The sequence below is a fragment of the Lycium ferocissimum genome, chromosome 9, assembly GCF_029784015.1.
Source record: "Lycium ferocissimum isolate CSIRO_LF1 chromosome 9, AGI_CSIRO_Lferr_CH_V1, whole genome shotgun sequence".
NCBI lineage: Eukaryota > Viridiplantae > Streptophyta > Magnoliopsida > Solanales > Solanaceae > Lycium > Lycium ferocissimum.
In genome coordinates this window covers 28511360-28630080 of record NC_081350.1, presented here as the reverse complement: position 1 = coordinate 28630080, position 118721 = coordinate 28511360, and the positions used below count along the sequence as shown (strand labels likewise).

The 118721-nt window shown below is 34.3% G+C and overlaps 15 protein-coding genes, 1 long non-coding RNA gene and 6 other non-coding genes across 27 annotated transcripts; 7 read left to right on the top strand and 15 right to left on the bottom strand.

Annotated features, from left to right (window-relative positions):
• Positions 1-2651: 2651 nt before the first annotated feature.
• LOC132031759 (uncharacterized) lies at positions 2652-4338 on the bottom strand. Its single transcript, XM_059421673.1, has 3 exons — positions 4128-4338; positions 3414-4024; positions 2652-2828 (listed from the first exon to the last, which is right to left on the bottom strand). The coding sequence occupies exons 1-3, from the start codon at positions 4321-4323 to the stop codon at positions 2652-2654; spliced, it is 984 nt and encodes a 327-aa protein (XP_059277656.1). The 5' UTR covers positions 4324-4338.
• A 2974-nt stretch (positions 4339-7312) lies between these two features.
• TRNAW-CCA (transfer RNA tryptophan (anticodon CCA)) lies at positions 7313-7384 on the top strand. Its single transcript has one exon. It is a non-coding gene; the product is annotated as a tRNA-Trp (tRNA).
• Positions 7385-8041: 657 nt separating this feature from the next.
• On the bottom strand, positions 8042-13016 carry LOC132030160 (uncharacterized). The gene is made up of 7 exons (XM_059419669.1): positions 12901-13016; positions 12730-12819; positions 12041-12195; positions 10917-11037; positions 8798-8917; positions 8645-8715; positions 8042-8553 (listed from the first exon to the last, which is right to left on the bottom strand). Exons 1-7 carry the CDS (start codon positions 13006-13008, stop codon positions 8304-8306), a joined length of 915 nt encoding a protein of 304 aa, XP_059275652.1. The 5' UTR covers positions 13009-13016; the 3' UTR covers positions 8042-8303.
• A 7821-nt stretch (positions 13017-20837) lies between these two features.
• Positions 20838-26998, top strand: LOC132030159 (heat shock factor protein HSF8-like). 2 transcript variants are annotated; one of them, XM_059419668.1, is made up of 3 exons: positions 20838-21204; positions 24033-25292; positions 26472-26998. In XM_059419668.1, exons 1-2 carry the CDS (start codon positions 20965-20967, stop codon positions 25263-25265), a joined length of 1473 nt encoding a protein of 490 aa, XP_059275651.1. In that variant the 5' UTR covers positions 20838-20964; the 3' UTR covers positions 25266-25292; positions 26472-26998. The 2 variants fall into 2 exon arrangements, with proteins under 2 accessions (XP_059275651.1, XP_059275650.1); XM_059419667.1 differs by lacking the exon at positions 26472-26998 and having other exon boundaries at positions 20839-21204; positions 24033-25632.
• A 1310-nt stretch (positions 26999-28308) lies between these two features.
• LOC132031758 (mitogen-activated protein kinase kinase kinase 20-like) lies at positions 28309-29277 on the bottom strand. The gene has a single exon (XM_059421672.1). The coding sequence runs from the start codon at positions 29275-29277 to the stop codon at positions 28309-28311; it is 969 nt and encodes a 322-aa protein (XP_059277655.1).
• An 11879-nt stretch (positions 29278-41156) lies between these two features.
• On the bottom strand, positions 41157-47533 carry LOC132030155 (polycomb group protein FIE1-like). The gene is made up of 13 exons (XM_059419665.1): positions 47238-47533; positions 44814-44879; positions 44592-44714; positions 44175-44255; positions 43909-44001; positions 43705-43780; positions 42884-42963; positions 42711-42782; positions 42378-42437; positions 42195-42291; positions 41841-41904; positions 41691-41750; positions 41157-41606 (listed from the first exon to the last, which is right to left on the bottom strand). Exons 1-13 carry the CDS (start codon positions 47412-47414, stop codon positions 41543-41545), a joined length of 1113 nt encoding a protein of 370 aa, XP_059275648.1. The 5' UTR covers positions 47415-47533; the 3' UTR covers positions 41157-41542.
• A 2871-nt stretch (positions 47534-50404) lies between these two features.
• Positions 50405-55037, bottom strand: LOC132030156 (protein SAMBA). The gene is made up of 3 exons (XM_059419666.1): positions 54729-55037; positions 50738-50848; positions 50405-50620 (listed from the first exon to the last, which is right to left on the bottom strand). The coding sequence occupies exons 1-3, from the start codon at positions 54898-54900 to the stop codon at positions 50556-50558; spliced, it is 348 nt and encodes a 115-aa protein (XP_059275649.1). The 5' UTR covers positions 54901-55037; the 3' UTR covers positions 50405-50555.
• On the top strand, positions 53361-54740 carry LOC132030158 (uncharacterized). The gene is made up of 3 exons (XR_009407998.1): positions 53361-53488; positions 53858-54405; positions 54619-54740. It is a non-coding gene; the product is annotated as an uncharacterized LOC132030158 (long non-coding RNA).
• Positions 55038-56067: 1030 nt separating the features above from the next.
• LOC132030154 (uncharacterized) lies at positions 56068-60030 on the top strand. Of its 5 annotated transcripts, none has more exons than XM_059419663.1 (6): positions 56084-56211; positions 57602-57749; positions 58573-58681; positions 58884-59226; positions 59307-59473; positions 59641-60030. In XM_059419663.1, the coding sequence occupies exons 3-6, from the start codon at positions 58580-58582 to the stop codon at positions 59929-59931; spliced, it is 903 nt and encodes a 300-aa protein (XP_059275646.1). In that variant the 5' UTR covers positions 56084-56211; positions 57602-57749; positions 58573-58579; the 3' UTR covers positions 59932-60030. The 5 variants fall into 5 exon arrangements, with proteins under 5 accessions (XP_059275644.1, XP_059275646.1, XP_059275647.1 ...); XM_059419664.1 differs by lacking the exon at positions 57602-57749 and adding an exon at positions 56376-56444; XM_059419661.1 differs by lacking the exon at positions 57602-57749 and having other exon boundaries at positions 56068-56211.
• Positions 60031-60973: 943 nt separating this feature from the next.
• Positions 60974-61165, bottom strand: LOC132032206 (U2 spliceosomal RNA). Its single transcript, XR_009408361.1, has one exon. It is a non-coding gene; the product is annotated as a U2 spliceosomal RNA (small nuclear RNA).
• A 2399-nt stretch (positions 61166-63564) lies between these two features.
• On the bottom strand, positions 63565-64752 carry LOC132031757 (uncharacterized). The gene is made up of 3 exons (XM_059421671.1): positions 64500-64752; positions 64033-64245; positions 63565-63582 (listed from the first exon to the last, which is right to left on the bottom strand). Exons 1-3 carry the CDS (start codon positions 64686-64688, stop codon positions 63565-63567), a joined length of 420 nt encoding a protein of 139 aa, XP_059277654.1. The 5' UTR covers positions 64689-64752.
• A 9380-nt stretch (positions 64753-74132) lies between these two features.
• LOC132031756 (uncharacterized) lies at positions 74133-75071 on the top strand. The gene is made up of 2 exons (XM_059421670.1): positions 74133-74833; positions 74920-75071. The coding sequence occupies exons 1-2, from the start codon at positions 74353-74355 to the stop codon at positions 75069-75071; spliced, it is 633 nt and encodes a 210-aa protein (XP_059277653.1). The 5' UTR covers positions 74133-74352.
• A 2135-nt stretch (positions 75072-77206) lies between these two features.
• On the bottom strand, positions 77207-79908 carry LOC132031754 (uncharacterized). Its single transcript, XM_059421669.1, has 9 exons — positions 79828-79908; positions 79310-79443; positions 79143-79223; positions 78871-79073; positions 78639-78783; positions 78386-78530; positions 77991-78289; positions 77429-77745; positions 77207-77379 (listed from the first exon to the last, which is right to left on the bottom strand). Exons 6-9 carry the CDS (start codon positions 78497-78499, stop codon positions 77207-77209), a joined length of 903 nt encoding a protein of 300 aa, XP_059277652.1. The 5' UTR covers positions 78500-78530; positions 78639-78783; positions 78871-79073; positions 79143-79223; positions 79310-79443; positions 79828-79908.
• Positions 79909-80449: 541 nt separating this feature from the next.
• Positions 80450-83216, bottom strand: LOC132031753 (uncharacterized). The gene is made up of 4 exons (XM_059421668.1): positions 82875-83216; positions 82603-82793; positions 81094-81966; positions 80450-80686 (listed from the first exon to the last, which is right to left on the bottom strand). Exons 1-4 carry the CDS (start codon positions 82909-82911, stop codon positions 80450-80452), a joined length of 1338 nt encoding a protein of 445 aa, XP_059277651.1. The 5' UTR covers positions 82912-83216.
• Positions 83217-86467: 3251 nt separating this feature from the next.
• On the top strand, positions 86468-87823 carry LOC132031752 (SNW/SKI-interacting protein A-like). Its single transcript, XM_059421667.1, has one exon. The coding sequence runs from the start codon at positions 86468-86470 to the stop codon at positions 87821-87823; it is 1356 nt and encodes a 451-aa protein (XP_059277650.1).
• Positions 87824-88613: 790 nt separating this feature from the next.
• LOC132032204 (U2 spliceosomal RNA) lies at positions 88614-88808 on the bottom strand. Its single transcript, XR_009408359.1, has one exon. It is a non-coding gene; the product is annotated as a U2 spliceosomal RNA (small nuclear RNA).
• Positions 88809-90845: 2037 nt separating this feature from the next.
• On the bottom strand, positions 90846-91041 carry LOC132032203 (U2 spliceosomal RNA). Its single transcript, XR_009408358.1, has one exon. It is a non-coding gene; the product is annotated as a U2 spliceosomal RNA (small nuclear RNA).
• Positions 91042-92354: 1313 nt separating this feature from the next.
• On the bottom strand, positions 92355-92550 carry LOC132032201 (U2 spliceosomal RNA). Its single transcript, XR_009408356.1, has one exon. It is a non-coding gene; the product is annotated as a U2 spliceosomal RNA (small nuclear RNA).
• A 1502-nt stretch (positions 92551-94052) lies between these two features.
• LOC132032202 (U2 spliceosomal RNA) lies at positions 94053-94248 on the bottom strand. The gene has a single exon (XR_009408357.1). It is a non-coding gene; the product is annotated as a U2 spliceosomal RNA (small nuclear RNA).
• A 1292-nt stretch (positions 94249-95540) lies between these two features.
• LOC132030153 (syntaxin-22-like) lies at positions 95541-102461 on the bottom strand. Its single transcript, XM_059419659.1, has 7 exons — positions 102021-102461; positions 99931-100024; positions 99561-99700; positions 99077-99148; positions 96865-97022; positions 96685-96785; positions 95541-96003 (listed from the first exon to the last, which is right to left on the bottom strand). The coding sequence occupies exons 1-7, from the start codon at positions 102206-102208 to the stop codon at positions 95938-95940; spliced, it is 819 nt and encodes a 272-aa protein (XP_059275642.1). The 5' UTR covers positions 102209-102461; the 3' UTR covers positions 95541-95937.
• A 7286-nt stretch (positions 102462-109747) lies between these two features.
• LOC132069364 (uncharacterized) lies at positions 109748-110412 on the top strand. The gene is made up of 2 exons (XM_059462731.1): positions 109748-110042; positions 110145-110412. Exons 1-2 carry the CDS (start codon positions 109942-109944, stop codon positions 110395-110397), a joined length of 354 nt encoding a protein of 117 aa, XP_059318714.1. The 5' UTR covers positions 109748-109941; the 3' UTR covers positions 110398-110412.
• Positions 110413-114540: 4128 nt separating this feature from the next.
• LOC132031751 (uncharacterized) lies at positions 114541-116663 on the bottom strand. The gene is made up of 4 exons (XM_059421666.1): positions 116586-116663; positions 115928-116481; positions 115148-115758; positions 114541-114987 (listed from the first exon to the last, which is right to left on the bottom strand). Exons 1-4 carry the CDS (start codon positions 116645-116647, stop codon positions 114541-114543), a joined length of 1674 nt encoding a protein of 557 aa, XP_059277649.1. The 5' UTR covers positions 116648-116663.
• Between the last annotated feature and the right edge of the window lie 2058 nt (positions 116664-118721).

The window sequence follows — 118721 nt, the reverse complement described above, 5'->3', positions numbered from 1 at the left end:
GTGAGTACAATTTTGGCATCACAACTGTCGCCGATAAAAATTGGTTCTACCTTTTATCAATGCCTTGCCAACTCTAGAATGATGAGGTGCAATATAGCTGACCTATATACTTAGTTATTTGGAATACTTCATGTATTTTTTGGTGTTTTTAACTACTGTATTTAATGATTGCAGCACATTGACGTCATTTTCTACTACTTTCGAAAGAAAGGCAAGTATGTCAAAAGGACCAATTACAAATTCACTACGGTGGACTGTGTATTATGGCAGAAGGTTGATGTTGTCTATAGCGCCTATCACAACCTTGAAACTCAAACCAATGTGGCCAATGAAGAGCAAGTGTTGTGCGAGTATGTGAAGGGGCACAGGATTCTTGCAAATGTCCCGTGGCATACGGTTGATAATGTGCTGATTCCAGTCAACATACAAAAAGAAAATCACTGGATATTGGTTGTGCTTTCATTCAAGGACAGGTAATTATATATATATATATATATATATATATATTGTTAAGATAAGTGTTGGATGTATTTTGAATGAAGATACTGATACCTTTTTCTATGCATATATTTTTGTTTGTTTTGGTATCGTTATTTTACGGACAGGCATCTTTATGTGTACGACTCGTATCAAGCAGCAGGGCATAATGCAGTTGTTAGGGCTGAAGTACAGAAACTTGCTACACTTCTACCACATTTCCTACATATTGGTGGATTCTTCGTAGACCAAAAAAGCATAGATTTGGTCAAAGACCCAGCTTATGCGGATAAGGCACAAAATGATAGTCTTGAAGTAGTCTATGCTGAAAATCTGCCTCAGCAAGCCAGTGGTAGCATGTAAGTTGTTCATGTATTTTTTTTTTAAAGTATTTATGTATTTTTCAACAATTGATAAACTGAATATCAAGCGCAAACACTTTTCAAATACATGTACACATATGTATTTAGAGTTATTGTTAAATGTTTTTTGACCTTATCAAAGTGTACAGTATTCTTAATCTTTCTCATACATCTTTTTTCCAGGGATTGTGGTGTTTACGTGGCGTCATTTGCTGAGTATTTGAGCTCGGGTGGAGTGGTTCTAGCTACAGTTGATGCAACGATGATGCGTATGAGATATGGTGCACTCCTATGGGACTACGCAGAACGAAAGGTAGCTGACGATGCTCAGAGCGATAATGAGGTGCCACCAAGACCAATTAGGCCAGCCATAGATTACGCATTCGTTGATGCAATCGATGTTTGATTAGTACTGATTTATAACTTTGGATTAAATACCAGATTTGTGACTGGTTTTAAGTGAACCTATTTTGGCACAATTTTTTTGGTTTTAGATGTATTTTACAATTTGGTGTCACTCAATTTTCAATTAACCAATCTTTAGCTATTATTACTGCATTCAACAAACCAATTTCATGTATTTTGCCAATATTATTCTACCTTTTATCAATGCCTTGCCTACAGTTAGCTATTGTTAATGCATTCAAATATATCCAAATACACAAGATACATGTGCAGTTGTATCATATGTTGGATTATGCACTTAACAATCTGGTCACTCAATTTTCAATTTACCAATATTCAGCTATTATTACTGCATTCATAGGTATCTCAAAATACATCAAGTTGAGTAATTTTGAGTGTATTTAAGTACTTCCAAATACACAACTTACCAAATATACAAGATACATGTGCAGTTTTATCCTATGTTGGATTATGAACTTATCAAGTTGTTACTGCATTCAAATATATCCAAATACACAAGATACATGTGGAGTTTATCCTATGTTGGATTATCAACTTAACAATTCGGTGACACTCAAGTTTCAAAATTTACCACATTTAGTTAATTACAAATTACATCATTCACACTGTGTATTATTACTGCATTCGTAGATATATCAAAATACATCAAGTTGAGCATTTTTGAATGTATTTAAGTATATCCAAATACACAATTTACCAAATACACTAGATACATGTGCAGTTTTATCCTATATTGGATTATGAACTTATCAAGCTGTTACTGCCTTCAAATATATTCAAAATACACAAGATACATGTGCAGTTTATCCTATGTTGGATTATCAACTTAACAATCCGGTGTCACTCAGTTTTCAATTTACCACAGCCAGTTAATTACAAATTACATCATTCACATATTTACCACAGTCAGTTAATTTCAAATTACTGCCTTCAAATATATTCAAAATACACAAGATATTGTGTATTTCATGTATGTTATATTTTCACATGGTCCATTATCCAGAACTAAATAATCTGTTTAAACTGACTACCTTTATTCGAATATTGCAAAAAAAAAAAAAAAAAAAAACATATTTTTTTATAACAAATGCAAATGGTTGTAAATAAAAAAAAAAAACAATCACTTCTTTCGAGGCTCAAAACTACAAGAACGTCTATTGTGTCCCAGCTGTCCACAAGTGCTGCAAGCATGTCTTTTTTTTACCAATAAGCAATTCCCTTAACGACTTATCACGCTTCTTCTTTGGCCTACCGGGCGGTCTCTTGTATCTTGGTAGCAAAACTACATCCTCCGAGATGTATGTGGGAATCTTCCATTCACGCTCGTCAGGGAGAGGATCCACAGGTATATCATATGTTTTCACCACGATGCAACGGTTTGAACAATTACGAGCAATAATCATCGACTTTTAGATTTTTCTTTTTTAAGACAGCCCAAGCATGTGGGCAAGGAATTTCATCTATTTGAAATATACGACAACTGCAAGTTTGTTTTTTCAAGAAAACAACAAAACGCCTTCCTCCATCATGGACTGTGTACACGTATTCGGTTGATGGTTCCACCTACAAAAGTCATTAGTTGTATTTGTTGAGTATGCAGTTAAATAAATATAAATACATAAATATGCTTTTAGTCAAATATATATAAATGCATCCTCAAAGGATAAAACCATTATGTCCATGAACATGCTTGACATTCAAAAAAAAAAAAAAAAAAAAAAAAAACAAGCAACCGTAGAATTTCAACATTGGATGCAAGCTACCTTAAGATTGGATTTAAAAGATAGGATGTGTAATAAATAAAAGGAAAAAATCGGGAATAGGTACCTTAAGATTGGATAAATACATAAAGGTGCTTTTTAGCCGAATGAATATAAATACATCTTCAGAAGATAAAACCATTATGTTCATGAACATGTTTTACATTAAAAAAAATCAAATACATGACACACATATACAAACAGAACCTGACTAGTATAACCAAAATATACCAAATATATGACAAACCCGTAACCGACAATTACAGAAAAATACATCAGATATGATGAAAAAATTTGAGCAGCCAAATACAGTCAAATAAATCACACACAGCTAACAATAATTGCACGTCACTAAAGTATATTTTAAATGAATTGAAATTAAACATACTGTCATACGTAAACATAGATACTCATTTATTGACAGCATCTCCTGGAACTTCTTAGAGAGTGTTGTGAATGTGAATGTACCGTTCCTCCGGTTAGTGTAATTCCATCTCCCAAACGTCTTCCTAACTTCTTCAAGAAAATCAAATATAGGCAGTTCTCTTGCCGCTACAAGGTGACGATTGATACACTCTGCTATGTTTGAAGTCATGGTCCACCCTCGGTTAACAGATGCATACACTCTAGCCCACTTTTCTCTTCCAGCTAATTCCAAATACTCTGCCACCCGAATATCTGCCTTAACAACCTTCGCCATCAACTCATCAAATTCATCCTGTGTGTATGCCTTTGCCATTGCATAAAACACTGGACTCAAAATATCTTTACTCTTCTTGTAATTCTTACATACGTTACCCCATAAATGCCATATGCACGCGTAATGTGGAACATTTGGATAAGTTAGAAATACAGCTTTGTTTATGCTTTCATGCCTATCGGATACGATACACATATTCTCTCTAACTCCATAGGCTTCTCTGAACCGCTCAAAGAACCACGTCCAAGACCTGTCATTCTCAGAATCTATCACACCATATGCTAAGGGAAGTATATTGCCTGCACATACAGTTGCATTTAAACAAAAAATTCAGTATGTATATATTCATTTAATAAATACAATATTTATTGCATATCAAATATATATGTGTTTTTAGCTTACCTGCACCGTCTAGTGTGCTTGCTGAAACGAATGTGCTGTTGTATGCTGTTTTAAGGTGGCTCCCGTCTACTACCACAATGGGTCTACAACACTCAAAGCCCTTGATAAATGCATATAATGCTATAAAAACATACAAGAACTCGTTGTCGTGGGATTTGTGCATTCGTATATGCGAACCAGGGTATGTTTTATCCATGATATATAGATATCCGGGTAATTTATTGTATGATTCTGATGGCTCACCCATTAAGTATCCCTCTCTTTAGCCCGCCAAGCGACCATGTAAGACACATTCATGCCAAGGTCCTTCAATACATCATCCGCTATATCATTAGGTGTGTATTTCCTCTTATGGTTGGCTACTTTTAGTTTAAAAATCCCTCCTATTAACCAACTTGTGGCCTGCCATTGTGAATACACTTTATCCTTTAGCGGACATGTATGCTTGTCACGGAACTCCCTAACTAAGAACTTTCGGATTTCCCAACACTTGATGCCCTGAATTTCCAATCACATTCTTTGGACACACACATAAGTGTATAGCTACAAATAAACAGATCAACATAAATACATTAAGTAAAAAATACATCAGTCAATAAAAGGTATATAATATGATAGAACAGTTTAATACATAGCACAATTTTTTATTAAACAAATTATTAGAATAAATTTACTTATACAATATAAATATATAACATTATACACACCATAAAACCTTTGATCATACCTTATTACATTAGACCTCTCAGTACGAAAATTGAACCTATTTGAAATTGCATAATTTGCCATCACAGTCTTTAATGTATTTTTGTCCTTGTAAACTTGATCAACAACAACCTCTTTTTGGTTTCTGTCTTCGATAATTAGATTGGTGTCTTTTTCAAATACAGCAACAACCTTGCCATAACTTGAAGATGCCAAGTCTACACACTCGACTGTTTGCATAGAATTGAACTGACTTGTGTATTCAAGTTGCAAAACCTCTCCTTGAATACAACTTTCATCAAATACATAATTGTCAAGGATTTTATCATTAGTAGTTATGCACAAAGAATACATTGCTAACTATTTATTCTCTTTCTTCAAATCCACGTAAACTCTGACCGCCATATCATTGTGTATTTCCATCGATATATCACTACCCTCCACCATGTATTAGATGTATATTTCTGTTCTGGTCGTGTCTAATTTCAATTGAGTTGCAATTGTCTGTAACAAATCCATATACGTCGAATACTCTTTGAAAACAACAGCATCGATTTTGATATTCACATAACGGTTCTCATCGTTCCAAGTACCACAGTGTCTAATCAACGAAGATATAGACGACATTTTCCAACAATCGAATTCAATGTGCTTGGTAAAATCCTGAAATACATTATCAAATAAAATACGGAATTATTATAGAAAACAACTAACAACGGAAAAAATCAACACATACAAAATATATACAAATTATGACAAAAAGATTTGAATGTATGTGTATTTTTGGACACGCTAGATTCCTTGGTGCATCAAATACACTAACACATACATAAGGACAATACACATACATACACGAAAATCAATAATAAATACACGCTCACAAAATATACAAACAAATATACAGATCATCACTGATTCACAAAAAACATACACGAATTTGACTGTCTGTGTATTTTTTATCACATTGATGAACTGCACGCACTACACATAGATTTGAACAAATCACTGCCTAAAATATAAAAATTAGATACGAACTTACTATTCAAAAGAAAAAAAAAAAACGAAATAACAATGGAGATAATAAAACATAAAATCTAAAATCAAATACCACAAAACGATCACTCACCAAAATGCGATTTTACGACGCAACAAATGGAATGCACTCAACAAAAGCGGTACTTCAACTGTTTGTTTAGTAAATTTGATTTGTAAAAGATTTTCTCCGAATTACCTTTTGTATGATCAAACCCTCTGTTTTTTTATGATTCCTCTGTTTTGAATGTTTTTGAAATTTGATTTTATGTTACTATGAAGAATAAAGAGAGAGAGAAGGAGAAACGTGTGATTAATGGGAATCTAATTTGCTGGAACAGATTGTAAAATATTTAATTTCACCTTCCATATTTAACGCATGATTAATGCCTAATATCCAGGGATTTATTTTTAACATACACGTTCTATACCACATATCCGTGTATTTGAAGACTTCCAAATACACGCAATTTAATACGTATTTTGCTATAATATTAGCTACGAGCTGTAATATTGGAATGGTAGCTACGGTTGGTTACATCCAATCTTAAGGTAGCTATTCCTGTAAGTTTGCCTTCATTTTTTTTTTGTGCAGAATGCCCTTTAAAGGCACTAGTCTTTAATTTTTGCCCCTCAAATTTGAAATTTTTAATTTTTTTCCTTTCGCCTAAAAATTCACCCGGTTCGAACCCCCGCTTAGTCAAATATTTTTTAAAAAAATTGCAAGGCAGAGGTTTGTAGCAAAATTAGGCCTATTCGGACAAAGTTAGGCCTATTCAGGCAGAGGTTTGCCTTAAAGAAAGTTTACCTTAAGGCAAACCTCGGCCTGAATAGGCCTAATTTTGCTACAAACCCCTTGCGATTTTTTTTTTTCGACTGAGAGACAGAGGTTTGCCTTAAGGCCTAATTTTGGGTAAAAGTTTGCCTTAAGGCAAACCTCTGCCTGAATAGGTCTAATTTGCTACAAACCCCTTGCAATTTTTATTTTATTTTTTATAACTGAGCCTAGGTTGGAACCCAGAACCCCAAGGTATTAGGCAAAGGACAAAAATTAAAGACCAGTGCATTTGAAGGGCAATCGTGCAAATGACCCAAGAGTATTTTCGTTTTGTTTTAGCCCAACACGACTCGCTCATGCATTGATTTTTTTTTCCGGATAATTTCAGAGTCCTCCCTCTAAACTTGATTCTATAACACTAACCTCCTTTGTGATTTACGATATTACATTGATCTCCCTTATTTTGACTTTTGTAACAATTCAATTTAACCTATTTTGATTAATGTAAAAAGATTATGATTTGACCAATTTTCCCTTTTCTGATATAATCTTTCATTTACTTAATTTCGTAAACATCTTTCTTAAATTCATTTCAAATAATAAATAATAATTGCCAATATTCCGATATTCTGTACAACTAGAATATGTCAATTACCTTTCGTTTCAACAGGGATCCGTGGCGCAATGGTAGCGCGTCTGACTCCAGATCAGAAGGTTGCGTGTTCGATTCACGTCGGGTTCAATAACCCCGAAACATTTCGGTCCCAATATTTTTTATTTGTGGCCATTCCAAAATTTTCCACTTTTCTGGTAGGGTTATGTGTACTCTCATTCTAGCTACCTTTTTTTTTTTTTTTTGGGCAAAACAGATGGCTTTTGTATCTTAAATGATCTAACAGCCTCTTTGCTCAAACAACCAAAATCGATTTACTTTTTGAAATGTTTTGTTGTCGGAAGTGTTTTTTCGAAAAGTATTTTTATAAACTAGATGTTTATGTTTAGCTAATCAATTCAAAATGTACTTTTGTAAATATTAAGTAGCAATTTGCATTTGACCAAGCTTCAAAATCTCGGCCCCCAAAATCTTGATACCAACGTGGTATATAAATATACTGAGATGATATCATGTTTATTTATTCAAAAGACACACTTTTCTCAAAAAAACCTCTATGATACCACCATGGATCGTTTTGTTTTTGCCAAAACATCCTAAAGTAGGAAGAAACAAGAGTTGGATCATTCTGTCGTATCATTTCCTGCCAGGCTTAAATGTGTGATATTTGCTAGTATTCTAGCTCTATGAAAATCTTTTTGAAAGGGAAAAGTAAGCACCTTTTAAATGTACTGTTGCATATAGAACAACTGATTTGGACACTTTTATATGAGCAAAGAACCTTAGTATCGTGAAGGTAATGTCTTATTTCTTACCTATATCTTTCACAAGTTATACATCATCGATTTTGTATATCTTCTGACAGTACATTGTAAACATGTAAAGCACTAATACTGGGTTTAAGAGAACGACTCCAGTCCATACCCTAACACTGACTACTAAAAGTGCATGTAAGGAAGTTAATGGCAAACGTTAAATCTAGTTGCCAATCTCCCTTCAACGTGAACATTTAGCAACTGATTTTCCTAAAGCAAGAATCTCCTGTCATCTACGTATCATTCGCATCGTCTTCATCTACCTCTGGCTTGACAAAGAATTCAATATAAGCAATACGGCTGGGTTGCTGATAGCCAGCAGAATCAACGTGCGGGTGTGGCATTGCTGGTTTTGCAACTGATACCAGATGTTGAACTTTGAGCATTCCCCCTCTACCAATGGTCAGCTTACTTCCTCGATTATCCCGGATGACAGTAGTGGGTATGTTTGAGGTTGTAGCTTTGAGAAATTTGTATTTATACCTGTCCATGTCAAGGTCTTGATCAGATTATACAGTATAGCTCAAATGTAAAGCATTTGGCTTTTTACTTCACACTCAGTCAGGAGAGAAACCTGTGAGAGACTTGACGATCACAATGAAATGCAACCAGAAGATCGGTGTTTGCATAACACATAAAATCTATCTGCAAAAATGAAATGTAAAAATAGATGAGGTTTAGAGAACATGAGAACCGAATGCAACTGAAATATCAGGTCAAGCCCTACCTGTAAGTCGCCATGGCCTTCACCTCTAAAGGTAACCGATGGTGGTGTAGGTTGTAGAATTAGATGAATGCTTGACCCTGGCCACTCAAGGTCGTCAATGGCTTCTTTTAGAGCTGCAGACTATCAATTGAACCAATGACATGGTGATAATTAGCTCAACGGTAAAGGAATGAGACTTCAAGCAATCACAATCCTTATTGCGCTAACCGCCTTGTGATACAATGAAGGACAACAAAGAACATATTTCGTGTGTGAATTCATGACACTCCACAATTACAAAGACGTGAAGCTAACTTCAAAAAGGTTGCTTAAGCTCTACTTGTGGGACTCGAAGAACCAGCAAGCCAAAACTTGACCATAGACTTAATTTAGTTCTGATGAACTCTTATTTCTTTGGATTAAAAGGAAAGAGAGAGAAAATCAATGAAATTTCTAAATTTTTCTTTTTGCTTTTGGGCGACTTGTTTAACTTCAAAAGCATGGAAGAAGAATACAGCTTTATTCAAAAGGAGGAAGACAACTACAACTTTCCTTCCCTCCCCGAATCCCCTTGAGCCAAACTAAGGAAATAAAATTGGTCTCCTTAACTTCCTCTTCTATATTCCTTCTTGTTATTACACTACCTTTCTTTTCCTTTCCCTCCTTTCTGAACAAACTTAAGAGAGAATAGGGAGAGGAAACCAGATGACTGGAGCATTACCCTTGGATTCGTTGATTGCTTCTGCAAATGACCAGGGTCACTGAGAAATTTAGTCAAAATAGGAAATACCAGTTTTAAACCCAAGCTGCTGCTTCAAGGACATCATTTGCAGAGAATTAGGTTGATGGGCATTGGTACACATTTGTTTCAGTATCAGGGACAAAAAGTCCACAATAATAGCAGAAAATTAGGTTATATTTCCAGATGAAGCCTCCTGAAAGAGGCGTACCAGATAGAGACAGATAATTTCTCTTACATTACTCCACTAACCAATGCCGTCAAGATACTTAACCTAAATTTCAAGTTTAAAGTTCTATAGAACAAGGAACTGGAAACGATTAGTTTGACAGTGTGTGCAGTGTGCACTAGCAGACTGAGCTGAATTCGTGATACTTAAGTAGCCACCTGTTCGGGTGTTTACACTTTCACATTGCTGGAGAAGTCAAATCCTAGACAAATGCAAAGAAACTTCTCACTCCAAATTTAATTTTTGCCTTGGCCATGACAGTCAATTCAACCAATGATGCTTTGAACCAGGAGTTTTGAAAGTTAATGGTTTCTGATTCTACCAACAAAAAAACATTTTATATTTATTTTTCAACAAATAAAAATCAGGGAACTTGTCTATAATGTTTTTACCACTTCAAATAACCTAGCCTTTAAGGCCTGAATCAAAACAAAATCAGCAAAAACTCCCTATTTATGGCATGTAAGCTATAGTGAACTCTTCTCATGCAACAAAAGAGGCTTAAGTTCCATGTCAAAGTATTATGATTGCTACAACCAGTTTATCACAAAATAGAAGTATGGATGAACTACTACCTAAAAGAATTTCGGATATTTGACTAGTTTCCTTGTGGAATTCTCCGTTCCTGGAAGAAAGAACATATACTTTGACACTAAACTGTTTTGGACCTTTTCTATTCCTCAGCTCTTAGGAATCCATTAAAGTAACTGAAGCCAAGCTTTATACCAAACATCAAAGAAAGCCTGCCTACACCAGATTCACTCATTTAGCTTGATACACTCACTAACCTGATAGATAGAATTGAATTCGCAAGACTAAATAAAGGAAGAACTGCAGAGGTTTCAACTTTCAGAAAATATGAGGAAACAAAAATGAGTTCTATATGTTCTTTTGTCCATCCTGTCTAGTATGAGCGCATAATCAGAAGATAAACTAGTATGATTTTAAGGATAAAGTTATATCTCAAATCGTCATAAACAGAAACACATTAGCAAAAGACACACGAAGAGCAATCTTTAATAAGAAATTTTTATGTTACTCCTGGTCCGGAAACATAGATTATGTGTATAAGATGTGAATCATACAGACACATGCTTTCGTAGAGCTGGTGCTCACCAAAGACAGGATACCAGTATCTACTCTCTGTAATTGCTATCAAGGGGAATGTTTACCTTCACTGTAAAACTGAGAGGAGTACTTCCAGCAGGTTCAAAATTGTAGTCCCATGATATTGTATCAGGAATCCTTGTTCTGATTTCCGCGTAAGTACAAGAATCTGAAGAGTCAACAGACCTAACCCCGGAATTAGAAAAATAGGTTACAAAACTTCAAAGCTAGCCAAGGGGTGCTCATCCAGTGAAAGAAGACTTGGGAATAAGCAAAATGTGCCTAAAGATAAAGTGATTTTGCTTCTAAGATTCTGCATAACTCTATCAGTTAAGGGAAGGACAACGCATATAACAAAACTTGTAGGAGATGCGATTCATCAACATTGATTTAATGGTGAAACTGCTCAATTACTTAAACATTGACAACTACCATCTCACTTTATCTCTTTATTGAGGTCTTTCCAGACTTCAACTCAATAAAAGGCAGATATATAAAAAGGAAAAAGTGTGTACTCTAGATAAGCCATGCACATAAATGAAAAAAAGACTTGTTCTACCACTACTTCACGGTTACACTAATTAAAATGCTAAGTCACATGGTATGACCTTGAGACCAAAAGGGGATCCAGCATATAAGCAGAGTACTCACTGTATCATACTCGAATTATTATAAACGTGCATAGAAATTTTAACGGAACTTTTAAAAATATGTACATTATATTAAGAGCTGCAATCACTATCTTCAAAACTTTAGATCTTCCCCTGTTGGATACCCGTAAAGTGGGGGGAAATAACTAAAGATGTTCTTTCCTCTTCTTCGTCTTATTGGTGCTAACTAATAATAGGTCTTAATTCACTCTGTCAATACAACAACAAGAACATACCCGGTGTAATGCCACAAAGTGGGGCCTAGGGAGGGTAGCATGTCCGCAGACTGTACCCCTACCTAGGAGGTAGAGAGATTGTTTCCGATAGACCCTCGGCTCGAGGAAAAATATAATTCACTCAGTCAATTTTTTAAATTTTACTCTGTCTAGTCAACTTAAAAATGCATTTAATTGAAGAACCCTAGATAAACCAATGGAGCATTTCTATCAAGAATCATAAAAGAACTGACATGGAGGTGCCAACAGCCAAAAGCTATTCGACAACCTAATTATAGAGAGCGAGTCTCAGAGGATAATTACTTGAGAAGAAGCTGCATATCAGGACCAGGATAGCATAATTCAATAGCACTTGAATGTCCTTGAGCTGAAAATGTATTCAGACAATCAATAAATAACCCTAAGCTCACTCCGAATCGCGGCCTGCCTTCTGCGCTATATTCATAACGAACAAATAACTACACAAAATAATAAACACCTAATTCAGTATCACAAAAAAAAAAAAAAAAAAAAAAAGAAAACTACTAATTCACACCACTTAACAGCAACAGGTACTCCCTCCGTCCCAATTTAAGTGTCTTAGTTTGACTTGGCACAAAATTAAGGAATAAAAAGAGAATTTTGAATCTTGTGGTCCTAAATTAATGATGTGCGTAATGTACTAAAATGTTGTTTGAATCTTGTTGTTTTAAACTTGCCCCGTAGAATTTTCAAGGTAGGGGTAAGGTATGCGTACATCTTACCCTCCTCAGACCCCACTTGTGGATGCGTACATGTTACCCTCCTCAGACCCCACTTGTGGATTACACTGGGGTATGTTGTTGTTGTTGTTGATAATTCAAACATTCTACGTGGCAAGTTTAAAACAACAAGATTCAAAGGACATTTTAGTACATTAAAAACAACTTACTAAATATAAAAAGTGACACTCTTTTTTTTAAATAGACGGACGGAGGTAGTAAAATTACAAGAGACATAGCAAAACAGAAAACCTCTCGTTGCAAGTAAACTTTTGCCTGTAGACAAGCGGTTTCCTCAACAATTAACACAATGCCATGTTCTGATAGCTCCAAAACTGCATCCTGTATGTAATTGTAGAGGAAATTATTGATGTTAGAAATGGAATTTTAGGAGTATTTTGTTGTAGTATAAGAGAAGCTAACCTGGTGTTTTTTCCAGCGAACGGAAGTGAGGGCATCAACGACTCCTTGAACGTTGTCAAGCTGGCAAACTAGATCGGCTGATTCCGGCTCTATCGCCGATGAACTCATTTTTCTTCTTCCGCTTCCCGCCCGCCAAAATGCTACTGCCTGAGAGCTTGATTATCATAAACTTTATTTTTCTAAATGTTCAATATACTCCACTATCTTTGTATTTATACTACTTAAAGTAATCCACAAGTGGAGGGCGGTGTGTACCACAGTCTTAACTCAAAGGTTTCAATAGACACTTGGCCTTTTAGAAGAAGTGACTCAAGTATTAATTATTAGGTGGAGGTGATAATTTTTTATTAGTAATTAAGGGGTTTTGAAGTTGCTCAAAAATTCCCATTTTGATACTTTGACCCTCAACTTTATTTTTAACACTTTGCACTCAAATTTTATTTTTAACACTTTGACCCACCCTCGACCAGACCCCGCCCTCGACCCCATGCCCCCCGCCCCTCCCCTACCCCTGCCCCCTCCCCCGCCCCCCACCCCCCGCCAATTTTTTTTCACCCCCCTCCTTCTCCCAACCCCCTAACCACCCCTCCCCCTCCCCCCACCCAAAACAATAATTTTTTTTTTATTTTCTTTATTTGTTTTTTCACCCACCCCCCTCCTCCTCACAACCCTCCCCCAACCCCACCACCCCCAAAATAATTTTTTCTTGCCACCTCCCACTCCTCTTCCCATCCCTCCTCCCCCCCCCCCCCCCACCCCCCCCCAAAAAAAATTTAAAAAATTTGATTTTTTTTAAATTTTTTCACCAGCCCCCCCCCCCCCTCCTCATAAATTGCTTTTTTAAAAAAAGTTTTGAAAAGTTTTTTTTTTTTGTTTTTTTGCACCCCCCACCCTTCCAAAAAAAAGGTTTTGAAAAGTTTTTGTTTTTTTTGCACCCCCCACCCTTCAAAAAAAAGTTTTGAAAAGTTTTTATTTTTTATTTTTATTTTTTTGCACCACCCCCCTCGCCCACTCAAAAAGAATATTGAAAAGAAGTTTTGATTTTTTTTTGGGGGGGGGGGGAGGGTAGGGGGTGGTTAGGAAAATTTTGGATAAAATTCAGGTTGTTGTTGTAGTGTGTTTGTAGTGAAATAGATGGTTTTCTGTTGTTGTCCTGGTATGGTGGGTTTAGGAAAAGATATCCAATAGATGGTGTTTTTGTTCTTGTCCTGGTATTTATCTGGTTCTGTTTATAGAAGATATCCAACGGATTTATAGTTGTTACAACAAGTTCTACACTTGTGGCAACAAGTAGACAATCTGTTCCAACAACTACAAATCATTGGACATAGCTTGATATTTGTTACACATTTGTAGAAAATATCCAACGATTTGTAGTTGTTGTCCAAGCCGAAATGCTCCATAGTTGTTAATTGCACTGTGTTGTAATAATAGTTATTTGTTGGAACTTTATGACATTTTAATGTTATTCTTTTTTATAATGATAATTTATGTTCTTGGTGCTTGTGAACTTAGTTTATATGATATATTGATCGTGTTCAAATCACAAATGTGTGTATCGTTGTTAATAAATTGTTGAACAGTTTTCAACAAGTAATGAATCTGTAGCAACAACTCTGTAACTCGTTGGGTTTTATCCAACAAGTAACAGGACTTGTTGCAACAACTAGTAACTTGCGTTTTATCCAACTGCTAAAAGATTTCCAGCAAATAAGAAATTTGTTGCAACAACCGAGATACCCTGTTGCAGCAACTAAGTTACATGTTGGGGTTTTTCCAACAAGTGGAGTGACTTGTTGCAGAAAGTGGGTAACTTGTTGTGTTTTATCCAACAAGAGTAAGGACTTGTTCAACAACTATGTCATTTGCTGCAACATATACTACAGTTGTTGCAACAGATACTACACTTGTTGCAACAGATATTACAGTTGTTGCAATGGATGCTACTTGATTCACCCATATTTAGTGATCAACAAAGAGAATCAATGATATTTAGTGATAAACAAAGGAAATCAATAATAAGTAGTGATCAATATATAATACTTAATTAATTTGATGGTAATTTGAGTCAAGAATATGCACTAAATCCAATGATCATTAGAGTGAATTGATGTGAACTACTTGATTCACCCATATTTAGTGATAAGCAAATGAAATCAATGATATTTAGTGATCAATATATAATACTTAATCAATTTGATAGTATTTTGAGTCAGGAAAGATGATCTACTAAGTCAGTATGCACTAAATCGAGTGATTCTTATAGTGAATTGATGTGAACTTCTTGATTCACTCATATTTAGTGATAAACAAGGGAAATCAACTACATTTAGTGATCAATGTATAATACTTAATCAATTTGATGTATTTTGAGTCAGCGAAGATGATCTACTAAGTCAGTATGCACTAAATCGAGTGATCATTAGAGTGAATTGATGTGAACTACTTGATTCACCCATATTTAGTGATAAACAAATGAAATCAACGATATTTAATGATCAATATATAATACTTAATCAATTTGATAGTATTTTGAGTAAGGAAAGATGATCTACTAAGTCAGTATGCACTAAATCGAGTGATTATTAGAGTGAATTGATGTGAACTATTTGATTCACCCATATTTAGTGTTAAACAAATGAAATCAATGATATTTAGTGATGAATATATATATATATATATATACACACTAACATCCTTAATGGATTAGATAGTAATTTCATGGATTAGATGAGCAATTCTAAGTGTATTATTAGAATAGATACTATAGTTGCTGCAATTCTACCACAGTTGCTGCAACAGATACTACCGCTGTTGCAACACATACTACACTTGCTACAACACATACTACAGTTGTTACAGAGGATACTACAGTTGTTACAAAGGATACTACTGTTGTTCCAACAGATACTACACTTGCTTTGCAGCGATACGACACTTGCACAATGTAGATACTACACTTGCTGCAACAGATACTACTTGGTTCACCCATATTTAGTGATCAATAAAGGGAATCAGCCATATTTAGTGATAAATAATGAAAATCAACCATATCTAGTAATAAACAATGGAAATCAACCATATTTATTGATCAGTCTATATACTTAAGCAATTTGATGGTATTTTGGGTTAGGATAGATGATCTACTAAGTCCAATATGCATTAAACGGAGTGATCATTGGAGTGAATTGATGTGAACTAGCTACTTGATTCACCCATCTTTAGTGATAAACAATGGAAATCAACCATATTTATTGATCAATATATATACTTAAGCAATTTGATGGTGTTTTAGGTCACGATAGATGATCAACTAAGTCCAATACGCACTAAACAGAGTGATCATTGGAGTGAATTAATGTGAACTACTTGATTCACCAATCTTTAGTGATAAACAATGGAAATCAACCATATTTATTGATCAATATATATACTTAAGCAATTTGATGGTGTTTTGGGTCAGGATAGATGATCAACTAAGTCTAATACGCACTAAACGAAGTGATCATTAGAGTAAATTGATTTGAACTACTTGATTCACCCATATTTAGTGATAAACAAGGGACATCAACCATATTTAGTGATCAATATATATACTTAAGCACTTTGATGGTGTTTTGGGTCAGGATAGATGATCAACTAAGTCCACTACACACTAAATGGAGTGATCATTGGAGTGAATTGGTGAGAACTACTTGATTCACCCATATTTAGTGATAAATAGTGGAAATCAACCGTATTTAGTGATCAATATATATATCTACTAAAATCATTAGTAATTTGTTGCAACTTCTTCCATAACTGTATGATCTGTTGCAATAGATTAGTAACTTATTTAAATAGATTAGTTATTTGTTGGAACGAATTAGTAATTTCTTGAAATAGATTAGTAATTTGTTGCAACTTCTTCCACAACTGTACTATCTGTTGCAACAGATTAGTAACTTGTTTAAACAGATTAGTTACTTATTGAAATGGATTAGTAATTTGTTGCAACTTCTTCCACAACTGTACTATCTGTTACAACAGATTAGTAACTTGTTTAAACAGATTAGTTCCTTATTGGAACGGATTAGTAACTTGTTGAAACAAATTAGTAATTTGTTGCAACTTCTTCAACAACTGTATGATCTGTTGCAATCATTTAGGCAACTTATCTAAACAGATTAGTAACTTGTTTAAACAGATTAGTAACTTGTTTAAACAGATTAGTTACTTGTTTAAACAGATTAGTTACTTGTTGGAATGGATTAGTAACTTGTTGCAACTTCTTCAACAACTGTATGATCTGTTGCAATCATTTAGGCAACTTGTCTAAACAAATTGGTGACTTTTTTAAACTGATCCATCTGTTGAAACAGATTAGTAACTTGTTGCAACTTCTTCAACAAGTGTATGATCTGTTGCAACAATTAACTTCATCCGTCACGACATATTTTTTAGTTTTTACAATAATTTAAGCAATTGTTTGATTTTTTCCAACAAGGTGAGTAATTTGTTGCAACAACTAAGCAATTCTACTGCGTGCCTCTATTGCAACAATTAGTAAGCAAAATAAATAAGTTCATAAATAGAAATTGTTCAACCGCCACCTTGGCTCCAAATAACACAACTAATCAAAATAAATAAGTTCATAAACATCATTCACAAATAACATAAAGGACAAAAAAAAATTGTTCAACAACCTCCAAATACCACAACTTAAGTAATAATTTGTTCAGCAACTACCTTCTGGGGTGTAGCAAATTTCCTTCATCCACTTCATTTCCTTTATTTCCATCATCACTTTCTTCATCTTCCAGTTCTTCTTCACTTTCTTCATTTGTACATACTCCTTCTTGGTTCTGTTCTTCATCTCTTTCTGAGGATTGATTGTCAGTTTGACTGCCAATTTGACTATATCTTTCCTCAACATTTGCTGATTCATAAATAAATTGTCTACTTGTTGCAACAAGTGTAGAACTTGTTGCAACAATTACAAATTTGTAGGATATCCTCTACAAACAGAACCAAATAACTGAAGCTATGTCCAATAGATTTGTAGTTGTTGCAACAGATTGTTTACTTGTTACAACAAGTGTAGAACTTGTTGCAACAACTAAAAATCTGCTAGATATCTTCTACAAACAGAACCAAATAACTGAAGCTATGTCCAACAGATTTGTAGTTGTTGCAACAGATTGTCTACTTGTTACAACAAGTGTAGAACTTGTTGCAACAACTAAAAATCTGTTGGATATCTTCTACAAACAGAAGCAAATAACTGAAGCTATGTCCAACAGATTTATAGTTATTGCAACAGATTGTCTATTTGTTACAACAAGTGTAGAACTTGTTGCAACAACTAAAAATCTGTTGGATATCTTCTACAAACAGAAGCAAATAACTTAAGCTATGTCCAACAGATTAGTGAGTCGTTGCAACAGATTGTCTACTTATTGCAAAAAGTGTAGAATTTATTGCAACAACTACAAATCTGTTGGTTATCTTCTACAAATAGAACCAGATAAATACCAGGACAAGAACAAAAACACCTATCTATTGGATATATTTTACTAAACCCTGAACCATACCAGGACAACAATAGAAAAACCATCTATTTCACTACAAACATATAACAACAACCTGGATTTTATCCAAACTTTCCTAAACCCCAAAAAAAAAAAATTCAAAATTTCCTTTCAAGAATTTTTTTTTGGCGTGTGTGTGTGGGTGGGGGGGGGGGGGGGGGGGGTGCAAAAAACCAAATATAAAAACGTTTTTTTAAAAGCAAAATTAATTTTTTTTTGGGTGTGTGGGGGAAGTAAGAAAAAAAATAAATTCAAAACTTCTTTTCAAGAGAAATCATTTTGTTGGGGGGGGGGGGGGGGGGGGGTGGTGCAATAAAATAAAATTTTTCAAAACAATTTTTTTTTTTCGGAAGGGTGGGGGGTGAAAAAAACAAAAAGAAAAACTTTTCAAAATTAAAAAAAAAAAAAATTGGGGTGGGGGGGGGGGGGGGAGGGGGTTGGGGGAGGAGGAGGAGGGGAGGGGGGTTGAAAAAACAAATTAAAAAAATCAACTTTTTTTCTTTTTAAAAAGAAAAAATTGAGGGCGAGGAAGAGGAGTGGGGGCTGGTTAAAAAAAAATCAAAATGGGTGGGAGGGGTGTGGGGGGGGGGGGGGGGGTGGGATGAGGAGAAGAGGGTTGGTGGGTTTTTTGGATTAAATTAGGGTCTTTTTATATTTGTAAAAGATTCAGAAGTTTGAAAAAATACATTTTAGACCCCAGTTTTCTTAATCCCAAATTTAATTGGGTTTTGCTTTCAAGTAGTCCCCGTGAGTCACCTACACTAATTTCACAACTAAAAGGCCACCTATAGCTAATTCTTCCTAGACACTTTTAGTCCCATCGGCTTTTAACGAGAAAGCATATTGCGTGGAGCGTTTTCCAAACAAAACCCAATGCTTAATATTCACTACTCTCTTTGTCCCTGCTTGACTTGACACACCAGTAAAAAATAAAATGGTAATTTTGCTAAATCATCTCCAAATTACTAGTCAATTGGCTAGTTGGCTACCTATCATTCATGGTAGTATTCAGATTTCCTTTCTTTTCTTCTTTTTATTTTGTATTTGAGGGCATCAAATGACCTTTGTGTTCCTAAAAGGTACTATTAAAAAATGATTTACTCCCTCAAATGAAAATGAGTACGTCATTTGGATTGTGAGTCATCACAATATACTATATTAGAAAATGAATCGGAAATAATTAGTAGCACTTAATAATCGGAAATAATCGGAAAGTCATGGTCTACCATGACTTTCTCGCTTTTGGTATTTGTGTTATCATATTGTTTTCGATATGCTTGGCCCTATCTGACCTTTTGTCTTGTTTTCCTCTTATCTTCCTCTCTTCTCCTCTCTTGAGTAGAGGGTCTTTCGGAAGCAATGTACCGCCCTAACCGTTAAGGTGAGGGTTAGATCTGCACACTCTACTCCTCTCTGCGGACCCACATGCACATGGTGGGATTATACTGGGCTTGTTGTTGTTAATAATAAGGATAAAATAAGTATAAAATGGTAAATTATCTCTTGATTTTTCAAACTTGACTAGTAAAATGGACATTAGTAGACAAGTAAGATTGAACTGAGGGAGTAAAAAGTTTCGGAAAGTATACAAGAAGTAATATAATGAAAAAACTTATAACTTCATTCCTGAAATACGAGGTGAAGTTATTAATATTTTAACAGTAGTGTTTCCTAAAAAATAAAAGGAATGTGTTGAATTTGTGACATGCCTATGAATATGGTGCAGTCAAATTGGATATAAGAAGTGATTGACATTTATTAGTAACAATTAGTGATCGAATACAATGTCAGTTTGAGGTTTCAATTTGGTTATACATCGTCTAATAGATTCATTAAATACTAACCAAAGATTTATGTAGTGAATTTTACAAAATAGAATAAATATTATTTGAACATCACATTGGAATTCCTTAATGGGGCACTTAGAACAGTCAGGTACACTGTATACTCGAATGGTGTGGTAAATCTTAATCTGATAAAATTATTGACGAAGGAGAGAAACTATACAAAATGGTCATTTAGATATTTCTTTAGCTAAACTCAAGCGATTTATGATGCTAATCATTTTCATAGTAAAAAAAAAAAAAGGGCAAATGTAGACCAATTTGATGAAGGTAGGGGCAGTTTTGATCTCAACTATTGACGAAGGGCAAGAGTACATAATTTCACATAGTTCAAGAGCCAATTTGAACTTTTTTTAAACTGCAACATAAATATAAGACATATGTCTTTCCCGCACACATTTATCACTCAACCATAATTAAGTACATGTATTTTCTCTATAATTTTTAACTATTAAGATTAAATTCATCAAGTCATTTCACTTGCCCACTGTTGTCACAAAATCAAACATACTCGTATATTTCTTTCCCTTTTCCCTCCGGTATATATATCATTTCCATTCTAAACCCTAAACCCCTCTTGGTACACACACGACACAAATGTATCCATACAATTCTAATAATATGATGAGCGTTATCTTCACCAATTAGCAATGTCGTCCACTTCAACTCCAGTACCGGCGCCAATGCCTAGCGCAAATGCGCCACCACCATTCCTTGTGAAGACTTACGATATGGTGGATGATCCGACTACTGACAAAATCGTTTCGTGGAGTACCAATGGAGACAATAGCTTTGTGGTTTGGGATCCTGCAGAGTTTGCTAAGGACTTATTGCCTAAGTATTTCAAGCACAATAACTTCTCCAGTTTCGTTCGTCAGTTAAACACTTATGTATGCAATTTTTCTTGGTCTCCTCTTCTTCCTTTATTTAGGACTAGTATAGTATTATTTAATAATGTGTAGTGTTAGTAAAGTAGGAAGACAGAATTAAAGAAGAAAGGGTTTTGATGTGATACCACTGTCCTTAAAGAGATATTGCCTGTATATTCTTTTAGGGGATTACAAGCAATTCCTTTCAGGATTCAACAAAGTCCTGATATACTGCAGATTTTTCGTTATATTTATAGAAATTGAGAGATGACTTTTCAGAATAGTCATGTCCTTTCACGAACAGATGTGTCTGTTTAATTTAAGACCTCTATATATTACAAACTAATTCAACATGTAGTAGTATCTTACTATCCATTTTTACTACTAGTTGTTGCTTTATTTATCTTGCTATTTTGTTTGTTGTTATTTTCCTTTCAATCTAGCTTTTACTACAGTTGTTTTGAGTTGAGGTTCTATCGGAAAACAGTATCTCTACCCCCACAAGGGTAGGGGTAAGGTCTATGTACATCCAGAGGCGAATCTAGGATTTCTAAAGCATGAGTTCACCACCCAATTTTCAACCAAGTGCACCATTTAGTCTTCTGTAGTATGTGTTCCCGTAGGTAGTATTATACTGATATTAGAAAATATATACATAAAATACCTAGTTTTATGGTGAGACCATGTGTTCACGTGCTCCAAAAATACCCCCTAAATTCGCCATTGTGTACATCCTACCCTCTCCAGACTCCACTTGTGGGATTACGCTGGGTATGTTTTTGTTGTTAGTTGAGTTCTTTTGATTTAGCTTTTCTTGTTTTGGGTTCTTTGATGATGCATAGTTCTATGTGTGGCATCGTTTTTGGATTGTTGAACTGAAATGTTTTAACACTTGGGTTCTTTGTGAAAATAGAGTTGTTTTTGTTTGTGGGTTTGTTGATTGGAAATGGAACGCTTTATGTTTTCCATCTTGTGATTGGTAAAGTTGATGATAGAAATTAACTATTTGAATTTAAGTAGAAAACAGATTGTTATGGAGAGCAATTTGATTGATAGCTATGGTGTTTTGTGGATTCTTTTTGTCTTTATTAGTTTGAGTGTCATTTGACAACATTAGGTGATATTTGATTGCTAGTTTTATAATTCGTGTTGAAGTGTATGACCATCTTTTTGACACCTCACGTGGGGCCTCTTTTTTTTTATTTTTTCATGGGCCAAGCACGTGGAAGTTCTTTTAAACAATAGCTGTCAGTGAGACTCGATTTCAGGACCTTTGCTTGCTCTGCTACCATGTTGAAGTGCGTTACTATCTCATCTAAAAGGTTAAGCTATTAGAGAGAGCACATTGTTATTTACTTAATTATCTCTTCGACAATGCGTACTATTTTATTTAGCCTAAGTTAATTTCAAATTGAGCTACGAGTTTTGCACAAATAACCCTTCTTGTTTTCTCCACCCGGTTTTACTACTTGAAATGGGAAGTCAATCAGCCTACAGTCAGGCAAACAAGTTTTCTCTAGGATATCCAGAGTATATTTCCCTGAGAGATGGCCATTCTTGAGGTGACTGAGCAATTTGTATAAGTCTTTTAAGACATCACAGCTCTCTTTCGTCTAGAAGTGAGTGAAAGATGCTATTTCAGTGTCTTAATCCCGTCTTCATAATCTCTAGCGATGACAATATTGTCAACGTATACAGCTAGATGGAGGCAGTATAAAATATTCATAGGAAACGGAGCAATTCAACATGTTAGGATCCAATCCAAAATTACGTTCTACCATTGTGGACTGAGAATGCGGAAATAATGTTGGCATGTCACACCCCAGGATCTCTTCACATGTGACGTGTGAAGTTACGCACCAGCGAGTGATAGGGGTAGTGATGTCACATGTGGGTGCATGCACCAGGGAACAATGTTCTCTTTGGATCGCTATGTTAGTCTCATCGAGATGAAGCTCCTAGCATGTCAGTTGACGATTTTGTGATGAGACTAAAATAAATTTTGAGACTTTGAATGAACTGCCTCTTAAACTTGCCAGGAAACTCTTTTTTTTTCGATGATAGGGAAACCCGCAGCCGCTACCCTTCGGGTGCGCACCGGGTAAACCCCGCTCCTGTGCAATAGCCTGCAAACCACACAGGAGAAATAACCCCCACCAGGCAAGACCCGTGCGACGAGCTTGACCCAGAAGGCAAATCCCCCGATGTCATAGGTAGGGGGTTTCGAACCTGAGACCTCCATTATGCAAGCCCCATGCTTAACCAACTGAGCCACCCTTGCGGGTTTGCCTGGAAACTTCAACGATGAGTATATTGACCTAGTCTCGGTTGGTCCTTCCTCCTTAGCTCTGATACCTATCTAAAAAAGAGACGAACGGGGGGAAAAGAAAACTACTTGTTTTTATAATTGAAACTCTATACTAAGTGGTTTCTTATATAGGAGCCATTAGACAAATCTAGTAAGGGCGAGGCTTATAAGATGTGCTCTTTCAAAATGCATCATAAGATTGCATTACTCTGAAGCCGCCATCTTATCATGCCTACTTGTTCTTTAAGGCTATAAATATTTCCTATGCCATTTGCTGCCAACAAGTTGATTAGGAGATAAGGTGATACATTGAGTTTGAATGGAGCTCTAGTTATTTGTAGATTTTCTTCGCGTTTGTAAGGTAAGTTTTAGCTAGTCATGGTGAATTGGTGATCACAGTGAAGCCGCTTGTGAAATATCCTCTCTCTTTCTCTACTTGACTAATTACCATATATTAGAATAATAATTAATCCTGAACCTCCATAGTGAACCTCTAGTCATACTTCCTTTATAATATTTTGCTTTCTTGTGCTACAAGCAGGGCTTTAGAAAGGTTGATTCGGACCTCTGGAAATTTTATAATGATGGATTCATAAGAGGTCAGAAGCATCTGCTTAGCAATATTACTAGGCGGAAGCCTGCTCATGGACACAGTCAGCAGCAGCAGGTGCATGGTCAGGGTGCATCAGTTGGTGCTTGCGTTGAGGTTGGAAAGTTTGGGCTTGAGGAAGAGGTTGAGAGGCTGAAAAGGGACAAGAATGTGCTTATGCAGGAGCTGGTTAGGCTGAGACAACAGCAGCAGACTACTGATAATCAGATGCAAACTGTGGTGCAGAGCCTTAAGATTATGGAGCAGCGGCAGCAACAGATGATGTCGTTCCTGGCAAAAGCTGTTAACAGCCCTGGATTCTTGGCACAATTTGTACAGCAGCAAAATGACAACAATAAACACATGATGGAAGGCAACAAGAAACGCAGGATTAGACAAGATTTTCCTTCAGATGATCGCTCTGTTAGCCCTGCTGATGGACAGATTGTGAAGTACCAACCTATAATGAATGCGGCAGCGAAAGCAATGCTCAGGCAGATAACGAAACTAGATTCTTCTCCTAGATTAGACAACTTCAGCAACAGTCCTGAAAGTTTACTGGTTGGCAATGGTTCACCCCAATCTAATGCATTAGACGGTGGAAGTAACAACCAAATTTCAGGAGTCACTCTTCAGGAAGTTCCACCCACTTCTGCCCAGCCATTTGCCAGTGCAACTTCAGCTGTTGCCGGGCAAAGTTCATTGTCTGCCAACATTCAGTTTTCAGAGAGCAGTTCTCTGGTTGGAGCTCAAGGTTTGCCGCCTGTTTTGCTTTCTCCATCAGATATGATTATGCCTGAGCCCTCACAGTTACAAGAAACTGTGCCTGAAAACAATATGGATATTAATGGATCCAAAACGAGCAATGGTTCTTTCATGGATCCCACATTGGGTGGAAATGGAGAATTGCCATTGGAAATTGATACTTTTTCTCCCGACCTTCAAATTGAGTGGGAGAGTGCTTTGATGGACGATGTAGGAGAGCTTCCTAGTGTGTGTGATCCCTTCTGGGAAAAGTTTCTTCAAAGCCCGTTCCCTACTGAGACAGAGGAGATGGACTCGGTTGATATTGAAGATATTAAGACTACTGAAACTAAGCCACTAGAAAATCGACGGGACAATCAACACATGGAACATCTTACTGAGCAAATGGAGCTTCTAAGATCAAACAGTAAAAAAGTATGATTGGTCACCAAAGAAAATGTGCATGAGGTACTCTAGAAATCTCAGCTCTTAGTGTATTGAGTCATGGGAGACTTCCCATAAGATAGTAGCTCTAATACCTGCTCTTACCTTTGTCTGCATATATGGAAAGCTTCTTGATTCATCTGGATTACTCTTATGTAGTTCACCTCCATTTTTTGTTTCTTCCTTACATAGAGCTTAATGGACCTACCGTGCTAAATGTACGTTGGAGGTTTCCTTTTTTCCCTTTTTTAAATTTCTCACTGTATGAGCTCTCTGGTCATTTAAGTATGTAGAAGTTACAGATCTGTGCTACTAACAGGCAAATGCCCTTTTAACCCTTCTATATTCTAGTCTGTTAGTAACATTGTTGCAAGGAGTTGACATAAAAAGGATTATTTTCACATTCATTTATCTCTATTTGATTATGTTCCATTCATCTTTCTTTGCAAGATTGTTGGCTTTGAATAGATAGCTTGATTTATTGGTTGTGACTTTGTCGCAAATTATTTGCCTGTGTTTTCAAGTAGTAATTTACCTACATGATTTGGTTACATGAGAAGTCCGATTTTCTTTCTTGGCCGGCAAGGAGAATAGGTGTGCCATCGTGGGAGAGAAAACTTATCTTGCATGTACCAAGTCAATGCAAGATTGAGATCCGTAGTTTGCTGGGGCTTTCACTGCAGTGATTACTATTAAAAATTGAATGCATATGCTTATAAGAGAAACAGCTTGGTTTTGGTTTACATTTTCATGCTGTTGTGTGTTTGGCAAGTCTCTTAACATTTTCCAAAAACTATTTTATGAAAGTAACTCATCTTTTGAAAAATATTTTCAGGTATTTGGTTGGAAACTGGAACATGTTTTTCAGGAAAAAATATTTATAGAAGATTGCTTTTTTTAAGATGGAATATTAATAAAAGATTACTATAATGTTGCTAAAAGAAAGTGTTAGAATTTTTTGAGCATTAAAAATTGATAATAATGTCAAGTGTCCCCAGAAAATGACTTTCAAAATTTCCATGATCTTTGGTTCTATTTTCGTGTTTTCTTTCACCTTGTTTCCCAATATTCTGATTCCTTTCAACACCCTTATTTAATTTATGTTAGTCAAGCTATTGTCAACTTAAACTTTGTTGGTGCTTACCTTGATATTGGAAAAGTTTTCAACTTTCTTTTAGATAGAATCTAAATCCACTTCTACAGAGTGTGGTGAGGTGGGGGAGATCAATCCATCATCCATGGTGGTTAAACTCTGCTCTACGATATGGGGGAGGTTCTGCAAAACATAGCTTAGCGTCAGAGAGATCCATGAGCTGTTCGACTATGCTTACATGCGCTTTTCGGTCTGCATACCCTCTTGCTTTGCACACTGAGAAATCTACTATCCTAATCCTATCAAAGAGATGATCAGATATGAAGTTGCAACTCAACCTCTTTCTGGGATTCTAGGAATTTTTGCTTATAAGAAGTTATGCTCGGGTTTGGTCATTTGGAAAAGAAAATGTTGATTGAACAGGTCATGTAAGAGGCAGATGATGAAGCCGCCTTCTCTTCAGATAAAGAGGTCTCTGACACTATATTATCGGTTTAGAGCAACTTTAACTATGTTAATTTCTCGGGCCTCGACAAAGAATTTACTTTAAAAGGAATATAGGTTTATCTTTCTAGCACATTATGCAAGAATAGCTTGCTATTGACAGGATTGATATATTAAGCAATTGGACATAAAAGTTCTCTTAAGAATTTTGTCATCCGATTTCAAAGGTTTAGATTTTAGCTCTACAACACCTTAAAAAATCTCTGAAGCCATTGAGAATATAATTTCCATTTCTAACTTCTGCTTTTCCGCTACTCCACCCCCCTACCCAACCCCCCTCTTTTGTTTCTTTAACCATTGATCATTAGAGAAGCTAATGAAACTCTGACTTGGTGGCTAAAGTCAAGTTATTCTGATTAAGAGGTTTCAAGTTTAAATCCTGCTAAATATATGTGCAACTGATAATTAGTTGGTGTTTTTCAACTATGTGCTTTATGTCACTTACTGGAAATCTGAAGATATTAGTGTTTTCACCTTTTTCTCCTCCCCTGCCCCCCAGCAGCTGATGAAAAAACTGGTTATTTTAGTGTTTTCACTAAAGACAGATTTCTCAGAGGAAGGCCAATTTGGCTTCTTGTACATTTGAGTAGTTACTTTTCACTGGAGCCAGATTTGCAGTATCATGGTTCTAATGTTATTATGAAATGCATATCTTTTTCTGGCACTGTATTTGTTGGACTTGGACTGAGATTATTATAGGGAGGCTAAAATGATTGAATCAGTGTAGATGTATCTTAATAATTTCATTATCCATTCACTCATTTCTCTAGGAACACCTCTTTCATTGGACATCTTTCAGTTTAAACCGTAGTTAGATATTTTTACTTTTAAATAGCTTTAAACACATATCTACATTTAACTTAATACTCTCCTGTGGGCAAACGCACAATTTATAGTTGTAAAACGCAACTCGTTATGTTTGTAAAATTGAATTAGTCCTACAAAATTAACCCCAGCCAGAACATAAAATTGTAAGATCTTTGTAAGGTGCCCATGCTTTCCGTCCAAAGAAAGACAAGACTCGGGACTTTCTAACAGGTAAGGCATATTTCTCTGTATTGGGTCTTCTTTGAAATATTAACATACTATCCCCTGAAGAAATATTAATTGATGAATTCTAAATCTATTTTGTGATTTTATCACACAACGCAGGATCAAAAAGATAACCATTCCTCCTTGTAAGATTAAGGTTACTGCCCGTTTAGTTAAAGGTTTTAGAAACATAACTACGTTTTCTTCCCAGTATAGCTGGATTTACTTAATCAGAAAAAAGGAAAATAATAAATCTAGTAGACATATTTCAAAAGGAACAAGCAACTGTTATGCTAACGTTGACTTCATATTAATAGAACGAAATATAACATTCAACTAGTATTACACAAAATTTGGATTCTGCAAAATAATAATACACCATCCGCAACTATTTAAGTGCTTTTGCACCATTCATTGTATCCTTAAACAACTACTTTCGAAGAGTAAATTGATGAAGTCCTTCTCGGGAACGGGAACTTGGCAACCAAAAGGATTAACCCTTGCTATCCTGCCTTGAGTTTCAGGCATCGAATTAGACGAAGTACATAAAGATCTCTGAATAAAAGGATGTTGGAGTAGTTGTTCAGACGTCCATCTTCTTCGAGGGTCCTTTATGAAACACTTGTAAAAAAAATCTCTAGCAATCTCAGAAACATTACTCGGAATCATAGGGTTTTCATTCATAATCTGCCACTGCAAATCTTTAGTGTCGCGATAAATCCAAACATGACTCCCAGTCATCATCTCTGCCACAGTACACCCTAGCGACCAAATGTCATAAGCTTTGGAATGAAAACCACACGTCAAAGATTCTGGGGGCGCGTAAAGTAGAGTACCCCGATTGCTCAACGCCCTCCCAGTCATATATGCCATTCCATCACCAACTCTCAGTGTCAATCCAAAGTCGGCCAACTTCAACTTGTGCATCCCACCACGTTCATTATTATCATTATCGAAAACCAAAACATTAGCAGGTTTAATATCGCAATGAACCCACCCTTTCTTATGAACATGTTGAATACCCTTTAAGAGTTGATATGCATAAAAACCTACTTCCAATTCAGACATCTTTGTCATTCCTCTTTTTGAATTAATCAAATCGTGCAGCGATCCACCACTTGCATATTCAAGAAACAGATTGTAAGTTGGAATATTGCCGTTATCAATGCTTATGTCTGCTCCAAAGAACTGGACAACGTGAGGACAACCTTTTAGAGTTGTCAAGATTTGCGCTTCTTGTTGAAGTGAAATTGAACGGTTGATATCTGCGCATTTAACAGCAGCAACTGAAGCAGATAATGAAAAAGGATCGATCTTCACTGCATAATACACTTTGCCGTAAGAGCCCGCACCAAGAACGTAAAGCTTCTTCCACTCCATAATTATACTACTACTACTAATTTTCTTTTCACTTTCTTCTTACTTTGTAATTGAATGATTGTGAAAAATAACAAACGATAGCTGCTCTTTTATAGGGAATCCTCCAATCCTTACTGATGTGGAGAAGGTTTCCTAAATTAAAAGTTACTGTGTTGTTTTTTCGGTAACTTTAAATTTTCAAGAGACGATCCATATTTGACACGGAGAGGGTAATTTCCTTAACGCACCAATTTTAATTTCTTGGGCATTAATCAACTTTTTGCTAGTTAAATCTTGATACAATTCTTGTTTACCTAAGGGTTAACTTAAGTATAATAATTCTAAAAAGGATCAGTTACCGGTATTATTACTTTCATTATTATTATTTTGAGGGAAAGACGATATACAAATTTGTAGTTCAAAAAGTTACGAAAAGATTCTAATGAATAGTTACAGAAATATTAACTGAGCTATAAGTACACCCACGGTGAACCGTGGGTTGGCCAGCGCTGCATAAACTTCTAAGGCAAACGACTATCATTTTCGTCTTATCTTCTCGTTTATCTTCTTTATTTTTGGATCGGATCATCTGCCTTCTTTCAAGCCCTACTTGAAAGGTTCGCTTTCTCTAAAAATGCTTATGATGATAGTTTAAGTTTATGTTTGCAGTTTTCCATAATCTCAAATTTAAGACTTAGTTCCGACCATTTTTCGACCTTATATGAGAAGCACATATCTTTTCTTAGAATATGGGGTCACTACAACAAATGTGATATATAACTACGAAATTATTAGCTACGGCATGAAATTCGTCACCAATTGTTCATTTTTCGCGACGAAAATTATATTTCGTGTTTAAATACATGAGACACATACTTTTGGTGACGAAACATAATATTTCGTAGCAAATTTGTGTCCACTAAAGTTTCCCACTAAAAATGAGTTGGCGCCATTTATTAAGTACTATTAGCTACGAATTTAAAATTATTAGTGACACATTATTTTGTCACTAATGATGTACCCAATTTGTGACGAACCATTTTTTGTCCTAAAACTAGTTACATTTTGGACACGAAAAACTTTCGTCACAAAAAATATGTTGATGCAATATCAACAAATTAGAATTCGTAGCTAATCATTATAAACTTTAGCCACAAAATTTTACATTTAATTGTGAACTTACCTTTTGTCACTAATAGTTCACACAATTAGTGAAAATTGTATTATTGTCTTTATTTAACCTGCAATTTAGTCACAATGAAATTTGTCACAAAAAATACAATTTTTAAGTGGCTACGACTTAAATTTCGTCACTGAATAATGCAATTATTGGCTACAATTTTTTTTTTTTTTTTTTTTTTTGTTCTTATAAGTCAAAAAATCATCAATAATAGCACACCTTGATCTAAATAAAATAAAAATGAGAGTTTTATCGGTCAATGAACAGTACCACACAAGCATAATTTTCTTTGATTTTAATAGTTTAGATGAAAGAAGAAGCTTTAAAAATGATACGTCATCTAACATACGAAGAGCGCAAAGATTCATAGATAACAATATAATTACATTTTTTTAAAAACAATATGTATTTTAAAGATATGGCATATGTCTCTCATTATTTTATCTTCATTAATTTTATAATATTCAATAGAAATACAATATACATATGCATAATTAATATTAGATACAGTAAAATATTTTGAAAAATGTTGTATATCATAGTTGTTTTATATTTTTTAATTTCTGCTTCATAAGAAATCAGTAAGAATTTGTAATATTTAAATACAATTTTTGTAGTGATAGCGCACTGCACATCTTTAGTGACTAGTTATATTGCTAACGGAAAATCTATCACTAATTCATTGCAGTAGTTAATATAATTATTTTATGAAAAGCTTTTACAATAATTTTTTGCCGTGGCTTTATCACCTAATTTTGTAGTATTATTTTTTCAAAGAATTTAACCATAATTTTGGCACGGTATTTGGTAAGAATTATTGCAACAAACAATTTATCTCAATCATTTTTTTTAAAATAAATTTGAGATTCTTCACTATTAATGTCACACCCCAAATTTGGAGGGTCGCGGCTAGCGGTATTCATAGTACGGTTTGGGTCGGTTCTTGGCTAAAATTAAAACCAAATCAATTTATTCAATTTTATAATTATTAAAATCAAACCAAATCAAGTATAATACATATCAATCAATTTGGTTGTTGTCAGTTTGTTTTCTATTTCAGTTCGATTTTTAAGAAAACTGGTGTTTTCTCTTTCTCATTTTTTTCCCTACAGTTTAGGAATGAATTTTTCATTATTTGACACCTTATAACCCGTTATTACTCTTTTATTGTGATAGCTATAATTTATTTGGAATATGGAGAAAATGTTTTAAAATGTATAAGCTTTAATCAAGTGAATAAGTTTAGGAGAAATACAAAATAAAAATATAAGCAAATCTTATAGTTGTTTATTTAAATAATTGAATTAATTGGATTCGTGGCCTTCTTTTAAGAAATGAGCTTTAAGGTGTAAGTTTATTAACCTATTAGAGATGAATTATATTTTGATGAAAAGTATACAAAGTAATTAAAATTACTTATAAAAATTAGGGAAAAGGGTTCAAAACACACTCTAACTTTAGCCGAAATTGCTATAACACACTCCAACTTTGTGGGGGTCCTATGACCCCCGGACTATTTTTTTGTGTATTATTGAGGGTATTATCGGGTGACGTGCACAAGCAATAACCCACAAGATCCCCTTATTCCCCCAATTCCCTCAAACTTCAAACCTACGTAGGGGAATAAGGGGATCTTATAGGTTATTATTTAGTTGGGTCGGGTTTAAATGATGGAACGGGTTTAGAAAATAATTTCGGGTTATTTTGGGGGATAATTTCCGTCAAGACAGGGGTATATTTGAAAACTTTAAGGATGGGAGGGGTATTTTTGACCCAAAATAAGTTCGGAGGGTATTTTTAGCCCTTTTTCCAAAGTAGAGGGGTATTTTTGACCCTTTTCCCTTTTAAATTTATCATTGTTCATGTAGCTCAATTAAACTTTTTATGTTTGAGTGATTTTACTTTATTTACTCAATGAATTTGTAATCAGATGTTATCTCAGAATAATATAGATGTAATTAGTGTATGATTTTGTATGTATTTTTGATATTACACGTCTCTTTTATTTTTGTATTCTTTTATTCACATAAGCTACTTTTAAATGTTGAAATGTACGTGTAATTACTGACAAAAAATATTTAACTATAGAAAGAAAATTGTATTGCCAAAGTCGTCTCAACTTGATTACATAAAGTGAAAAAAAAAAAAAAAATTATCCCAGAATAGCCTTTATATTAATACATAATTATATTTTAACTACAAATTAACTTAAATTTTGATGACACTGAAATTGTCATTAATTAAGATAACATATAGTGACGAATTAGTCTTGTCACTAATAGCACACCATTTCTGATGCACAAAAAATTTTCAACGACTAAATTGTTGACTTTCCTCGACAAACAAATTTGTCGCTAATTTATATATTTACAGATGAAAATTTCCTTTCGTACACAAAGCACATATCTTTTAGTGACATAATCACATTCTTTTAACTACAAATTATGTATAGCTTTAAAGACAATCAACGTCGTCACTAATTAAAATTATAATCAGTGACAAATTAGATTTGTCAGTAATAAACATCTTTTTAGCGACGTAATAATGTTTTTAGCTACAAAAACTTTACGCCATTTATGACAAATAAGTTCGTCATAAATACTACTTATTTAGGGACGAAATTTTATTTTGTAGTTAATATAACGTTATTTAGCGACGAATCACTAAGTTGTCTCTATATACTTTTAGTGACCCATGATTTAGGGACGAAAGAATGACGAATTTTTTTCGTCACAAAAAGTCTTTTGTGACGAAATATGACTTTTAAGTGACAAAATAATTTGTCACAATTAGTGAAATTTGTTGTATCATTATCTGCGTAAAATGGAATTATCATATAAAATTAACTAGAGCCAGTGCATACATTGTCATTCAAAGAGATCCTTATAAGACAACCATGCTTTTACTTGATGTTTAAGTACAATAGTAAAATTTATCTCTGCGTGCTGCTTTTTTTAATGCTATCTGCAGAGTTACTGTCTAATTTTCGTCCAAAGAAGACCCAAGACTCAGACTTCTCAAAGGAATATTACTGTCTTTGATGAAATATTAACAAACTATCACCTGAAGGAATCTTATGAAATGGATTGTATATTGTATTGTTGTACATTATTGATATGGCGAAGATGCTAAAATAAGTGAAATCGATCTAGATGTTTGTTACAAATTCCGTTATCTTTTTACTCATTAATTGTGCTAAGATATCTTTAAACAGTCTTCTTCCCAGCATAACCAAATTTAGCTACAATAGTTGAATCTAGTTAACATCATTCAAAAGGAACATGCAACTGTATTACTTTTGTCTGGGTACATTAATTACAATTTACAAGCAACCATTGTACGCAGTATTGGTTTTGGTACATTACAAGCAACTATTTCACCGTGTTATATTCAAGCACAGTTGATATCATATTAATCAACATTCGGAGATTCTACTAAGGTTGAAATTTTATTTGGATATATAAATACGATTTAGATTTTGTGACTAAAAAATTCCTAAAACTTATTTTTCTACTTGAAATGGCAATCCATAAAAAAGAAATCAAAACTAAAATCGGGTCGAACGTGGTAATCACCAAAAGGAGTTACTAAATAACTTAGATAAATATTACTCCTATGGATCGGGTAGGACAAGCTGCCCACCCAAAGTCCTTTTCGTAGTATGTTGTGTTACTATAATTAAAGAATCATACAGGTTGGTCATTCTTTTTGTACATGCGTACTACCTAAATTATGTTGAGCAGCGTGAAAATGTAGAAGAAACAAACCGCGGTTGCATAGAAAATTTTGGAGTCCGGAGCCTAAAGGGTACTAAAATGCTCAAAATAAAACAAATGGGGTGCTCCTTTCTACCATATACCAAAAGGGGTATAACGTGGAGGGGCCAACGTTATACCCCCAAAAAAAATTCAAACTGTCAGGCAAAAAAAAAAAAAAAAAAAAAAAAATTAATTTATAAGTAAAACGTGGACTGATCGACGTCAAAAAAAAATTATATTTTGTAAAACGTGGATCAGTCCACGTTTTACTTATATATATTTTGCAAATCGTTCCTCAGTCCACGACATTAGACAAATACGCAATTTTTTGCCCTCGGACGTCCGATTTACGTGATTTTTTTTTTCAACATATTCGAAATAAAGTTACGCATTAAAAAATAACACACTTAAGGAACACTAGGTGTTTTTTTCCCTAAAAAGATCGCAACATCTTATTTTAATAAATCTTTTTTTTTGCAACACTTAGTGTTTTTTTTCATACTTTGACCAACGATTAGTCGTGTGTCAAGACTCCAAAATGTCAATATTTTATATAGAACCTGATATTTTTTTCTGTGTACAATAATGTAGGTTCAATGCATCAAGGATACGTAAACGTTCAGATCGTCGTTTTAGGGGTTGAAAAGGTACCCGAAGTAAGTTTTGTTTGGAAACTTTAGGTTTAAGTGTTTTATTTTTTAATGTTTTGATTTAAGCGTGTTATTTTTTAATCAAGACATAACTTTATTTTGAATATAAATCTAATTCTAAAAAATATAGGGAGAAAAACTAGTTGTAAAGTGGTCAAACTTTAGATGGTCATAACTTTGCGCTAGGATGTCCATTTTACGCGATTTTTTTTTTTTTTTGATCTTGCGTATTTTTTCGAGATCTACGCGGAAAAACAGCCACAAGACGGTTTGGCCGAGCCGATTTTTGAAAAAACACCTGTTATCCTATTCAATTTCAATTTTCCCCCAAATTGGCATGAAGTTTTAGTTTTCTTTACTTATAATATGATGATACGCAATAGATTTCAACGTAAAAATCCCGGGGCAATGTAGCTGTGAATGTCAATTTCACTTTTGTGGTTCAATTTTCCAAAATAAAGCTGACTAATTTTCTCGACATATAAAGTTGACTAAAATAACCTTATAAAAATAGAACACTTAAACCTAAAGTTTTCAAACAAAACTTACTTCAGGCACCTTTTCAACCCCTAAAATGACGATCCGAACGTTTACGTATCCTTGATGTATTGAACCTACATCATTGTACGCAAAAAAAAAATATCGGGTTCTATATAAAATATTGACATTTCAGAGTCTTGACACACGACTAATCGTTAGTCAAAGTATTGAAAAAAAACACTAAGTGTTCCAAAAAAAAAAAAAAAAAAAAAATTGACCAAATTTTATTTTATTTTTTTAACGCAGTATTTTACTGCGTTAAAGGACTCAACCGCGTCGTTACGGTTAAGTCCTTTAACGCAGTAAATACTGCGTTAAAGATACTTTTGTCACAATTTGTATTTTTTTTGGGTATTTTGGGGTCTTGACACACGACTAATCGTTGGTCAAAGTATGAAAAAAAAAACACTAAGTGTTGCAAAAAAAAGATTTATTAAAATAAGATGTTGCGATCTTTTTATGGAAAAAAACACTAAGTGTTCCTTAAGTGTGTTATTTTTTAATGCGTAACTTTATTTCGAATATGTTGCAAAAACAAAAAAAAATCAGACGTCCGAGCGCAAAAAATAGCGTATCTGTCTAATGTCGTGGACTGAGGAACAATTTACAAAATATATATAAGTAAAACGTGGACTGATCCACGATTTACAAAATATAAATTTTTTATTTTTTATTTTTTTGCCTGACAGTTTGAAAAAAAAATTGGGGTATAACGTTGGCCCCTTCACGTTATACCCCTTTTGGTATATGGTAGAAAGGAGCACCCCATTTGGTTTATTTTGAGCATTTTAGTACCCTTTAAGCTCCGGACTCAAAATTTTTGTATCAATGTACCATCGGATTTCAACGTGGGTGTCAACCGGTTCGGGCTAACCGGTTTTAACCGGTAACCGGACCGGTTAAACCGGAACCGGTAGAACCGGTTAACCGGTTCCGGTTAACCGTTTAATTGTATACCGGTCCGGTTCCAATATTTTAGGAACCGGAACCGGTTAAACCGGTAAAACCGGAACCGGACCGGTTAAACCGGTTTAACCGGTGAAAATTAAAAAAAAAAAAAAAAAAAAAAAAAAGCCGTTGGGCCAGCCGTTAATGGACCGTTGGCAACGGTCCATTTGCAAAAATGGCCGTTGCCAAACGACCATTTTGTTAATTTTTGGCCCCCAAATTTTTTTTTTTTTAACACTTTAACCCATCCCCCACCCCTATATAAACCCTTCTTCATTTTCATTTTAATTCACACCAATTCACTCTTCTTCATCTTTCTCTCAAATCTCAATCTCTCAATTATAATTATTTTGCAATAACTAGCCACAAAGTCTTATTATAGTTTCAACTTTCAATTATTAATTTTGCAATTATAATATTGTTGGTGGAGTTGGTGATTTTGCAACAATCCGAAGTAGCTTTGGTGGATTTGCAATTCTAGCCGCCTTGACTTTGTTGGAAATTAATCCGGCAATTTGGTACCTTCGTTCCAACTCTATCTTTATTTTTCGCAATTTAATTCTAGCAATTTAATTTACGCAATTTAATTTGTTGTAATTTATTTTCTTGTGATTTATTTGATTGTGATTTAAATTAATTCTATTTAATAATGTCAAAGAGATTAAGACGTGGTGCCGTAGTAGTAGTCGTATTGTTAGGGGTGCGCTTAATGAGGAAACATTTGTGGAAGAAACACCTAATGTAGGTATTGATGTTGGTGGAAATAATCCACTTTTAGGTCATGAGGCAATGCAACAACATTTTACCGACACTTTTAATGAAGACTTAAATGATGATGATGAAACACAACCCCCTGAAAATCCCATAGGAGATACATGTCCTGCACAATCACATACACAAGACAAACCGCCTAGAACTCGTAAGCCAACAGCTAAAATTTGGAAATTTATGACTAAGAATAGGGAAAGCCAATCGGCTACATGTAACATATGTGGACAAGTATTTAGTTTTAAGCAAAAGGAATCGGTAAGGATGGTGGAACGGGTACACTAAATTCTCATATGAGAACCAAACATATGGATGCTTGGGGAGAGCAAACGGGTTCAAATGTGGGGGGATTCAAATGACGATAGACCCACGAACCGGTAGAAATTTTAAGTATGACAAGAAAAAAGAACGCGTAGAAATAGCTAAAATGGTAGCTTATGATTGTTTACCATTTTCCTTTCCCTCGGGTTTGGGTTTTGTTACTTACATTCAACGTTGTTATAATCCGTTATTTGAGGGTATTCCTAGAAGTACTTGTAGAGCCGATGTTATAGATTTGTTTAAAAAATATAGATTTTATTTGCGCCACGTATTTAATTCTTTAAATTATAATGTTTCTCTTACCGATTTGGGTCTTAGTATTAACCATTTAGATTTTTTTGCTATTACATGTCATTGGGTTGATGACAATCAAGGTTATGCAAAAAAGAATTATAGCTTTTTTATATGACGAAGGAAAAGGTCGTCACGATGGAAAATTTTTAGCCGATTCAATGTCTACTATTATGAGATTTTTTAACATTTATAGAAAAACACTTTGTATTGCTTTAGATAATGCTTCTAATAATACAAAGGCGATTGGTCTTTTAAAAAAGAAATAAACCCTCCTCTAAAAAAATATTTTTCATGTAAGATGTAGTTGTCACATTTTAAATTTAATTGTTAAAGATGGTCTTGAGCATTTTGATGATTACTGTTCAAAAAGTTAGAAATCTTTGTTGCGTTTCTTTTTTGTAATGCTAATAGGGGAAGAATTAGAGATTTTAAGAATGCTTGTGTGGAAAATAACCTTAGACCTAGGAAAATTCAAATAGAAGTTGAGACTAGGTGGAACTATACTTACGTTATGCTACAACAAGCATATGAGTATAGGATTCCCATACAATAAGTTCACAACAAATATAATACCGATAGTCAGGATTGGTTAAATTTTATGCATTGGGAAGATGTTAAAGAATGTATTGAACTCTTAGAAATTTTTTATAATGCAACTATTGCTTTTTCTAGACAATTTTATCCCACGGTAACCGAATTTTAGCCTACTTAGCGGAAATAGCTAGAGTTTTACAAGAGTATAAACATAAACCCGGTTATCAAGCGGCTATTTTTGAAATGATAATCAAATTTAAGAAGTATTTTTTTCCCATCCCAACTTTATTTATATTGGGTTCCCTTTTAAATCCTTGTTTAAAAGCTGTCTTATACTAAAAATTTGGTTAGTCAAATTTATACATTTTTAGAAATTGAAGCGGGAACTCAACCATCTTTAATGTAAGCCGACCTCGCTATTGATGATGAGTTTAGAAAAGTTTTTACTCATTATTCTAGTTTGGAAGAACGTGCAACACCCGTTGCTCCACGCCCTACTACTTCTCAAAGTAGCAAAAAGGGCTTGTCGGGTTTAAAAGTTTTACATTCACAACCAACTTCTTCTTCTACGCAAACTTTGATGAATATAACTTTTATTTGATGCACCCAAATGTAGATATCAACCAACCGGATGAGGTGGACGTCTTAGCATGGTGGAAGAAGTACAAGGCAAGCTATCCGGTACTTTCAAGAATGGCTCGAGATATCCTTACGGTTCAAGTATCAACCGTGGCTTCGGAGAGCGCATTTAGCCAAGGAAGACAAAATTGGAGACCATAGACATTCATTATCCGGCTTTAGCTTGCAAGTACTAGTGTGCATTCGAGATTGGATTAGATCGGAGCGACGCAACCAAAACTCAGAAGCGGAGGAAGGCGAAGAGAAAGAAATTGAAGATTTGATAGCTAGTGGACCGGACCAAATGGAAGACTTTGAAGATATTTCCATGACCGAATATGATGTGGGGAAATTAACGAAATGGTTCAAAATTGGTGATTTTATTATTCTACTATTTTTGTACAACTCATGTATTATTTGCAAGTTAAAAAAAAATACAACTTGCAAATAAATGTTATCCAAGAATGAATAAAAATATGGCTCATTGAGCTTACTTCTATTTACTTGTGTTCATATTTTTACTTTTATTAAGTTAGGAATATACCTAAAATATACTAAGAATATACTTATAAGTATATTAAGTTATATAGTATACTTAAACATATATAAGTATATATAGTATATACTATATATAAGTATATATAGTATATAAGTAAGTATATATAGTATATATATTAAGTTATACATATATTTAGTATATATATTAAGTATATATAGTATATATAGTATATATGTATATATAGTATATATATTAAGTTATACCTATATATAAGTATATATAGTATATAGTACATATATATACATATATATAGTATATATATTAAGTTATACACATATTTAGTATATATATTAAGTATATATAGTATATATAGTATATATGTATATATATTAAGTTATACATATATTTAGTATATATATTAAGTTATACATATATATAGTATATATATTAAGTTATACATATATATAAGTATATGTAAGTTATACATATATATGTATAACTTAATATATATATAGTATATATATTAAGTTATATATATATTTAGTATATATATTAAGTATATATAGTAAAACACATATTTAGTATATATATTAAGTATATATAGTATATATAGTATATATGTATATATATTAAGTTATACATATATTTAGTATATATATTAAGTTATACATATATATAGTATATATATTAAGTTATACATATATATTAAGTATATATAGTATATATAGTATATATGTATATATATTAAGTTATACATATATTTAGTATATATATTAAGTTATACATATATATAGTATATATATTAAGTTATACATATATATAAGTATATGTAAGTTATATATATATATGTATAACTTAATATATATATAGTATATATATTAAGTTATACATATATTTAGTATATATATTAAGTATATATAGTAAAACACATATTTAGTATATATATTAAGTATATATAGTATATATAGTATATATGTATATATATTAAGTTATACATATATATAGTATATATATTAAGTTATACATATATATAAGTATATATAGTATATAAGTATATATACTATATATATTAAGTTATACATATATATAAGTATATGTAAGTTATACATATATATGTATACGAAAAACACTATTATGCAATATTCTTGGCTTTCTTTATTAAGGTAATTAGTCGAGTAAATATTTAAACTTTAATTATAAAGTTGTATAACATATGTAAATATACCTACAATATACAAATAAATACTATAATATATATATATAATACAAAAAACAAAAAAATATATTTTAAACACTCCAAACCGGACCGTTCCGGTTTGGAGTTTAAAACGCTGAAAACCGGAACCGTTAAACCGAACGGTTAAACCGAACCGGTTAAGCGGTTCCGGTTTTTTAACCGGAACCGGCCGGTTCCTTAACCGGTTCCATAACCGGTTCCGGTTGGAACCGGTTGACACCTTTACCCACGTATGTTTAGGTCTCTTCATAATGTATTGTATTATTTTTATTGCCATCATATGAAAGATCATATGTTGGCCAACCTCGGCATTTAGGAGGTTTCTTGATACTGTATTGTATTTTGCCTTAGTCAATGGAAATTCATTATGTTGGCCAAAGTGAGCATCTTTTATTTTTGGTAAAGCTCTGCATTTCTGAAATACGATTACATTTAATTTACTCATATTCACGCATCTTTAAGTATGGTTTGTGTCCTACCTTAAACCTATTGCAAGCATGAGCCAGTACAAAGATCAAGCTAGCACATAAGTAAACTTGGACGCCGCTAAAAGTTCTTTTAGCATGCAACTTATCAATGCATACATCAGTAGAAAAGGTCGATCAGGAAAGTACGCCAATTCAACAACAAACTAAGTAGGCATTTGGACATGCGATTTGAAATCATGAGATGAGCTCAGCATTTGGACATGCGATTTCATCTCATGGTTTCAAACCATGGGATGAAATCCCAAATCATCCAAAAAGACATGATTTGGGGTTTCAAACCATGTCCAAACGGCACCTAAGATTAGGAACAACAACTTGCAACAATCTCAGACCTACTCAAGGCCACACTAGTTTTGGCCACTACCAAAAGCTATAATTACAGCATTATGTCCAGCACTGATAATACAAGTTAATTTACTGGCACAGCAGGAGACAGATGTTCTGATCAAACTCAAGAAGTTGCTACTACATCCCAGCGCCATATAGTCCCATCTTCACAGCAGCTAAGTACGGTGCTGAAGAATAAAGACATAATTAGTTAAAGCACTGGTTGCAAAAACATAAACAAAGAAGCAGGTAAAGTGATTTTCGATCTTAACCTTCCATCAAAGGACATGGCAGTCTGTCTAATTGGTAATTTAGATTGCACATGAGATAACCTGCAAAAGTCAAGCACAAACACTTGAAATCCAAAGAATTAATATGAGGAGGATCAGAAACTAGGGAGCAGTGCATGGACGGAGAACAACCTTGCAATCAGAGTTGGTGGGCTGGTCTGTAGGTCCCAGACAAAGACCTTCCCTTCTCTATTTCCTGTTAGATAAAAGGTCATAGGGTGAATTCAAGTTTGCTAGGAGAAACCAGAAAATGGATCGAAAACTTTTTTTTGTATTCAACTTGGGCTAATATTAGATAATCTCGATTGCCCTCTGGGTTACAAGTCACTTCATACCACACTACTCAGCAGTACCAGATGGTCTTACACAAGCAGTAACATTTAATTCCAAATTTGAGCATTATACAGTGATCAGCCCATTAATAAAAGAAAAGTTGAAAAAACTCATTAAGCGACATACAAGATTTTGATTAACACTTAGATTTACCTATAGCTGCTGCTTTGTAGTGAAAATCACATGAAAACTTGATGAACCAGATATCACACTCCGGGACAGGATACTTTTGGAGGATGTCAACGGTGCCCTAAACATAGAGTAATATAAATTAGGAAATTTTTCTATTTAGAAAATAATTATCAAAGAGACAGTCCCAAACAAGACTAGACTAACCTCTCCAGGAGACTGTTCTTTCATCTTTGGTTCCCATAGTACAATTTCATTGTCAACACTCTGAGTATTTCCAACAAAATTTACAGATCAGTACAGGTAAAATATGACAAGACCGTCTGTGGGCAAGAAAGAAAGCTATAAAGGCATTTCCAGAGGCTCCCGGGTTATTCTGATTTTCCCCTCTCTGAATTCAGAATAGTAAATCTCTCCCAGGAAAGGAAGCGAATGCCAACCAAGAACTAATACAGCAGAACAATTGTTTTAATCGGTTGATATAGCAGAACAGTTGGAAAAAACAAACCACTCAGGCAGTAAGCAGGTCAATCCATTTACCTTGGATAAGATAAAATCACCAAGCCATCGGTTACAGTCAACATAGTTGTTATGGACTGAAGCTATGAATATCTGAAAGGATTAAAAGGAGGTTACAGCAAGAAAAAAATCTCCAACCGAAGTTTCAGAAGGAAAAAGGCAGGGAAGGAGATAAGCAACAAGAAAATACTCACTGGAAACTGGACATGTTTTGTGGGGAACTTGGAAGGAAGATCCGTCCAAGTAAAGGATTTCTCAACATATGTCCAGAATTCTGCAGCACAAGCAGTTCATAAGAAAAGAAATGTCAGCTCAAATTGACGGTACGTATTTTCTGTTCTCAAACTTGTGTAACCACTGAGCACCAATGGAATAGATGATGCAATGCAAATCTGATCCACAGCCAACACTGCATCCTCCTACCAGTAACAACAGTACAGTATTTGCTGACATGTGTGACTATAAACGGGGTAGTATAGTAGTCTAGATAACAAGCATTGATGAATGGGGTAGTAAAGTAGTCTAGATAACAAGCATTATCAACACCAGAATTTGTAAATGTCTAGGATAACTGCATGCTGAGTCATATTTCCTTCTAGGTATTTGGTGCATTTATAATTACAATTGGATCTTTGAAACTATTGACTTCATTTCAACACTTGTAACCGAAGACAAAGATATCCTCATAGAAATATCTGTTAATACATTAATGTATTCCATGTTGTAGATTGGGTGCAAGTCATTCGCTTAACACGTCCAGGCAGTCATGTCAGGTTCAGTGTATATAGGCTACAAGTCACCAAATCCAAAAAAGTAAAGGCATACAGTAAGCACAAAATTAACATCATTCGGAAGGTTCTGGAGAAGCCTTGACAACATAACCAATCACAAGTTGCTCATCCAGAGATCACCCTTTTTTCTCTTCTTCAAAGTTTTAGTACTACTTGGTCAGTTAGTTGTATATCATATGTCATTTCAACAATCTATGTGAAATGGAAAGTGTTATAAATCTTACCTTTCATTGACCAGATCTTAACAGTATTATCCATTCCACAGCTAGCAATGCGATATATATCCGAAGGATGGAAGTCCTACAACCATCACAAACCAGCGGATAAGCTCAAAATCCTAATTCCCAGTATTGTTGACAGATGTGAAAAACATTCTTTGCCACCAGCTCCATCGTTGGAGTGGGACTGCAGTTAACAGAGTAAATTACCACACTGAGTACTTCATTTCGGTGACCCCCAGCGCCAGCAAATACCAAAATGCATATTCCAGTATGAACATTCCACAAGCGAACAGATTCATCCTGGAACACTCGTGATAATTAAAATATGCCATGTGAAACAGATGCATAATTGATTGATACTCCACGTACAACTTGCAACAGAATTTTTCTTCCCTTTTTAGAGGAAACTAAAATTTTCCTTTTTGAGGAAGGGTTAAGAAAGAAAGGAAGACAAGGATACTTAAGGAACATACTTTGCTGGCAGATACTACGAGAGATGGTTTCAAGGCTTGAGTCCTAATTTCGTTTATTGAGTCTCCATGCCCAACAAAGCTCTGTTCAATCATAACCAAGTAGATTAACAAAGGTGAATAGACATTAGCTATTAAGTTAACATGTAACTAATTTCAAGAGCACCTTTATCTTTCAAGTTTGTATTGTTAATACAACTTTAACATGGAACGAATCATGACAGAAAACTTAACTTGTTCATATCATGATGAATAAGATTGATCAGATCATGGAAGAAAGGAGATACTTTAGTGTTCAGATAAAGATTAATTAGATAAATGTTAGTAACACATTTGCAGATATTCATTTTTTATAACTAAAGAAGCAGCTACTTTTGTTTAACCATGTAAAGTGCGAATGAAAGATTTGATGTATAAGACCTTATGTATCTTTTCATTGCCAGCATCAATAACACGGAGAATTCCATTTATTCCTCCAGCCACTATCAATGGACTCCCGTCAATATTGCAGGCCCAGCTTACAGTGTAAAAGGATTCGTCTTTCTGATTTTCATAGCACATGGAAAAGCCCAAGAGCATTTTAAGTATATGAGATGACATATGTAAATTACAAATGCAACAATAGTACTTGCAAATTCTTACATCTTCATCGATATAAGACTGCAGCACAGCAATAACACCACCTTCGAGACATTGGTATACAGTAACCTGACAAACCAGTTAAAAGCATATAAGTCTGAGCTATCGACAATTGGCATACAGTAGAAATGAAAAGCATATAAGTCTGAGCTATCGACAATTGGCATACAGTAGAAATGTATACTGAAGCTAGCACCCTGATGCTTCTGTTATTATTATCTTCTTTCAGTTCCGTATTATTGAACAATTATCAGATGACATGATCTACACCAAGAAAATACACCTCATTTACAAGAGCATGCACCTTTCTGAATTCTGAATTTATCTTAAGCAATAACAAATTTGCATCATGCATAACTCTCAGGTTTGATAAGAAATACAACAAGGTGTATAATAGCAGAACTCCACAATGTTAAGAGATAGTACAAGATAGTACAAGATTTACAGTTTATACCAATTCTGAAAATCATTATCTTTGGCATGGATAGTTTATAATAGTAAGGTAAAGCAATAAGAAATTTTTATCAATCTGTTAAACATATGGCACTCCGCAAATGTGGAGAAACCAAAACAAAAACAAAAACAAAAAAAGTCAACATATTACAAGCATATAAGCTAAGTTTGAACAAAGCTGGCCACCCATCCTCAGTGCATAAAGACATTTTAGTTTGTGATGTATCAACGAATCTACCAAGATAAGTATAAGAGCAATAGTAGGAAACAAAAGAGGTCCTTGAACCATCAACATTAAAGCAACTTGGAAGTCAATTTTTGGTACATCTTATCTGAAACGAGCAACAGGTGAGCTAATATCGACCTTGAGGCATTAAAACAACTAGACAGACCAAGATGGCAAAAAGAAAAAAAAGATTGATGTTTTCTAGCTAAATAGTACATCTTTTCAGTATCACATTCACCAAACTAACAAGTAGTAGTAAATTCCCAAAATCACATATGTTCTGTACTTCTCAGCCCTAATTGAAAAGCAGAATGTGAAACACATCCTAAAAGAATGAAATTTTAAACTTTCAAACTAATTCATGAAGCCAACAAGCACAAGAACAACAACAGCAGCAAACTTCAACCTCAAACTACTGGGTCGGTTATATCCGTACCCGTTAACCCGTTTCATTTGAGAACTCAATTATTTTACTAGCGTTACTTCCGAAGGCAACACACAAATCTCTAACCAATCCAAAAATCGGTATAATTTTACCAATCCCCTAAAGGAAAAAGAAGAAGGAGGAGATTAAATACTCGATTCTCGCCGACAGCAGCAAAGAGATTAAAATAGGGAGAGTCGATGAAATTGAAGGCAATGGTGTATAATGGGTGTTTGCCTTTTTTTTTGTTGTTGCTCTTCTGCTTGTTGCGTTCTTGGATTTTGTAAGTCATTCTGTGCTTTTTTTTTTTTTTTTTTTTTTCTGGTTGGTCGGCATTAGCGATCCCACCATTGGCTCACACCCTATAGGTATTTTCGACATTGCTCTCTGCTTACTCTGGCGCCGCAGGTTAGAGAGGACAGAAAAACTGGAAAGAGGACGTTTTTGTCACTCCTTTTATACCCCTCTCACTCTCTCTATTTTCTTTTTTCACCAAATTTTTAGTATTTAGATTCTAGGATGCTTGGTTTAGTAATAATTTTTGTAAGGCAATACAATAAATTTATAATTTTGATTAAAAAGAATCATTCAGTAATCAATGTGGCGTAAATGAGGCTACTTAATCTGAACTGATTAATTAATTAACTATTATATTTCTCGATTGAGTAGAGGTTCTATCGGAAACGGCCTCTCTACCTTCACAAGGTGGGGGGTAAGGTCTGCGCACACACAACCCTCCCCAGACCCCACTTGTGGGATTACACTGGGTATGTTGTTGTTGTATCACATGTCTAGATTATCCGTAACACTTGTGGAATGAAAACCATGACAAATCCTTAAAGCATGAAAATTTTAAACTTCCATACTAAGTCATTAAGCCAACAAGCACAAGAACTACAAAACATATGCTTCAACCTCAAACTAGTAGTATATGCTCAAATCAGACTCATGAATTCTCGTACTTCTGTTGCTCCGACTCTCCAAAAATGTCGCCGACCGTGTCGGATTCTCCAAAAAATGCACTACATTTGTAGTATCTGACACGCACCCGTCAACAACATTTTTTAAAAATCCGAGCAACATATCTTCTCAGCCCTAAATGAAAACCAGAACTCGAGACAAATGCTAAAAGAATGAAACTTTATGTACTAAATCATGAAGCCAACAAACACAAAAACAACAACAACAACAAGAGCAACCCTTCAATCTCAAACAACTGGGTCGGCCATACCCATACCCGTTAACATAAAAACCAAGAAATGTTTTTTAACGTACAGCATAGCAAAAAACCCAAAAGAAAAACAAGAACGAAGAGATTAAATACCCGATTTCCACCAACGGTAGCAAAAACATTAAAGTAGGTAGCATCAATGAAGTTGAAAACAACGGCATATAAAGGGCGTTTGCCTTCTTGGAGTCTGTTAGTCACTCTGTACTCCTTTTTCTTTGACGGTGTTAACGATCCCACCACTGCCTCACAACCTATAGCTGCTTTCGACATTCTTGCCTCTCTCACTCGACACAGGTTACACACCAAAAACTGGACATACAATGTTTTTGTCCGTCCACCAAAACCCTTTTTATACCCCCTTCGCTCGTTCCTAGTTGTCTGATATGTCCGATTTATACCTAAGCAAAAATGAATAATTTGACTAAATTATTTTTTATTAAATAGATATTGATATTTGATCACATAATATTTAATAGCAGCAAATTTAAAAAGATAAGATAAATTCTTTCATGATTTGATAAGTGAACACTCTTTTTTACCTAAAAAAAAAAAGGATTAAGTGGATACTTTTTTTTATTCGGATGGAGTAGTGTTCACTAAATTTGAATTCGAGTTGAAAAATCTTAGAAGGACAATGTGTTTCCTAATAAGGGTGTTCAATAATGAGCAGGGCTGGAAAATAGAGACCTGATGACGGGGTAAATATCATTTCACCATAATTTTTATTGATTTGTTTTTGGATTTGGACTTGAGTTGATTAATGAAGTATATGAAAATAAATTCAAAGAAAGTTTCAAAAACGTATTCGAAAGTTGAAATTGTGTTTGAATATAAAAATATGATTAATAATTTGTGAACAAAACTTATTTTTCTACTTGAACTGGAAATCCGTAAAAGAAAACGCTAATACTATAAGATTGGTTAGAACAAGATGATCAAACAAAAGAAATTACGGAATAACTTGGAAAGATAAGATATTAAACTACTATGATGGTCTCATACCGGATAAATGAGTATCTTCTATGTAGATAAAATAAGGTTCTCTTTTGAAATTAATTCGTCCCATCGGCTAGAGCTCGAAGAGTTACTAAAGGGTCAGCATATTTAGGTCCAATATGTTGTTGTATTTCGGCAAATATTTTTCATTATCAGATTCTGGTGGAAGACATAATTTTTCCGAAGTATTCGCCATGATATACCTCAGCCTCTTGCAGAAATATAGGGTAAAACAGTACAATAGATACTTATACTGCCCGACTTTTCTAACCCTACGCATACGAGAGCTAACATCAGACACGCTTTTTTTTTTTTTAAATTCATCATGATATGTCTGTCCCTGCATTATATCAGGAAAAAAAAAATACAAATCTTTGACTGCTACTCAGTATTGACAATAGGTCTGAAAAAATATTTTAAAATATCAAATTTAAATATTTGTACCCTGTCGAAGCGAGCAACCATGCCTGTATATTTGGAATAAATTCCATTTTGAGATAGTTGAAAAGGCACAATCCCATTGAAAGTTTCTTTACATTAACTCTTTGTCAAAGCATTTCTTTAATCTTTAAATTTCATATCTCAAGTTTGAAGTTGCAATAATAGGCCGGTTTAATGAGAAATTACTTGTTTAAAACAATTTCCAAATATTAATTCAAATTTTGAAACCAAATTAATGGACAAACGGGGCTAGATTCTATGTTTGGTTTAGTAAATAGTGTATTTCCAAGGCAATCTAATAAATTTATAATTTCGATGAAAAAGAATCATCCAGCAGTCAATAATAGCATAAATGAGGCTAATTATCTTAACTGATTAATTAATTAACTATCAGCTATCTAGATTACCACTTTACCAGTAACACTTGTAGAATGCAACCCAAACAAGTTCCTAAAGTTGCTATCCTAGATCAATTCCTAATAAAACTTTAAATATATAAAGTTAGAAATATTTCAGAAGTCTCAGTTCATCTTCATGGTCCAATGAATTGTTTCACTTTTGATTTATGTTCAAATTTAAATATTCAACTAATTGATACCCATTAAATAAGAGTGGCTTCGCTGTTACTTAGAGATGACTTATTCAGAGTAATTATAGTAATAAATTACACAATTATCACTTGCAAAAATAGAGTAGAAATAAGAGTAATTTACATTGCTAAAAGAAGTAGAGTAATTTAAATTGTTAAAGTATATGATTTTTAAGACCGATTAAACTACACATATGGTATAATAGAAGAGTATATTATCGATGTATATAAATTGCAACAATTGATAGCTATATTGATATTTGTTAAAAAGAATTCCAAACAGACAACTATATTTAACAAAATCCTGTCATGTAGTTAAAAAGGAATTTTAAAGAAGAAATACCTAGATCTTGTAAAAATAGGGTTTGTGCAGCTCTTTAATTTTTACCCCTCGTAACAAATGAGTAATTATTTTGCGAGGCATTAGTTTATATTTTTACATCATAATGTCCTACAAGTTATATTTCGCGTGACTTTTTCCTTTAAAGAAGAGTTGTGGGTCAAATATCATGACTTTTTGTTTAATTAGGGATGTTCAAATGAATCAGTTCAAATATCATGACTTTTTGTAATTTAAATTTCCGAAAGTAACACTAGCTAGAGTTTAGAATGTATATAATCTGAAAGTAAAAGTTTAAGGGGCACTACGTATGCACTCGAAATTACGAACGTAGAAGTGTATTTACTAGTGTATTATTATATATATATATATATATATATATATATATTTACTAATGTATTATTATATATATTCACCTATATATTGGCGTCAAAATTATTTGTACTAGGTGTTTACACCAAATCGATACAACTTACTCAAAAGAAGTATCCAAAATTTAAGAATATTAACTACAATAGTGGCACAAGACATTAACTCTCTCTCTTTTGATATGAATGATTCTATAAAGTATTTATTTTCTAACTTTTTTTAGATTTGATTTTGTACTTACTCATCATTTTCTTTAGCAGTATTCTTCTTCAATGAAATTGGTGGAAATCAGAGAAACCCACTCGTCAAGTATAGACACAATAAAATTCTGGATCCCCCACCGCATAACTTCTAAGGCAAAAGAGACTAATTTTAGGAAATGCCTTGCTATAATTTTGCTTCTCTCTTTCAGCTAGTGTAATTCGATTCCATTATTTAATGCCTTTAAGTTTCTCCAATTGGTTTTATAAACCTTTCCTTGCATTCAACCAATGAGCAAGAAATCGTTAAATTGAACAACCAACGAGCAAGAAACAGGAAGAAAAATATCATGAAATTTGTACACTTGAAAATTAAAACAACAACATTATATTGGTGCCGCTCACATTTATACCAAGACAAGCTCATTAACATAAAGGCTACATTATATTACAATTCTCAACAAAGAAAACATTCCTCATTTTAATGTGGCCACCAACTTAGAATTCTGCTTTCCCATTTCTCCGTGTTTGTGAAGACGACCTGTAAATGCATAGCAGTAAGGCATCAGTTACACTATCACGATCCACTAATGAAAAAGAAGACTATCATCAAGTTCCCTAAATGAACACTACTATAATGTTGCTCTTCGCGAGCTACCTGGCCTAGAAATCCTGTGAATACGAGACCTAGGGCCCTCAAACATCCAGCTATCCTCATCTAGGGATTTAACCTCTTTATTCAGTGAAGCCATCAGATCGGATTTGAGAACTGCAAGCAGAACAAAGAAACATTTAGTTCTCTGAATAAAAACTGAAACAAACTATATCATCAGCTAACTACTGAATTTCTTGGATTAAGAACGTCTGTCACATTACATCATTGACCTAGTGTAATTCATCTTTCCACTGATAAGACAGTAGAAAATAATGCAAAGACTATAACACTGGCTTTCTCAATTTGATAAAAATTTGTTTTGAACAACAGAAGAAGCCAAATTCACCGGCCAAACATTCTGACTGATTGCATGCGATGTTACTTTATTCAAAAGGGGAGGTAAAGACACCACTCATGCTGTTTTGGTTTGTGTTTGCCAAATTATCAATTATGTCATCAAGTTTTATAGAGCTAAGAACTAATTGGCTTTATCTATCTGCTCTGCTACGCTAAAGCTCCCACGGTGGAACCTATAAACCAAGTACTGACGGACTAAAACGAAGCCAAACACTTTTTCCATCAGATAAAAACAGTCACATGAACCATTTAGGTCCGTTCTCAAGCATTAAATGGCACAAGAAGATAACATTTAGGAAATGAGCTCAATGAACTGACAACAGCTTAGGTAACAGTAATCCTAAACATATTAGGTTCTTACATCACAATTGAAATTATTTGCCAGTTTACTCTATTTACAAGTGAATCATCACTCGGACCCATTGTAAATCTGATATATCTGAACCAACAGCTAAAAGTTATCAAATAACAAAGATAACTAGATAAGTACTCTTCATGATGTACTGACAGATTTAAAACAGTGTAGCACTGCAAATATAGTAATGAGAAACCTAGTGTGTAATATATCTTTGCTACCTTACATATGACACCATGCTAAAATTCTTAATATAATAGCTTTACCACAACAGAAAAATTCTTAATATAATAGATATAACCAACTGAAATACAGTTCGGACTAGTTTTTCACCTTTATCTACTTCATCGTTTATAAAACTACCTTTAGGATGCAGAGGCTGTTCTAGATATATGACTTTAAACATCTTGTCAATCGAAAAGAATTAAAACAAAAGTAGGACCATTTACAAATATTTCTTTCCTAGAAAACGTATTCTAGCTGAGATTATAAGTGATGAAATATGATACGATAAACAATGGCCTCTTGGACGTGTCATTCATCGATCACTGCACAATGCTTAAAAGGACACTAATGGAATATTTTTTTAGGTAAGTGGAAGCAGTGTTCCCAACTCACATATAACATTTAAATGCTTTCTTAACATGACGTTGGCACATGCATTACTTGAGAGTTACCAGGGTGTCTTCACTTCAGTTAGGCGGTCCTCGACTTCTATTACTTCCGACAACAACATACCCAGTGAAATCCCACAAAGTGGGGTTTGGGGAGGATAGAGTGTATGCAGACCTTACCCCTACCTTTGTAGAGAGGCTGTTTCTGGTAGACCTTACCCCCGACTAAAATTACTTCCGTCTTAGGAAAATAGAAATTAAACCAGTAGATGATTGGCTTCTAAGCTATTCCTGAAGAAAACTTGAAAAACATCAAGGCTTTTCCAACACACATTACTTCATAGGGAAACGTAGAGATGTATTCACTTAATTTCTCCGTCTTCTGTTCAGCAAAAATGGAGTCAGCATCATTAAGGGTGTGTTTGGTATGATGTTTTCCAATTTTATCATGTTTGGTTGGTCAACATGTTCTGGAAAACATTTTCTCCAGGAAAACAAGTTCCTTAAAATGAGGACAATGACTTGCCTAATGGAATAGGGAAAACAAGTTCCATAAGTGATATTCCAACTTCATTGTCTCCTCCCCACCCACCCAGCGTCCCCAACCCCACGTCCATCATCCCCGAACCCCCACTCCTCACCCCCCATAGTGTTTTGCTAGATTACATATAAATGCTTTTGGGATAATAAAGTTATTTGCTTACTTACCAAAACACTAGAAAAAAAGTAAGAAACCCACCTGTTTTACAAGAAAACATTTTCATTCATACCAAACACACCCTAAATTTAAAGGAGCTTTCAGCATTTTCCACCAATGATAAAGAAAAAGGTGCCAGTACTTGAGTAAATGAAACACATCCACTTGAATTTCTCTCGCGTAAAATGTAAAACTGACTTAATCCTTGAATATCTAGTCTAACATTCATACTTCTAACGATTAGCACAATCATTCTCACTACCTGATTTTCACAAGAATGAACTCAATTGCCATCCCACTTTACCTATTGAAAATGTTATCCCTATTATTTCCACCCATATAGCCCAGGGTGTGATGCCTGATAAATCTATGCAAACATTGTTGCTACTAAATCAGTCATGTGATCAAAATATGGTGCTCCTCTAAATTCACAAGAAATCATTCAAAATTAGACTTGCTTCAGACAGAGTGAAATCATTCACTTTCCTTAATTCACAAGTGAATTTACTCAACTTATTATCGGCGTATATCTAAACCAACAAGTGAAATCTATCGAGCAACAAAATGACTAATATAATGAAGTACTGGCTGTTTTGAAGACCTGATAAATTAAAATGTTGAAATTAGAAAGTTAAAACAAGGGACAGTATCAAATATCTCGCTATGTACACCGAGATTAAAAATTATAAGATAATACGATCCGCAGAAAGGATTATGACTTCTTTTTATAAGTAACAAGATTTTGACTTGTTCTTATAAATAAAGTAACCAGCACTCATTATCTGCTTTATTAGAACTACCTATAAAACAACATAATCGATATAGATATATGACACAGTTTCCTTAGATATACCCTTGATAAGGGAATATTACAGCATCATAAAATTCCTAATAAGTATGTGTTTTACTTACTAAAGAAAAAAAATGATCTATAACATTTAACCAACTAGTCACGTAAAAAAGGTAACAAAAAAAACTTAGAACCAACGAAAATTATTTATTTTCAGTCCATATAGACATGATGATTATACAGAAAAGTATAAAAACTTAAAATTGAGCTTTATCAACATTTTCCACCAACTAATAAAACATATAATCAGTGATTAAAACATATTAACACTCTCAAGATTAGAACTTTATATACCAGCCTAACCTTGCAAGTTTCAATATACAGGCAAGTTCTTGCAATAAAAATTGTTACCGTATTTTCGTCACAGGAACTTGTAGCCTAAAGTAAAATATTCAACAACTTAATATAACCAAATACTCATAATGTCAACATCCAGTACAAATCATGAATTCATACCTAGCTTGAGGTTAATCGGCAGATATGCAAAATAAATTAGATCTTCTTCCAAGTGAACAGAGTTTTACATGAAAACTACTACTCTCTCTGTTTCAATTTGTTTGTCTTGCTTTCTTTTTTAGTCTCTTTAAAAAAGAACGCATATTTCTTTGTTTTGACAACTCTTTAATTCCAAATTTCCACGTGGCATGTTTGAGACCAATAACAACAACAACACACCCCAGTGAAATCCCACAAAGTGGGGTACGGGGATGTAGAGTGTACGCAGACCTTACGCCTATCTTAGAAGGTAGGGAGACTATTTCCGATAGACCCTCGGTTCAAAATACAGACATATTTAAGGTCTCACGTTCGAAACCCCCTGCCTACGACAGCAGGGGATTTGCCTTCTGGATCGAGCTCGTCGCATCGGACTTGCCTAGTGCGGGTTACCTCTCCTGTGTGGTTTGGGAGCTATTGCACAGGAGCTGGGTTTACCCTGTGCGCTCCCGAAGGGTAGCGGCTGCGGTTCCCATGTCATAAAAAAAAATAAAAAAAAATACAGACATATTTAAGACCACAAGATTAAAAGGGCATTTTAGCACATTCTGATATCTTTAATACATTATTACTGATAAACTCAACATATTTCACAAAAAAGAGATAGATGGGAAAATTGTAGTGACCATTAAGAGCTTCATCTTTGCGGTCTTGAATGGAGATGAGATCAGTTGGGAAGTTGAAGTCATCAACGGCTATAGATGATGATGACGTGGGCCCTACATTTCCTCCCATCATCGCCATCGTTGAACTTGATGACCTCGCCGGTGATGACGTCAGCGAACTGCCTGTGCTCATTTTCCCAATACTTTTCCCTCCTTTCTATTTAGAAAGAATCCCTAAAACGTAGGATTTAATTCTCGAGAAAATTTCAAAAATGGTCCCAAATATTTTGAGGATAGGTTTGAAGTCATCCCTCAAATATATTCTTTTCTAAAGTTTGTCTCAATAAGTCTCAACTCTCAGACAAACTCTAGTTGTTAACTTTAATAAAAATTGTAAGAAAAAAAAATAATATATTAACCAGAAATACCACAAAAAAAAATATTTTTTGGAGGTGTGTAGTGGAGTGTTGGGGCCGCGAGGAGGGGCGGGGGAGGGGCTGGTGTAAACAATCAAAAGAAAAAAAAAACTTTTTGAAACTTTTTTTAAGAAAAAAAAAATTGGGGGGAGGGGTGGTTTAGTAAACCCAAAAAAAAAAAAAAAATTAAATTTGGAAAAAAAAAATTGGAGGAGGGGGGTGGCGGGGTGGTGCGTGGGGTTGTGGGTTGGGTGGTGGTAGGGTGGTTGGTGAAATGTCACGTGTGGACTTGTTTTCCCTACTTTGATTAGGGAAGAACTTGTTTTCCCAAGATTTTGACCAAACGGAAAACAGAAAATGTTTTCCTTGCTACCGAACACGCCCTAAATGGTTGTGTTGAAATGATATACATATATAGGAGTGAAATGAATATGAAAATTGACATGGTAATTTCCATATAATTGGTTCAAACTAATTTGAAATTAAGATTTATTATTAATTCATGAGAACGGTTTGATAATGAAATTAAGTAGGCAGTTTGGTCATAGAAACCAAAAACCTTTTCACTTTTTTTGAAATTTTGGAGTTGGAGTTGGAGATGTGTTTGGCCATAGTTTTTACAAATAGTTTTTTTTTTTTTTTTTTGAAATGTACTTGTTTTGGTTGTGAAAAACTTGTTCTTGTTTTTCAAATTCTATTTGGATTTTCATGGCCAAACATTAATTTTTTAATAAGTGAAAAAAAATTTCGAAAAAAAGTGAATAATTCTTATGGCCAAACGAGTCCTATGACTTATTATTAATTTATGAGAATGGTTTGATATATGTTCTAAGTATTCTTTTTTCTTCCTCATGTTTGATAATTTTAAATATATAAATCTAACAAATTATTATATTTAAAAAAGAAAAAAAAATGTAAAATTGATAGCTTTGGACCGGATGCTATTTGTCGTCCGGTTCGGTTCGGTTCAGCTCAATACACTTGCTTTTCCCTTGGAATAGGATCTAATTTGCTGTAACAGTTTTTCCTTCACCTACAAAACGCACATCAGCCGAATTAGAAACGACATTGGTGTTTGGAATCTCCTAGTAAGTGTCCATTTCTGGTATTTTTTTCATCATTTTGAGCTCTGGGATTTGTTATCTCTTCTGTTAACATTTGGAGATTGTATCTTAATGATGGATTTCACGCTAAGGGCACTAAAAATTGAGTCTTTTTTCTTTATTATCCATTTTTCATTTAAATCTATCAGGTACTGTATTAGCATGGTTAATATGTTGATGTTCTTTGGAAAACAATGGTTTGTTCACCTGAAATCATGGTAAATTTCTCTATATTTTCTTCTCATCTTTGATAGCATGGTAGCTTCTTTGTGTTTTCTCTTAAGCAATAAGGACTATGACAGAGATAATATTTAGCTTTTGAAGAGGTTTTGCTCTCTACCTATTTGTGAAAATGCTTGAATGAAGCATTCTCTTTCTATGTAGCCTACTGTTTTTCTTGGTATCTGGTGTTAAAAGTTGGAAATACAAAATGAGTTTTCATTCCTGAGACAAACAAAATTGTGCTTTCTTTGACATCTTGCTCTGCTTGTTGTCACTCTTTTGTTGGTATTTCATTTATGTTAGAATGGTTTCATATTTTTTTGTAATTATTCCTGCTTTTATTTGGTATGACAACAAGGAAGAATGAACTGCATAATTGGTTTTCATAACCTTCCTTACAATATCTGAGACATTAAGTTGGAATTGGAATCATGAATGTTACGTGTACTCAGCTTTTTTCAGATTTGCAACTCTTCTGTTGATTTTGTGTTACAAGCTTATGGCTTTCGAATTAAACATGCATTTTTAAGACTTCTTTCTTCGTTTCCTTCCATTGGTGCCTTTTGTATTTCCTTGTACAATCACATGGAAAGAGTATTTTTCCATGGCTTTTTATACTATTTTGAATTGCTTGTCTCCCGGAAACAGCCTACCTCCCAAGGTAGAGGTCAGGTATGCGTACACTCTACCCTCCCCAGACCCCACTTTGTGGGATTTCATTGGGAATGTTGTTGTAATCACATGGAAAGAATCAGTAAAAATGTCTTCAAAGGCTGAATAATTACTCTGCTTAAATCAATTACGTGAGGTCTCATTTTCTGCTTCCCTTTGTGTTTCTTCTTCATAATGAATTCTAATGGTACACAGCTACACAACAAACTGACTATTGTAATAGATAATTGATATTTTTTTCTTTGCTTTTAAATTAGTAATTGAATTTAGTTAGATCTCTCTTTTCACATATTTTATTTCCCGAAATAGTAGAAGTTTTGAATCATTTAAGGAAGTAATATTGGCTACCCTGCTTTGCAATGGGTGTTCACAATGACAACTATAGGCAAGTTACAATGTTAAAAGGTCATTACTGTTGATGTTGGTCATCGAGAAAATTAACACACGGATTATTCTCCTTTGTGTCTTATACCAATGCCAGTTCAAAGAAAGTCACTTAAAAGCAGCGACAAGCTGCACATTTATTTTGAGAACCATCAGTCGTTTACCCGGGAATTAAATTTCAACAGTTGAAAACTCGGACGTGACATATTCTATTCCAGTAATCTGATCATCATTTCTCTAGAAGGGTCAGTTTTGTTGTTCTGTTCAAAAATATATAAGCTTATTCAAATATATAGATCTTATTCACTGATACAGTGGTATACTGGTATCTTACTTTCTTCATCAAGTTTTCGGCTTTCTTTTTATTCTTGCATAAAAAATCTATTACTCTGCTTTACAGAAGGTCTTCACAGTGACAACTTCCCCTGTAGTTGTTTAATATTCTCTGAGTGGACTACTTGGCTGCCTTAAGATTAAAGGCAACTCTAACATATCTTGTTGCTGCTCCTTTATTGATGTGGAACATTTGATCTGCAACTGTCGAAGTATTAAAAAATAGTATACCCCATTGCACTCTAGAAACAACTATTTTATATTTTATCTATAACATGCAGTAGAGAACAAAAGTTGAGTGCGATGAAGCTCACCCTGGATGGTATGGCATGTACAGTTGCATTTTGATAGGCCACACTGATCACTACAGTATTTCTTTACAGAAGCTTTGGTTTTTGATAAAAGCTTCAAATAATCGCTCAACTCAACAAAGTGTTCCAAATATTTTTGTGAAGATAACTGTAAATAGTGTGTCCTTGTATTTGTAAAAACAAGTGGTGAGCAATTTGAATGTTGGAAACAATTGTTTCACTTAAGAAAATTTTTGTATGCTCTTTTACCTGTGATCCCTTACCGTTTCTTGAAGGTCAAAGGAACAAAAATAGAGTGTATCATAGTACGGACTAAGGCATTGGGCACATCCCACTAATGTTATTAGAAGTGTAATGTATAATATATCCAATATCTCTACGTGTATAATGTGGCCAGTGCTTAATTTCTATCCAACCTTCTCAGATTTACTATGGAACTTCATGATCTTCTGGCACGATATTTAGCAATGATCATCACAGTGATACTAATTGCTAGGATCAGCTCATGTCTCGACACTGCAGTATTAAGTGAAGTAAGTGATCAAGCTGCTAAACAGTATCAAAATGTGCAATTTTTTCTCGATAATTGCAGTTCGGGTGTTAGTAATATCCGAATTTACATAAAAACTGTAAATGGATTGCTGTTTCCAAGAAAACTTTAGACTCAATTTAATCATGCAATCATTAATTTCTTTCCGTTATTCACCAGGTTTACTTTATCCCCATCTTCTTCAGGTCCATGCACCTTATCTTGATAAATATGTTGCAAAGTCCTATTTTAGTAAACATGACAATTTGGTAGACTCAAACTTTGAAGATTTCATTGCACATGACATACTGTCTAGTGCATGTGTATCGCTGCAAGGCAATTTCAAATTTGCACCAAGGCTGTCTGCTTTACATCGAAAGTTGATTGGTGAAGGCTCCCATCGGCGTCTATCATCATTTCTCAGATTGAAGATGTCATCAGAGTCCATTTCCAGGCCTCCAAAATCTTGTGAGGTGATAATTGTTGAAAAATTGCCTTCTGGAGTCTTTGCAGATCCTTTTGAGCTACAACACATTGTGCAGCGCGGTGGTAAATAGTATCCAATTCTATCAATTTCTAATGCTGCAAATCTTCATCTGAAACTAGTTGGTGTCCGAAATTTGGTGCAGTTTTCACGGATGCTGCTGTTTTTGGAGATACAAATTTAGAGTTGCCCTCATTTCTGTCAAACCGTTCGCTTGTTGAGGTTCATCTGGAAGTGGGTCAAAATGCAACATCACACCAGAAGGATGAACTGGAAATACACATGGAACTTCCTCTACATGCGCGTTATCAGGTACATCACGTAAACGATTCTCAAAAATTATGTCGGAGTCTCTAAATACGATTAAGATCCAATGTAGTCAGTCATTTTATTCTCCTGAAGTTTACGTTGGAAGCCATGTACATCTGTTCTTACAAGCTTTTCAACTTTATTGTAACATCCCGACTTCTTGCTGGCAGCCACTAGGACACGGATTTTCAAGAGTCGAATTTTCTTCACCTGATTTGTTTCTACGCTGCAACGTGGAAGGAAAACAACATGACATGAGCTGTTTGTTTCCACTAGACAAACAGAGTGCTGTTTCAAATAATGGTCACCCTGTGTGGGACGTACCCTGTGGAAATAGAGAACATACAGAAGTTGTATCTGCTTTTACTTTCATCTCAGCTGTAGTGTCAGCTCTTCTCATCATTGTTGCCTCACTTAGGTATTCTGACAACACAGCGTCTAATGCCTTGAAACAATCATGAGTAATTGATAAATTTAGCAAGTCTTTTTCTTTTCCCTTTTGGACTAAGCATCACTCACGTGATGTTTAGTAACCTCTATCAGTTATAGGCTGTTGCTTATCTAAGTTGTTGTAAAATGTTTTGCTGCTTTTGCCATTACTAATTTCTCAAATCAACTATTACGTGAACAGTTTTCATAGTTACAACACGAATACATACCCAGTAGTAGAGAACTTGCTTTGGATTAAGGTGTAAGTGTTTAATATATATACTTGAGATTTTGCAGATACAGTAACGAAGACTTCAACCAGACAAGTAATAGTCGAATCAGCTTCCATTTAGATGTTCTTTTTTTTTTTTTTTTTTTTTTGTGTGTGTGTGTGTGTGTTTAGTTGGAGAGATGGTGGCCTGTGTGTTCATGGTATGAAACAAAAGATCATAATTCGAAACAAATTTCACCTGCCTTGCCATAAATTGCAAGCCGGCCAATCAGTAATAGCACCACACTATATCATCAATTCCTGGCCACCAGAAATAGGTAAAGCTTATTTCAAATTCTTGGATACGATGAATCATCGACTTCTTTCTATTCAACCATAGCTCCACGAATATTTTCTTACCTAAGTTGAGCACGGATTATATTTTTCGTTCTTAACAAATCAACTTCACATATATTCACGTAAAACAATTAAGAAAAATTCTAAGCAAACTTAACAACCAATTCATTCATCCAGTATAATGGTCTGAAATCAAGATTGGAAAACTGAATATACCCAACTTAACTTAGCATCAACTCATCAATAAAAAGCTATGATAGTATAGAAAGAAAAAATTATATACTAAATAAAATTACCATTTCACATGCAATATATGACGGTTTGAGAGTTCGTTTGCAAAATTTGTACACCGCTAGGATAAATGGTAATTACAGATTTAGTTCAATGAAAGTATATAATTTCTAATTTAATGTGTTTAATCAGGAATAAAATCATTTAAATCAATTTAACAAAAAACAGAAATGGCAATTTTATTGGGCACAGAGAAAAATGTTGGACTAGATTTGATGGGGTGCGCCAGGCCTAGGCTGTAGTGCAACGCCCAAGCGACACACGAAGACCCGAATAGCAAGCTATCCTGATGGGCCTTCCCCAAAAAATTGAGTTAATATCGTGTGGACGACGCCCACATATCGATATATTAAACTGATAAGAACAGATACTACACTTGATCTTAGCCAAAAGGCCGAGAAAGGTATGCTTTAATAAGATAATGGGCATCCGCTTATATAGCAGCTCTCGGCTGTGTACGCATTCGCTTATTCTAATGTGGGACATTTAAGCATTACAAAAATAACCCCTTTGCCTTTACTTCAGAGTATATCAGATGCTGCCTCACATGGAAATGAATACCTTCACTCTCTTATTCATTTCCTCCATATGATGCTGCGGCTGCTCAGTTAAACAACTTGCATAAATATGGTGTTCAATATTGGCGGCTGGCTGGACTTTCATTCAACAGAAAATATGTTTAATGTTTCGAACAATTAAATGACTTAACATTCAAAATGTGCAATTATTTCTTGATACATGCAGTTTTGGTGTTAGTAACTGTAAATGGATTGGTTTTTCCAAGAAAACTTTAGACTCAATTTAATCATGCAACCATTAATATGTTTCCATTATTCACCAGATTTGCCTTTTCCCATCTTCAGATAACCATTGGTATTTGCACTACAACAAATTCGATTATCAGGGACAAATAATGTCGTCACTTATAAGTCATATTTCGTCACCAAAAATCTTGTGTGACGAAAAAAATTTCGTCAATCATTCGTCCCTAAAAGCGGGTCGCTAAAAGTATACAAAGACAACTTAGTGTTTCGTCGCTAAATAAAGTTTATTAACTACGAAATCTTCCTTTCGTCCCCAAATGCATAGTATTTGTGACTAACATATTTGTCATAAAAAGGATAGATTATCGTAGTTGATAGTGTGTTTTTGTCACTAAAGAGCCTATTAATACCGACGAAACTACCTTGTCACTAACTATTTAGTACGTTCGGTGACGATATAAATTGTCTCAAAAGTTATATGTATTTTGTAGGCCGAAATAATGTAATTTCGTCACTAAAGACTACCTTTTATATACAAAAAAATGTTTCGTCCCTAAACGTATAGGGATTAGTGACAAATTTGTTGTTATAAACAAAGTTTACAATTTTGTAGTTGAATCTTTCATCTCGTCACTAATAGTATTGCTTTTGCTGACAAAAAAAAATTATCACTATAAATTGTCATGATTAGTGACAATTACCATTGTCATAACATAAAGCATTAATTCGTACCCAACAAGGAGGAGGATATTGGGACAAATATATTTTTGTCACTAAATGTAGTCAACTTATGACGAACTAATTTGTTTCGTGACGAAAATATATTTGTCTAGAAAATTTAGTTTAGTCGTCGCCAAAAATTAATCCTTTAATAACAAAATATTTGTCACTAATTATAGACATTCACGTTTAATTATTTTGTAGGTAATAATTTTTAAAATTAGAATTGCATAAATTGAAAACAAAATAATTTTAACATGCCGTATAATGATACAATTCACCCATGATCATACAATTAACAACTAAAATTGTACCGAGATCATATCTCATTACAAACTCCTAAATAAATGTAAAATATGTCTACTAACAAAAAAATCCAACCGAAATATACTAAATATTCTTGCTAAACTAAGATAGACAATGCGGTTTCTTCCAAAGTATCAATCCAACCGAAATATATGAAATATTACTCCTAAACTAAGACAGAGAAAGTGTGTGTTTCTTCCAAAATACTAATAATGTGGTGACACTTAGCTTGCAATCGCCTTGATTCAATTCCCACATTTAATACTGCGGAAAAGAGAGAAGCAAAATAAGATTAGATTTAAAGTGTAGAAGTTGAAGAATTCAAAGCTCAATGGTTATGAGTGCACAATCCTCTTGGCGTGTAAAGTTGAAAAATAGAACTTATCATGTAAAGTTGTGTTACTTCTAACCTTGATGGCGATGAGCTAGCAAAATGTTGCATTTTTTTAAACATTTCCTCTTGGCGTCTTTGCTAAAGTAACCATTGAGAATTTAATGCTTGTATCCGGGCTCTTCCGAGTTTCTATCCGGGATCGCCGGTTTTCTATCTTGGATTTCTTGGGGGTTTCTACCACAACTTCAGCCGCATTTAATCGTTTCTCGTAAATCATGTTGGGCACTTGTAGCACTTCCTCTTTCGTCTTTCTAAGGGAGTCTTCTAACTCTCATTCTTCTTTGTGTGGCTCGGTAGTATCGTGTTTCGGACCATAACCGAGACCTTTTATGTACCCCGATTTTGTACCAAGTACAGTATCCATAATTTGATCAATAGTCATGCAAGGCTCTCCCGGCATCAATCACAAGAAAAAATTTATTATGAATTATTCAAGGCTAATCTCGATTTCTAAGCCAAAAAAGAAGACACAACTTCGAACAATATTTACCCGCATACAAATGCAATGGATATGGTATTAAAATAATAATTTTCTTACATAGTTTGTCTCGGCCTCTAGAGATGACCATCCTTTTTCGGTCGAGTAATGAGTACTCTTGTAGAACTCAATTCTATCGAAGCTCTACTCCATTTTCAAATTCTATAAAATAAAATATTAATATGAAGTAGAACTAAAATATTGTTAGTAAAAAGAACAAAAATGGTATAACTTACAAGTTCGGCACGAGCCGCACAAACGCTTTTGACCCCATGAAATGATTAATTTTAAGCTTACTTCGATTATCCGTTTATGTCGCATCGTTTCTACAAAGAACATATAAATATATGTAACTTAATCAACAAGGATAATAACATGAAATTTTCTATGGGAAGGAATAGTAGCACACACAAATTTCATTTGGTAAAATGGGATAAAGTATTGCTCCCAAAGTGCAATGGAGGCCTAGGGGCATGCAATTCTTTTGTTTTTTTTGCCTATCCGTAATTACGCCCACATAATTATGCATCTACTTGATGCTTTTCTAATGAAACATCTTACTTCATCAAAAAAACAAAAAAAAACAAGGATAATAACATGAATATAAATTACCTTATGCTTTTCTGGATCAGCCCACATATCACAAAGCTTATTCCAATTTTCTCGGGTCAACTCTGGCACTTCAATTTTACGAGCTTCTTCCTCCAAACGTGCACTTTCAAATAGCTGTTTTAACTTGTACCGCCATTGTCGGCTTCTATTTTTCAAAATATCCTCACAACTATCTTTCACGTAATGCTCGTCCAAATCAATTTCAAACTTCTCCTAAAAAACGTATATGTTATGAAGAAACACACGAACAATCAAAATTCCTTAATGTGCAATGGTCAAAAGGGGGTTCTTATTCTTGGAAAGCTTTTTGTGTTATTAGAAGTGAAGTTGAATTCAACACCAACCTTCTACTCTAGAGCCATACGTAGTAAGCGAAGGATACATGAGTTAACTTACAATACCCAAAAGAAGCGAACTCACTATAATCACTATAATGTAATAAAATTACAAGAGTATAGAATCCTTACGTGGCATCTAATTAGTGCTGCATCTTTGTCCTCTCTTGTGAGTTCCTTCCACTTGTTTGGAAGCGAAAGAAAATTTACGGCAATTATCCCTAGTTCATTGGATAATTTTGCCGATTGAGTTGGCTTAGTTGGCCTCCCTTTACCAACTGGGATCTCAATTTTCATCTTGCTTCCCATAGTCTTCCTCATCCTTTCAAGACCTTTCCCTCTAGTCTTGCCACGACCATTCCCGATCCTAGGGGAATCATCGAAGGAAAAAAGTCGGTTCAAAATACCACATATGAGTATCGCACAGATGAAGAAAGCAACAACTTAAAATTTTGCTTCATTTATTTTAACGTACAACCAAGTCAAGAAATTCGAACATTATGGTTAAAGTTTAACATGAATGTCGGCTTTAATTGTTTAAATTTTCACTTCAAACCGAAAAGTAACTAATATGTACTAATTAATCTAAGGAATAATATTACCCGTAGTAGTAGTAGGAGTATGCTTATTTGACTCATCGTCGGATTGAGTAACCGAAATAGTTTCTCCAGTGTGTTTTTTGCTTATAGACACGTCCTCCCCGGTGCCATGAGCACTTTGCTTTTATCCCTGCTAAATATTATAGTATGTGCATAAGTACAGCTTGGAATCTATAAAATCATATTTCAAATCCTTAGCAACACAATTTTAAGTGTTGGAGTGTATCTTTCTCAAGCTTAATCCTTCTTTTCTCTCGCATTGCCATAATAGTAGCCAAAAAATGATATCATAAGCACTACAATTATTTAGTCCCCACACACACTTATTAAATCATGCAAATATATTAAAAAGTGATACCATTTAACGAATCCCAAGATAAAACAAAATCTAATTCTTTTTCTTTCTTTGAATTTTGCTTAGTTACTTGCTGGCCGTTGACTGAATTGCTTCTTCTAAAATCATGATCTAACATCACTTTATTTATTTTCTTGTTCCCTTACTTTATTTCTTTTCTTTTCTTCATATAATTGGTCTATGTGGAATCACGACCCCAGCTCACATTACGTTTTATGTTTGCTTTGATACTTGTCTTTAATTCTCAAAAGATGTAGTTGGGCGCTACCACATTATTCTATGATTTAGTATTTTTTATTCCTATTAAGAGCACTTGATGTTTTTTTAATAGTCTAATAATTGTACCTTGAGATAGGAATAGAATTAAGATGATGATTCACCATGGTGGACTTACACGTGACAATCTAAAAGAAATGCTACTGTGACTGTGTAATATTACTTGTGTGTTGGCTACTTGTAATATTACTTGAGTGCCCGTTTATAAATATTTACGTCATAACATCCCTTGTAAACCTTTGCAAGTTGTGGAATGGCCATAGGAATATTTTTCATTTTGTTTCCGAGGCCGAGCACCATTTTTTTCCATCTTTAATTAAGAATATTACGATTTTACAAGGCTTTGGTTAATGTTTCTTTGGAGGCGCTTTGTTCTAAACAGTTTCTTTGGAAGACCAAAACTTTTGTGGCCGACAACTTTATAAAAGGAAGCCGTCCGCTTTTACAAAAGCAAAAGCAGACGGCATCTTCAATATCAGCCGTCCACTTGTAAACTTTTTTTTTTTTTTTTTCAATTTAAAACTCTCAAGATGAATCAGTTTAGGTATCTTTTCTTTCGTTTTCTTCTTCTTCTTTTTTTTCTTTCCTTTATCCTGTGTGGTGAATCATAATATGGATTATCAGTATGATTTCTCCATTCAAGATGCTTTAATAATCCTTTGATGATGGAATGTACTCTTGACGATCCATTTAATTCATCTTTTTATAACCTTATCGCGGTGATGGTCATATTTTGAATAACTATTTATATACACTAGTAGTATTTGTTCTTAATAAATTAACGATGTGTTATAATGCTATGGGTGCGAGAGTTATGCTATGGCGAGATTGGAAAAGGATTTGGAATGTGCGGTGAAATAAGCGGTGAATTTGGATTAAGTGCCCAATTACTCGGAGAATCGAGAACCGGAATTGTTGTTATGTGACAAAAATCAAGAAAAGATAATGACTAAAAAAATAGTTCAAGAACGTTGTCTCGAGATACAATTTCAAAGTACTTTTACATGCCAATGACTCAAGCAACCAAGGAACTTAATATTGGGTTGACACTTTTAAAGAAAAGATGTAGGGATTTGGGAATTCAAAGGTGGCCACATAGGAAGTTGATGAGTCTTCAAACACTAATCAAGAATGTTAAGGTTCACTCTCTCTATATACACATCTTCTATACACTCTTGTTTCAATTGCATATCATATTATGGTGATGGTGTTAAATTTTAATTTTGCAATGTTAAAAACTCGTTTATATATGACGATGCAAACTTTGCAGGAATTGGAGAGGGGGGGAGGGAATGGTATGGAGGAAAATGATGTGATAAATTTATTAGAGGAAGAGAAGAAGAAGATGGAAGAATTTCCAGGATATGGAACTTCGGAGAAAACAAAGAGATTAAGGCAATCTGTTTCAAGGCTAACTACAAGAGGAGAAGGCTTATGGGTATGGCGAAATTCCGAAGCTTCTTTGGTACTTACTGCAATGGTAGTCCAGTTGCAGACAATAATGCGGCTATTGGTTATGGCCATAGAGAGGAAGATGATGATGATGAAGTCATTAAGTCTCTTCTTGCTGACTGTTTCACTTCCAGTAGACCAACCTTGCATGACTGAACTTTTTTTTGTTTTGTTTTTAATATTTTTTTTTTCTTCTTCTTTTATGTCCCAGCTACTCGAAGAAAGTAGTTGGGACAATGGTAAAATTATCTCGTGCTGGTAAAATTTTCCTCATTTCTATAAAAAGTAAGTTTATTTTCTTAACTTTAGACCGTGTGAAATATGGATGCTCCGCCGCTCCCTTTAGCACCAATCCAATGTTCATTTTGAAAATAAATTTAAAAGAAAAAAAGATAAAACAAGAAAAGAAAAGAGAAAATGAGTCAGTATACGGTAAGGATATGTTATTGCACATAAAACACATTATTGCACATAACGCAACGCGTTCTATAATGCAAGGGACCTCTTTATGCTAGAGGTAGGCCTAACGAACATTTGAAGGACAAACATGTCTTTTATGTATCATTCCATAACTCTTCCTAAAACTAATTTACAAGAATAATAAAAATTTATTACTGCCGCTTTAATAATACAATTCAAAGTTAATCTAAAATATCTAACACTTCATCTCCACTAATTTCTTTTAGTTGTCTTCAACCTTCGTCATTAATTGGACGGTTTGCTTTTATAAAGCTTGTCGACCACAAAAAAATAGGCCCGAATCCATTTTAGAAATTAAGCACACCTTTTTTTTTTTTCTTTAATAATATACAATATGAAAATAATGTAACAAAACATGAAAATATTAGTTAGTTGTCACTTGTTATCATAAATTATCGTAGACAAAGATCCTTTATATTTAGCTATGAATATTTTTGATCACAACTAGTTGATTTATTCAACTACAAATGCGATGTCGTGCATTGCCATAATAGTAGCTTGACAAAATGATATCATAAGCACTACAATTATTTAGTCCCCCACACACACTTATTAAATCATGCAAATATATTAAAAAGTGATACCATTTAACGAATCCCAAGATAAAACAAAATCTAATTCTTTTTCTTTCTTTGAATTTTGCTTAGTTACTTGCTTTGGTCGTTGACCGAATTGCTTCTTCTAAAATCATGATCTAACATCACTTTATTTCTTTTCTTGTTCCCTTACTTTATTTCTTTTATTTTCTTCGTATAATTGGTCTATGTGGAATCACGACCCCAACTCACATTACGTTTTATGTTTGCTTTGATACTTGCCTTTAATTCTCATAAGATGTAGTTGGGCGCTACCACATTATTCTATGATTTAGTATTTTTTATTCCTATTAAGAGCACTTGAAAAAATATTAGTTAGTTGTCACTTGTCATCATAAATTATCGTAGACAAAGATCCTTTATATTTAGCTATGAATATTTTTCATCACAACTAGTTGATTTATTCAACTACAAATTTTAAATCGTCGCTATTTAAAACATGACATATTTTGTGACAAATTGTTTTTTGTCACTAAGTCACGTGTTGATTAGAGACAATAAATTGCTCGTCACTAATTGCTTATAGTATTAGTGACAAAAATTAAGGTGATCATTAAATATAAAAATTAAGGTGATCTCATCCCTCCTTTCTTCGCACCGCTTTGCTTTTTTCATAAATATCCTAAATTTTATTAAAATTTCGCTATCAGGAAACACTCGAACATTGATAACTTGTCACCATAAACAATCGGAAACAAAGATCATTGATTTTAGCTACAAATTTTTTTCGTCGCCAATAGTTAAATCATTCAACTACAACTTTTAAATCGTCGCTATTTAAAACATTACATATTTTCGACAAAAATTTGTTGTCACTAAGTCGCATGTTGATTAGGGACAATAAATTGTCCGTCACTAATTGTTTATGTTATTAGTGACAAAAACTAAGGTCACAATTAAACATAAAATTTTGTAGCTAAAACTTACAATGATTAACTACAAATTCTAATTTGTCGCTAATGTATCAACATAGTTTTTGCGACAAAAGTTTTCGTCTCCAAAATTTAACTAATTTTAGGACGAAAATAAGTTTGTCATAAATTGGGTACATCATTAATGACAAAATAATGTGTCACTAATAACTATAAATTCGTGGCTAATAGAACTCAATAAATGGCGCCAACTCATTTATTGGAGGGAAAACTTTAGGGGACAAAACTTTCTTACGAAATTTTGTGTTTCGTCACTAAAAATATGTGCCTCATGTATTTAAGGACGAAATGTAACTTTTGTCACGAAAAGTGAATAATTAGTGACGAATTTTATGCCGTAGCTAGCATTTTCGTAGCTAAATATCATATTTGTTGTAGTGTTGGCAAAGAGAAACTCGCCTGATGTTAGGTAACCTTTATCATTATAAGTCGTTCGTTGCTTATCTATGTTTTAAAATGTTTTGCTGCTTTTGCCATTACTAATTTCTAAAATCGACAAACTATGTGAACAGCTTTCATAGTTGGAACCTATCCACTGAAGACATATCCAACAATAGATGTTGATGCTTATAGGCAAATTTAAGTTTTCTCCTCGATTTACTTATGTTGAAAGTGATAGTAAATCGACATAAAAAGTGAGGACTCACAGTAGACTCCAACTTGCTTGGGATTAAGGTGTAGGTGTGGAGGAGAAAATTTACTTCTCAGGCTTTTTGTGGGGAGGATTTAATCAAAAGGGGTGTGGGGACATAAGATATTAAAGAAAAGAAAAAAAGAAAAGTATTGGGCTTATTGTAATTGTAAAGAGGTTGTCAAGCTCCACAAAAATAAAAGTAATAAAATGATGAGCAACATAGGTTCAATCTCAGCGCTCAAGCGCAGGGGCACAACGACCGATTGTACCAATCAGGTAGATATATCTTAGGGGTCCTTTTAAATATATATACTCTTTTCAACGTATATATATATACATATATATACAAAAAAAAATTGAAGTTTACGGTGGCACGTGACCCCTCTTCTAATAGGGTAGGTCCGCCTCTGTGATCACAGCATCATTGAAATGCTTCTAAGACCTTAAAATTTAGAAAAGCATACAAAAAATGCAACAGAAGTTCCAAAAGCATATTTGCACTTAAATTTGGCAATTGGTGCAATCTTTCTCAAGACAAGGTTAAATTTTAAGGCAAAAGAGTCTTTCACATATCAAATGCCCTCAAAATACTAGTTATTGGAATCTTATTCATTCATATTTAAGTTTACATGATCCATACGACGATAGACCTGGTACTAGTGATTGCGTATAAAAAAAATCAATATATATATATTGTAAATATTAAATGCAAGAATGAAATAGAACCAAAGAGAGCTAGTCCCCTATCATTAATTACGATACAATCCACTTTTAGGAGACGAAACAAATCATTAGTAAAATAGAGGTTTGGCTATTCCGCTGCTTCTAAGCATATCATTCTCCTAGAACGAGATGAGATGGGTAAACTCAGCTGCAAGGTAAACATAAAATAAATCTTCATTACATCTTTTAAAAAGCTTAAATTACCCTTAATTTGAATGTTAATGACCATAATGTTGGCTTAGAAAAATATAGCCTAAAATTTAAAGCTAAACTGGTCCAATAACAATTTCGTTTCTGTGTATGATGAAATCGTCTATTTGTTAGGACTCTAATCCATTTATTGTTCGAAATATGGTTTCACTTTATTCTCATTTTCTTAAAAGAAACTGGTTGTTATTTCCACGTGCGTACAGAGTGCGTTGGAACCTATTAACAAAAAAAAGTTAGTTAGTGTCAAGTATTTTATTATTTACTACTCCCTAGGATCAAAAAAAGTGTCCATTTATCTTTCTTTTTTTCTTTTTTTGGTCAAACTTCTTCGACTACACCTTGCCAAACACTTCTGTCCTTTAACTTTCCACCAAAAATGTGATCTTTAGGAGCTTTTGAATAATTTATCTCAACAAATGCCTAAACAGCACAGCTCTCAGATACAAAATGTGATCTTTATTAAGTTTTGATCCACCGAATCCATTTCTCACCAAAATTTATTAACTTTATAATTATTCAGAAGGTAAGACCAACTCTAAATCAAGCTTACAAACTCTAATTGCAAATAAACCCTTGTTATAAATCAAAGATGTGATCTTTTATCACCTTCTTAGCTTCAGTCATACACCTTGTCCTTGCACTTCCAACATCATTCCGACAAACAGTTTAGGCTCTGAACTATTTCGATAGCTTCAATGTTGTCTATCAAGTGCATCTGAAATGGGCTAGACTGGACCAAAGATTAAAGACTTTTCTGGATTATCAAACATGGGTCAGGCTTCGTTTAGCTCTTTGTCTTTTCATCGGCCCACTTCAATCTTCGTTTTCTTTCCTTATTGGGCCTAAAACTGTTGAGCATAAAGTTAAAGTTTCTAACAGCCATTTTTTATTTATTTATTTATGAATGAATATTCACATGATCTTCTTTCTTTTGGAGCTACTTCAAGGTAAAAACTTACCCACACTCGGTGTTATACACCAAACGAATAAATGCAAGACATGTCTGTGCATAGACTCATTCATCACTTTCATGGTTAAATGATATGTATTTTTGTTTTAATTTTCAACTCCTATAATTAATTCACATGATTTGAAGTATACATCGAATGTAAGTAAGTAGTTGCTCTTTAAGGATGATAAAGTACTACTCCCTCCGTCCCATAATAAGTGTTATCTTAGGTAAAAGAAATTGTCTCATAATAAGTGTTACCTTAGGAAATCAAGACATAAACTGGCTAATTTTTTTCAACCTTACCCTTAGACAAAACCTTACAAGTTAAAGTAACATCTAAATGATGATTGGAAAAGCCACATAGTAACTTAGTATTGTTGGATTTCCAATGTCAAAAGGATTGCTACTCATGCATGCTCCAATCAAGAGGAGTAATTTACTTTTATTATATAGGGGTAATTTAGTTGGCTAAGATGACACTTATTATTGGACGGAGGGAGAAATTAATTTCTAGTAAGATGTGTAGTGATTTTGAACCTAAGCAATATCCTGCGGAGTAGATCCTCTACATAATCCAACCATTATCCCAAGGAAAATTTCTATCCACAGACACTAGTTAATTCAAAACAGTAGTTAATTCAAACCTTTCTTTTCATTTCTAAACCACATCACTCTAAGATACCAAGGAATGGATGTCTTCTCAGACATTCAAATAATTATTCACTTTTTTGGTTTGGTTAAGGTAACAAGACTCACAATACATGTCATGCTAACTCAAACTAAACCAAGTAGTACTTTCTTCCGGTGTGTTCACTAGTAAATAAGATGGAGCAGAGGAACTTACAGGAATGACTACCTTATTATAGGTTCTTACCATTAGTAACTACCATTTTATTTATTACATTTCGTAGCTACCTTTTTAGTTAATTACCATATGTATTTCGTGTATTTACTGTACAGTAAATAGATTCAGAAGCTGTAAAAACGCATCCCTTAGAAATAGGCATTTAATTTGGTCTTAAATGGGAAAATATATTTCATAATAATATCTTTCATAATCTGCTCCACAAAATTAGCTTCCATTTCCATATTCTTCACGATTCTCCTTCTCTCCACCCATCTTTTCCAAATGCAACGTAAAATTCAAAAATTCAAACCAGTCAACTGCAGAGCAAAAACAGCAAAACAACAAAATACGATCATTCTAAAGGTAATTCGAAAGTACCTTTTTTTTTTTTTTAATAAAAACACTGAAAATGTATTTCAGATTGGCATTGGTTTTTGTAGTTTTTTTTACTTCTTATTTGTCAAACCTTGCTAAGTTACTTCGTCTTTGAATTCCTCTTCAGTGACGAGCCTCAAATAAATGTGTTATATGTTCGGCAAAAAACTGAATGTAGTATCTTTGTGTTGTATGTTTGTTGGGTATTTGACCAGTGATGAAGTGTGTGTTGAAAATATATACATTCTGTTTTCGTATTTATGTAGTTTGTTTCAATTTGTGAATACACAAATCTTGGTGTTTTTGCTGTGTTGTTGTTTTCCCATCCCAAATATATTAATAAATATGATGTCTTTGTATGTATTTTTGAATTTGATACAGTGTGTTGTATATCTCTTATGTTTGTGACGAGTGTTAATGTATTTGGAATAATGTATAGAATAGATTGCTGTATATATAATTCTGTAGGTTATATGTATTTGGTAGACTGTTTCTTGTGTTCTTATCATATGAATTTGGTGTATTCGAAACTATGTGCGTATTTGATAAACATATATATATATATTAAAATATGTTATATATATATATATATATATATATATATATATATATATATGTGTATTTATGTATCTGAGATAGTGTTTTCATAAGCTGTTTTATCAAAAATGTTAATGTATTTGAAAATATGTATGTAGTTGATTTTTGTATTAATTTTGTATATTATTTTATAATGTATTTCAGGTTGTAATCAATCTCAACTAATTCATTCATTTTGAGTACAAGAATGTCCACTGTATCGTCGTTGCTAAGACACTCAGGTAATTGGAACAATGAAAACTCGCTATGTGAATTTCAAAATCGATGCGGTGGCGTTTAAAGAATATTCTACATATATAGATTTATTACAAGCGATTTAACTCGGTGAATATAGACATGCAACCGAAAAACATATACATCAAATATATAGTTGAAGGTAACGATACGCCAATGGAAATACATAATGATATGAGTGTTAGGGTGTATGTGGAATTGAAGAAAGAGAACAAACAGTTAGCGATGTATCCTTTGTGCATAACTACAACCGATAAAAGCGTTGATACTTGTGTATCTGGTGAAAGTTGTTTTGAAGGAGGATTTTTGCAAATTGGTTACATAAAACAAACAAATGCTATGGAAACAGTAGTGAGTGGAGAATTAGCTTCTTCAAGTTGTGGCAATGCCGTTGTTGTGTTCGAAAACGACACAAATCTGGTTATATCAGATAAGAACCAAAAAGAGGTTGTTGTTGATCAAGTTTACAAGGACAAAGATACACTAAAGGTCATTATGGCGAATTATGCAATTTCCAACAGGTTCAATTTTCGTGCCGAGAGGTCAAATGCGATAAGGTGTGTTTAATTGTTCTGAACTATTGTATTTTAAATTTAATGTAGTTATCTGATATATTGTCAACTAATGTATTTGTTTCATGTTTGTATTTGAAGCTATACACTAGTATGTGTGTCTGAAGAGTGTGATTGGAAATTTAGGGCATCGAGCGTTGGTAAATCAGAAATGTTCAGGGTTAGGGAGTTTCGTGACAAGCATACATGTCCGCTAAAAGATAAGGTGTATTCACAACGCCATGCGACAAGTTGGTTTATAGGTGGAATTGTAAAACCAAAAGTAGCCAACCATAAGAGGAAATACACACCTAATGATATAGCGGAGGATGTAAGAAATGATCTTGGAATGGATGTGTCCTATATGGTTGCTTGGCGGGCTAAGGAAAAAGCAATGAAGGATTTAATGGGTGAACCATCGGATTCTTACAAAAAATTACCTGGGTACCTATACATCTTAGATAAAACGTATCCAGGTTCACATATAAGAATGCGAAAATCTGACGAAAACGAGTTTCTGTATCTGTTTATAGCATTGTATGCATTCATCAAAGGGTTTGATTGTTGTAGGCCAATTGTTGTAGTTGACGGGAGCCACCTCAAAACAGCATACAACGGAACGTTCGTTTCAGCAAGCACGTTAGACGGTGCAGGTAAGTCAAATACACGTATCAGCTTGATTATACTAAAGAATGAATATGTAGAACTAATTTTTTTTTAATTGCCGCGGTATGTGCAGGTAATATACTTCCTTTAGCATATGGTGTGATAGATTCAGAAAATGACAGGTCTTGGACGTGGTTCTTTGAGCGATTCAGGGAAGCGTATGGTGTGAGAGAGAACATGTGTATTGTTTCCGATAGGCATGAAAGCATAAACAAATCTTTCTAGAATATATCCGAATGTGCCGCATTATGCATGCATATGGCATCTTTGGGGTAACGTATGTAAGAAGTATAAGAAGAGCCATGATGTGTTGAGTCCCGTGTTTTATGCAATGGCAAAAGCGTACATGCAAGAAGATTTTGATGAGCTTATGGGCAAAGTTGAGAAGGCAGATTTTCGGGTGGCAGAGTATTTGGAATTGGCTGGAAGAGAGAAGTGGGCTAGAGTGTATGCAGCAATGCTAACCGAGGGTGGACAATGACTTCAAACATAGCGAGAGTGTATTAATCGTCACCTTGTAGCAGCAAGAGAGAGCTTCCTATATTTGATTTTCTAGAAGAAGTGAGGAAGATGTTTGGAAGATGGAATTATAATAATCGGAAAAATGGTACATACACGTTCACAACACTCGGTAAAAAGTTTCAGGAGATGTTGTCAATAAATGAGTATCTATGTTTACGTATGACGGTATGTTTCTTTTCAAATTGCTTAAGTATGTTCGATTGAGTTTCATTTATGTTCGTTGTATTTGATATAGTTATCACATGGAATCATGAGATCTATGTGAAAATGATAACATGTATTTATTAGTTGAATAAGTATTTTGATTCTATTACATTATTGTATTTGTTGTATTTAATTATATGCAGTCCGGATATGTGTGTCAAATATTTTCACATATTTGGTGTATGTGACTAGATTGATAAAATACAATTAGTCAGCTATGAATAATAATTAGCAATATGTTTATGACTATAATGGTTTAATCTTTGCAATCATGAACTTATGTGTATTTGAATTTACGTGAAGTATGTTTTTGTTGATTTTGACTGATATGTTGTAGGCCGAACCATCAACCGAATACTTGTACACGGTATATGATGCAGGAAGGCGTTTCATCGTTAACTTGACAACAAAACGTGCGGTTGTCGGATGTTTCAAATAGACGAAATTCCATGCCCACATGCATGGGCATCATTAAGAAGAAAAAATCTAATGGCTGATGATTACTGTTCCGAATTGTTCAAACCGCACACCGTGGTGAAGACGTATGATGTCGCCGTGGATCCTCTTCCTGACGAGCGGGAATGGAAGATTCCAACACACATATCAGAGGATGTTGTTTTGCCACCAAGATACAAGAGACCTCTGGTAGGCCGAAGAAAAAGCGTGATAAGCCGTTATTTGAATTGCTTCTTGGAAAAAGAGACATGCTTGCCGCAGTACTTGTGGACGATGATCGGACACAATAGACGATCTTGTAGTGATGCTCCTAGAAGGAAATAATTATTTTTTTGTTTTTAGAAGTTTAGATTTGTTAGACTAAATACACTGTTGGTTTGCTTTTTTTTTTGAATGAAAAATGAAATCTGTTTCACGTACTACTTGTGTGATATCTTCATTTAGAATTGTATTGAATAGTTATCTTTAAATTCATTCACAAATGAATATAAAAGGCAGCATCAGTTCTATTAAAAAAATAGTTACTACATTTTAATATGTAATAATGGTGCCAAAATACATCAAATATATATAATTTAAAAAGTGTATCTGACTCTGCCATCTTAATAAGTTGCAGATGTATTTGAAATATGTTGATGTTTATGGGTTTGGCGATTTCAAATACATATAGCAAGATATACACATTCATATAAAATGAACTAACAAAATCACACAATGGTCAAAATCACACAATGGTCCGTATATTATAATGTAGGCGATTGATACATTCATCCAAAAATGGTCACCGTATATTAAAATGTATTATTGATTCCAACATGCATCAAATGCATGTTATTTAAACAATGTATCTGAAAAAACTTGCAGATGTATTTGAAATATGTTGATGTTTATGGGTTTGGCGATTTCAAATACATATAACCCCCTTGTTTCAAGATCTAAATACGCGTACGTATTTATAGTGTACCTCACTTTGTCGCATCCAAGATATAGCTAGATATACACATCCATCTAAATTCCCAAAATAAAATCACACAACTTTGATAAATTAGAATAAGCTTAAATGTTCAAATTAAAACTTAAGTATAATGATAAGATAGTCTTAAACTAACTAAAGCTAAAATATTTGCTATCAAAATAGCCATAGTCTGAAATTACAATTAAATATTCCTACATCAATCCTAAGTAATATCAATTCTGACAGCTTTGCCATAATCCACTGCTGGCCTAACTTGTTTTGGTGGCGCCTCAATGTCGCTCATAGCATGTTCATCGATCTTCCGTGCAGCATAGTCCCAAAGGAGTGCGCCATACCTAGTGCGGATCATTGTTGTATCGATTTGTGCTGGGATACCTTCACCAGTGCTTAGATATTCAGCAAACGTTGCTATGTATGCACACACAATCCCAGTAAGGTATAAAAGAAGTAGAATTATTAGAATGAACCCCGTATATGAAAAATTGCAATACATTAAAATATACGTACATGCTGGTAGTGTCTTGCTGCGGCAGATTTTCTACATACTCCACTTGAAGGTTCTCATTCTGTGTCATGTCCATATTAGCTGGATGATTCTGCCAATTTATGCCAGTTTTTTGAGTGTAGAATCCACTTATGTGTAGATAATGTGGCAGGAGGGCAACAAGCTTTTGTACTTCCTTTCTAACAACCGCATTGTGGCCTGCGCTGCCTCGGTATGAGTTGTACACATAAAGTCGCCTGTCATACCGAAAAGAAACATTAAAAACTGTGTGTATTTGAAAAAAAAAAAAAAACATGGAATGTAAATTCAAAATATATCAAAAAACTTGAACCAAATACACGGGATAGTTTTACAGATACATAAAGTACACTCTGATATACAACAATGATTATCCGAAAAGAGTATACATAAATATATGATTCATTAAAACACAGTTGAAACTGAAAATACTTAACTAATAAAAGATATATACATAAAATACCTGTCATTGAATGAGAGTACGACTAAAATCCAATGATTATCCTCTTTAATGTTGACAGGTATAAAAATATTGTCAACTGAATGCCAAGGGACATTTGCATGCAATCTGCAGCCCTTAACATATTGACATATATCGTCTTCTTCGTTGGCTACATTGGGTCCAGTTTCTGGGTTGTTGTATGCAAGATATGTTTGATCAACCTTTCGCATGAAGAGACAGTCAACTGTTGTGTATTTGAAATTGCTCCTTCTGTCATACTTTCCTTTCTTTCGCAAGTAGTAGAAAATCACGTCAATGTGCTGAAAATCGAAACACATAAAACATTAAAAACATCAAAAACATAAATCTTAAAACAATGGAATCTTGTATTTTATGTATCTATATCTTTATTGAACCTCATCATTCCACGGCTGGCCACTCATTGATAACTGGTAGAACCAGTTTTTGTTCTCTACTACTATGATGCCAAAATTATAAGTATAATCTGCATTATTCTCCAAAGCTGCCATCTTCTTTCTGTAACGGTCTTCATTGTTCTTTCTACGAAAGAATTATGCAAAATACATACAGTTAGTTGATATGAAAATAAATGACTGATATTTATATTAAACACTAAATGTATCTACAAAATTTACATGAAGAACATACTTATTTTCATGCCTGACAACTTGTCCCTTGCGAATCCACTCCAAGTATTTATCAAAAAGCTATGTGTCGACTGGGCCAGTGATAGGATCTTCCGTGAATGGATGCTTCTTCTTAAAAATGCGGACAGTGATGTGTTTTAAACCAGCTGTAAATATTCAAAATACATATGATCAATATAAAAAATGCTTTGCAATACAAAAAATTAAATGCATTAATGCTTTTTTATATATACTTTCCTGAAGCAGACTCGTAATTCTCCATAAAAGGGGAAACTTGGTATTTACTAGGACGCCTGTTCCGAGCTACTGATGGATGCAAAACCATTCTTCTTTCGGGAGTTTGGCTTGGAAACAGCTCGTCAGGCAAAAGAAACTGAGATAAGGGAATCACATTCTCACCAACTTTGGGCGGCGTCTCGAAAATAGGACGATCTTCCTGCAATACAAAGACTCTTGTCATGAGAGGGACCCGAAGACCGGCTGTGCGAGAAATATCAGCTAGGACCTCTGCTATGTCAGTGGAGTTTGCTGATACGACTGGCGATTTGACACATACGGTGTCCTCGGGAAACTGAACTATGTATTCCTATTCAAGAAATGGAAATATATTGAGTACACAATATATATTGTGAAGGAATAGGAAACGATCGGATGTATTTGATCTATGCCTACCGTCGATTTTTTTTGTTCTCCAGAATTATCACCACCTTCCGAAGTTCTTCAGTAGATGCCTTTAATGTTTCCCCACTTTCATTGCGGTGATCCATTCCAATATCAGGCACTTCAAACTGTTGCAAGCCAACTCCCTTTGAAAAAAAATAGCGAAATTAAATAAATAAATAAGACAAATACAACAATAAAATGTAAGTATTTTCAACGTACATCCATGTACATCAAAGCGTAATTCAAGATACCCAATAAACACATGACACAGTAAAAACTGTGTTGTATTTGAAAAAAAGGCAACCAGATACATGGAATGTAAATTCAAAATATGTCAAATAAACTTGAACCAAATACACTGGATAGTTTTACAGATACATAAAATACACTCTGATATACAACAAAGTATTTTGATGGAAAACAAATACATTCAAAACACACCAAAAACATTTAAAAAAAAAAATCCAATTATGTCAATCAGAAAATACAAGTACAGTTTCAATACATCGAATTCACCAACAAATTACCTCTGTTGACGCTGCATGACCCGTGTCGGTTTGCATTTGTACTCCAGCATCCCGTGGAATGTACTCGTTGGCTGAACCGGGCCGCACCGCGCACCCTATAAAAATATTTTTATTGCTAACTTTTCTTTATCCGTTGTATTTCAAAATATCAAATAATTGTATATGTATGGATCTTTAATACCTTTTCTGTAGTTTGATTCACTTTCATATATTCAAAAACCTTGGCAAAGTTTTCGTTGATGGCTTTGTGAAGATCCTTGAATTCGGCGAAAACCTAAAATTTCAAACAATATAAACATAAAACTGCATACCTTAATAAATAGTTGTATAATAAAAATAAAAAAATATGATAAAGAAGAAATAATAAGTCTTACTTTATACTTAAACTCATTGAGTTCCTCCCTCGGACCGCAGATATCCTCGGATTTCTTTGGTGGATGGGACGTCAACAAAACGTCAACAAGAACGGAGGGGGTTGGGTCTTGGAGCTGGTTCCTTTTCCACTGCTGAAGCATGCCCAGTTGATGCCAAGCATGCCCAGTTGATGCCAACCCATGACGTCTGGTGAATCGTCCACCACTCGGATGACTACTAACACGTGTATTTGGAGATGCGGTCTTCTTCAATGGCGATGGTACCATTGGCATCCGTCAGGCTTCTTGTGAGGTGGAGATTGTGATACACCTTTATTTTGAGGTTGCTTGATTGCAAAACGTGGTGGTGTCGAACTAAAATCATCATAGTCATCCGCCACCTGTTGTTGACCTGTCGATGCAGAATTATCGGAGAGATATGGACGCAATCCAAGTTTCTCAATCTCACTGATGGTCGCCACAATATTCGTATAAGTAAGACGGTCCTGCAAAAATAACGTACTTAAATTAGTCAGATACAAAAACACCAAATATTTCAAGGTTGAAAATACATAATTATGTTCAGATACATGTGGTTATACATTTGTAAAAGACTAGTAATCTGATTGACATAGGTTCAGATACATGTATCTGATTGACATATGTTCAGATACATGTGGATATACACTTATTTTCATGTATTTTGAGCCTATGAATAATTTCATATACATAGGTTCAAATACATAATTTCATATACATAGGTTCAAATACATAATTATGTTCAGATACATGTGGATATACATTTGAAAAAAAAAAAAAAGCACAATCTAATTGACAGTTAAGTGTTTTTTTTATCAAAATAGATATTTATGATTCAAATATATGTTGAAAAGTACGTTGTCTTAATTTGAACATCCATGTAATTTTGCATTAAAAATAATGAGTGCAAATTACCTCGACTCGACTCGTCATCATTGAACATTCTAGTCATGAGATCTTTAAAATGTGGAGTCCCGTCTATAGTTTTCCAGTTGAACATTCTAGGAATACGATCTCCATTTTTTACTGCCAAATTTGGGGAAACGTTGGAGCAGCACTCGTATAGCCATGCTTGCATAGCAAACGGAAAACCACAAAGGCAATAATACTGTTTTGTCTTATCCATCTTATGGTGAATACTTCTGACCAAATCATCAAACGCTTCCTTTCCCCATGTATAGTCTACGTACCGCCCACTCTCTACCAAGTCAAAATGGAGCCTTGGAATCACTACATTGTTTTTCTCACCGGATAGGATGTATGTATGGATAAAATACAGTAATGCAATCTTTACAGCATGTCCGTCTGCATCATCGTCGACGCCCCAATTCTGATCCTCGAAGCATTCAAGCAATTCACCCCTTTTCACACTTTTGTTGGAACCCCCAAAATATGTATCCAACAGTCTATTTTTCTTAGAGTTAACGACAATTTCTTCCCCGAAACACTTCAACCCAGTCATTAATGCAAAATCGAAAAGCTGGAACGTCAATTCGAAACCATTAACATCAATAACAAAGGCAGTTGGGGTACTTTTTTTCAGCTCTCTAACCATAAAACACCTGAACATCTGTGGTTGAACTTCACAATGCTGCATGTCGAGGTATTTCCCAAATATAGTCTCGGAAAAGAGTTCAAACTGTCTATCCGTAAGCTTGTCCTTCAATTCTTTTTTAACTTTCGGGTTCATGTAAGAAGCATATCGTATTGCATGACTGGGCGGATATTGTACAAAGAATTTAACATCCTGTATAAATACAAGTAGTTAACTAAAAAGAAGACACAACAAATATATGTATACGAATATCATAATAAACTGATGAAGAAATTTAAGGTTCTCATAAAAAGCTGATCAATTTTACACAAAAAATTGCTTAAGTATGTGGTTCTCAATTCATCAATTTTTCTAATAAATACATCACATACATTGAAAATGGTTCCAGGTTCTTCAATTTTCCAAATTCAAATACATGATTCTCAGTTCACCAACCTTTTCAAATACTCAGCAAATTTCCAAATATGGGATTCCAGTTCATCAATTTTCCAAATACATATCATAAGATATACAGAACAAAAGTGATTCTCAGTTATGTAATTTTTCCAAATACATAACATACATTCAAAAAAATACGATTCTAAGTTCATAAATTTTCCAAATACTCAGCAAATTTCCAAATATGTGATTCCCAGCTCATCAATTTTCCAATTTTCCAAATACATAATATAAGATACATAACATATATTCAAAAAAATCGAAAAAAAAAAAACTCTTCATCAATACATAACATATGTCGAATACATTCGTCAATACATAACGTACATCATTACATTACATACATCAATACATAACATACATCAAAAAAATTGGAAAGTTCAAAAATACCTGCTTCATCGCTGGGTCAAACTCTTCCTCTTCTCCTGCTTCATGTTGTACGACTTTTTTCCTCTTCATCTCTTTTCCGGTATCTAATTTCTTTGTTGATTTTGTGACTACCGGTTTTTTATGCCTTTGAATGTGGGAAGGATCATGCTTATTTTTTGTCCTTCTTTCAGCACTGATTCTCTCAGCCGAACCTGCAACAACATCATGTTGTTGTTGAGAAATCCCCAAATCAAAAGAAGGATAACCAAAATTTTGAAGAGTAGAAGGTATACCTCGAGTAACCATGTTTGATTTTGTTCCGTCTACCATTAATGTATAAGCATTTAACTTCCAATTGCTTTAAACCCTAGAAATTTAATACTTCAATTGACTTGAATTTGGTGGAAAGAAAAAGACTAAAATATGAAAGTACACTATCAGAGCAAGAAAAAATCTAAAGAAATATACATTCCCCAAAAATCACGGAAGAATCTTTTGCTAATGTTGATCGTGAAAGAGGTAATGGAGAAAAAAACGGTGAAAATTAATGGAGAATGAGAGAGAAATCAAGTTGAATAATGATGTATCCGTTAAACTTGGGATATGGGAATATGGTAGCGTCTAATACGGTCAGTTACTGAGTGTATTTAACTGTGTATGTTTATCAATAACTGTAATTTACTGATGTAGTTATAGATGGTAAATAAAAAAAGTAAATTAGTTACTAAATATAAATAAATAAAATGGTAGTTATTATCATTAAATATGTCTTATAAGAAGCTATAACCAGTAAAAATTCCTTTAGAAAAATATAACTAGATAGGTCTCGGTAGTGATTTGAACGTATAACCTAAAACATTTTTGAACCTCCCTTTGTACCACTACACAGACTCTTCATATATGTTAAGGAATTCATCAGTTTAGATATAATTTGAAGAATATAATTTAAAATTTTGTTTTTCTCTATTTTTTAAACACATTTTTCACAATTAGTTCCGCTAGATCTATCAGGATATTATAATACAATTTTTTATACAGAAATAACGGTTCCAACCTTGGACTCCGGGTGCTATTTCTTTAATTAATCAAATAAATGTGTACAAAAGTGGAGAGGGTGTAAACCTTACTCCAGATGCAAATTGGACAGGCCCAATCCATTACCTAATCAGAGAATGATAAAAAGATGCATGCTCTATGGGTGGAAAGGACTCCTTTCCTTACATTTGATGAGGAAATATAATCTAATATGACTGAATGCAATACAAACGAAATAAAGAAGAACCTGTTTACAGAACACCATCAATACACTTCTAAGAAAAAGAAATTGAAAATTTTGTTAGGAAACAAAATATGTAAACAATCGGCAAGGGTGGCTCAGTTGGTTGAGCATGGGACTTTTCATAATGGAGGTATCAGGTTCGAAACTCGGGGGATTTGCCTTCTGGGTCCAGCTCGTCGCACGGGGCTTGCCTAGTGCGGGTTATCTCTCCTGTGTGGTTTGCGAGCTATTGCACAGGAGCTGGGTTTACCTTGTGCCCACCCGAAGGGTAGGGCTGAGGGTTCCCATGTCATAAAAAAAAATGTAGACAAAAAAAAAGAACACATACGGGATGTCAAATGATTCAACTAGTTTATCTTAAAAGGAAAAGGCTCATAAATTCTCGCTTTATTTCCTTTGTTATACTTCTTTTTTTAAGCCGTTGAAAGGATCATATCTAATCTTATTTTTCTTTAATATCCAATCTACTAAACATCCAATCTAATAAACAGTCATGTTATTGAATTAGTGCTATTCAATTTAGAACAAACCTTTATCATGGGGATGAAATATTCCATTAAGTCCGCTTCCGTCATTTGAGATCCTATATTGCATAAAGAATCAACTACTCTGTCTCTAACAAGATAATGTTAGGCAGTAGAAATAGCCTCCAATGGCGGAAGCAACATATAAGCGTATTCAACTCCTCCCAAGTATGGAATAAACTCTCCCAATTCTTCAGCCATGGTCATAAGGATTTCATCCCCGTCGTCATCTAAAATGTCACATAAAATGGGGATCAACTCTGTTCGAGTTCTCTCCTGCCCAAGGGAACTAGCAATGGTAGATAGCTGACGGAAAGAATCCAATTCCAATTCCTGCAGTCCTTCAAGCGACATGGTTGTTTTTTGAATACCTATATTTTCAAGAAATAAAACTCAATTTATTTAATCATAGAATAGAAGAACTAATGAAGACCCTAAAGACATAAACAAATGAAGTCAGAAATAAAGAAACTAGCACATTATATGAAGACCTCAATTAATTCCTCACAGAATATTGGATTTGCACAAATACTTAACAACTTCTGTATAATCATTTAAGTTAACTAAGAGACCAGAGGATTGTGCTTGCATTGGCCAGAGGATCGCCATTAACATCAAAGAGGGATAATTGTTAGTGAAAGGAGTCATTTGAAGTTTTATTCAACTCCAAATTACACAAATAGTCCTAATATTGTGCGAAATATTATAGAGGAGCTTTATACTCGCATTTCAAAACAGTATTAGAAGTGGGAATTAATTAACGTCAATGATTATACAGAGCAGCCATTTGAGGATGTAAAACGTAAAGAAAACTTGAATGTACACTCTTCGATCAAGATTACAAATTGCCTAAAACTTGAATTTCTTTGAAGTGGGAATTAATTAACATCAATGATTATACAGAGCAGCCATTTGAGGATGTAAAACGTAAAGAAAACTTGAATGTACACTCTTCGATCAAGATCACAAATTGCCAAAAACTTGAATTTCTTTGAAGTGGGAATTAATTAACATAAATGATTATACAGAGCAGTCATTTGAGGATGTAAAAAATAAAGAAAAACTTGAATGTACCTCTTCGATCAAGATCAAAATATGCCAAAAACTTGTGCTTCAAGAATCAAGATACATAAAGGAAAAACAAGGGTTTTAGAAACTAATATCGCAGAGAGAATGAAAGTGTGTCAGAAAGAATTAATGAATGCAAGTATGAAGATGGGGAATGTGTACAAGCTCGGCAGTTAGTTTGTTAAGGAACCGCCTTTTTTAACTATTTGAATTTGACCACAGTCAAACTTAATGAAAAAAATTATTTCCTTTTGTTTGTTCATGTTTAGGAAGTGTCTTGACTATACTAGTTGACGTGCCTCGTTACTCAATTATAAGATGGGAATAGTAGTAGTTTGGTAAGCGGGATAATGTGTTATATCACATGATTAAAGTTGAGATTAAATTTATATTGTGTTTGGTTGATAATCAACTGAACACAGTATAAGATTAATTCCAAATTTAATTCCTGGAGAGTGTAATTACACCCTCTCAATTGCACTCGATTCTCACCTAACTAAGTAATTATCTAGTCAAAGAAAGAGATTAAACTGCGTAATGACACCCAATTTCAATTACCTGGGTGGCTTTCCAAACAGGCCCTAACTTCTATAAGAAAACACCAACTCATCGAAAAATAATTTTTTTGACTAAACTACCCTTAATTACCTATTTATTGTCTTGAGGAAAAAGGTCAAATTTGAAAAAATAGTTTGGTCACAAAGTAACTAAATCAGGTCCCTTAAATAGCAAGAAAATTGTTTGGTGACAAAGTAACTAAAGTAGTTCCCTTAACTAGCTAGTTTGGTCTCCAAGTTAATTTATCGGGATCACAATTAATATTAGTGTTCGGATCCCAATAGTAGTCGTGTACAAGTAGGAGTAGAAACCCTTTCTTTTTAGGAATAGGTCTCTTTTCCTATGTAGGATTTGGTTTCTTTTTCTTTTGGGGGGTTTACTCCTATATAAATCTCGAGACACATACCAATTAGTATAGTATCTCATTCGCAACCTTAATTTTCTGAAATATATGATGATGGCAAGACGGGTTAGTGATTTTGGGGATGGAGGAGCATTCCCTGAAATCCATTATGCACAGTATCCTCTTGATATGGGCAGAAAGAAATATAGGACTACTACTCTGCCTGTTACTGTGGACGATCACGGTGAAGTGAGGTACGGTGCAATTGTGAGGCAAGGTGAGAACGCTAAGAAGATTGTCTATTGTCAGCACAAGGATCTTGTCCCCAAACACGATGGAGGCTTGGATTTGGATGTGGAAGAGCAGGAGAAAAAAATTCACGACGAAACCAAGGCTGCCATTGAGAAGATTATGAACATAGCACAGCCCACAAAAGTTGAATCCAATTTCATTAAGTTCAAGCCTTCGGCATCAAATAAATCGAGGATTATTAGGATGGCGGACATGCAGGTGGACCCTATCGATCCACCAAAGTTCAAGCGCAAGAAGGTCCCTAGGGCCTCTGGTTCACCACCTGTGCCCCTTATGCATTCTCCTCCTCGTCCCGTCACGGTGAAGGATCAACAGGATTGGAAGATTCCGCCTTGTATATCTAACTGGAAGAACCCCAACGGTTACACAATCCCGCTTGATAAGCGTATTGCTGCTGATGGCACCAGAGGCATTCTTCAGGAGGTCCAGGTCAATGATAATTTGGCAAAACTTTCCGAGGCTCTGTATGTTGCAGAGGAGAAAGCCAGAGTAGCTGTTGCAATGCGGTCAAAGGTTCAGAAAGAGATGATGATTAAAGAGAAGGAAAAGAAAGAGATGGAACTTCGAGAGTTGGCCCAAAAGGCAAGATCTGAGAGAAGTGCTCCCATGAATGATATGGGTTATGAGCGTGCAAGAGAAGACCGATTACAGAGAAAGAAGATATGTGAGGAACGACGCAGGGAGAGGAGATTGGAGGAGACAAAAAATGCGAAGAAGATAAAGATCACCAGAGATAGAGACCGTGACATCAGTGAAAAAGTTGCTCTTGGGATGGCTTCAACATCAAGAGGAGGAGGTGAGATCATGATGTATGACCAGAGATTGTTCAACCAGCAGAAAGGGATGGGTTCTGGATTTGCTAGTACTGATGATGCCTACAACATCTATGATAAAGGCCTATTTACTGCTCATCAGCCTACTCTTTCTACTCTATACAGACCCAAGAAAGACGTGGATATTTATATGTATGGAGGAGAGCTGGAGAAGATCATTAAGAAAGATCGCTTTAAGCCAGACACAGCATTTGTTGGAACATTTGAGAGGGCTGGTCCAAGAGATAGACCTGTGGAATTTGATGCTGATCCATTTGGTTTGGACCAGTTATGGGGAGAGGTAATTAATAATAAAGCAGAAGAAACCCACAAAGGTTCAACTTAGAGCAAATATGACCGTAGCGTCCCGAACTATTTTGATTTCTTATCTCTGTCTTTTCTCAACCAAACTACCTGTTTTTGCCCCATCTGTTGAATATTCAATAAACTCTTGTTTGCTTTATGTCATTACTTTTTAATACATAATAGATGGAGACACCCAAATGAACTGGAAGGAGATTCTTTCGCAATGACAGTTTATAAGTACATTGACATTATCATACAAGTGTGTCTCGGCATCAATTCCTGGCCACCAGAAATAGGTAAAGCTTATTTCAAATTCTTGGATACGATGAATCATCGACTCCTTTCTATTCAACCATAGCTCCACGAATATTTTCTTACCTAAGTTGAGCACGGATTATATTTTTCGTTCTTAACAAATCAACTTCACATATATTCACGTAAAGCAATTAAGAAAAATTCTAAGCAAACTTAACAACCAATTCATTCATCCAATATAATGGTCTGAAATCAAGATTGGAAAACTGAATATACCCAACTTAACTTAGCATCAACTCATCAATAAAAAGCTATGATAGTATAGAAAGAAAAACTTATATACTAAATAAAATTACCATTTCACATGCAATATATGACGGTAAATTTGCGACGAGAGTTCGTTTGCAAAATTTGTACACCGCTAGGATAAATGGTAATTACAGATTTAGTTCAATGAAAGTATATAATTTCTAATTTAATGTGGTTTATCAGGAATAAAATCATTTAAATCAAATTAACAAAAAACAGAAATGACAATTTTATTGGGCACAGAGAAAAGTATTGGACTAGATTTGGTGGGGTGCGCCCGGCTTGGGCTGTAGTGCAACGCCCAAGCGACACATGAAAACCCGAATAGCAAGCTATCCTGATGGGCCTCCCCCCTTAAAAATTGAGTTAATATCATGTGGACCAATAGCCCACATATCAGATATTAAACTGATAAGAACAGATACTACACTTGATCTTAGCCAAAAGGCCGAGAAAGGTATGCTTTAATAAGCTAATGGGCATTCGCTTATATAGCAGCTCTCGGCTGTGTACGCATTAGCTTATTCTGATGTGGGACATTACAGCGTTACAAAAATAACCCCTTTGCCTTTACTTCACAGTATATTAGATGCTGCCTCACATGGAAATGAATACCTTCGCTCTCTTATTCATTTCCTCCATATGATGCTGCGGCTGCTCAGTTAAACAACTTGCATAAATATGGTGTTCAATATTGGCGGCCGGCTGGACTTTCATTCAACAGAAAACATGTTTAATGTTTTGAACAATTACATGACTTAACATTCAAAATGTGCAATTATTTCTTGATACATGCAGTTTTGGTGTTAGTAACTGTAAATGGATTGGTTTTTCCAAGAAAACTTTAGACACAATTTAATCATGCAACCATTAATATGTTTCCATTATTCACCGGATTTGCCTTTTCCCATCTTCAGATAACCATTGGCATTTGGCAAAGAGAAACTCGCCTGATGTGAGGTAACCTTTATCATTATAAGTCGTTCGTTGCTTATCTATGTTCTAAAATGTTTTGCTGCTTTTGCCATTACTAATTTCTAAAATCGACAAACTATGTGAACAGCTTTCATAGTTAGAACTTAGAACACGAAGACATATCCAACAATGGATGTTGATGCTTATAGGCAAATTTAAGTTTTCTCCTCGATTTACTTATGTTGAAAGTGATAGCAAATCGACATAAAAAGTGAGGACTCATAGTAGACTCCAATTTGCTTGGGATTAAGCCATTAAGGTATAGGTGTTCTTTAATGTTTATACTTGAGATTTCACCTGCCTTGCCATAAACTGGAAGTCCCAAGGACCAATCAGTAGTGGAACCACACTATATATAATCAATTCCTCGCCACCAGAAACCGGTAAAGTTTTTTCAAATTCTTGTGTAATGATGATTGATCTACTTTTTTCTACTCAACCATAGCTCCACGAACATTTTGCTTACCTAAGTTGAGCACAGATTAATATTTTTCGTCAATAACAACTCAACTTACATATATTCATGTAAAGTTACTAAGAAAAATTCTAAGCAAATTTAACAACCAATTCATCCCTCTCCAGTTGAATGGTCTGAATTGTGATTTGAAAACTGAAACTGAATGAATATACCAACTCAACTTAGCAACCCATCAATAAAACAAAACTTACCGACCCATCTATAAAAAGATAGAAAGAAAAAATAAAAACTAGTACTCCTAAACAAAAATACCATTTCTCATGTAATATATGAGAATAAATTTGCGTCAGAATTAGTGAGTAATTTCTATACCACTAGGATAAATGGTAATTACAGACTAGTTCATTCAATGATGATAAACTAAGTTACTTGGACTCGGGTGCGGGTGTCCGATACGGGTGCGGATCTAGATGTCGGATCCTTCATGATCTAAATTTTAAGATTCGGGAATACGGATCCAGTTATGGATACGGGTGCGGGGATTCGGCTAAAAAAATTCAAATATCTAAAAATAGAGTTATAAAACCTAAATTATGGAATATTATGTGGAAACCTTGAGGAAAAAATATTGATCAAGAGGAGAATCCCCGAAGGAGATAAAAGGAAACAGAGTGACATAGAAATTTTTATATACAAGGTATTCCGTTTTCTATCAATTTCACCTTAGCTGAGTTTTGATTAAAGAAATCATTGAATCTGTCCAGAATTTCTACATCGATTTTGGTCAAAGTATCCAAAATCGGTTGACCAGATCAGGTACGGATCCCACACCCACACCCATGTCGTGTCGACACGGGTGCGGCACCGAAAGTGAAGGGTTTGAGTAACATAGATGATAAATATACTTATCAAACAAAAAGGGTGTTTGTAGCAAACATAAAATAACTTGAAGTTAAGGACAAATTCGTTGGGCAGATAAGATAAATATTGGACTAGATTTGGTGGGGTGCGCCAAGCCAAAAAGGGTATTTGTAGCAAACATAAAATAACTTGAAGTTAAGGACAACTTCGTTGGGCAGCTAAGATAAATATTGGACTAGATTTGGTGGGGTGCGCCAGGCCTAGGCTGTAGTGCAACGCCCAAGCGACACGCGAAGACCCGAATAGCAAGCTATCCTGATGGGCCTTCCCCCTTAACAAATTGAGTTAATATCATGTGGACCGATGACCCACATATCAGATATTAAACTGATAAGAACAGATACTACACTTGATCTTAGCCAAAAGGCCGAGAAAGGTATGCTCTAATAAAATAAGGGGCATCCGCTTATGTTGCAGCTCTCGGCTGTGTACGCATTTAGCTTATTCTGATGTGGGACATTACAGCGTTACAAAAATAACCCCTTTGCCTTTACTTCAGAGTATATCAGATGCTGCTGCCTCACATGGAAATGAATACCTCCACTCTCTTATTCATTTCCTCCATATGGTGCTGCAGCTGCTCAGTTAAACAACTTACATAAATGTGGTGTTCAATATTGGCCGCTGGCTGGACTTTCATTCAACAGAAAAGACTACGTTTAATGTTTCGAACAATTAAATGACTTGACATTCAAGATGTGCAATTATTTCTCGATACATCCAGTTTTGGTGTAAGTAATATTCGAGTTTACTGTAAATGGATTGGTATTTCCAAGAAACTTCAGATTCAATTTAATCATGCAATCATTAATGTGTTTCCATTATTCACCAGATTTGCTTTTTCCCATCTTCAGGTAACCATTGGCATTTGGCAAAGAGAAACTCACTTGATTTTAGGTAACCTTTATCAATTATAAGCCGTGCTTATCTATGTTTTAAAAAGTTTTTGAGTGACTCATATAATAGACTCCAACTTGCTTGGGATTAAGGTGTAAGTGTTGTTTAATGTTTATACTTGAGATTTCACCTGCATGCCTTGCCATAAACTGGAAGCCCCAAGGACCAATCAGTAGTGGAACAACACTATATATAATCAATTCCTCGCCACCAGAAACCGGTAAAGTTTTTTCAAATTCTTGTGTAATGATGATTGATCTACTTTTTTCTACTCAACCATAGCTCCACGAACATTTTGCTTACCTAAGTTGAGCACAGATTAATATTTTTCGTCAATAACAACTCAACTTACATATATTCATGTAAAGTTACTAAGAAAAATTCTAAGCAAATTTAACAACCAATTCATCCCTCTCCAGTTGAATGGTCTGAATTGTGATTTGAAAACTGAAACTGAATGAATATACCAACTCAACTTAGCAACCCATGAATAAAACAAAACTTACCGACCCATCTATAAAAAGATAGAAAGAAAAAATAAAAACTAGTACTCCTAAACAAAAATACCATTTCTCATGTAATATATGAGAATAAATTTGTGTCAGAATTAGTTAGCGATTGGTATACCACTAGGATAAATGGTAATTACAGATTACTTCATTCAATGACGGTAAATATACTATACAAATAAAAAGGGTGTTTGTGGCAAGCATAAAATAACTTGGTAATTTTTAATGAAGTAGTTAAGGACAACTCCGTTGGGCAGATAAGACAAAAAAATATTGGACTAGATTTGGTGGGGTGCGCCAGGCCTGGGCTGTAGTGCAACGCCCAAGCGACACGTGAAGACCCGAATAGCAAGCTATCCTGATGGGCCTTCCCCCTTAAAAAATTGAGTTAATATCGTGTGGACCGATGGCCCACATATCAGATATTAAACTGATAAGAACAGATACTACACTTGATCTTAGCCAAAAGGCCGAGAAAGGTATGCTTTAATGAGTTAATGGGCATCCGCTTATGTAGCAGCTCTCGGCTGTGTACGCATTAGCTTATTCTGATGTGGGACATTTAAGCGTTACAAAATATAACCCCTTTGCCTTTACTTCACAGTATATTAGATGCTGCCGCACATGGAAATGAATATATACATTCACTCTCTTGTTCATTTCCTCCATATGATGCTGCAGCTGCTCAGTTAAACAACTTACATATATATGGTGTTCAATATTGGCTGGACTTTCATTAAATAGTAATAGACTCTGTTTTGAACAATTAAATGCCTTAACATTCAAGATAGACATAAGTAGTATCTGCTTTTACTTTCGTCTCATCTGTTGTATCAGCTCTTCTCATCATTGTTGCCTCAGTTAGGTATTCTGATAACACGGCGTGTAATACCTGGAAACAATCACGAGTCATTGATAAATTTAGCGAGCTTTTCTTTTCCCTTTTTGGACTATCCATTGGCAAGAGAACCTCACTTGATGTGACGCAGCCTCTACAAGTAATAGGCTGTTGATTTGTTTATCTGTGTTTTCAAATGTTTTGCTGCTTTTGCCATTACTAATTTCTCAAACTACATTTATGTAAACGTCTTCCGTTCTTGCAACACAAACGAATACCCAATAATAGGTGCTGATGCTATAAGCAAATTAAATTTTCAGCCATTTTTTTTAAGTTGAAGATTAATTTTAAAGTGGCGTGGTGAGGATTCATATAGTCGCTTCCAACTTGCTTGAAATTAAACGTAATTATTGTCGTTGTAGGCTGAAGAATTTGCAGATACAGTTACGAAGATTGCTGAGCTTTCGTGTGTTTAGGTGGAGAGATGGTGGCCTTCTGTTTCCATGAACTGATCCTGGCCACCAGAAATAGGTAAGAGGCTTATTTCAAATTCTTGTGTCGACTTTTCTCTACTCAACATAGGTCCACGTCAAATATAAATAATTTTTCCTGCGCGGACTGTACTTTCATTTGATCATTTCCATGGAACAGACCAACGTTTCTGTTATGGCAAAACTACATTCTCAAAATACAGGAATTTGAGGGACGAAGTACATGAAGCATACACATTAATCTCACACCCTAGTGTTACGCATATGGTGACCTTTTATGATTAACAGGTTAAGGATATGTCATTCATTTTAACAGAAGAAAGTTATTAGTAGCAATTGTTTGCCTAGCACATCAACTTTTTTTCAGCTTCAACACTTCAACTTTATGTCCAAGATTTAATAGCAAGCACTTTCTGACAATTCTTGTGCCTCTATATCACCCCTAAGGTATACAAACTAACTAATTCTGACGCAAATTTATTCTCATATATTACATGAGAAATGGAAAATTACAGATTAGTTCATTCAATAATGGTAAATATACTTTTCAAATATAAAGGGTGTTTGTAGCAAGCATCAAATAACTTGGTAACTGTTAACAAAGCAGTTAAGGACAACTTTGTTGTGCCGACAAGATAAATATTGGACTAGATTTGGTGGGGTGCGCCAGGCCTGGGCTGTAGTGCAACGCCCAAGCGACACGCGAAGACCCGAATAGCAAGCTATCCTGATGGGCCTTCCCCCTTAAAAAATTAAGTTAATATCGTGTGGAACGATGGCCCACATATCAGATATTAAACTGATAAGAACAGATACTACACTTGATCTTAGCCAAAAGGCCGAGAAAGGTATGCTTTAATAAGTTAATGGGCATCCGCCTATATACCAGCTCTCGGCTGTGTATGCATTAGCTTATTCTGATGTGGCACATTTAAGCATTACAAAAATAACCCCTTTGCCTTTACTTCACAGTATATTAGATGCTGCCTCACATGGAAATGAATACCTTCGCTCTCTTATTCATTTCCTCCATATGATGCTGCAGCTGCTCAGTTGAACAACTTGCATAAATATGGTGTTCATTATTGGCTGGACTTTCATTCAATAGTAATAGACTGTTTTGAACAGTCAAATGCCTTAATATTCAAGATAGACAGAAGTAGTATCTGCTTTTACTTTCGTCTCATCTGTTGTATCAGCTCTTATCATTGTTGCCTCAGTTAGGTATTCTGATAACACAGCGTGTAATACCTTGAAACAATCATGAGTACAAGATAAATTTAGCGAGCTTTCCTTTTCCCTTTTTGGACTATCCATTGGCAAGAGAACCTCACTTGTGTTACGTAGTCTCTACAAGTAATAGGCTGTTGATTTGCTTATTGTGTTTTCAAATGTTTTGCTGCTTTTGCCATTACTAATATCTCAGACTACATTTATGTAAACGTCTTCCGTTCTTGCAACACAAACGAATACCCAATAATAGGTGCTGATGCTATAAACAAATTAAATTTTCAGCCATTTTTTTTTTGTTGAAGACTGATTTTAAAGTGGCTGATGAGGATTCATATAGTCGTTTCCAACTTGCTTGGAATTAAACGTAATTATTGTCATCGTATGCTGAGGAATTTGCAGATACAGTAACGAAGATTCCTGAGCTTTTGTGTGTTTAGGTGGAGAGATGGTGACCTTTAATTTCCATGAACTGATCCTGGCCACCAGAAATCGGTCAGAGGCTTATTTCAAATTCTTGTGTCAACTTTTCTCTACTCAACATAGGTCCACGTCAAATAATTTTTCCTGCGCGGATTCTATTTTCATTTGATCATTTCCATGGAACAGACCAACGTTTCTGTTATGGGAAAACTACATTCTCAAAATACAGGACTTCGAGGGATGAAGTACATGAAGCATACACATTAATCTCCCCCCTTGGTACCTCCTTAAGCTTTAATCTCCTACGTACAAATTGGTAACCAACGATGGCTGTTTTCAGCAACAGTAAACATGCTATTTCCTATTAAAAAGAAACTCGACCAAGAAAGTAGTTTTATCTGAAAATTACAAACACGGCAGGTTGCTTCGGTAGAAAAAAGCAGCTGGAAACCTTCCATACAATATTTATCCAGCAAAGCAAGACAAACAAATCAACAAATCACTAGCTTCCCACACACAAGCATCAATAAAGAATTGAATGTCAAATGTTATCTGCTTCAAGAGTACCTAGAGTGCAAATATAAGAGATTGCCCCTCCAAACAAGAATAAATTTTTATTGACAGACCCGCCATTACATGGCAGCAATAGATCTTTCAACCACAGCACCAAGTTTACAAGTTGAACTCCACCTTTGCTCTCCCACCTCCCTAACTATGCAACTTTCCTATTCTGTCTAGAAGAAAGGATCGGGACGTCTGAGCCACACTACAGGGCGCCTTTGAAATGACTCGAAACACTACAATCACCTGTTTTTCCCGAATCATAACAATCACTTCCGTCAGTGAAGAGAGTTTGGGACTCTTTTCTATATCCCAGTAATCTTCAGCTCAGGCTGCAAGTACTATGATCACAATGAGGAGCACAATTCCAAAAATCACTAGCAGTAAGCAAGTCTGCAGAAAATATTATATGTCAGGAAATCATCTACATTGTGTATATTGTTCAGTGTAAGGAATATAGAGTGCAAAAATTAGAAGTTGTACTCATGGAAAAGAAAATACACACTATGAACAGTTTCTCGCTCGGATTTGATAGAAGGACCATGTGAAAATAGAATGGGTTGTATGATCCAAAACAGAAACAATCCAAAGTATACCATACACGCACACCCAAAAAAAAAAAAAAAGGAAAAAGGAAAAGAAAAAAACCAACCTTGCCACCCTTTTTCCTTTCATGACGGCATGTTAATCAAATTTGAACCTTCTAACAACTCTACCAAACATACTCTAAAATGTAAAAGGTATAAATTATGATATGCCCAAACGCAAAGCACTGCTCACACACTTCTAAATGGTCTCCCTATTTTTTAACATTTTCTTATATCTACTTAAGCAATAATGTGAAGTAAAGCATAAAAATACAATTAGTGGTAGCTGATCAGTATCAGAATCATAAACCTACTAAAGCTTTGGATTTGGCCAGTAGGTTATAACCAATCACTAATCCTGTGGATTTCGCATTAAATACAAAACAGAACTAATAAAAGGCCTCCCAGTAAACACACACATTAGTTAAGCACACCAGCCATAGAGTTCTATGTTCAGTAAGATGAATGGTAAAATATGATGAAGTACCAGAGATGAATTTGATCTTTGGGTCTTCGCAGCTTTGGCAAGTTGCGATCTCCCCTGTGCAGTTGCAGCATGTGCGTTCTCAACGTTGGAACCAATATCATCTGCAGAAAACAGAATTTTAAATACCAAACGACATACAATATGGAAATTTGATTACTAAAACAAAAAAGAGTGACCTACCAATCATAGTTCCTTGCTCGTGAACAAGCACAGCAAGGTCCTTGAAAATTTCATTCACTTCACCAATTTGTTGCTGTATTTCTTGTATTCCCAGCTCTCTTTCTTCAATAATTGCTTCATTAAAGGCAATCTCGTTGTCCAAAAGTAAAACCTCCTGTCTGCAGCACGATGGAATATAAAGTTACTAAATATAGGAAGAAAATGGGATACATCTTCCGATGAGGCAACACCACTACTCTTCGATCATAACATCACAAAAATAGTTCCATATAATGCATCTGAGCTCAACAAAATATGACTTCAGCATATGACCAACTAAAGGACGCTTGGATATGTAAGCTTCATTACACCAACATCCACGCCAGCACTAAATTCAGTTTTTAGAAAAAATGATCACCCATCGATAGTCATCACTTTCGCACAGGTTAAGCAGCGTGACTTCGAAGAAGCACACTTTTTGAACAAGGAGAGAGCGAGCGAGGATTTGATTTTGACTTAAAAATATGAAGAGGATAAACAGAAAGGAGAAGAAAAAGTAGGCCTTATACAATATGAATACGAGGACTCCGCTCCAGTTACGTTCTGATATTCTAGTTATAGTAATTTCTTTATCAAAAAAGATATTCTAGCTATAGTAACTTTTTTTCTTCTGTCTCCCCACATCAATTGATTTACTTCTTTCTTACTTTAAGAGAATTATCTTGTTCTTTTGTGTAAAGCGTCTTCTTCTACGAATTCTGCCTTTTGGCTTCTTTTCTACTGTCTCCTTCTGTCAAACATTAGTTCTTCATCTTTTTTTTTTTCTTTTTTTTTTTTTTCATATTCTATTCTCCTATGCTTGATTATAGGCTAATTGCATAAATATATATTGACAAAATATGTCATTTGAGATCAGTAACAAATACTTGTGCATTCGAAGCTAAATATTAGTACAATTATCAACGCAATTGGATATAAAATTGAATACTGCAATTTAATTTCTTTTCATGGTTGATTAATTCAAAAATGAAAATCAATTCGCATTTGAAGCTACCTTACTAAAGGCTTATCAAAGTTGCATATAGATGAACTTTAATTTTAATTGTTCAAAGTAATATTGTCATTGTTGTATATCGAAACTAGCAATGTTGATTGCAATTTCAATGTCTACTACTTTCATTTATGTTAGCTAATTTTTGTACTATTTGTCCCACTTTATATGACAATATTTGACTGCATAAAATATTAGATGTTAATGGCTAAACAGCCTCTCTACCCCGCAGAGGTAGCGGTAAGTTCTGCATACATCCTACCCTCCCCAGACCCTACTTGTGGGATTAACTGGGTATGTTGTTGTTGTTGGCTAATATTACATTAGTGATAGATGCTAATATTATAGTAGTGTGAAAGAGAGAACAACACAGCACATTCAAACCTTGAATAGTTAAATGAATTTGAATAATTGGAAGTCGTGAAATTGCACAGAAAAAAAATTATGTCAAACCTTCTAGGACACCCCACAATGGAAAAAGTATGGAGCATTTTATGTAAATTGTGTGCTATATTTCAAAGAAGTGTGCGCTTTTGCTTTTAAAAATCTTACCAAATTAAGAGGGATCTATAATTCACCATCCTCTGATGTCCCTTCCATTAATACAAATTTTTTTCCTTTGCATTTTATGAATGCCTAAAAAATTAACGCAAAGTTCTACCTAGTAATTTCAGAAAACTATAGGAGTTGCTCCACTCCTGATTCACAGTCGAGAACAAACGAAAATATTGGATCACTAGTGTCAGTTTGCTTTACCAAATGACTTAGGCAAGTGAGCAAACAGCAAGTCAAGTCACTCATCAATAACACATTCTCCTGGAAATTTTCTTCACATGTTACTACCACTAGCAAAATTTTGCAACTGCTTACACCACTTGCTAAAAGTTTAACACTATTAAGCCCCAAAAGTCAACCGGTATCCAATTTCTCTATGCTGCAAAAGAAAAAGATCCTGTATCTAATTTACTCTACCCAGCAGTCATCTTGGATCCAAATCCAGAGGTCAATTCATTTCCTCATATGATTGACATCAAGTCTTGCTTGCAAACATTTTGCAATTAATTGAAGCATCATGGTGTCTATAAACTTAATGGATAGCTGAATTTGATAATTATGATATTAGCGATCTCATGAACAAGCACAAAAGATTAAACCTGTACAAGGACATGTCAGCCAACTGACCTTCTTGATTCCATAAGGAGAGCCCGCTGTTCTGGACTCTTTTCCGTAACATCTATCTCACTGACGGTATAACTGTACCAAAAGATGACCAAACCAAAAAAAGAGAGGTATCAGTCACATTGAAGGCAAAACATTTCACTTGAGATTATAAACTAAAGAGAGTATGAATTTATCATTCCTGCAGTCTGCAGCAGAAGTTGCTTATATGTATTTTTTTAATATCATGAAATCCCCGAGAACCAGCGGCGCAAGGTTTAAAACTCGGTGAATAATGCACCCGCCCCTCTACCCTTCTCCACTTAAATACCAAGTGGGCGCTTGACCACACATCCTGTGCTGCGCTGTTACCACTAGACAAAAACCCTAGGGGGTGTTGCTTATATGTATTTCATGTGTTGATAACTCAGGTTTCTAATAAACAATTCATACTTTAATAAAGCTGATTGATATTTCATATAATATAGCACTATCAGAAGAAAATTACCTAGAAGGAAGAACTGCTTGGGGAACAAAAGGTGTATATGCCGTCTCTCTCTCAGCTGCAAGCCTCTGAGCCTTTTGAAACTCCTTCAAGACAGCTTGAAAATCTTTAGCGAGCTTAGCATCTGTTATTTTCTTGCTAGCCTGATAGCAGAAAGCAGGAGTTTACAGTTATTAGTGAAAGAGAAAATTTAGAGTGAAGAACAAGAACAAGCACATATAAGGCTAATCAAACAAAATGATGAGAAACTCATAATATAGTAAGGACAGAAGATAAAGAGCATGTGTACTCTGCAAATATATGTCATGGAAGTCCACACTGACAAAGGCAAACACAGAGGGGAAGAGGAAATACGTGAGCTCTTAATACTTACACTGACTTCAACACGATGATCTGTTTCGCTGGCTTGCTTAAGTTTTGCAGATGTATCTTTCACTAACTGCCCAATATGTACCCTCGTCTTGTGCCTGTACTTAAGAAAGTTAGTATAAGCCCCAAGTGAAACCAAGCTTTTTAATCCAATGTTAACTAGTACATGATAACAGCAAATCTATCTATTGGCTAATTGAAACACACTACACAATCTCATTATTGCAGCACCAAACAGGAAAACAGAAATTGAACAGCAAAGGTAATATTGACCATAGAATCTGCTCAAGTAATGGTTAAAGCATGACTGCCAAATTATGATTCATTAAGGTCACATATCGCATTTCTCCACTTCACTCCTCACCCCATTTTTTTCCTGGTGAACCATCACCAATTATAATTACTTTACGCCAGGGAATGAGTGACGCAACATTCAACCCAATCTAGTTCTAGAGGCATTCCCATAGGCAAACCTCTTTGAGTCATCCTATCAGAATTCGCTCAATAACTTGAATATTGTCTTGATTGTTGCACAATAAGCACCTTGCGCGCACACAAAGAAGTTCCAATATCAGACATAGTAGGGTTGCAGCAATTTTTAAATTTATGCCCGTACAAAAATCTACATACACCATACTACTATTTTTTTCTAAGTACGACTAGCTATTGCCTTCTGGAAACCAATTCCAGTTTGACAATATAAGGAGTCAAGCAAAGCCTTATTCGACCCTCTAAAAGGCACAGGAACCTAAAGTTCAAACTTCTTCCAAAAATTATTTACTACTCCCTCCGGATCAAAAAAAGAGTCCACTTAGCCATTTGCACACCCCTTAAGAAAATACTAACTCCTAGATAAAAATAGGTAATTTGACTAAACTACCCCTAATTAAATAGGCATTGGGATTTGATCATATAACACTTAATAGGGGCAAATATGAAAAAACAAGGTTAATTTTTTCTTGATTTGCTAAGTGGACTCTTTTTTTTATCCAAGAAAAAAAGGCTAAGTGGACTCTTTTTTTGATCCGGAGGGAGTATATATTTAGCCTAAAAACATGTTTTATCATTCATCAGAATCATATACTGAACAACATATTCTCCCAGGTATCCAGACAAAGTAAAGGTGGACAAAACCCTGAAAATTATTTTCTCATTTGATTTATCATCTTCCCCAAGCTTACTGTTTTTTTCTCTATATCAAAACTCTCAAGCATTCAAAAGAATTCATTTGCACATGTTCAATGATAAATTAGACATCGCTTTTAGCATGCGCCATGTACTGAGCCCTTCCTTAAAATGTAACATCAAGTTTCAACTATAATGCTCTCTCTAACTCTGTGTGTGAGTACTAAAACCGATACACAATGAGCCACAAATTAACAGTTAAAGATGAAATCACCATAAAACAGTATCAGTTGACCCGGATTATCTCAGGAAATTATAATGGGAAAAGGGTCAAAAATACCCCTCTACTTTGAAAAAAGGGCTAAAAATATCCTCTGAACTTATTTTGGGTCAAAAATACCCCTCCTGTCCTTAAAGTTTTCAAATATACCCCTGCCTAGACGAAAATTATCCGCCAAAATAACCTGAAATTATTTTTTAAACCCGTTCCATAATTTAAACCTGACCCAACTCATAAGATCCCTTATTCCCCCAATATGTAGGTATGAAGTTTGAGGGAATAAGGTGATCTTATTGGTTATTATCTCGTTGGGTCGGGCTTAAAAAATGATTTCGGATTATTTTGGCGGATAATTTCCGTCAAGGCAGGGGTATATTTGAAAACTTTAAGGACGGGAGGGGTATTTTTTACCCAAAATAAGTTCAGAGGATATTTTTAGCCCTTTTTCCAAAGTATAGGGGTATTTTTGACCCTTTTCCCTATTTGTTACTGTGCGAGCTCAATGACAACTATAGATATAAACTTATACAATAACTCCACAAAACATCAACATAAACGTCCAATTTTATTACAAAATGCAGAATTTCATCCAAATAATTCTAATTTAAAAATAGATTCTAAACACCAAAGGCAAGTCAGCTTCAATTTACTACAATTGCATGAAATCTATTGCAATTTGGAGAGCTTACAATTTCTCACGTAGCTCGGGTGTATCTTTAGGTGTTCCAAGTGTATTAACCAGCCTTTGAAACGTAGAAACAGCAGTGTTAATCTGGAATATTCCAGAAGCCACGGCTTGGGTCGGGTCTTGCTTCCCATTCATATACCCCCGTCGGGGCCCCAATGGCCGACCCGCTTCAAGATCTTGAAAACTCATCTCTCTTTCTCTCTTAATATAAATTCGAATTCCCCCAAAAACCCAACAATCGGAACCAAACAATTAAAATAAAGCCCAAGATTCAGCAGACGATTGAAAATGAAAACCGTAGAATTTTGGGGGGGTTTGGGGGAAGAGAGAAGAAATGGTGGAACTTTGGGGCAAAGGGAGAAAGAATAATTGGGCGTGAATTGAGGGAGGGATTGAAGGAGTAGAGAAGAATAAAAACAATTGAATTATTGTTTTTTTTTTTTTTTTAATATTTGGGAGAAAAGAAAATAGTGGGAAAGGGACGTAATGATTTGATATGCGTTGGGATTGTGGTGGGGGGTTAGGTTAATGGGTTTAGCAGGATCAATTTGAATTTTAATATTAATTAATAGAATAAAATAAAGCAGCGACATGTAATAGCCGGCGGTACTCGTGGTTATATAATGTGGCAGGTGGATGGTGTCGGCAGCTTTATGCGTCTGTTATTTGTACTTTGTTTTTAGCTGTTTTTAATTTATGCCAAAATAAATAGTTTCTTTCCTAATTTGAAAATAAATTTACTTTATCAAAATGATTTACAGCCACATAAATATTCAAGATTTATTTTAAACCACAAGTTTCAAAAGTCTTCACTCTTTCTTAAATGCCATGTCCAGTCAAATGGGTTCACATAAATTGAAACGGAGGGAGTATATTTTATGTGCTCCCTCCATCCTAAAAAGATTGTCTTAGTTTGAGTTGACACAAAATTTAAGAAATAAAGAAAGACTTTTAAAATGTGTGGTCCAAAATAAATCTTAGATATTTGTGTGGCTGTAAATCACCTCATAAAATTAAATTATTTCTAAATATAGAAAGGTGTTAATCTTTTTTGGACAGACCAAAAAGAAAAAAAAGACAATCTTTTTGGGACGGAGAGAGTATAATAGGGAAAATGACCTAATAATACCAATTTAAGACTCTATATTACAAAACATAAGGATATTTTTCTTTATTTACAAAACATACCAACATAATTACAAAATATACCAGATTTGAATTTAATGGGATGCTCACGATTTTAGGCTTTTTTTAAGGAAGAAAATCTGATTTTAAATATGGACTTAATTCTAGGATAGTTCTCATTCAACCTCTTCTTCTTTTTAAAAATATTTCTCTCTCTCTTTCTCTCCCTCTGTGATAGACATCATTTTCATACCTAAAGTCCATCTTATCTCCTAGTATAAATTTTCAAACCAATATTATAAAGTATTTTTTATTACTGAATTGTGAATTAAAATTGATTTGTATCGTTTTGAGATATATATGATCATTGTGTATTTTGAAAATCTGTATAAATTATATAAACTGTAGTTTTAAAAAATGTTGAAAACTAATATATGTATGAAATGTGTATGGAGTCTACTATATGTCATTTTTTAGATATATGCGGCACAATATGTATGAAATGCGGACAAATTCGATATCAATTAGTCTTGAAAATGTTGAAAACTGATATGTGTATGAAATGTGGATGGAATTTGATTTGTATCAATCAAAAAACTTATTATACATATATACTTTTTCATAATCTATACACACTTTGATCAGATTTTATACAATTTATATGTATTTTATCATAATCACAATATATATACAACTTTTATACATATTTCATACGTAGAAATTATAACGAATTTATAAATTTATACATATTGCATACAAAAATTAATATATATTTATTTTCTGGTGTATGAACATTCTATGGAATCTGGTTTGTATCAATTACAAGTTTATTATACATATTTTTCTCAAAATTTATACATATTTTGATTAGATTTTGTACAATGTACTTTATAATAATCAAAATACTCATATAATTTTTATACATATTTCATACATAAAAATTATAAGAATCTATACGAGCTATACATATTGCATAAGAAAATTATACATATATGTTTTTTGGTGTTCCTTACCTCATTTAATGTGTTTTCTTGCTTCTTTTTAATTTACCTAATTTGTATAGATTTTGTAACAAGTCTATTGATATATTTTGTAAACTGAAAAATATCATCATGTTTTGTAAATATACCCCCTTATCATGTACATATATTTTTTTTGTAAAATTTACTTGGTGTAACTACCCCTAAGACTTATTTATGGATAATATCTAACCTTTTTAATATTTATGATCCATAAATATATTTTTCAAATTTTACACTTCATAGCTACCCCACTTTTTTACTAAATAACCGTGCATCACCACATCCCTGTTTAGACGCATAGTTCCCAAATATACTCTATTTCTCTCCCTAAATACACGCAAGTAACTCCCAATCCCCCCCATTTCTGCCATAATTCAAATCACTTTCTTCCACTTCTTCAATTATCAATTCCGGTTTCACTCCACATAACTCCACATTGTTTTTACGGTTTCGAGTAAAACATTTTCCAAAAATAGGTAAGTTTTTTTTCCGATTTTGATTTTTGTATAATGTATTTCAAAGATATTTTTTTGACAAGATGCATGTTGTTTGCTGTTTTTTTTATTTTATGTAAAATTCTTTGTTGCTTTAATTTCATCTTCTCAGATATACAAATCACCCATTCCTAGTGTTGTTTTTCATCAAGATTCACAGATTCGATTTCAATGGCTGAAATAGGCTCTCCGGGCACGAGAACTCGAGGTATAGAAAATATAATAGATGGTCCTAGTTTCTCTTTGGGATTTACTCGAAGAAAACCCCATTGCGGGAGGGTCATCTTATGCTGAGAAGCGTAGCAAAAAAATCAATGATCCAAGAAGGACGAAACAATATCATGATGATAAAGAAACAAAGAGGAAACAGTCAGCACCAGATAAAAAAATTTCTCAAGTGCCGCTACAGAAGAAGAGAAAGGTTACCAAGAATGTTCCTGGAGGCAAGGGCAAAAAAGTAGTTCGGAAAAAACCTTCAATTGATGTAGAAGACGATGGAGAGGTATTTTCCCCCTTTTCATAAATGTATTTCAATTCACCAGATCTATATTTCCCATATATTTATGTGTATTTTTTTTCGTATTTCCTTTGATTTTGAATTATTTATGTGTTTTTTAATTTGTTATATACATTTTATCATCTGGTAGTTATGTTTTTGTGTTTTGTTATATTTTTGTTTTCAATCTGGGTTGGACATTCTATCGATAAATTGTTCATTATATTTAAGTGTATTTCGATGAATGTCAAAAATACGGATGTTTGTTATAGATTTTAAGACTTTAGCGATTTGTGTTTCTTTGTAGTTGTGATTTATTGTTTTTAAATTTTTGTATATTAGCTTCGTAGGGAAATTGACAAGTGTTTTACATATGTCATTTGGTCCGGATTCTAGATTTTTGGTCACGAAGCAGCCTGCTGTGGCCCCATCTATGCAAAGTTACACGAACGTCAATGTAATCAGTGACATTAGGGGCAAACTAAAGGGGGCTGGTCAGATGGACAAGTTTGCAGACTCTATTTTTGGGAAATATCTTAGAATGCAAAGATATGGATGTACAAGCACGATTGTTCGGTGCTTCATGGTTAAAGAGCTTAAGGGAAGTACATACGAGTGCTTTACATTTGAAATAAATGGAAAAGTATTGCGTTTTAGCATTAGAGAATTTGCACTAATCACTGGATTGAATTGTGTCTCCGACGCAAATGACTTTGTATACGATAAGACGGAAAAAAATAGGCTTATGGATGATTATTTGGGGGGAACATCTGATCACATCAAAAGACGGCAACTGATTGAGTGTTTCAACAATACAGATTGGGAGGACAAAGGCGAGGACGCGACAAGATGGCCATTTTGTATTTTATAAATACATTCGTATTCTCGCGTGAGCCTGTTCGATCGAACATACCTAGGATACATTTTGACGTTGTAGAGGATGGGAGATATGTTGATTATCCTTGGGGCAAAGAGTCCTTCAAAGAGTTGGTTACAAGCATTAGTCAGAAATATGCCGACTTCAAGCAATATTATAGGATTCACGGAATGCCAATTGCCATGCAAGTTTGGCTGTATGAATCTTGTTCAAAAGTCCCATCCAATATTGCAATTAAGTCCGGAAATTTGATTCCAAGAATCTTCAATTGGCGATCGTTGAAGAAAGACCGAAATTTGATGCTTTGATGGAAGGCATGTTTAGAGATGACATACACCGGTAAATTTTACACATGCATTCCTTTTTTTATCTAACTGTAGTTGAATCAAAGTTTATTCATTTGCATCCCATTGTATATCACTTGTATTTTGCCATATATATTTATTGTATTTCAAAGATATTTATCACTCTATTTTACTGTAATGTAGATCATCACTTTTTCAGGGGTGGTAATCATATGTATTGCACTATATTTTTCATCGACTCAGTCCTCTATATCACTGTTTTTCTCATTATAGCCCCAAAATATCATAAATGTTTCCATATATTTTTTTTTTTGAAACCATTATATGTATCTATACAAATATATTTTTATTCAATTTTTTTTTGATGTACTAAATCTATATCACTTGTACTTTCCATCCATATTTATTGTATTTCAGTATATGTCTCACTCTATTTTACTGTAATGTAGGTCATCACTTTTTCGGGGGGGGGGGGGGGGTTAATCATCTGTATTTCATTATATTTTTCATCGGCTCAGTCCTCTATATCACTGTTTTTCTCATTATAACCCCCAAATATCATAAATGTTTCCATATATTTTTGTTGACACCATTATATGTATCCATACAAATATATTTCATTCAATTTCTTTTTATGTACTTAATGTATATCTCATCGTTTCTAAAAAAAAATTCACGATTTGTACTTTTGATGATGTTGTTCCAACCACTGCTGAGTTGGAACGACTTAATTTGCCTCCTGTTGTTTCACAAGCTATCCCCAACCCAACAGACGGAGTTGAAGTTGCCGAAGGGAACGAGATGGTTGATGATGACTATGATGACTTCGCACCACACCACCACACATTGTAAGGGGTAAACAAGAAACAAAATGTCTCGCCGTATCTGATTCACCGCCTCATAAGAAACGAAGACAGGTTTCGGTTACAGATTCTACTGTTAGGAAACAATCAGCCCGGAACGAACCACTCACAACATCGAAGGACGCTTCGACATCAAGGCATCGTGATGTCCAAACGTACCACCAATGAGGTGAAACTGCTCAGACAAGAGTTTCAAGCTTTTAAGAAAGATGTAAGTGTTTTGTTATCCTTTTTTTTTTTTTTTTGTAATATATTTGCTTTGTTAAGGGTTTTGAAAATATTGACGTATTGTTCTGTCAAAAACACGTAGGTATCTCGCTCGCCATCGATCTTAACAAGTCCATGGATGATATTCGCAAGTGCATCGATGACAACTTCAAAAAGGTTGTTGAGGCAATAAAGGGAAATCAAACCTCGTAAAAGGTAAATCCAAAATAAAATTGATTTTATTCACAAAATACGATTTTGAATGAAAACTCGTTCCCATACTTTATATATATATATATATATATATATATATATATATATATATATATATATATATATATATATATATATATATATATATATATATATATATTATTGTGAGTTTCTTTGACAGTTGATTGAATTCATGCGAGTATTGTATGCCAACCTCGTATTGATGAAGGTTGCAGGCACAATGTTAACTGGCGATGTTTCTGGTGTTGGAACGCGCCGAAGTACACAAAGTGGGGATACTTTAAAGGCTTCAACTGAAGAGATTCAAGGTAGCGGTGACACACCCCCGAAGCCAACACAACCACAGGTACCTAAGAACAAAATTTACCTTTTTTTTTTTTTTTTTTTTTTCAGAATCCCAAAGTTGGTTTTGTAAAAGGATGTGGTACACACATGTTTACTTGTATTTACATAACAAATTTACTATATCTCACTGTATTTCTAACATTAATTTGTATATTTAACTACATTTCTAACATATCTAACTGTATTTCTAGCACTAATTTGTATATTTCAATATATCTGACTATATCTCACTGTATTTCTAACATTAATTTGTATATTTCACTGCATTTACTATATCTCACTGTATTTCTAACATGAATTTGCATTTTGTCGTTTCACTGCATGTTTTTAACTGGTATAGGGCGAGGCAGTCATGGTGCATACACATTTGCCGGTTCCGGCTGTGAATGTAGGCCAACAAATTATGGTCACAAGTGATGAAAAAAAGAGTGGAGAGGTGTTATCAACACCACATTTGCAACCTGAGGTACTCAAACATATATTTCTAGTGTCAATCATGTGATATATTTTGAAGCAATCTGTAGCTGATTTTTGCGTTTCCATTTTGATATTGGTAGCAGGTTGTACAATTTCAACAAGTTGGGGTAAATGATAATGCGGAATTCGGCATCGAGCAAATGGTAGCAGAGTTGCTAATCCAGTGTCCTCTTGCCACTGTGATTCCACTTGGTCCCCCTGCAATACAAGTCAATGATCAAGCTGATCTCTATATGTTTAAGACCCCTCAGAGTAGCAAAGTTGAGAACGTTGTACCAAATTCTCAATGGTTAATTCCTGATGATCAATTACCTAGCCAACTTGGAGTACAACCAACAACGGGGCAAGGTTCTACTGCTGGAGTTGTAGAACATTCAATCGAAAATACTGAACGCCGAATGATTATCCACCCAAGCATTGTGCGAGATAGGAAACCCAAAGAAATACACTGTGTCCCCTTTCATGCCAAATTACAGCTCAGCAGGATCTTCTGCAAGGTCTTCTGTCCCTATCAAATTTGGAAAGAAGCACCCCTTTGTAGAACATCCAATCAATGCCCCTGTGGACACGGCGTATTTTCAAGAATATGAAAATTGGCTCAAGAAGGATCTGTTATTAAGGCATGATAAAAAGTAAGTTTTTTAAAGCTTACGTTTCTTTAAAAATATGAAAATGTTTTTTATATAAGATTTCTAATCATATGTTTTTTTTTTGTTCTATTGATATATAGAAGAGACAAGGAAAACCACTATAGAAAAAACAAGGAATTAGTGGATCCTGAAGACGCCTATATGTCACTCAAGTTAGGAGTCACACTTGTTAAAGACAAAAACTGGTTCTACTTGTTATCAATGGAAGGGAATCTTTGGAATGATGAGGTTCGTTTTTTTTCTCCAGAATTTGCATGTTTCAATGTTTATTTCATAATGTATTTCATTAAATCTTCCTAATTTGCACTGTTTTTTCTTCATGTATTTCACTGTCTCTATCATATATTTTCAATGTATTCTACAGATCGACTTCACTGATTATCACCCTTTCTTTTAACTGTGTTTTCAAAGTGTGTATTTCAATGAATCTTATCCTATATGTCACTATTTTTACCATATGTACCTTTCGTACTGTTATTATTATTTTTTAAATAACATTCTGTTATATTTCTCTTTGTTATATGCTTCTATTTTTTTCGTAGTTTTGTATCTTTTTTCAATATATTTCGGCAGTATGTTAATGAAGTATCAATTGAGATTACTGATCGCCCCTATATTTATTTTGCAAAGATCTTGATGTTATTTTTTATTACCTCCGTAAGAAAGGCAAATATGAAGATAACAGCACATACAAATTTACCACCGTCAGCTGTATACTACATACCATAATCACCGAGATTTACCATGCTTGGAAAAATCCGGAATCATCCACAAGTGTTGCTAGTAAGGAATCTGATGTATGTGAGTACATAAACGGGTATAGGTTGATGGGTAATGTACCATGGCATACAGTTGACAACGTATTAATCCCTGTCAATGTGAAAGAGGAAAATCACTGGATTTTAGTGGTAATATCATTCATTGACAGGTGTGTATTTGTTATTAAACATACGCTATAGATATAATGAAATACACTTCTATAATGTATCTCTCTGCTGTTTTCTTATATTTGTTTCTGAGTTTTGCGCAGATGTCTGTATGTGTACGACTCATATCGAGCTGCAGGGCATGATGCCGTCGTTAGGAGAGAAGTGAACATGCTGGCTGCCCTTGTGCCACATCATCTACAAATGTCCGATTTTTATGAAAAGAAGAAGGATATAGATTTTCAGAATCACCCCGCTTACAAAAACAGAGCACTAAATGATGATTTTGATGTCGTTAATGTGGACAATCTACCACAACAACCCCCTGGAAGCATGTACGGCTTTTTTTTTAATTAATCTTTGAAATACAGATTCAATAACATTGATCTTTTTCTGAACTTTTACTAAAGCACGAATAAATTTTTGTTCATTTGGTTACAGGGATTGTTATACCCCATTTTTAACCGGGTTAAAGTAGAGTACGACATATTGGTGATTCCTATTTTTTATTTATGTTAAGGAGTCGCCACCTAATTATTTAGGGTGAATTAGGACACCTAAAGTTTATTAAAGTCATGTTTAAAGTTAATTGAAGGTGAGATTCTAGGTAAGGGTTCAATTAGTGAAGGCATCCTTTAAGACCCATTAACAATGGTTAACATTTTAATTAAGCAAAAATGTAATATTATAGAAAGAAAAATTTTTTTGTGAGTATTGATAAAGTTGTTTAAAGTAAAATTGATAGAAAATAGTAATGCATAAAAGAGTTTAGTTAAAATAAACTAAAAGAAGCGGAACATGTAATGTTTATATGTATTTAGAAAAAAAAATGAGTCATGCCGATTCATTTTTAAAAAGGAGTTAATGTAAGATTAACATTAAATAAATTCTAAAGATTTCATAGAAAGACTATTAGTTTAATGTATATTATGCGAAGGTTGTCTTGACAAATATGTATTTCAAGTGTTGGTAAGGAACTAAAGTGAAAGAGTTATCTCTGTGAAACTAGTTTGCCTTTTATTTCTCAAAATAAACTAACATTAGTGTATAAATCGTGATGTTTTGAAAATCCTAAGATAAAAAAATGATTCCTAACCCAAGGATGTATAGGCGCTATTTGAAAAATCAATTACTCCAAATAAATGTTAGATACTATAAATAGTTTAGAAAATAGAAGTGAATGTAATTTATGAAATAAACTACATTACTAAACTTTATCACTAAGGTTTATCTAAATTAACAAACAAGGAAAATGTTAGTCACACATCACAAATTAAATGCACAAGATGAAATGGAAAAGCAAATAAGTGTTTTTGATGTTGAACTCTGTTTATCATTTTGTTTAGGGATTACGTATCCGGACAGAGGGAGGAGTGATGTTTCATTTAAGAAGACGACGCTTTGGACTCGTATGCGAGATGTCATGCAAAAATAAAATAAAAAGGATTAGTACACCGCTTAAGATTAAACATGTAAAATATAAGTTCAAAATAAATCAAGATTATGTACATGTTTTATAGACTGTCCAATCAATTAACACGAAATTAAGCAAGCCCACCGATTGCTATATCTATCATTGAAAGAGATTAAATACTACCTAATCATGTTCTCGGATTATTATTAAATACTCATTATGTAGCAACCGTGATGTAAAGAAGCGAGAACGAATACATATATCCGGATTTAGACTAATTAACATCACCAACTGTTAATGTTATGAATTACACGAGCATAGGTCATGGATCATTTTTGGTGTCGATTAAAAGATTAACCATTACTACTAGTAGAATATTGTCCATTCAAATTTATAAGGAAAGTATCATGACTTAAAAGCTTTGAAACAAAGATCTAAATACTTCTACCCTATGAAAATATATAAATTGGACGGTAACACAAAGAAATATGACCCGAGACAAGAATATTTTCATTAAACCTTCATACATCATGAATAAAATAAAAAAAACCTATCAAAATAAATATTCTAAGTCATGATAACATTTATGCTCATCCACGTGATAAATGAAAAGAACAAGGAATAGGATTTCAAGAAGATTTAAGCATTGTAAATTAACTTAACTAAAGTAGAATCATAGTCATGCTTAAAACATTCATTATTCGAACACACAAAAATAAAATCATTCACACGGATTTTCCTAAATAAGCAAAGACAACTATATACGGAGGATAAATTGAAATATAAATTTTGTGGGTGCTTTAAATTTGAGGTCCTTTCGGATCTAATTATGAAAAATTTGAAACTTGACCCAAATTTCTCTCGTATAAAGTCCACTTAGACAGAGAGAGCAACTCTAGAAATTAAGGGTTCTTCCAATTTTAAAATGTGCAGAGAATATATTTGATATGGTAGTGTTTTAAGATGTTCAAAAAAAATCCACCCTTTATGTTGAGTCAAAATCCATTTGATGAAAGGAGAAAAAGAAAGAGAGGTAGGGTAGAGAGGGAGGGTAAGGTGCGGTGGTGATGATGAAAAGGGAAAAGAGAAAGAGAAATGATTTGGTAAAAAAATTGTGTCGTTGAAATTAGGAAAGAAGGAGCAAATTTAGGGGAAATTTGATTGTAAGTTCAAAAAGAAGGAAACATGTGGATTAAATGGGAAGTTGGAACGTAGAAAGAAACCAGATGGAAACTTTGAAAAGGATTTTTTTTTTTTTTTTTTTTTTTTTGGAATAGGGAAAAAGGGTAAATGGAATTATCAAGAATTTGTCCTCGTAAAATAATATTTTGTTAAAAATTATAACCGTTTTAAAATACGAGCTTCAAAATGAGTCCAATATTGATATACTTCCGAGCAATTGTTTATGAGGTGAAAATTGTTGATCCTTTCTCCTCTATTTAATTATTCTTGGGCTTCTAATTTAATAACTATACAATATATATTATGTCAAGATAATTAATAGTTAATATGTAGAAAAATAAGGATTTAGCAAAGTGTTTTCTTGTAATTGATTTGACGAGTCCAAACCCGAAAATAAAATGATGAAATAAAGTAATTCGTAATGTTGAAAATAAAAGTAGCGATATTAATAGTATGCAATAAAAAATAAAATAGTGAAAATAAGGTATTTAACTCGTCTAAATTTAGAAAGCCCGAGTGAATAAAATTAAATAAAGGAGGGACAAAATTGTGAAGTCACAATATGTGGCGGCTTTTCTGAATTCTTGAGCTCGGGTGAAGGCATTCCGAACATTGATTCAAAGTTTCACCGTCGAGATATGGTGCACTTCTTTGCGACTATGCTTGGGGAAAGGCAAAACCGTTCGCGAAAGTGATAACGAGCTACCGAAGACCGATCGGATGCAGTGACTATAGTAGATGACGTAGAGTAGATGTTGGGGGTAGATTAGATGTTGTTTAGTTTAAGACATTTTGTCATATGTTTTTGATGTTGAACCTCTGTGTGTGGATCAGTTAATATTAATTTTAGACAGTATCTTTTTTTTCTTTTCGCAACGAGTATGGTGTTATCTTTTGTTTAGTGTTCTCGGATTTTATTAAATACATTTGTATTAAGTCTCCCTTAAATCATTTCGTGTTTGTTTGTTATAAGTACACAATACATTTCCTTATTCATTATATATCTGAGCAAACTTTGAACCAAGTCATATATATTGGAATACAAGTCATATATTCATGTGTGTTCTTTAAAATGTATTCCTCAACAATAACACCGTATTGAAATACAAGGAAATAAATTGAAATATAATGAAATTCTTTAAATTTTACCCTCATATTTGAAATCTTTAAAATTTGCCCTTCGGCTACCCATAGGTTCCGGGTTCGAACCCACGCCTTGATCAAAATTTTAAAAAAAATTCGCAAGGCAAGTTTAAATACCGGCATTTTTGTTAAGGAAATACCAAAGTTAATGATACTTATGCCTTGTAAATATAATTCCTTCACAAAGTTATGATAAAAGTTTGCTTAAAAGTATGCCCCCACCGTAACTTTGTGAAGGAATTATCAAAGTTATGTTTACTTATGCCTTGTATAAGTATCTTTTCGATATAATTCCTTCACAAAGTTATGCCTCCATAAAAGTTTGCCTATTAACTTATGCCGATATACTTATGCCTTATGAGCAAACTTTGTCTTGAAAGTATATATCCGACTATATCTCACTAATTTGTATATTTCAATATATCCGACTATATCTCATCGTATTTCTAACATTAATTTGTATATTTCATTGCATTTACTATATCTCACCGTATTTCTAACATGAATTTGCATTTTGTCGTTTCACCGCATGTTTTTAATCGGTATAGGGCGAGGCGGTCATACACATTTGCTTGAATGTAGGCCAACAAATTATGGTCACAAATTATTGACCATATCAGTTCAATTCTATAACATGACACCAGTGAAATACATCACAGAAAAGAAAGAATGATTTCAAGATGGAATACATTTGATTTTTTTTTTTTTAAACATCATCTGACAACTGTCCTAGAAATAAAACACAAATGAAGACTAGACATTTATTTCTTCTTCTTAAGTGGCTCATTACCACACGAACGCCTGTTATGACCAAGACGTCCACATGTACTACAAGCGTTCCTACGTTTACCAATCATCAGCTCCATTAATGGCTTATCCCTCTTCTTTTTTGGCCTACCAGGAGGTCTCTTGTATCTCGGTGGAAGAACAACCTCCTCCAATATGTGTGTTGGCACATTCCACTCACTGTCGTCGGGAAGTGGATCAATCGGCACATCATACGTATTCACCACTGTATTTGGCTTGAATAATTCTGAGCAATATGCATCAGCCGTTAGATTTTTACTCTTTAAGACAGCCCAGGCATGTGAACATGGTATTTCGTCCATTTGGAACATCCGGCAACTACAAGTTTTCCTTTTCAAATCAATTATGAAACGCCGCGGTCCATCATTAACTGTATAAACATATTCAGTTGATGCCTCAACCTAAGAAACTTGCACATTCAACAACAAAACACTGCATGTCAGGTTCCATAAACTTAAAAGAAAACTTAAGGCGATTAGCTAAATACAACGAAATACGAAAAACAGAGAAGTATACCCTGAGATATAAACAAACTAGTTTTATCATCAAGAAAAAACTTACCCTCATGCGTAACGATTTATACTCATTCATTGAAAGCATTTCTTGGTATCGTCTAGAAAGTGTTGAGAATGTGTATGTACCATTTTTCCTATTTGTGCAATTCCATCTGCCAAACATCCTCCTAACTTCTTCAAGGAAATCAAAAACAGGCAATTCTCTAGCCGCTACTAGTTTTCCGTTAATACATTCCGCTATATTTGAAGTCATCGTCCAACCTCTGTTAACAGGTGAATATAGCCGAGACCATTTCTCCCTTCCAGCATCATCCAAATATTCCTTTACCCGTATATCAACATTCTCAATCTTTTGCATCAGTTTATCGAACTCATCCTGTGTGTATGCTTTGGCAAGTGAATAAAACACAGGACTCAATACTTCATCATTCGACTTGTATTTCTTAGTCACATTTTTCCACAAATGCCATATGCAGGCCAGATGAGGAACAGTAGGATACACCCGATACACCGCTTTGATTATGCTTTCGTGTCTGTCGGACACGACACACATGTTATCCCTAATACCATAAGCTAGCTTGAACTGCTCAAAGAACCAAGTCCAGGACTTATCATTTTCCGAATCTATCAAACCATATGCCAGTGGTAGAATATTACCTGTATATACATTTGTATTTTAAAAAGTTAATCATAAATTGTGTATTTTTATCAGTCTATATTTTAAGTCTACATAAGAGTAATGAAATCTATATTTCACAGTATATTTCAGTTTATACAATGTTTTTCAGTCTATATTATTGAAATTAAACAGATAAAATAGACATACCTGCACCATCCAAAGTACTTGCGGATACAAATGTACCATTATACGTGCTTTTAAGGTGTGCACCATCAACTACCACTATTGGTCTACAACACTCGAATCCCTTTATGAATGCTTTGAGTGCAACAAAGAAATACAGGAACTCATTTTCACATGATTTATGCATTTTAACATGTGATCCAGGATATGTTTTATCTAGGATATAGACATATGCCGGCAATTTATTGTATGAAGCAGCAGGATCCCCCCGCAAATCATTCATAGCTTTTTCTCTAGCTCTCCAGGCTAGCATGTAAGAAACATCTACGCCGAATTCATTTTTTACGTCGTCCATTATATCACCTGGGCTAACTTTCCTCTTGTGGTTCGTTATTTTCGGCTTAACAACCGATTCACCAATAAACCAACTTGTTGCTTGCCTCTGTGAATATACCTTGTCCTTCAAAGGGCATGTATGTTCGTCATGGAAATACCTAACTCTGAACAGTTCAGATTTTCCAACACTTGACGCTCGTAATTTCCATTCACATTCAGGCGACATACATACAACTGTATAGCTACAAAACAAAACATAGATCAGTACGAAGTCATTCTCAGTAACGAGCAGTTTGTAATGGTAGAATATTATCTCCCGCAAAGTTAGAATATGGAAAGCACATACCTTATAGCATTTGATCTCTCAGTTTTGAAATTGAATCGTTCTCGAATAGCATAATTTGCCATTACAAGTTTCAATGTATCCTTATCCTTGTAAATTTGATCTACAAAAATATCCTTCTCATTTCGCGTTGGAAATAATCAATTTGTTGTCTTCCTCTAAAAATACAACAGCCTTTCCACAATTAGACAGATCGAATTCATTAGAATCATACGCATCCATATCCTCCAAATTATCATCGTATCCAAGTTGAAGCACATCGTCTCTAAAAACACACTCACCAGTTGCAATCTCCTCAACATCATTATCTGTAATACTAACGCACATTGGATACATCCCCAAAACACTTTTTTCCTTCTTAAGCTCAACATACACCCTAACTCCCATATCGTTGTGTATTTCCATTGGTTGAGGATCCCCCTCAACAACATATTTTATTGACATTTTGTTTCTGCAACTATCCAGACCAAGTTGAGTTGAAATCGTAGCAACCAGTTCATCGTATTTGCAATAATCACTGAATACAACTGCATCTATTTTGTAGTTAACATAACAATTTTGATCGTTCCAAAAACCAGAATGTCGGATCAAAGCGGTTACATTGGCCATTTATATCATTACAAATAGAGCGATACGTTCTAATCTGCTCTTCCTACTGCTCTCCACTAGAACAACGTATCTCTAATCAGATAGCTGAAAAATTTAATAAACGAAATGGATTTTTTCTGTATTTGCGCAAAGCAGATTGTTGAAAAAAAAAATTAAACAAAACAACTTTTGCTATTTTTTGGGAAAGATAAGATGCTGATTTTGTTTTTTGAATTCAAAAATTATTTGAATGGAGTTATTTTGATTGACAGACGTTAGCTGTAATAGAACCTCTTGAGGTTTGCGTGAATCGAGGAACAATTAATACAAATCACCATTTATTTGGAAAAGATTCTTATTGCCATAAATATACTCAACGCCGTTTTTTTCGCTATATTTTCTCAATTCATTAAATATATATTAAAAACCGTATATCAATGTATTTCACTATATTTCCGCCATAATATAAGATAAGTTTATCAATAAATTTCATTTCGACATTTATATATTAAAAACCACTTTGCTACGAAAAAAGTAAATATTCAACTTATGAGCTGGATGTCGCTTGTTAGAGGCTACTAAAATTTTACCCTCTCCTCTATTTATTCTTCCACCATTATTTGTGTAAGTTTAAATTTATCCTAATGAATTACAATTTAACAAAACCAGAAAAATAAAAGATTCAAGGTCCTGATAAGAAAAAAATTATATGCACCAAAATTACAAAAAAAAAAAAAAACGGAGTTTAAACATGCTTACCCCCAGTCCAATCATTTAAACTTCCTTGCAGCATATATGATCCGTTTGTAAGGCATATCACACTGTCTCCTACAGCTTCACCAGACTATGGAGTCTTGTCATCCGATGAGCCATAAATTAGTTAGACAAGAAGAGAAAGGGGGGAGGCTTCAACTGTTTAACCTATATCACTTGTATTTTCAGTCTATTGATACATCATACCAGAACTGGAAAACACTTCTTTCAGTCTTCCTGTAGAAATTTGTAAAAGGACAAATGGAGAGTTATCGTGGTGGCGGTGATGCTGGCAATGGTGGTGGAGGGGAAGGAAATTTTAGTGGTGGAAAAACAAATAGAAGGAGGGGTAAAATAGGTTAGGGATGTTGAGGTGGCATGCCACGTGGCATCCACCTCATCAAATGTGTAGCAGCCAAGTAGGATGAGATGTCCACATTGGACAACTTTAACGGATGAGGGGTATATCTTTTTTGGCCTCAAAGTATAACGGCAGGGGTATATTTGGCCCAAAAGTATAACGAGGGGTATATTGGCCCTTTTCTCATAGTACAAGGGTATATTTGGCCCTTTTCCGTTTAAATTTTAATAGTTTTGATTGAGAATCTGATTACATAATAAAGTGTCCTTACTTTCAACTAAAATTTTGAAAAAGTTTTAAGCGTACTTTCAAAACCAGTCATTATGTTGATTATATACGTAAGTCTTAATAAGTCGTAAAACCTCAAGCATGTTCCAATTGATACTAATGTGTGTATTTAACGGAGGCTACAAAAGTCTAGAGTCAACTAGTTCAAG

What these genes read in the sequence shown, in the direction of transcription:
- LOC132031759 (XM_059421673.1), bottom strand. Translation starts at nt 4,323, where the DNA reads ATGGATAAAACATACCCTGGTTCGCATATACGAATGCACAAATCCCAC. An exon ending in AAGCACACTAGACGGTGCAG is followed by an intron (nt 4,025 to 4,127) that starts GTAAGCTAAAAA and finishes CTGTATGTGCAG; the next exon opens with GCAATATACTTCCCTTAGCA. An exon ending in ATCTATGTTTACGTATGACA is followed by an intron (nt 2,829 to 3,413) that starts GTATGTTTAATT and finishes TGACTTTTGTAG; the next exon opens with GTGGAACCATCAACCGAATA.
- LOC132030160 (XM_059419669.1), bottom strand. Translation starts at nt 13,008, where the DNA reads ATGAGTTCATCGGCGATAGAGCCGGAATCAGCCGATCTAGTTTGCCAG. An exon ending in AAGTTTACTTGCAACGAGAG is followed by an intron (nt 12,196 to 12,729) that starts GTTTTCTGTTTT and finishes TATTTTGTGTAG; the next exon opens with TTATTTGTTCGTTATGAATA. An exon ending in AAGGCCATGGCGACTTACAG is followed by an intron (nt 8,716 to 8,797) that starts GTAGGGCTTGAC and finishes TCATTTTTGCAG; the next exon opens with ATAGATTTTATGTGTTATGC.
- LOC132030159 (XM_059419668.1), top strand. Translation starts at nt 20,965, where the DNA reads ATGTCGTCCACTTCAACTCCAGTACCGGCGCCAATGCCTAGCGCAAAT. An exon ending in TTCGTCAGTTAAACACTTAT is followed by an intron (nt 21,205 to 24,032) that starts GTATGCAATTTT and finishes TGCTACAAGCAG; the next exon opens with GGCTTTAGAAAGGTTGATTC.
- LOC132031758 (XM_059421672.1), bottom strand. Translation starts at nt 29,277, where the DNA reads ATGGAGTGGAAGAAGCTTTACGTTCTTGGTGCGGGCTCTTACGGCAAA.
- LOC132030155 (XM_059419665.1), bottom strand. Translation starts at nt 47,414, where the DNA reads ATGTCGAAAGCAGCTATAGGTTGTGAGGCAGTGGTGGGATCGTTAACA. An exon ending in GAAATGAAGTACTCAGTGTG is followed by an intron (nt 43,781 to 43,908) that starts GTAATTTACTCT and finishes TGATGGTTGTAG; the next exon opens with GACTTCCATCCTTCGGATAT. An exon ending in GTGATTTTATCTTATCCAAG is followed by an intron (nt 42,438 to 42,710) that starts GTAAATGGATTG and finishes GGAAATACTCAG; the next exon opens with AGTGTTGACAATGAAATTGT.
- LOC132030156 (XM_059419666.1), bottom strand. Translation starts at nt 54,900, where the DNA reads ATGAGCACAGGCAGTTCGCTGACGTCATCACCGGCGAGGTCATCAAGT. An exon ending in CAAAGATGAAGCTCTTAATG is followed by an intron (nt 50,849 to 54,728) that starts GTCACTACAATT and finishes TTCTGCTTGCAG; the next exon opens with TTCTCAAATCCGATCTGATG. An exon ending in TCACAGGATTTCTAGGCCAG is followed by an intron (nt 50,621 to 50,737) that starts GTAGCTCGCGAA and finishes ATGCATTTACAG; the next exon opens with GTCGTCTTCACAAACACGGA.
- LOC132030154 (XM_059419660.1), top strand. Translation starts at nt 56,299, where the DNA reads ATGATGGATTTCACGCTAAGGGCACTAAAAATTGAGTCTTTTTTCTTT. An exon ending in ACACTGCAGTATTAAGTGAA is followed by an intron (nt 58,682 to 58,883) that starts GTAAGTGATCAA and finishes CATCTTCTTCAG; the next exon opens with GTCCATGCACCTTATCTTGA. An exon ending in CTCTACATGCGCGTTATCAG is followed by an intron (nt 59,474 to 59,640) that starts GTACATCACGTA and finishes TCTTGCTGGCAG; the next exon opens with CCACTAGGACACGGATTTTC.
- LOC132031757 (XM_059421671.1), bottom strand. Translation starts at nt 64,688, where the DNA reads ATGAGGAAGACTATGGGAAGCAAGATGAAAATTGAGATCCCAGTTGGT. An exon ending in CAGCACTAATTAGATGCCAC is followed by an intron (nt 64,246 to 64,499) that starts GTAAGGATTCTA and finishes TACGTTTTTTAG; the next exon opens with GAGAAGTTTGAAATTGATTT.
- LOC132031756 (XM_059421670.1), top strand. Translation starts at nt 74,353, where the DNA reads ATGTTCAGGGTTAGGGAGTTTCGTGACAAGCATACATGTCCGCTAAAA. An exon ending in AAGCACGTTAGACGGTGCAG is followed by an intron (nt 74,834 to 74,919) that starts GTAAGTCAAATA and finishes CGGTATGTGCAG; the next exon opens with GTAATATACTTCCTTTAGCA.
- LOC132031754 (XM_059421669.1), bottom strand. Translation starts at nt 78,499, where the DNA reads ATGGCAGCTTTGGAGAATAATGCAGATTATACTTATAATTTTGGCATC. An exon ending in GCCAGCCGTGGAATGATGAG is followed by an intron (nt 78,290 to 78,385) that starts GTTCAATAAAGA and finishes TTCGATTTTCAG; the next exon opens with CACATTGACGTGATTTTCTA. An exon ending in GTACTCTCATTCAATGACAG is followed by an intron (nt 77,746 to 77,990) that starts GTATTTTATGTA and finishes TCGGTATGACAG; the next exon opens with GCGACTTTATGTGTACAACT.
- LOC132031753 (XM_059421668.1), bottom strand. Translation starts at nt 82,911, where the DNA reads ATGGTAGACGGAACAAAATCAAACATGGTTACTCGAG. An exon ending in ATCAAACATGGTTACTCGAG is followed by an intron (nt 82,794 to 82,874) that starts GTATACCTTCTA and finishes ATGTTGTTGCAG; the next exon opens with GTTCGGCTGAGAGAATCAGT. An exon ending in TAATGCAAAATTACATGGAT is followed by an intron (nt 80,687 to 81,093) that starts GTTCAAATTAAG and finishes TTATTTTTGCAG; the next exon opens with GACCGTCTTACTTATACGAA.
- LOC132031752 (XM_059421667.1), top strand. Translation starts at nt 86,468, where the DNA reads ATGGCAAGACGGGTTAGTGATTTTGGGGATGGAGGAGCATTCCCTGAA.
- LOC132030153 (XM_059419659.1), bottom strand. Translation starts at nt 102,208, where the DNA reads ATGAGTTTTCAAGATCTTGAAGCGGGTCGGCCATTGGGGCCCCGACGG. An exon ending in ATCATCGTGTTGAAGTCAGT is followed by an intron (nt 99,701 to 99,930) that starts GTAAGTATTAAG and finishes TTCTGCTATCAG; the next exon opens with GCTAGCAAGAAAATAACAGA. An exon ending in CAAGCAGTTCTTCCTTCTAG is followed by an intron (nt 99,149 to 99,560) that starts GTAATTTTCTTC and finishes CTTTTGGTACAG; the next exon opens with TTATACCGTCAGTGAGATAG.
- LOC132069364 (XM_059462731.1), top strand. Translation starts at nt 109,942, where the DNA reads ATGGGTAATGTACCATGGCATACAGTTGACAACGTATTAATCCCTGTC. An exon ending in GTAATATCATTCATTGACAG is followed by an intron (nt 110,043 to 110,144) that starts GTGTGTATTTGT and finishes AGTTTTGCGCAG; the next exon opens with ATGTCTGTATGTGTACGACT.
- LOC132031751 (XM_059421666.1), bottom strand. Translation starts at nt 116,647, where the DNA reads ATGGCAAATTATGCTATTCGAGAACGATTCAATTTCAAAACTGAGAGA. An exon ending in AAGTACTTTGGATGGTGCAG is followed by an intron (nt 115,759 to 115,927) that starts GTATGTCTATTT and finishes ATGTATATACAG; the next exon opens with GTAATATTCTACCACTGGCA. An exon ending in ATAAATCGTTACGCATGAGG is followed by an intron (nt 114,988 to 115,147) that starts GTAAGTTTTTTC and finishes CAAGTTTCTTAG; the next exon opens with GTTGAGGCATCAACTGAATA.